The 144,179-nt window shown below is 38.6% G+C and overlaps 4 protein-coding genes and 1 non-coding gene across 6 annotated transcripts; 4 read left to right on the forward strand and 1 right to left on the reverse strand.

The window, feature by feature from the left end:
* The first annotated feature begins 56,436 nt into the window (after positions 1-56,436).
* LOC127136903 (uncharacterized) lies at positions 56,437-57,984 on the forward strand. Its single transcript, XM_051063413.1, has one exon. The coding sequence runs from the start codon at positions 56,437-56,439 to the stop codon at positions 57,982-57,984; it is 1,548 nt and encodes a 515-aa protein (XP_050919370.1).
* Positions 57,985-66,016: 8,032 nt separating this feature from the next.
* LOC127136904 (DExH-box ATP-dependent RNA helicase DExH9) lies at positions 66,017-67,207 on the forward strand. The gene is made up of 2 exons (XM_051063414.1): positions 66,017-66,209; positions 66,260-67,207. The coding sequence occupies exons 1-2, from the start codon at positions 66,017-66,019 to the stop codon at positions 66,790-66,792; spliced, it is 726 nt and encodes a 241-aa protein (XP_050919371.1). The 3' UTR covers positions 66,793-67,207.
* Positions 67,208-74,226: 7,019 nt separating this feature from the next.
* Positions 74,227-74,333, forward strand: LOC127077554 (small nucleolar RNA R71). The gene has a single exon (XR_007787350.1). It is a non-coding gene; the product is annotated as a small nucleolar RNA R71 (small nucleolar RNA).
* A 21,488-nt stretch (positions 74,334-95,821) lies between these two features.
* LOC127074875 (actin-related protein 2/3 complex subunit 2A) lies at positions 95,822-105,715 on the forward strand. Its single transcript, XM_051016285.1, has 10 exons — positions 95,822-96,043; positions 96,251-96,317; positions 96,564-96,771; positions 98,105-98,274; positions 100,870-100,947; positions 101,114-101,246; positions 101,331-101,422; positions 102,107-102,163; positions 105,006-105,077; positions 105,196-105,715. Exons 1-10 carry the CDS (start codon positions 95,982-95,984, stop codon positions 105,229-105,231), a joined length of 975 nt encoding a protein of 324 aa, XP_050872242.1. The 5' UTR covers positions 95,822-95,981; the 3' UTR covers positions 105,232-105,715.
* Positions 105,716-107,203: 1,488 nt separating this feature from the next.
* LOC127074876 (uncharacterized) lies at positions 107,204-109,318 on the reverse strand. Of its 2 annotated transcripts, XM_051016286.1 has the most exons (5): positions 109,157-109,311; positions 108,457-108,771; positions 108,009-108,372; positions 107,834-107,911; positions 107,204-107,638 (listed from the first exon to the last, which is right to left on the reverse strand). In XM_051016286.1, exons 2-5 carry the CDS (start codon positions 108,702-108,704, stop codon positions 107,582-107,584), a joined length of 747 nt encoding a protein of 248 aa, XP_050872243.1. In that variant the 5' UTR covers positions 108,705-108,771; positions 109,157-109,311; the 3' UTR covers positions 107,204-107,581. The 2 variants fall into 2 exon arrangements, with proteins under 2 accessions (XP_050872243.1, XP_050872244.1); XM_051016287.1 differs by lacking the exon at positions 108,457-108,771 and having other exon boundaries at positions 109,157-109,318.
* Positions 109,319-144,179: the final 34,861 nt, after the last annotated feature.

Genomic DNA, 144,179 nt, shown 5'->3' on the forward strand with positions numbered 1-144,179 from the left:
GTCTTTTTTCTTTGTGAAAATCTATCAATTGTTTGTACAAAGTTTTTCTTTAAGTATTTGTTATTCATTTGTGTAAAATTTGCTTGTAGAGAAGCATCTTGTAACATAAAAAATATTTTTCAAATTGTTTGTTTGATTCCTTGAGGATGTTATCCTTGAGAACACAAAGAAGGTTGTTCTTTGTGAGTGCTTAAGGAGACTAGGGTATAACTGGATCCTTGAGAAGACAAAGAAGGTTATTCTTTGTGATTATTATAATCTATTGATTATAGTGGATTAAGTTCTTGTGTATACGGAAAAATCACCTTGGCGGGTGGACTGGAGTAACTTTGAGTTTCAAGCGAACCAGGATAAAAATACTTGTGTTTTTTATCTCTTTGTTATTAACTTGTTAGTGGTGTCCTTATTGGCATCAAACCCCCATTTCTTGTGTTTTTCACACCTTCAATTGGAATTAGAGCTCCAGTTCTAATTGTGATGAAAGTTTTATCAACACCTCATCGTGTTCAGTACCGATCCAGTTTGTGTGAGAAACAATGACCGCTGCTAACGATGTTAACGTTTTTAACAATAACGAAAGAGATCATTATAGTGCAAAACCACCAATCTTTGATGGTGAGAAATTTTGTTATTGGAAATATAGACTAGAAAGTTTCTTTCTTGGTTATGATGTTGATCTCTGGGATCTTGTATACGATGGCTACATTCACCTAGTGAATGCTGAAGGAAATATTATAGCAAGAAGTGCCATGACTGATCAACAACAGAAAGATTTCAAAAATCATCATAAGGCGAGAATGATATTGCTCAATGTTATCTCTTATATGGAGTGTGGGGAGATAACAAACATATATTCTGCCAAGTCCATTTTTGACTCTTTGAGGATGACTCATGAGGGGAATGCTCAAGTAAAGGAAATAAAGGATCTGGCCTTAATCCAGAAGTACGAGGCATTCAAAATGGAAGTTGATGAAATAATTGAAACTATGTTCTCAAGGTTTCAGATGCTTGTTGCATGACTGAAAGTTCTGGACAAAGGATACTCTACACCTGGCCATGTCAAGAAAATTACCAGAAGTCTTCCCCAAAAAATGGAGACCTATGGTAATTGCTTGAAGCTGGAAAAGGATCTCAACAAAATCAGTCTTGAAGAACTCGTTATTTTTTTTAAGAAGCCACGAGATTGAGCTTGAAGAATATGAACCTCAGAAGTGAGGTAAATCTGTTGCTCTAAAATCCAAGCCTGAAAAGACAATATCTTATCAAGATAAGGAAGAATCATAAGGATCTGATGAAGACTTAAAAGATGTTGATGAGCTATCTCTAATCTCAAAAAGAGTCAACAGACTTTGGAAACACATGCAAAATGGTCAAGGAAAGTTCAGAGAAGTCAGAAGGACTGTTGGTCGCTTTGATTCTTTGTTTGGACAAAAGAAGCAAATTCTGGAAAAGAAGTTATATGCTTTGAGTTCAAGGAGTCAGGCCACTATAAAAATGATTGTCCTAAGATGAAAAAGGATAGAAGGCATAAGAAGAATTTTTCTAAAAGCAAGAAGGGGTTGATGACTACATGGGATGACTAGAAGAAGATTTTGACGAAGAAAAAGACAATGTTGCACTAATGGAAACTATAGATGATCCCATGGGTTCTGAAGAACCAGAAGACAAAGGTATTATCAAAATCAAAATCCAACTCCAATTCTGAAGAGGTATTTTCTAACCTATCTCGTTTTGATATTGAATCATGTCTCTCTGAAAAGCTGGAAAAGTACCAGAGTCTTCAGAGTAAATACAAGGATCTTAAACAAGTCAAAGTAATTGCCTCTGAAACCCAGGGTGAGCTTAAGAAAGATATTTCTTCTCTAAATGAAAAATTATTTTCTCTAGAGATTAATGCAAGACCCTAATTTTGGCCCTAAGATCCCTCATGCTATCTCATCATACGCATTGGCTTTAGGATCACACCTTGGCATCCTCCTTACCCTTCATTCATTGGGTTTGCATTGAGAGAGATCACTAAGCACATTTGATTGTATCATACTTTGTTTTTCATTATTTACTAACCAAAATACCAAAAATATGTTAATGTATAGTTTAACTCTTTTATAGGTAGTGTGTGTGCTCACCTGTGCCTCATCAAGCTCATATCTAGGGTTTGAGACCCTCAATGCAAGAAGACCAATAAAGAAATGGCTCACAATGACTATATACATCATATATGGATCCCCATGGTCTTCACATATCATTTTTATCAAGAATTCATCAAGATTTTGAAGCTTCTTTGCCTTGGAAACCCTAATTCATCTGGGCATCTTGTGTGACTTCCTCAACAAGTTTCTTCAACATGTGATCAAATATTTCAAGTTATAATTCATCTTAAATCATACTACACATATATTATCCTCCATGATTCCCAAAAATCAAGAGAATGTCAAGCTAGCAAGATGGTTCATGGTGGTTGACCAAAGAAAGTCAACTAGTCAAAACTGGGGTTCCCTAGACCTTATCTCCTACAATTTTGGTCATATGAAAATGATTCCAAGATCAAAGTTACTAAAAATGACATTTAAAACAACTTTCATGTTGACTTCAAGAGCTATGTTTGCTTGGAAAGTCATTTTTTATGATGAAAGATTATAGGTCATTTTGTTTGAACTCTAGTTAGGAGGTCAATTTCCCAAGATCATAACTTGCTCATTTTTTATGATATGAAAGCCATTAAAATTTCATGATCAAATTTAAGATGTTTAATTAAATTTTGATGTTTGTAGGAAGTTCAAATTCAACTTGAAAATTCATGTTCCAAGAGGAAACATTATAGGTCATTTTGGGCCATTACCATTGAACAAGTGATTTTCCTCAACTTCTAAAATGCATAACTCCTTCATGAAAAATCCAAATGAGGTCAAAGTTTTGACGAAATTAACGGGGTTTGAAAGATCTACAACTTTGATGAAGGAAGTGTTTCCATTTGAAGTCCATAACAAAAGTTATTCAAGGTGGAAGAAGTGAACATATGACTTGGTACTTAGAAAATTTTCAAATATGTTTGATTTTCCAAACTTCCACCTCAAAATTCATCACGATACAAGCTTCAAATGGAAAAGTGTTCAACATGAAATATGTTCTCCTTAATACCACCTTTCCAAAAAGTTCAAGATCATCTCATTTGGATCAAAATTGAAGGACTTGCGCAAGAGTGCAATGTATGATACCATTTGGAAGAATTTCATGATCAAACTCATTCCAACTTTGCATGGCTTAATGTAACACTTTCAGCATGACCTATGCACGATTTTGGACCTTTGCAAATGATTGTTTGTCCTTTGTGCACGTCCATGCTAGCTCATGAAGAAACTTTCTATTTTTGAACATTTGAAAGAAAGTGTGTGGAAATCAATTGCATTGGCTATAAATAAGAGTGCATTATAATCAGAACTCCATCAATACCTTACCCAAGCTTTGTTAGAGCAATCCAAGCCCTCCATTCCATAGAATTTCTGAAGATTTCTCTTGAAATCAAGCTTGAACTTCATCTTCTGTTTGGAAGTTCAAACTCCAGAAATTCACTTCCCTTTTTATCTCAATTGGCTTCTGGAAGCAAGAGGAAGAGAAAGCAAGCAAATCCAGATCCAGATCAAGTAAATTTGAAGCAACTCAAAGGTAATTTTTCAGAAACTTCTTCTCTTTGATTCTCTCTCAATTCTTCACCATTCTTTGTGATTTTTGGTTGTCTGAAGTCCTACCAATGTAGGCAACAAGATTGAGTTGCTTTGAGGTCAAATTGAAGCCACTCAGTTCATAATCCTCAAAATTCAAATCCCCGTATCTTTCTATATACTTGGAATTGGAGAAAATTGAGGTCAGATTCGAGCTCCTGAGCATTTTTTTTGAATCCATGTCCTTGTTTTTTATTTTAGTGATGGTTGATGGTGGACCTGTCCGATGAGGTTCACCGGAGAAGAAGACCGGAGTCCTAGCTCCGGTGGTATGTTGTCACGCCTCTCAACCATCAGATCTGTTTAAATTATTTTAATCTTGGCCTTTGGTTTTAATTACCAATGTTGCAACACGCTGACTTTGGAACACCATGGATATGATGCACGTGGCCATCAGATCTGCCACCTTAATTAATGAGGGAGATCTGATGGCCCTTATTTTTTTGTATTTTCTAATTTGACATTTAATCTATTTATTTTGATTAATTCATATTAATTTCATTTTTAATCTAAAAAATATGGGACTTTCACCAAAAACCTTTAAATATTTTCCTCTTTCATTTTCTGGGTTAAAATTATTTTTTGGATTAATTTTGGTATTTTTCATGAATTAATTATTTTTGTGCATATTTTTAATTGTTTAAAAATACTTCCGACTTTTCAAAAATCATGAAATTTTTTGTTTAAGGTCCTTTGACCTTCATTGACCTAGGATAAATCTCTTGGCCATTTATTTGATGTTTTGAAAAGGTTTTAGGTTTTGGCCAATTTAAATTGAAATTTAATTCATTTTTAATTGGATTTTTAATTGATTAATTGTGTAAAAATTATGTTGAGCTATTGCCCTGGTCTTGTGATGTTTGACTATTTGTTTGGGCCTTGATCAATGTTGATCTGACTTTTGTTGGATTAAAATAATTGGACTTAGGGGATTGATGAAATATACATTTCATCTCCCAAAATGAATGGATGATTTTAATTTGATAAAATTCTCCCCATGACCAATTTGTGTTTCTCTTATCTCCCCTCCCCTTTTCATCTTCATCCCCTTTATTTCCCGTTCCTTTGATTGACCAATGAAGTCTCAATATCCTAAGGCTAATTGGTTCATCAATGACTTTGTGTCAGATGAACCAATACAAGTATGGATGGGATAAGTTCATCCTTGTGATCTTTTCTTTTAGTGTGTGGTATGTTTTAGGAGTTTGGTTCATTATACCAAAGCTCTAACATGCATTAACACCTAAATTTTTATTGTCCGGTCTCAGATAGTTGTGACTTCTACATAAGTCCAATTATGATTGATTAACACAGAGTTAAATTTTGTCCCTAAAGGCATAACATTCTAGTAAGTGGGATTGTAAGTCTCCCCCTTTTCATGGTATTATGTGGAAACTTGACCTTTTTTCCTTCCTATGGAAGATGTCTTGGTTCAAGGATCCATGCTTGTGAATAAAGGGTTGAGTGTTCTCCAAAGAATGACTTAATCAATTAAAAAGCAAAACTCCACTAACATCTAACACTAACTATTATTAACTTTGCTTTACTTTCAAGTCATTTACTTTATACAATTTAATTTTAAGTTATTTATCATTCATTGCCATTTTCATTTCATTAACTTGTTTATGTTTATGCCATTTTCACTTTGCTCATTTGAGTCATATATTGTGATTGTATATGTTTGGTTGTGTATTTTGTTTGTGTTTGTGGTCTTAGGACCTTAAAATACTTAATAAATAACAAAAACCCCTAAAAAATGTTTGTGTGGATTGTTAAGCTTGATCTGAACTTTTGGACTTAGAATTAGGTAACATTCCCTGTGCAAAAAAGACTTGGCCAATGCCAACATTCAGAAACCAAGTTATTGAGAATTGGGCCTTCAACTGATGCAAGTATTGAGATCTAGTTGAACTTATCTGCTACATTATCTTGATGCAACTATTGTTTTGAACCTGTGTCTGATGCTTTTCTCTGAATTGAAAGGGGCCGGCCGCTGCAGAGCTGTGGGGCATAGCGGCGCAAATCAATGAGTATTTCATCTGATGCATGAGAAGACAAAAGAAGAATGTTAGCTATGTATTTGCTTGCTTGGATGTGACCATCTTTATTTGATGTCTTGATATTCATATTGCTAATTGCTTATGGATAATTTCTTGATTCAAAGTCCAAAGGGAAAGTGGGTTTTTTATATGACATTCTTGTCTATTGGATTGCATCCCATTAGTCAGATCTTTTCAACCCTTAACTTTTAAATTTGTGATTAGGATAGCCTCTTCATCTTCTCCCACTTCTTAAATTTCAAAATCTCTCCCCCTTTTCAAAAACTTTTTTTGCTTGTGATTTAAAACTTATACATGTTTCAAATTAGAAACTTTGGCCTTATGTCAATGAATTTTCAAACTTTTTCTTAAATCAAATTTGTAAATGAATCTAATCATATTGACTTAAAAATTCAAAAGACAAAAAGAACTAACACTCATTCAAACTTTTAGTCCCTTTGTGCCTCTCTTCACTTAATTTTTGATTAAAAGCAATTCACTCACTTTGAAATTGTTACCACGAACTACAAGGTTTTGATCCCTCATTTTTATGTTGGTACGTAAGCAGAACTCCGAAGGTCTTGTCAAACACAAAAATATAATCAATAAATTCTTTTCTCATCCCCATATTCTATTTTTCTCAAACATCATTTTATACCAAATACACATACACACATAAAAAAGGGCTCCCTAGGAGTACCTAGGACACTTTGGATGTTAACATCTTCCCTCTGTGTAACCAACCCCCTTACCTGTAATCTTTGGCATTTTATTAGTTTTTATTTGAAAAATTCTTATCTTTGGGTTTTGTTTGTACTTTTCCCTTTTCCTTTAGAAACAATAAAAGCGCGGTGGCAACTCTGGTTTTATTGACGTTAAACTTATCCATAGTTTGATGGTCATGAATTTATCGCTACAAGTAATAACTCTTCTTTGAAAAGCAAAATTTCAAAACTATTGGAGGAAATAATCTCAGAAGCTTCTGGTATTGATTGCGTCATTAGATATGACAGAGCATTCAAGTACTTTCTAGATAAAAGCATAGATATAAGTAAAATGGCTTCCTTGATCTATGGAGTTATAAAAAATGGCAAGAAAGGTTTGGGTTGTACAGAAACAATAAAACCTAACAAAAGTCAGAAGGTCAAACCAAAACCTCTTTATGTGCATTTTGTGCCTGCTGGCACTGAGCTTGATATTTCTGCACACACACAGAAACATACAAAGGATAAGAACTCAGTTGTGAAACCTAAGTATCATGCATAAATTCCTCATGATTATCCTTCTGCTAAAAGATCCAAAGTTGTAAGAAAATCTGGGAAAACTAACAAGAGAGGACCCAGAAAGTGGGTACCTAAGGATAAAATAATTTATGTTGTAGACATCCTTAACACCTCAGCTGAAACACCAGTCATGGTACCTAGACAATGGATGCTCGCGACACATGACGGGCAGAGGGTCCATGTTCCAATATTTGGAGCTTAAGCCTGAAGGCTTCGTTGGTTTCGAAGGAAACCATAAAGGAAAGATCATTGGCTCTGGAACCAATGTAACTGTAAGCTTCCTTCTATTACTAATGTTCTTTTAGTTGATGGTCTGATGCATAACCTTTTGTTTATTAGTCAACTTAGTGATAATGGTTGTGATATCATTTTTAATCAAAAGTCGTGTAAGGCTGTCATTCAAAAAGATGGTACAATCCTTTTTAGCAGAAAGAGAAAGAACAACATTTATAAAATTAGACTTTTTGATCTTGAAGATCAAAATGTAAAATGTCTAATGTCTGTTAATGATGAGCTATGGGTATGGCATAGACGTTTGGGTCATGTTAGCATGAGAAGGATTTCTCAGCTAAATAATCTTGGATTAGTCAGAGGACTACCCAACTTGAAGCTCGCTTCAGATGCTCTTTGTGAAGCACGTCAGAAAGGCAAGTTTTTTAAAACATCATTCAATGCAAAAATTGTTGTTTCTACCTCTAGACTGTTAGAACCTCTGCACATTAATTTGTTTAGACCAGTGAAAATTGCCTCTATTAATGGAAAGAAGTGTGAATTGGTCATAGTTGATGACTACAATCGTTGGACATGGGTAAAGTTCTTGAAACACAAGGATGAGTCACACTCTGTGTTTTATACCTTCTGCTCACTAGTGCAAACAGAAATACACTACAAAATAGTCAAAGTTAGAAGTGATAATGGTGGCGAATTTGAAAATAAACATTTTGAAAATCTTTTTGATTCAAATGATATTTCCAATGATTTCTCATGTCCTAGAACTCCACAACAAAATGGAGTTGTAGAAAGAAAGAATAAGACTTTGCAAGAAATGGATCGCACCATGATCCAAGAAACTGATATGGCTAAGAATTTATGGGCAAAAGCAGTTAACACAACTTGTTATATTCAAAACATGATTTCTATTAGACCTATTATGGATAAGACTCCTTATGAATTGTGGAAGAATAAAATCCCTACATTTCTTACTTTCATCCTTTTGTATGTGAATATTTTATGTTAAACACTAAATGGAATCTTGCCAAGTTTGATTATAAAGCACACAAGTGTTTATTGTTAGGATATTCTTAATGCTCTAAAGGCTATAAAATCTTTAACACAGAAATATGAATTGTTGAGGAATCAATTCATGTTAGATTCAATGATAAGCTTGACCCTGAAAAGTCAAAGCTAGTTAAGAAATTTGCAAATTTGAAAACCAATATTTCAGAATCCAAGGATACTGATTCTAGAGAAAAAGACTCAGAAGGTAAAGCTAAAGAATCTGAAGAAACGACTCAACCAGAAGCTATCGTTTATCCTACTCATCAGAAGAAGAGTAGATCAAGAACCTCTCATTCTGAAAAACTGATTCTAGGAGATAAAAATGCTTCAGTTAGAATAAGATCTTCATTAAAACCTTCTGAAGATACTCTTTTAGGTTTGGTATCTCTGATAGAACCCACCTCTATAGATGAAGCTCTTATGGATAATGAATGGATTCTGGCTATCCAAGAAGAACTGAATTAATTCACCAGATATGACGTATATGATCTTGTTCAAAAACCAAAGGATTTCCATGTCATTGGAACTAGATGGGTCTTCAAAAACAAGCTAAATGAGAAAGGCGAGGTTGTCAGAAACAAGGCTCGATTGGTAGTGTAGCAGTAAATTCATGATCATTAAGCTATGGATGAGCTAGAGATCAAATAACAAGAGTCGCCACCGCGCTTTTATTGTTTCCAAGGGAAAAGGGAAAAAGTACAAACAAAACCCAAAAAGTAAGAAGTTTTCAAATCAAAACTAATAAAATGTCAGAGATTACAGGTAAGGGGGTTGGTTACATAGAGGGAAGGTGTTAGCACACAAAGTGTCCTAGGTACTCCTAGGGAGCCCTTTTGTGTGCATATGTACTTGGTATAAAGTGATATTTACAAACAAATAGAATGGGGGGATGAGAAAAGAATTCATTAATTATATTTTTGTGTGGTTGGCAATACCTTCGGTCTTGTGCCTACATACCAACATAAAAATGAGGGATCAAAACCTCGTAGTTCATGATACAAATTTCAAAGTGGACGCATTGGTTTTGACAAAAATTAAGTTTGAAAGGCACAAAGGCCTAAAAATGGTTTGAATGAGTTAGTTCTTTTTGGATTTTTAAAAGTTTAAGTCAAGTATAGTTAAGTTTATTTACAAGTTTGATTTAAGAAAAGAAGTTTGAAAATGCAATGGCATAAGGCCAAAGTTTCTATCTTTTTGCAAAAGCGGTCAAAGTTTAGAACAAAATAAGGTCAATCAAAGAAGGTTTTAAAAAAAAGAGGGAGAGATTTTGAAATTAAAGAAGTGGGGAGAAGATGAAGAGACTATCCTATGTACAAAATTAAAAGTTTAGAGTTGAAAAGATCTGACCAAATGGGTAGCAATCCAATAGACAAGAATGTCAATAGAAACCCAGAATTCCCTTGGACTTTTTAGAATCAAGCAACACACAAACACACAATTATATTATCTTGAAGATCAAGGCATTAAATAAAGATGGCCACATCCAAGCTTATCCATTCCATGATCTTCTTCAAGGTAACCTAAATATCAAATGAATTCCACAAGTCACAGGTTCAAAATAACAGCTTCACAATGATCATGTTGCAGATGAACTTAGAGAGATCTTGAATGATGTATCAGATGAAGTTTCAAATTGCAAGCACTTGGTTCTTTAATAAGTTGGCATTTGCCAAGTCCTTTAGCATAGGAATGTTGCCTAAATTATAAGTCCATTTGTACAAGATCAAGTCAACAATCCACACAAAAGTTTTTTAGGGTTTTTGTTGTTATTATGTACATTAATGGTCAAAGACTACACAAATGAACAAAGCATACACAAACAAGATATATCACACAATATGGTCCAAGTGGACAAAGTGAAAATTGCATTAACATAAACAATTAGAATGATATGAACAATGGCAAATTTATAAAAGCTAGAATTAAATGACATTAAAGTAAAGGGGTTGAAATTAAAAGTTAGTAGTTAATAGTGTCACACCTTAAATTTTGCCCCACCTAAGATCGTCCATATGCATTTCAATTATCCGCATTCATTCAATCACATACATTCATTTATATAAAGTTATTTGTATGATTCAATATCATCTCATTTGTACTGTACGTCATGAGCACTTCATAAGATCTCATCTCCATACACATGTCGGAATTCATTAATCAAGGATTAGTTAATTTTTGTTTGTGCTATTTTGTTAAGATCAATGCGTATATTGTTATCATGCATACATCTTTCATTCTCACAATTTAGGGAGATTTGCTAATCTCATACCGATTAAATTTACTATTTTTAATCAAAGACATACATTTTACCATTTGAGAAGTTAAGTCATATTGGTCTAAGTAATAAGGGAAAAATCTTTGGAGTGACCTTTTATTTTTATTTTATTATTTATTTTATTTTATTATTTTTCTTTTTGCTTTTTTAATTTCAAAAAAAGAGAAGGAGGCATGTTTAATAAAAAATTCATGGAATTACAAGATTTTTGTGCATATTGAAAGGATTTTACATGATATGGATACATGAGGTAAAATGCCACATATCAAGTCAAAAAAAAAAGCACCAAGGAACTTGTCTTGTCTTCTTCTGCAATAGAGAGAAGCTGGAAGGAATTCCATTCTTGAACCTCAAAGGGTGTCACCACGTGAGATGGCTTGGCAGAAAATTCAAATTTGCACTCTTCAAAAGCGAAAGAGGACAACCATCTTTCATTCTGTAGTGGTGTAAATACCTCCTATTGAGCTTTATCCTGCCCTACTTACAATTCCACCTATGGCTTAATAGGCATGGCAGACTTGCACAAAACTGGAAAAACATAAAAAGGGATCTAGGAAAGCTTCCCATATCCATTACAAAGAATAGATTCCAGCAACCTCACAACAAGCATCTGTTAGTTATTATAAAAGATCAATAGTGAAGAAAAAGAAAAAGGTGGTGATCAAAAATTTGGAGATAAAAAATTTCCTCCGTCGTATCAACAGAGAGAAATCCCAAGAAAAACAGTGAGTAAAAATTTCCAAGTTGTGCTAAAAACCAACATTGCGTCAAAAAATCCAAAACTGCACCAAAGATCAACAGGATACAAAAAATTTCAAACAGCATAAAAAAATCTCTAACGCGAGATTTCTTTCCAACGGGACTCATAATACGAAGGACGATAGTACTCACAGAAAAAGGAGGAAGGAGCAGACGAGTAATCTTGAAACTGATAGCTGCCCGGAGTATCCGTGCGCGCTTGGTATAGGTAAATCCACTCTACTTTCTCATGCTAATCTTACTGCTTTATCCTTTGTTACCAATGTTTTGAACCGTCATGACCGATACCGCGAAACCTCATAACAACGACAACCCATAAACAAGGATAATATGTAAGAGATCACCTCCATCTTTAACAATGATCTGATTCGCCTAACCAATTGCAATGTTGCTACTGTCGAATTGTTTGCGCGATTGGAAAGAACGAGGCCATTTTTCTGATTTGGTTAAAACGACAAAGGAAACTGTTTCTGCAGAAACTTCTCGAAGCCGTGAGAGAACTCGGTCGTCACACCACGAAACCATGAGCGAAGTTTCGCATTCACGCTGCGAGAACGTGAGGATACAGAGAGAAAAGCCATGGTCGGCGAGATTGAGACCACTCGAAAGTCCATGGCCGGCGTGTAGGAGTGTTTGGAGAAGGAGATGAAGCAAACGTGAGGGGGGCTTTGGCGTTTTGGTTCCATCAACATCGAAGAAGAAAAATGGATGCGCTGCTGCTAGGGCTTACGTTCAAGCGGCCAGGGTTTTATCAGTTTGTTGTGTTTCGGTCGGGTCGGTTGAGGTCCGATCCGGAACTCTTGGCCCACACCCTTGGAGATATTGGGCCTCTCTTTCATACTGATCCTCAATCGTTGGCCCAATCACTTTTTTATTATTATTATCTTCCCCTTTCAAATTTTTTGTATTATTGGGGGGAGATTTATCTCAACCAACCACTCCTGGTCCGGTGGGTGAGACTCCCTTTGTCTCCCAGGGGGTCTTTGGTTCGATTCTTGGGTTAGGCGTTTCATTCTTATTTTATTTAATTCCCTATTATTTTGTTTTATGTTTGTGATTTTTTAATTTAGGACAGTTCCCACTCCGTTTTATTTTTTTTCAAAGCATTGTTTTCTTTTATTTTTGTTTTCTTATGCTAAAGAAAAAATCATTTTTAATCATATTGCTTCTATTTATTTATATTCAACTTGTTTTGGAGTCCTTGTATTGCCAAATCCTAGTGAGGGTATCCATCCTACTCCCTTCGATTTCAAACTTTCACATTCCATCATCAATCAATTTCAGTTTCTTCAAACCATCTTCAACGTAAGTAATTGTCAATAAAATCTGAAGAAAAAGATTACCCTGGATGAAATATCCAGTTGTAGTCCCGAATGCTAGGCCCAAGTTGTAAGAGCTTACCGGCCATGAGTGTTCGTCTTCCCTTTAAAACATTTATAAATATCCAAACCTTTATTCAATAACATCTAAAGAAAAAGATTACCCTGGATGGAATATCCAGTCGTAACCCCGGATATTAGACCCAAGTTATAAGAGCTTGTAAGTCATAAGCACCCGACTTCTCTTCAAAACACTCCAATATTCGAATCTTTTTCTCAATAAAATCTGAAGAAAAAGATTACCCTGGATGGAATATCCAGTTGTAGTCCCGAATGCTAGGCCCAAGTTGTAAGAGCTTGCCAGCCATAAGTGTTCGTCTTCCCTTTAAAACACTTGTAAATATTCAAACTTCTTTTCTCAATAAAATTGAAAGAAATAGATTACTTGGGTGAAAGGTCCAGACGTAGTCCCGAGTATTAGACCCAAGTTGTAAGAGCTTGCAAGTCATAAATACTCGTCTTTCAAACCCAAAAATACTTTCAACCAATCAAACTTTTTTCTTCGTCGTCGTGTGATATTTAAATCCTTTTCATAAAAGAAAGACATCTTGTCTTAAGATGATGTAAATCAATGCTTCGGCCATAATTGTTGAGTTAAGATAAATGACGTTTTTCTGAATGTTGGTTTGTAAATCCATTCGATGTGTGGTATACGTATGATCCCCATCTGTTTTGGGTAAAATAATGTTTTTCATCGATTAATAAAATATAGCTTTCACTAAAATCGACCAGCAAACAACATTTTCTACACAGAACTACGTAAGCCTTGAGTTCTCTATTGAGATACGTAGGAGCAGGATTGCGAAATCTTGTAAGGCCCATTAATAAAAAAAACTTAGGTTTAGCCCCATCTGTTGCAAAAATCCAAAACACCTTATCTTTTCTTTTGATCCCATTATTCTTTCCTTCATAATAGTTTGAGAAGCCTAACATTTCAAACTAACACTAACGCGCACAACTAACCTAATGGTTCCCGTTGAGTACAACGGACGTGAGGGGTGCTAATACCTTCCCTTGCGTAATCGACTCCCGAACCCTGATTTGGTTGCGACGACCATAATCATTGTCGTTCTTTCTTGGGTTTTATCGATATTTCCCCTTTCCTTTTTAGGAATAAATAAAGTTTGGTGAAGACTATGTTCAGTCCATCATTGCGAGCGTGCGATTGCACTTCGCTAGGTCGTGTTCTCATTTTTCGAGGTGCGACAGATGGCGACTCTGCTGGGGACTTTCTCCCTAAGTGAGTCAAGCATAGTTAGGTCGTTTGTGTGCCTTTGTTTGTTTACTTGTGTGGATTTTCTTTCTTGATTTTGCTATCTTTATTGTCATATTGATATAAATCTGTTGTATTGGTTCGATTATGCTTTGGTACTTGGATACTCTGATTGCAAACCATGTGGGAAATACTTTTTACCCGAGTCTCGAGTAAAGACATAAGATAGGACGAGGTTGAGTAGTGTGGGTCCACGAGATGAATTTCACGTTGGGTCAGTGCGAGAACCTTACTTAGAGTAGATTCTTGAGAGGATGTTGTCGCTCGGCAAGTAAGTTGCCGTAAGCTTCAATATTTTCTTTAGGATCCATGACTCTGAGAACCATTTATAGAACCTTAATCCTTTGTCCAACTAGGAAAGATGGTTACGTAGCATGGGTCTGCGAGTTGAATTTCTTGTTAGATCGATGCGAGAACCTCACTTAGAGTAGATTCTTTAGATGAAGTTGATGCCCGACAAGTAAGTTGCCGCAGATAGCAAACAGTCTAATAGATCCATGACTCTAGGAACCTTTTTTTGAAACCTTAGATCATACCTGGTGAGAACCATGTTCTATATGAAGCAATCAGACTTATCTATGCCTTAAGCCTATTGAACTTATACAAAAAAATGCATCACATTCATCCACATACATTGCATCAACATCATAAAAAGCAAACTCTTAGTTGTCTCTTATTTGTTTCAGGAATTGAGAACTTGAAAATGACAACTCCAAGGAGAAACACTTTCACACTTAAGTACAAGGAACCTAAGCCTGACAGTTTGAAGGGTTTGATCTCTGATTTGACTCTCAGTAAGCGTGGTGATTTCGGAAAAGACTATGGGAAAATTTTGAGCCTTCTGACTAAGAAATTTGACTATGGGATTATCAGCTCTTTGGAACAATATTATGATCCACCTCTACGCCGTTTCATATTCGTTGATTTCCAACTAGCTCCTACTTTGGAAGAAGTTGAGAGAATCATGGGTCTCAAATTGAAAGATTTCAATCCATTTCCAAAGCTCGAAGGGGAAGCGGGCCCAAAGAAGATAGCTTTAGCCCTAAGTATCAATGTCCCAACTGTTCTAGACAATTGGGTTGAGAAAGGAGGTTTCAAAGGTTTTGCCATAATGTTCTTGGAAGAGTTAGCTCTGAAGTTTAAGAAAAAAGGAAATTGGAATGCATTCTATGTTGTGTTGGCTTTATTGATCCATGGGATTGTGCTCTTCCCAAACGTTGAAAAATTTGTGGATCAGGTAGCCATAGAAGTCTTTCTCTCTGGCAATCCTGTACCATTTCTCTTAGCTGACATTTTACCATGCCCTTCACGCTCGACATGAAAAAAGGGGTGGAACTTTGTTGTGCTATGCTCCTTTGCTTTATACTTGGTTCATGCAACATATGCCCGAAAAAGGCCCTTTTGTGGCAAAGGAACTTAAATCTCCTCAAAGACTAGCTTCTCTCACTGCAAGTTCCATCCAATGGTATATCTGAGAGTGGGAAACCCTAGACATTATTGTCAGCTATGGGGAATTTCCTAATGTACCGTTGTTAGGTACTAAGGGTTGCATCAATTATAACCCTATGTTATCTCGAATGCGACACGACTACTCCATGGATGGTCCTCCTGACGTAAAGGACTTACATCCATTTATGCTCTTTGACATCCAAGCGAGTAATCCTGATGTAAGAGTGATCCGAAAGGCTTGGTTAAAGATTGTTAGGAAGGGTAAAGAGTTTGGAAAAGGAAACACTCTTGTCAAAGAACCTTACACTCGATGGGTGAAAGAAAGAGTTGAGGAAATCCATTTTCCATTCATCTTTAATGCTTAAGCTTTTCCTAAAATTCCTGAGCCAAAGCCTATACTCCCTGAGGACATGGAGAAACTCACTACTAAGGTTAAAGAGCTCGAATTGGAGAATACTGAATTACGGATTCAGATGAACCGAGCTATCTTGGAAAATCAAAATTTGAAGGATGAACGTAAGGGGAAAGCCTAGGAACTTGAGGATAGTAACAAGAGAGCCATGCTATTGGAAGACCAGAAGGACGATCTTAATCATATCCTTATAGGTTCCACATCAGTGATCCATACCAGGAAGGAAGAGCTCAAGAAAGCTGAATATAGAATTTGTGAGTTAGGAAGAATGTTGGATAAATCTCTTATGGAAAAGAAAGAAATTAAGCTCGACTTTGAGGCACAGATCCGTGAACTGAAGGACACTCTGAAGAAATGCAAGGAAAAGTTGCCTCCCGAGATACTCCAAAAGGAAGAAGCCGAAAGGAACTGTCACCATCTCAAGTACCAGTTGGAGGAAGCTAATAAGAGGTTTGCAGTTTTGGAGAGCCAAGAAGGTGATGCAGCCTACTTGCTCCTAAAGAATGATTGTGTGTATTGGAAAAGGCTATATAGAGAGGCTAGAGCAACCTTAGATGAAGATCAACAGGTCATCAAGAAACTCTAAGAGCTCTATGTTGAATGGAATGGCAAGTTCCGCAACTTAGCTAGATTTGTTAACCTCAACATGTTGGAACTCCCAGAAAAACTCCAGGAAGCCGATTGGTGTATGTGTCCAGAAAACACGCCTCCTCAAGTTTTCAATTTCGTCAAGTTTTGCAAGAAAATGATGAAGGAGCTCACCATATATCTTGCTACGATCATAAGAGCTGTGTCGGAGCTTAAGTTTACTTGTACTTGAATTTGAATTGCTGGTGTTTAAATCTTTTGTATTTGAATCATTTGTACTTGAAGTTAAATCCTTTTGTATTCGAATTTGATTTTAATTAATGGAAGTTGTCATTTTGGGCCTCGATTATTACGTTTTATTCTTATTTAATATATTCTAACCTTGTTGGAATAAATAATAAAGATAACTAAGAGCTTTGCACAAAATGCACCCATAACATACACTCATGTCATTCTTCAAACAAAAAACTCATTTTTGTGTCTTCTTCAGTTCCACACCGAGTCCTCAACACCACTACAACACCAGAGCCAACGCTCATCAAAGAATGGCAGATTAAGAACAAGAATCAGAGAGAGTAAGCTTAGAACTTGAAGACCTACGAGGAAACATGGGTCATGTCATGGAGATACTACAAGTCATTAAGGCCAAGTTGGACACCCAAACGACGGTCGTTTCAGAAATCATCGGTCCTACGATTGAACCCCAACCTGCGAGGACAGTGCCGACCACTTGGCCAGTCTATGGTTTAGCTTCCGACTTCACACCTCCAGTTGAAAGCGCCCCTGGTTTTATACAATCCACTCAACAGACGGTTCCTCTACCAACTATCAATGAAACTCATCCCGTGGTCCACACATTCGCACCACCCCTTGTCCATGCACACGTGCAACCTTATTTTGAAGATCAACAACATGCTATAGATTTTTTGGACGAAGATGATGAAAGGCATGAAGACATAAGAGGAATGAAAGAGAATTTCTAGATTCTTGAGAAAAGGTTAAGGGCCATGGAAGGTGACCAAGTCTTTGATGCTGCTGCTAGGGGGATGTGCTTAGTGTCATGTCTTGTGATTCCCACGGAATTTAAGACCCCAGATTTCGATAGGTACGAGGGCCACTCATGTCCTAAAAGTCACCTTATTATGTACTATCAAAAAAATGGTTGCGCACGTAAAGGACGATAAACTTATGATACATTGCTTCTATGACAGCTTGGGGGGTGCTCCCTCTAAGTGGTACTTAAGCCTTGATCAAAGTAGAATTCGTTGTTTCCAAGACTTATCTGATGCTTTCATCCAAAATTATAAGTATAACATGGATATGGCCCCAGATAGGAGGCAATTGCTCAACATGTCCCAGAAAGATAACGAGTCATTTAAGGAATATGCACAACGATGGAGGGAAATGACCTCACAAGTCGAACCACCCCTTGTCGAGAAGGAGTTAGCAGATTGGTTCACGGATACGGTAAAACCTATGTTCTATAAAAGGATGGTAAGTAGTGTATCAGCAAGCTTCTCTGACTTGGTTGTCGTGGGCATAAAGGTCGAGCTTGGATTGAAGAATGGAAAAATGATAACCACCTCTGAAACATCTGGTAATAATGTCAAAAAGTTTCCCGGAAGTTTTCAAAGAAAGAAAAAGGGTGAAACAAACACAGTGTCAACCAGTCAAAGAATGAGTCATTCGTGAAAGAAGAAACATCAATTTGCTCAACAACAACCAACTTATCCAGTGCAGTATATTCAACAACCGTATGTGGCAGCAGTCACGCCAAATTTCAACCAATCACAAGCTTTTATCTATCAACCTATTCAACAAGCACCAGTATACCAGCAAGCACCCATGCTACCCGCTTATCAACAGCCAAGGGCACATGCTCCACGTCCACAAAATCTTCCAAATCAAAATAGGGTACAAAGAGGTAGACCTCCTTTCGCTTCAATCCCTATGACGTACACTGAGTTATACCCATCATTGCTGTAGAAAGGGTTGGTGAATCCCAGACCTTTGGGTCCTCCACCAAATCCTTTACCTCCATGGTACAATCAAGATGCCCTTTGTCCTTTCCATGAGGGTTCCCCTGGGCATGATTTAGAGAGATCTTATGCTTTGAAGCATATTATGCGAGAGCTGGTTGAGAAGAAGATCCTTTCATTCCGAGATGTTGGACCCAACGTAAAAAGTAACCCTTTGCCGGTGCATGGTGATGTTAATTCCATTGAGGATGCTTCTGATGTTTGTATAATAAAAAATGTTGAAGATTTTAAAACTCCGTTGCTAGCACTCCATGCAAGATTGGTGGGAGCTAGTTTGATTGATACCTGTCACGACAACTGTGAAGAATGTGTCGTTTATCCAAGGGGATGTAAAGTGGTACGAACTGATATTCAAAACTTGATGGATCAAGGTGTTTTACAAGTTTGTGGTCCTGCAACAAACGAGGAAATTTAAGTCATTGAACCCTTTTTCAATCTACCAGAACCTGTTGAGATAACTTATCAAAGAAAAGATGTTGTTCATCCATCACCTGTGGTAGCTTGTATGCCTACCACATTTCCCTTTGAAAGCACCAAAGCGGTACCTTGGAAATATGACATAACTATGGTAGATGGAGTGGTAGATGAAGAACCCAAAGATGTTGAAGGTGAGAAAAGCTTGGAGAATGTTGACACCAATATCACTAACATCGCAGGGACGAGCAGAATGACCCGCAGTGGTCGGATTTATACTCCTGATGTCAATATAATCCCTCAAGAACCAACAAGGGAAGCTACAACTGCAAATCCAGACCTAGAGTATGGAGGGGTACAGCCGGCAGTGCAATCAGATGAAGCGATTGAATTTCTAAAAATAAAGAAAAGCGACTACAAGATAGTCGATCAGTTACATCAAACACCGTCAAAAATATCCATCTTGTCCTTGCTTCTGAATTCCCAAGCTCATAGGGAGGCTCTATTGAAAGTGCTTGCTCAAGCTCATGTTACCCACGATATAATGGTTGGCCAATTCGATGGGGTGGTCGCCAATATCACAACCTGCAACACTCTAAGTTTCAGCAATGAAGAGCTACCCAAGGAAGGGAAGAATCACAACCGCGCCTTACATGTATCCATAAAGTGCCAAGAAGATGCTCTGGCTAGGGTCTTAGTTGACACTGGATCGTCCCTCAATGTTCTACCAAAGAGGGCGCTTGCTAAATTATCTTACCAAGGTTCTAAAATGAAACCTAGTGCACTTGTGGTAAAAGCATTTGATGGTTCTCGGAGGACAGTAGTTGGGGAGGTGGAGCTACTAATCCAAATCGGACCGCACGTACTCCCCATCAATTTCCAAGTCACGGACATAAATCCCGCTTATAGCTGCCTTTTGGGACGTCCATGGATACATGTTGTCGGGGCAGTGACTTCTACTTTGCATCAGAAAATGAAGTTTGTCATCGATGACAAGCTCGTCATTGTCTCAGGTGAAGAAGATTTTATCATTAGTCAACTCTCCTCTTTCCGTTATATCGAGGCTGATGAAGATGCCTTAAAGACCTCTTTCCAAGCACTTGAAATATCCAATGCCACACTTGCAGAAGTAAAGGATCCTATTGAGAAAACCAGTTTGTCGTTCGCCTCTTTGAATAGTGCAAGGTCAGCAGTTGAAAGTAGAGGCCCTACAGGTTAGGGGCAAGTCATCAATGTCAGCGAGAAAAATGATCGTTTTGGTTTTGGGTACAAGCCTTCTGCTAAGGAAGGAGCCCCGGTCCCTGCAAAGGACCTCATACGGAGCATACAAGAAGTTTTCCTAAGCACAGGATTTATCCATGGGGATCAAGTTGGTGCAGTTGAAGAGGACACTGAAGATGGAGAAGCATCAAATCTGATATACCGGTGTGAAGCAGCCTTAACAAATTGGGAAGCAGTTGAGATTCCAGAAGTTTTTCCTGTGTCAAAGTAATTGTGTATTCTTTTGTTTTTTTCAAAATTCTTAGCTCTGCCCAAGGCTAACGGGTCACTTGTAGGGTCACTTTAAATTTCAAAATCATTATGACAAATAAAGAGTATTTTGTTCAAATTCTTATCGTTCATCTATTTGTTTTTCTTTCCTTAAAATGGAAATCCTTTCAAAAACTACAAAAATATTTTTAATTCTTTTGCATTTTTTTCCATTTTTCTAAAAAACTATCATTTAAAAAACATGCAGAATAATCAATAAACCAGTTGAATTCGATGACCCCACTACTTCCTATAACTTTGAACTCCCCATCTACCAAGCGGAAGAGGATAGTAAGGAAGATTGTGATTTCCCTGAAGAATTGGAAAGGTTGCTCGAGCACGAGTCAAAGGCCCTTCATCCGCATCAAGAACCAGTGGATACAATCAACCTTGGCACTGAGGAAGACAAGAAAGAGGTCAAAGTTGGGACTACACTTGGGGCAAGCATCAAAGAAAGATTGATCAAGTTGCTACAAGAATATATAGATGTATTTGCTTGGTCGTATCAGGATATGCCAGGTTTAGATACTGATATTGTTGTCCACAAGCTACCACTACAGCCAGATTACCCGCCAGGGAAGCAGAAGCTCCGAAGAGCAAGACCCGACACGACTGTAAAGATTTGTGACGAGGTGAAACGCCAATTTAATGTCGGTTTTCTAGCAGTTGCGAAGTACCCTCAATGGGTAGCTAATATTGTACCAGTACCCAAAAAAGATGGCAAGGTCAGGATATGTGTTGATTACAGGGATCTAAACAAGGCTAGTCCAAAGGACGATTTCCCCTGCCACATATTAACACTCTAGTAGACAATACTGCTAAGTTCGCGGTATTCTCCTTTATGGACGGATTCTCGGGTTATAATCAAATTAAGATGGATCCAGAAGACATGGAAAAGACCACATTCATCACCCCTTGGGGAACATTTTGCTACAAGGTAATGACATTTGGTCTCAAAAATGTCAGGGCAACTTACCAAAGAGCAATGGTCACTCTTTTCCATGATATGATGCACAAGGAAATTGAGGTTTATGTAGATGATATGATTGCAAAATCCCAAAGTGAAAAGGATCATATAGATCACTTATAAAAGCTATTTGAGCATCTTCAGAAATTTTAACTATGGCTGAATCTTGCTAAATGCACCTTCGCTGTCCGATCTAGAAAGTTACTTGGTTTCATTGTTAGTCAACAAGGAATTGAGGTAGATCCAGACAAGGTTAGAGCAATACAAGAAATGCCTGCTCTACGTACAGCAAAAGAAGTTAGAGGATTCCTGGGACGTTTGAACTACATCTCTAGGTTTATATCTCATATGACTGCTACGTCTGAACCTATATTCAAGTTGTTTAGAAAAGATCAAGCAGTTGAATGGAACTCTGACTGCCAAAGGGCTTTTGAGAAGATCGGACAATACCTGTAAGAGCCCCCTATTCTAATTCCACCTGTTCAGGGGAAGCCACTATTTATGTATTTGACTGTGCTTGAAAAGTCGATGGGATGCGTGCTGAGACAACATGATGAAACCGGCCGAAAAGAACATGCCATATACTATCTGAGCAAGAAGATTAGTGATTCTTAAACTCGATATTCACTCTTGGAGAAAACTTGTTGTGCTTTAGCATGGGCCGCTCGCCGTCTAAGGCAGTACATGATTTGTCACACTACTTTGTTGATCTCAAAAATGGATCCAATAAAGTATATCTTTGAAAAGCCTGCTTTAACTGGGAGACTCGCCCGTTGGCAGATGTTACTGTCTGAGTATGACATCCAATATGTATCCCAGAAAGCCATTAAAGGAAGTGTGTTATCTGATTACCTGGAAAACCAGCCTGTTGAAGACTACCAGCCGTTGAAATTTGACTTCCCTGATGAAGACATTATGGTAGTAAAAGATTGTGAAATCCTAGGACCTAATGAAGGACCAGAATTTGGATCTCGGTGGAAGCTCATGTTCGATGGTTCCTCCAATTACATGGGGCATGGTGTAGGAGTTATTCTATTGAATCCGAATGGTGGATACACTCCTTTCACAACAAGGTTGTGTTTTGATTGCACAAATGAATGGTGAATTCGCAAGTGCACAAATCACGTCAAAGTAATATAAAACAATATCGATCCCACAGAGACCAAATCGTCAATCTATCGATTACTATCGTTACGATGTTTATCTAAGGCGGTATAAAAGAGATATTGATGTTGCAAAATAACGGTAAATAATAAATTCAGGTAAAGACATGTTTGAATGTATATCACGTCAGTTAAGTGATGTTTCGATTGTCTAAATAGAACTACTTATGAGGCAGCATTTTCTACTCTTGAAAAGAATCCATTTAACAAGAACTGTCGCTTTCGCGTATTCAGAACCGAGTTTACCCTTAAATTAAGGCCTTTTATTGTCACTTATAAAAGGTGCGCAAAACGCTAAAGTAATAAACCTATTTTTAAGAAATAAGACTCATAAACTTAGTTGAAAAGTGATTTTGATTTGGAAAGTTTTACCCAAGGAGTTTTCTGATTTTAAATCTATCAACGCGTTCGAAAACAGTTTCAAAAATAGTTTTTACTTAAAGTGATAAAAATTCCTAGTTAACCAAGCCAGGGTTCTTTCGCACTCCTTGAATAGTTAAAACTAACCAAGTTTGTTTCAAAAAAATCAAGTTAAAAATCAAAACAGCCTTTAAAGTATTTCTACAGATTCAATATGTGAAACATCTCTTTAACCGCGATCCTTACATTCTAACCTTTAAAAGACTTAGCCAAACATGGCAATTACAACAAACACAACGATATTGATCATGATAAAAAGTTGTTTTAGAATGTGAGGCGTAAGGGACGAGTAAAGCGTGTAAAAATAAAGCGTGGACAGAAAGTAAATAAAAATAAAGCGAGACGGAAAATAAATGAAGTAAAGCGAGACGGAAAATAAATAAAGTAAAGCGAGACGGAAAATAAATAAAGTAAAGCGTAGCAAGAAAGTAAATAAAGTAAAGCGTATACAGAAAGTAAATAAAGTAAAGTGAGACAAGTAAATAAATAAAATAAAACGATAAAATAAGAACCTGCTCCAAACGGAGGCTTTAAATCTGGTACAAGGAAAATAAACCTCCGACTCTGAAGATAAAGAGGACATCAACTCGAAGTGACCCAACTCAATCTCACTAAGGTGCGATAACCCCCCGATGTAACGGATTACTGCTTTACAGATGATAAATATAGTCTTAGTGTTGTAAACTAAGTTGGATGATTTGAAAATGAAATGGAACGAACTATTTATAGAGGATTTTAGTAGCTTGCAAAGACCATGGTGCCCTCCAACATCTCCTTAGTGGGAACGTGGAATACAAAGGTGGCGCCCGCCATGTGTGTAAATGGGAAAGATCATGGGAATATGGCGGTTACCTCCTGGTTGAGGGCTGATGAGTCATGGATTCTCCTATGGCGGCCTCCATGTGCAACGACATGTGTACAATATTCGCCAAAAAACCCTAATTTTAGGTCTTTTTGCTCCGTTTCTTCTAAAAGAGTCTGAAAGAGCTAAATATCTGAAAACAACATAAAAGAGAGCATAATACAAACAAAATGATAATAAATTCCTAATAAACATGTGAAATCCGAGTCAAAAATACGGTGTAATTCAGTGTGATCAAATTCTCCCACACTTAAACATTTGCTTGTCCTCAAGCAAAACTCTTTATAGTTTATGCAAGAAAAACAGTATCAACTAGAGTTAATTCAAGGCAAAAAGACTTATAAGTTCATTCAAGGAATGTATCGATAGGTACTAACGAATTGAACTAAGGATATTGTAGTGACACTTCCCGCAATTGCGGTCATAGGCTTCGTTCATATACAAATCAATCCACATTACCCCACCATACCTAGGCCTTCTTTTCGTTTTCTTAAAGTCCTTTTCATTCAGGTGCAATCACATTAAGCCTGTTATCCGTACATACTCATAGTAAAGTGACCGGTTAGTGATTATGATCTTAAGCACGGGGCTCTGGTACATAAGTTGGTGTAACCCCTTTATTTAACCTAATTTGCAGTTGTGGGGGATTGGATCGTAATCCACCCTACCAAGTTCAGCACCAGATACCTCTGAACCAACCAACAAATAGGCTTATTATTTTTTTCATTTTTCTAAGCATGGGGCTCTGGTACATAAGTTGGTGTAACCCCTCTATTTAACCCAATATGCAGTTGTGGGGGATTGGATCGTAATCCACCCTACCAAGTTCAGCACCAGATACCTCTGAACCAACCAACAAATAAGCTTATTATTTATTTTTCTTCTGCATGTTTCGTATATGTCTTTATTTTGCTGGGTTAAATGACCGTGTGAGAGTCACCTAGCCCGGATTTTTTCATACGATTTGAGAACAAAGCAGGAATTTTTGTGATCATTCACATATTTTCATCGGTCCCCTACGTAGAGCATGCTTAAGTCGAAGCTGACTGCAAGGATAAACTACTTAAGGACTTATTTGGAACAAAAATCAGGGTCACAACATATGGGGTATCGGGATCGACTCTTATAATCATGAAGCCTAAGGTGTTAAGACAATACCGATTTTTAGAAAAAAATTTCCCAAGTCTTTTACATCCCGTCATAAACCTGTCATATAGCCTGAATATTCAAGATGCGCTGTTTTCTTTGTTCAATTTTTTTTTGGTAAGGTTAAAGAAATAGGAGAAATACGGATACACTACACAGATGACTCGTCAGACACATGTTATTTTAGTGAAAGGAAAAGTAAATAACTAAAACACATAAAACATACTAAAAATAAAGGAAAACGATAAAAAGCGATAAAAATAAAGGAAAGCGATAAAAAACGATAAAAATCTCCTCCCACACTTAAACCAAACATTGTCCTCAATGTTTCGATATGAGATAAGGTAGGAGTAACCTGGAAGAGAGAGCGAGAGAACTAGGGGTGGTCACCGGTACCGTCACCGCCCTGGTCAGGATGTCTGGGTCGACGACATCTGCTACGAGTACCAAGTCCTTCCTGCAGCTGCTGAGAGCGACCTAAGAGAGACCCTTGGGTGGCTCGATAAGTGCAAAGTGACGTTTGTTAGCCTGTCGTTGGCGATGCTGCTCGTTATGGCGTAGGCCCAGTTGGCCTGATCAATAACACAAGTTACCTGAGGGTCAGGTAAGGTGAAGTAGTGAATAGTCTCACCCTCGATTAAGAGCCTGTATTGGTTTGGTTGGAAAGAAGATCTCCTCATGAGGCCACGGTCCAGACAGAAGTCAATATCCATCAAGGTGTAGCTGCAGTAAGAAGTCAGGTGAAATAGTCTTCTATCAAGTCCAGGGCTGAGGCTATATGAGTCACCGTGCTTCCAACATGTATAGGGCTCACAACGGAGCGAGCATTAAGATATAGACTCTCGATCAGGAAAGCTCCGCAATCTACTGGGCGTGACTAAGTGGTACAGTACATGAAGAAGATCTCTTCAGCACTCACATGCATATCAGGGTCACTCTTCCCCAGGAAGGTGTGGGCAATGATCATCTGAAAATATCTGAAAGCAGGGTTGTGAATCTTGTTGGAGATTTGGATGGAAGGGTCATGGCTACCTCCACACGTAATGTCACTCCAAAACTTCTCCACATCTCGGCTCAGGAAATAGCTCATGGGGAGCTCGGATGAAGCATCATAAGCAGTCTGAAATCCAAGTAAGTCACCGAAACGCTTGTGGTTGAAGGTGTATTCTGCCTCAAACAACCTGAAATTGATGTATCCAACATCACTAGCGTGACCAACATAGGGCTCATAGGTCAGCGAGCTTAAGAACTCCAAAGTCAGGTTCTTGTAAGTCACATGCATAACATCCGTATATTCATCCCATTACAACTGATTACACAAATGCCTGACACTAGGTTCAATGCCTAATGCCTCCATGCAGCTCGAGTCGGGATATCTGGTGGGCAACATTGGGTGATGGGAAAGCATGGCGTAGCGTTGCTCTTGAACTGGGTCACGAAAGATTATTGGCATAGTGTCACAATTTTCCATTCTGAAAAGTTAGATTAGAAATAGAGGACACCTGAAATCGCAAATATTATAACTGTTAGTCTCCACATAGATATACATATATATCAAACAAATAAAAATATAAATTGAAATAGTAAAAGTAAAGTAAAGGAAAAGAAATCATGGGTTGCCTCCCATGCAGCGCTTGTTTAACGTCGTTAGCTTGACGATTCGAACTTTATATGTTAGAGGTATGAACTGAAGGGTCGATCAGAGTTTGGTCGTGGCATTCTGTGGGGATGTCACCTCTTTGGTATTGCTTCAGTCTTTATCCATTTACCACAAACGGATTACAGGAATTGTTCCGGATTTCAACTGCTTCTGATTTTAGGATTTTGGAAACCTCAAAGGGGCCTGTCCATCTCGAACGCAGCTTACCTGGAAAATTTCGTAATCTCAAATTGAAGAGGAGAACAGAGTCGTCTATATTAAATTCCTTTTTCGCAATCCTTTTGTCATGCCAAGCTTTGGTCCTTTTTTTGTATATAACAACATTCTCCTAAGCGTTCTAGCGGAGTTCCTCCAATTTGTGGATATCAAGGATTCGCTTCTTACCAGATGCTAGGTAATCCAAATTCAGGGTCTTGATGGCCCAATATGCCTTGTGCTTGAGTTCAAAAGGTAAGTGGCATGACTTCCCGTAGACCAACTGGTATGGTGTAGTTCCAATAGGGGTTTTGTAAGCAGTTCTGTAAGCCCACAGTGCTTCTGTTAGCTTTTCAGACCAATCTTTTCTGGATATTGAAACAGTTTTCTCCAAGACCTGCTTAATCTCTCTGTTAGATACTTCCACTTGACCATTAGTCTGGGGATGATATGGTGTTGTTACTGTGTGTTTTACTCCATATTTTCTTAAGAGCTTATCAAATATCCTGGATATAAAATGTGATCCACCATCACTTATGACAAGTCGTGGTACTCAAAACCTGGGAAAAATATTATTCTTGAACATCTTGATGACTACTCTTGTGTCGTTGGTGGGTGCGGCTATAGCTTCTATCCACTTGGACACATAGTCAATGGCTACCAAAATGTACTTGTTTCCCATCGAAGATGGAAAAGGTCCCTTGAAATCAATACCCCAAACGTCAAATAGTTCTACTTCTTGGATGTTCTTCAAAGGAATTTCGTCACGTCTTGAGATGTTTCCAGCATGCTGGCACCGGTCACATCAGACAATATAAGCATGGACATCACGCTATAGTGTTGGCCAATAAAGATCAGCTTGAAGGATCTTAGCGTATGTCTTGGATGTGCTTGAATGTCCACCATAAGGTGAAGAGTGACAATGCTCTATGATATTTCTGACTTCTTCTTCTGGGACGCAATGTCGAAATATGTTATCAGTTCCTCTTTTGAAAAGGAGTGGTTCGTCCCAATAGAAGTGTCTTATATCTTTAAAGAACTTCTTCTTCTGTTGATAGTTGAGGTCAGGTGGTATGATATCAGCGACTAGATAGTTTACAAAATCAGCGTACCATGGTACTCTGCTAATTTCTGAAACTGTCCCAAGGTTGTCTCTATTAGGTTCAAGGGGAACGGTATCTAACTTGACTATCAATCTGTAATTGGTGAAATCATCATTTATAGGTAAATGGTCTGGCTTCAAATGCTCTAATATGGAAAGATGGTCAGCAACTACGTTTTCTGTTCCTTTTTTGTCTCTAATATCTAAGTCGAATTCTTGTAGCAAAAGGATACACCTGAGTAATCTAGGTTTTGCATCCTTTTTGCGTAGAAGGTAACAGATAGTTGCATGGTCTGTATAAACTATAATCTTAGATCCTACAAGATAAGACCTAAATTTATCGACTGTGAAAACCACAACTATGAGTTCATTCTCTGTTGTTGTATAATTTAATTGAGCGGCATCTAGGGTACTACTAGAGTAATATATTACATGTAGTTTCTTATCTTTTCTTTGCCCTAAAACAGCTCCTATAGCGAAATCGCTAGCATCACGCATTATTTCGAAGGGTTTAGTCCAATCCGGGGTTTGTAGAATGGGTGCTGAAATTAATGCTTGTTTTAAATGGTTAAAGGCTTCGATGCATTTTTCATCGAAAATGAATTCAATGTCTTTCATCAGAAGGCCGATCAAGGGTTTCGTTATTTTAGAGAAATCTTTTATGAAGCGTCGGTAGAAATCGGCGTGTCCAAGAAAACTACGGACTTCTCTAACTGTCTTAGGAGGGTTGAGATTCTCTATAACTTCTATCTTTGCTTTGTTGACCTCAATGCCTCTTCCAGATATTATATGTCCTAACATTATGCCTTCTTTAACCATAAAGTGACACTTCTCCCAGTTTAACATGAGGTTAACTTTTAAGCATCTCCCTAGGATTTTCTCAAGGTTAAAGAGGCAATTCTCAAAGTCTGACCCACACACCGAGAAATCATCCATAAATACTTCCATAATTTCGACGAGATAATCTGCGAAGATTGAAATCATACAACATTGGAAAGTAGCTTGCGCATTACAGAGTCCAAACGGCATTCGTCTGTAAGCAAACGATCCGTAAGGACAAGTAAAGGTTATTTTCTCTTGATCCTCGGGGTGTATGATGTCATACCCCGATTTTGACCCTGAAAATTTTCCCCCATCAATCACTCGTTTGCATTCTTTCTTCATTCACCTTCATATCCTTCATTCACGTTCATGTTTACTATTTCATATTTTTTACGTTTTTCACATTCCAAATCTACATTCATATTTTCTTCATTCACTTGAAAAAAATTCCATTCATATTCAAGAATTTCCACATACTCATTCATAGTTCGATTCCTTCGTTCATTCATTCAATCATAATCATCAATGTACATGGAATATGAATAACTTATAATAAAAAAAACATCTCATCACATGAATACATGAAGTTTCTAAGATGCAAAGAGAGATCCTTGTCTTGCTACAAGAAACACCAATTTTCATTCATTGCAAATCATAGATTATCCAAAAAATACATAATTTACAAAGAGCAGCACGTAGCATTATCTGATCACGTGAAATTCACAACTGAGTCCTTTATCGGCCTTGATGTTGTGAACTATATTCAGCTTCTCGGTCCTGAATATGAACTCTTGAAGAAGAAGTATCTGGATGAATCTTCTGAGCGAAAACGACTTCACAAGTGCAATACGATTGCCTTCACGACGTTTCATATCCACATGGCTACGTTCACGCTTCATCTTCTACTACTTCTGATTCATCTCAACCCAAAGAACCTGCTAAGAAGTTCCCGTTTACACTTGATCCCTTTCAATCTCAAGCTATTAGTTGTCTTGAAAATTCTGAATCCGTTATGGTATCTGCACATACATCTGCTGGGAAAACTGTTGTGGCTTTATATGCAATTGCTATGTCGCTTCGAGATGGTCAACGTGTTATCTACACTTCTCCTATCAAGGCATTTAGTAACCAGAAGTATAGAGAATTTAAAGAAGAGTTTTCTGATGTTGGTTTGATGACTGGTGATGTTACCATTGATCCCAATGCTTCTTGCTTGGTGATGACTACTGAAATCTGGCGAAGTATGGAATACAAAGGGTCTGCTACTGTCCCTAATGCCAAGGAATTTGCTGATTGGGTGGCAAAGGTGCACCAACAGCCTTGTCATTTTGTTTATACAGATTACCGACCAAACTAATGTCTTTGTTTATATTGGGATATGCTCCATAATTGGATCATTGACTGTCATGATTGTAAAAGCGATTGGCATAGCCATTAAACTTACATTCGATGGTTCAAATCAAAATATTTACTTTCAAACATGGATTTTTACAATGGTCGGCATTTCCTGCAGCATTACTAGTTTAAATCACCTTAATATGGCATTGGATACTTTGAACACAACAGTGGTTTCTCCAATCTATTATGCACTGTTCACTTTGTTTACAATATTAGCCGGTGCAATCATGTTTAAGGATTATTCAGGACAAAGTATGAGCAGTATTGCATCAGAGCTATGTGGTTTCATCACTGTTTTATCTGGAACAACTGTATTGCACTGCACTAGAATACCAGATCCTCCCGTCAGTACCGATGTGTACAGTCCCCTGTCACCAAAACTTTATCAGCTGTCATACGGTGAACTGGACTTTTTGTGTTTTTTATCGCAATGTCGCGGTTAGCAAGAGTCGCCACCGACTTTTCTTTTATCCAATAAGGAAAGGTGGAAAAGAACAGGAAAGACCTTAATTTAGATTTTGGGTTCGGGAGGTACATTATACAAAGGGAAGGTGTTAGCACCCTTTGTATCCATGGTTATCCATGGGCTCTTAATTGCTCGATCACTTATATTATTTTTGTCTGAAAAAAGTGTTTGTGAATTGTTTGGAAAATTGTTTTTGGAAAGAGAATTTAACTTTGTAATGATTCTTGCATGAATGTATACAAAGTGATTATCTCGTTTAGTTTTGAAAATTGTTTAGAAAAATATAACTCGGTAATGATTCTAGTATGAATGTATACCAAGTGGTGATTTTCTGAAGGTATTTTGAAAGGTGTGAGGTGTGAAAAAATGTTTTAGGTTGTGAGCCAGCAATTAAGAGTTATACCGACCCAAGGTCTTTATGAGTATTTCCTATCCTTATGAGGGTAAAACTGTCCTTATTATTGAGAAATAAGTAGTTTTATCCTTTGGATGTAAAAGGGTCATCGTAGGGTCATCGATTGGTCATTGAAGGCAACAGTTACGAGGATACCTTAGCATTCGAAGGGACTATCATCTTTTAACCGTAGGCAACATCGGAGGGTCATCGAGGGACAAAGTTGTATATTCGAAGGCAACATCCGAGGGACTATAATTTATTTTATGATGATTTAACCGAAGGGTCTTTGCTAAGGGTATCCCCACGTTCGCGGGACATGACCGTAATATCGTAATCGTAAGGCAACAAAGAGAGGTCCAAGATCACTTATTCAAAGGCAAAGTTTTACAATTAATTATATAATTAGGATGAAACTCCACATTAAAATTATTAAAAATAATATATTAAAAAAATTAATACATTAGAAATTAATACATTAAAAATTAATTTAGGGTGAAACTCCACAAGGGTATCCCACAAATAAAGTGGAATACCTAGCCAATAACCTTTTCTTTGGTGTCGGACTGTCGTGTTCAGTTGGAACAGGTAACCCCGTGGCAGTGGTCGAGTTGCGACGGAGATGATGCAAGGCGATCAAGGCTGCTGGATAATACACACAAGCGTTCTTCCTGTGTCTACTGTGTTCCTTCACTCCCACTAGCATATCAACAGAGCATATAATACCGTCAAAAGTGACAGAATACGGTTCAAATGGAAGAACCGTTCCTTCCTTCTTTCCATGGTTGGACTATGCAACAAAATATCCTCTTTCTGAACTCTTTAAAGCAAGACCACCTTTATGGAACACGGCGTTGCAAAGCGAGTCTTTTGATGATGACGAGTTTGAACACTTTGAAGATGTTATAAAAGAGACTGATAAAGAACCTGTAACCGTATCAGATAAAAGTGATGAACCTGTAACTGCATCTGATAAAAAAGGGTGATGAAACTGTACCTACTGTTTGGAACTCGTCATCAGTTGTAACTACTGTTGGAGGTAAAGGTGCCATCAAGGAATCCAGAATTTTTTTTTGTCTCAAAAGAGGAACTCTTGTTCCATACTTTCCTTTACCAGTGACTGCATATCTTATGCAAGAGGACCACTCAGGAACTGATTCAACAGATGGTGCTAAAATTCTTCAACTGTGGCATCAACCATCTTTCCCATGCTCCTGATAGACCGTCAACATCAGAATGTAACACACTTGCCAATGCTTCAGCCGCCGTCACCCACGTTCAGGTTGAAGTATTTATTGCTACGGTACCACCTGAAACCAATGAAGAAGCACAAGTTTAAAATTCAAAATTCATAAAAAGCAAGTTTGCTACATACAATATAACCATTGTTCGCATACCATTGTCGACTTAGAAATGCCGTCTTGCAACATTACCTTGTAAAACTATTCACAAGTTTATGACCGGCATTAAGTATCAAACAAAATCCAAAACTTTGCGACCACTGTGTCCCAAGGCCTGGAATGTGCAGGTAATTTTACCGCTAGTGAGGATGGTATACCTGAACATGATAAAAAATCTCACAAGCAAACAGCATCAGATGGTATATCTTCAAAGTGTTGTCAAAAGTCAAGGAAACCGAACCTAAGAAAGATTCCAAACCACGAAACCTTGTTTCCCATCCTACTTACGAAGAGATGATTAAGGATGCAATAGTGTCGTTGAAGGAGAAGAACGGTTCGAGCCAATACGCGATTGTGAAATTCATTAAAGAGAAACAGAAACAGCTTCCTGGAAACTTCAAGAAGCTATTGCTCCAAAATTTGAAGAAGAATGTTGCTTTTGGAAAGCTTGCTAAGGTTAAAGGTTCGTTCAAGCTTTCTGCAGCAGCTAAGAAGCCCGCAGTTGCCAAGCCAAAGTCAAAACCAGGTTAATGCTAACATGATACCAACAGAATGGGCGACATTGCAGAGATGCATTATCAGGCTCATGTTGTGAAGCAAACCGTCACGCTTATGGCAGCTCACCAAACTGCGCCATGACACAAGACCCTACACAACATCAAACAACACGGTCATGAACTAATACAATCCCATTCCAATATTTCAAATAGCACATATCCCATTCTTGTTCAAGTGTGTCGAGTAAACTTGTAAGTAGTGGTTAATTTCTTACCAAGCAGTAAAAGGGTAAATGAAGAGTAGAGAAGGGGGGACCACCAACTGGGGATGAGGACAAAATTTCCCCAACACCCTTCGTACGAGAGCCTCCGTTGCACATTAGAGGAAAGAGATTAGTGGCATATAAAAGAAGAACCACTATTCACATAAACCCTAGAGGGGCGCGTCCACTATTCACAAAAAACCTATAGGAGAGCGCTACTGTTCAAGAAAAAATTAAAAGAAAACCCTAGAAAATAAGTTCTCGATGGAAAGAAGGCAAAACGGCGGAAGATTAACAAGACCTTTATCCAAGGGTAGCACGCGAGCAAGCTCACACAGACGACGTTACCTTCCCTTCGACCGTGTGATCTCGTCGTAACAGGTAAACCTTCCTTCTCGAATCATGCTGTTTGCTTTGTTTATTCGATCCCGACCAGTAGCAATTCGGTCCAGTCCCTAGGATGAGAAAGGGGTCGGTGTTTATGTTCATCGCGATTTGTTTCGAGCAGCAGACTCATCATCTTTGTTTGTGGCGTGGTCGATTTTGTTTGATTTTCATTTAATAGAGAGAAAATTGCTTTGGGAAGAAGGTCGTTTGGTTTGACGTTGTTATTCTCATTTTCTCGTTTTATTTTTATGAGCTGGGATTACTTAATGACGGGTATTATGGCTTTGGGTCAGTCTCTTTTCTATCCAAAGGTCCTGACTTTTCGTTTAAGTGTGCCTCATTAGTTACTGGTTGTTGGGACTTTCTCTTGAGAAAACTGAAGCATGTAGGGCAGCTAGGTATTTGCTCACCGTTTGAGTTTCTGCTTTTTTTGGTTTGTTGGTTTATGCTTTGAAGGTCCTCTAACCCGAATCCAGGTTGTTTGTTTGGGTTCGGTTTGTCTGTTGGGCTTGAGCTCCAACCTTTGGGAGAGCCCTTTATGCTTGTTTTCCTTTTCGAACTTCCAGCACTCATCTATTCACGATTGTCTCAATCTCATAGCCAGTGACTTATGGCTGAGTGGTTGGAGTGCTGACTGGTTTCCCTCTGATCTTGAGTTTGAAACCACTATGCTCCACTTTTTATTTTATTTTTTTTTTAAAAAGTAAATATATTTTTCTTTCCTTTTTTTTTTTTAATTCTTTGTTTCTTATATTTTTGATTTGTTGAAGGTTTGAGTAATCGCTCATCATTTTGTGCAACTCATTTGCAAAATATTTGGTTATGTTTTTTTTTTATTTATTTCTGACATTTTTATGTCTCATTATTTGGTTGTTCGAGCCCAATTCATTTGTCTCATTATTTTGAATTTTCAAATCCATGCACTCGTAAGTCGATTGCTTTTAAGCATCGCCGTCAACCTCACATGGCTTACTCTTGGGCCTTCTTACAATGAGCTTTGAAGCAATACCAACTTAATTTTCAATAATTTCAAACATTTGAACATCAATCTTTTTTTATTTAATTTCAAACCATTTTCATAAAATTGGAAGAAAAAGATTATCCTGGAGGGAATATCCGGTTATAATCCCGAATATTAGGCTCAAGCTGTAAGAGCTTGCAAGCCATAAATATTCGTCTTCCCTTCTACACTCTAATATTCAAATCGTTTTCTAAATAAAACGTGAAGAAAAAGATTATCCTGGAGGGAATATCCAGTTATAATCCCGAATATTAGGCTTAAGCTGTAAGAGCTTGCAAGCCATAAATATTCGTCTTCCCTCCAAAACATTCGAATCATTTTCTTAATAAAATTGGAAAGAAACAGACTGCCTGGGTGGAATGTCCAGACGTAGTCCCGAGTACTAGACCTAAGCTGTAAGAGCTTGCAAGTCACAAGTATTCGTCTTTCAAACTCCAAAATACTTAATTCATATCTTAACCTCTTTCAATAAAGATGGAAATGGAACATGGTGTATACCGTGCACTCATGAGATTAAGATTCGAGGCGGATGCCTCGCCTATCTTAACTCTCGCCATCGCTTAAAATTGTCAATGTGGTTTCTTCAAACCCTTTATCAATCAAACCTAAAAATACTTAATCTCTATTAAAGACTTTTGCCAATGAAGATGGAAATGGAACATGGTGTATACCGTGCACTCCTGAGGCTAGGATTCGAGATGTATATCTCGCTCATCCAAGTTCTCGCCATTACTCAAAAATACATCCAACCAATCAAACTCTTTCTCGCTGCCGTGCGATTAATCAAAAACCTTTTTATAAATGAAAGATATATTATCTTAAGGTGATGCAAAACAATGTTTCGGCCACGATTGTTGAGTAGAGATAAATGACGTTTTTCCGAATGTAGATTTATAAATCCGTTCGATGTGTGGTATGCGTCTACTCCTCATCTGTTTTGGGTAAAATAATGTTTTCGTCGATTAATACAATATAGCTTTCGCTAAAATCGACCAACAAACAAACATTTTTCTACCCAGAACTACGTAAGCCTTGATTTCTCTGTTGAGATACGTAGGAGCAGGATTTGTAAATCTTGTCAGGCCCATTAATAAAAAACTTAGGTTTAGTCCTTCGTCAAAAAAAATCCAAAAACATTCTCCTATCTTCTATTCTTTCTTTCCCACTTAATAACCTGAAAAGCCTAACATTTCAAACTAACATTAACGCGCACAACTGACCTAATGGTTCCCGTTGAGTACAACGGACGTGAGGGGTGCTAATACCTTCCCCTTGCGTAATCGACTCCCGAACCCTGATCTGGTTGCGACGACCAATAATCATTGTCGTTCTTTGTCTTGGGTTTTATCGATATTTCCCCTTTCCTTTTTAGGAATAAATAAAGTTCGGTGGCGACTCTATTCAGTCCATCATTGCGAGCGCGCGATTGCGTTTCACTAGGTCGTATTCCCACATTTTTTCTATGAGGTACGACAGATGGCGACTCTGCTGGGGATACCCCATCCCTAAGTGAGTCAAACCTAGTTAGGTCGTTTGTGTGCCTTTGTTTGTTTACCTATGTGGCTTTTCTTTATTTGTTTTTACTATCTCTATTGTCATATTGATATGAATCTGTTGTATTGGTTCGATTATGGTTTGGTACTTGGATACTCTGATTGCAAACCTTGTGGGAAAGACTTTTTACCCGAGTCTCGAGTAAAAACATAAGATAGGACGAGGTTGAGTAGTGCGGGTCCGCGAGATGTATTTCTCGTTGGGTCGGTACGAGAACCTTACTTAGAGTAGATTCTTGAGAGGATGTTGTCGCTCGGCAAGTAAGTTGCCGTAAGCTTCGATATTTTCTTTAGGATCCATGACTCTGAGAACCATTTGTAGAACCTTAGTTCTTTGTCCAACTAGGAAAGATGGTTGCGTAGTGTGGGCCTGCGAGATGTATTTCTCGTTGGATCGATGCGAGAACCTCACTTAGAGTAGATTCTTTAGATGGAGTTGATGCCCGACAAGTAAGTTGCCGCAGGTAGCAAACAGTCTAATGGATCCATGACTCTAGGAACTCTTTTAAAAAAACTTAGACCATACCTGGTGAGAACCATGTTCTATACAAAGCAATCAGACTTATCCATGCCTTAAGCCTATTGAACCTATACAAAAAAAATGCATTACATTCATACATTGCATCAACATCATAAAAAAGCAAGCTCTTAGTTGTCTCTTATTTGTTTAAGGAATTGAGAACTTGAAAATGACAACTTCAATGAGACACACTTTCACGCTTAAGTACAAGGAACCTAAGTTGGACAGTCTGAAGGGTTTGATCTCTGATTTGTCTCTCAGCAGACGTGATGAGTTCGGAAAAAACTATGGGAAAGTTTTGAGCCTTCTAAATAAGAAAGTTGACTATGGAATTATCGGCTCTCTGGCATAATATTATGATCCACCTCTGCGTTGTTTCACATTCGCTGATTTCCAGCTAGCTCCTACTTTGGAAGAAGTTGAGAGAATCGTGGGTCTCAAATTGAAAGATTTTAATCCATTTCCAAAGCTCGAAGAAGATATGGGCCCGAAGAAGATAACTTCAGCCCTAAGTATCAATGTCCCGACTATTCGAGACAATTGGGTTGAAAAAGGGGGTTGCAAAGGTTTTGCCGCGATGTTTTTGGAAGATTTAGCTCTAAAGTTCAAGAAAAGTGGAAATTGGAATGCATTCTATGCTGTTTTGGCTTTATTGATCCATGGGATTGTGCTCTTCCCAAATGTTGAAAAATTTGTGGATCAAGTAGCCATAGAAGTCTTTCTCTCTGGCAATCCAATACCATTTCTCTTAGCCGACATTTACCATGCCCTTCACGCTCAACATGAAAAGAGGGGTGGAACTTTGTTGTGCTATGCTCCTTTGCTTTACACTTGGTTCATGCAACACATGCCCGAAGAAGGTCTTTTTGTGGCAAAAGAACTTAAGTCTCCTAAAAAATTAGCTTCTCTCACCGCAAGTTCCATCAGATGGTATATCCGAGAGTGGGAAACCCCAGACATTATAGTCAGCTGTGGGGAATTTCCTAATGTACCGTTGTTGGGTACCAAGGGTTGCATCAATTATAACCCTATGCTATCTCGAATGCAACACGGTTACTCCATGGATGGTCCTCCTGACGCAAAGGACTTACAGCCGTTTGTGCTCTCTGACATCCAAGCAAGCAATCCTGATGTAAGAGCAGTACGAAAGGCTTGGTTAAAGGTTGTAAGAAAGGGTAAAGAGTTTGGAAAAAGAAACATTCTCGCCAAAGAACCTTACATTCAATGGGTGAAGGAAAGAGTGTCGCATCCGCGAAAAACAACCGGCGGGCTAAAACAAAACAACACAGAGCCGCCACCGTGCGTTATTTATCCCAAAGAGGGAAAGGAAACGCTCGAAGTAAACCTGGGAAAAGCATGGTCTCGCGACCAAAGAGAATGGGATCGGGAGTCGGTTACGCAAGGGGAAGGTATTAGCACCCCTCACGTCCGTCGTACTCGACGGGATCCACGCTCAAAAGATAGAAAAAAGGTTGCTAAAACAAACATCACACACACACACTGAAGACAACACAGGTGGGATAAGAGGGGAGAGGGCTCGCTAGGATATCGCATCCTATGCCTACGTATCTCGTCTGGAACGAGAATCAGAGCTGCCGTAGTTCGGCTCACGCACGCCGAAACAAACACACGCACAAAAAGGCAAACATGGAACCCGAACGCCAATCGCTGGACTTACATCGGCTTCCGAACCAAACAAACCCACACTGGAGACCAGATGCCACTTGATGGACTTATACCGGACTCCAAGCACACAACAAGAGGATACGGAATGCCAATCACTGGGCTTACATCCATCTCCTACACACGCAAGAACAAACAAGCAACAAGCTACTAAGGAGTCGGGAACTCGAGCCTAGCAACTGTCAAGCAAACACACGCAAAAAAAGAAAGGGTTTGCCCGGAGAGGTCTCGCACGACCTCCTGCCTACGTACCTTATCTGGTATGAGGATCAGGGCAACGTAGTTCCCCTGAACGGGAAAGAAATTCTAACCAGATACAAAGGGAGACACACTACTAGGGAGCTGGACTCGAGCCTAGATGTTATCATGCATCATTGCCCTATGTTATGGTTTCTATCTACTTGCACAACAGCAAGCTAATCCTAACCAGGAAAAAGCAAAGCATGCGAGCATAAACAAAACAAATCAAACATTCGCAATTAGCACACGCTATATCCAGACAAGGTGGGCTCAATCAAGGGTTAAGTTGCAAAAGCAACACAGCTGTGTCAGGTGATGTTTAGCTCTTAACCCTGACATTGAGAGTCAGGGTGAAGCCAGATGAAATGGAAGTGAGGGGTGTGCCTCACAGCTCTTATCCCTGGCCAAGGAGAGCTTCAGACAAAGGAGCGTGGGTTCAGAAAGTGGGAACCCTTCTACACTCATGACTCTGACTCAACTGATCTTGGGTTAATGTCCCAATGCATCAACACAGTGGTGTGAGCAGAGGGATGACTCAACAAGAATAGCAGGGGATGGATTGCACATCCCTTGGGTTCTGCCAATTGCCTTAATCAAGGTCTTTTCCTGCTTGGGGACAAAGTTAAACAATCACAAACATCGCCTCTTAAGGAGGACTTCAGACAGTTGCCTGGCTAAATAACAAGCCAGGTCTTCCAGACTACATGGAGACAAGAGAGTCTACCTCAATTGGTTTATACAACCAAGCAGCAGCACAAGCAAGTTCTCAAAGAACTATTAGCAACTAATGTACCTGAAATCAATCAAATACAATCAGTATACCAATCACAAAGTCAAAACAAATAAGATAAGAATCAACAGACAACACAATCAATCACAGGTGCAAAGCACAATCAACTCAAGTGAGCCAAGCATCCTACAAAATAAACCAAGTTAGTTCATAACAATCAACCAAACTCAATCAACTTGCATTAATCTCCTTAAAGCATTTTGCTTCTTAACCTGAAAAGCACATCCAAATGTGAGAAACAAGACCACTAGGACAAGCCTAGGGTCCAAAGGAGGTGAAAAATTCAAAACAGCAAGTGAAAATTAATCAAAACCAAGATATATCAAGCAAAAAGAGAATCCAATTGGTCTCACATCAAAACTATGTACCAAATCCATTTCATATACAAAACATGCCAAACTATGCACTTTGGAAACACAGTAGAGCAAACAGAATGATCACAACCAAATCAATTATCAAAACAGCTCAATAAATTCCACAAAAATTCCAGCCTAAACAGAACACATTCAATGAGCAACATACCAATTTTCATGCTATTTGGACCAGAGGAAGTATGGAAATTAAATCAGGAAGTCAAGTCATGCTTATACAAACTCAAACAATGCCACAAATCATATGTCAACTTTAGGCAAGTGTAAAACAGAAATGGCATTCAGGGAAAATGGCATTCAATAAGCATGGAAACAAAATTCAGGGAAAATGGAATCCCATGCAAAAATTCAGGGAAAATGGCATTCAATAAGCATGGAAACAAAATTCAAGAAGTGGACATAACATAGTGTGACACACATTGTCACACTCAACTTGATCACATCATGTCTCTCTAACCAGGAACTCAAAATTAGCAAACTATACATCAAAATCACCAGGAAAGAGTCAAGAATGTGCATATAAAATTTCAATCATTTTGGATAAGGCATCAAGATTTCATGATCAATATGGTGAGCATGGTACACAAATGATACATTCAAACAATCCCTAGGCATTTAATTTTTCCACACGTGCACAAAAATATTAAAAATCACCATAAAAAAGTATACATCACAAGGAGAATAGTGAAAAAAGTCTCATCAAATTTGGATTATTTTTGAAGAAGTTATGGATTTTTAAAGATCAATGATCAAAGTGAAATAAAAATGAAAAAAAGAAAATGAAATAATACAAATTAAATGTCACAATGGTAAATGCGTAATTATTGAGTCCATTAAGTGAAACTCTGCGTTTCACTTACATGCGTGTCCTAATGCTACTGGCTCTAAGGCGCGGGAAACACTTTTCAAACGCAAGGCAAAGCAAACGCGGATCAAAGACGATTTTCTGGAAAATTTTAGGAGCGTTCTTCATGACATTCATCACCAAAATCCAGCATGACCAAATCTCAACCAAATTCAACAATCTTTATATCAATGGAATCCTCGTTCAATGTACATCATGGATATGAACTTAATTTGACCTAATTCTAACTACACAGCATGAATCGATCAAAACAACATTTGAACATCAAACTTTAATTCCAGATTTCTTCCTTAATACTCAACCAAAACGCACGATTCAAGTTTCATTCTACTTTACACTAGGAGATCTATCAAAGCCATATCATGATTTGAGCAATTATTGAGATCGAATTCTAACCTCCAAATGAAGACAGTGATGAATTTGATGGATTCGAGGCCTGAAGTATGGAAACAGATGTTGTTTGATGCAAGGGAAGGTGAATGGAAGAGATTCTTCAGCTCAAAACAGCTCCAGATCCAAGGAATCGCAAACTGCCATGTGAAGCTTGATGTTTAGCAGCCACGAGTTCTTCAAGATTTTCCACTTTTCTTCTTCAACAGTTCTTCCTTAGCCTATGTAGATGAGGATTGATGCAAAAGAAAGCAAAAGGAATCGTGCAAATTGATGAAAAAATGAAGAAAAGCTTGAACAAGATTGAGAGAATTTGGATGAAAAGTTTGTTAGATCTGAGAAATGAAATGTGATTATGCATTTTCTGTTATGATTATGCCTTTATACCATGCCTTAATCCAAGTGTTAATCACAATTAACAAAATCCAAGTGAAATTAGCAAAAATGCAATTTATGTCAAATGGCCAAAATGTCCTTTTCCAATTCAGCCAATGTAACAGTACAAAACCAGTTGGAGCAAGTCACACTTGATGTTTATGATGTGTTGCAATTGGTCTTGTATGCAAATGCCTTGTATTTTGGAAATTCACTATTTTTCCCACCAATTTTCAAATGGTTCACTTGAAAAATGACCTTTTTATGTGAAGGTTTTCAATGAAACGTGATGATGCAATGTGATAGTACACATCAAATGTGACTTGCTCAAAGAAAGATCACCCAATTTGGCCTTTCCATTCAAAAGTTATGCCACTTTGAATTTCAACATTTTCTGAAAATGATTTGATCATAACTTGCCAACCACACATGAGAAATTCATGTTCTTGGACTTTTTGGAAAGGTGAGAGCAAGATCTACAACTTTCATGTTGGACAAAATGTCATTTGAAGCATTTTTAGACACGTAATTTTGAGGTGAAAAACTTTCCATTTTTGGCAGTTTCCAATTACAGGTCACCTGCTATTTTTGGAAAGTTTCCATCTGACTTTATTTTCTTCATTCTTGATATTTGAAATGTCAAATGAAACTTGTTTAGACATGAATGAAGTGTCTCTAACTCTCTCCCACCTCCAAATCCATCATTTTAGGCACAATTGACCACAGTTGACTTTTCTGACTGATAGATGAATTGGCTGTGCATTGATCCACTTGAGCCTCAAACTCCTGATGAAATGGCTCAATGATGCAACCCTAGCTCCCATAAGCTCAATATAACCACATGATGATCCCCATATCCATTGAAAACCTCATCTCCTTGCCAAGCCCTGACTGGCCCAATGCAGATGATTCAACTGATTAGGGTTGACCAGTGGTCAAAACCCTAATCCCAAGGTATCTGATCAATCTCTTGGATGATATCAATACCATGATGATGATGATGTATCATTTCAACCAAGATGAAGCTCAATCTCCTTGACAACCAAGAAACCCTAATTTGAATCACACATCCTCAGATGATTAATGATCAGTCCATGAAACCTTAGCTTGCATCTTAACCTCTTTATCCCCTGATCAAGACTTAGGAGGATGACTTGCTCAATGTTGCCATATGATATGCAAATATGCAATGCCTAGTGACCTAAAAAAATGATATGCAATATGTTAAGCTAGTCCCAAAAGAGGAGGGCAAATTTTGAGGTGTTACAGCTGCCCCTATTCAATCCACTGTGAACCTGTCGATATGAATAGCCTCGGCTTTCAGATGATCAGGATGAAGAGTGATTGAATACCAAGAACAAACGAACAATTTGCACTCTGATGGGAAAACAATTAACAATGCCTGTCAGAATCGGCAAAGAAACCATCTGGAAGAAAAAATATCCGTCTGGTACGGAGAAAGTCGGTCGGAATACCGAAACAGAAACGTCGACCTGTATACCAAAATAAATGGTAACACAGGGATAACCATGGCCTGAACACCACACATCCGCTGGGGATTATGATCTCTTTTTGTTTTTCTTGAACCCCGAAAATTATCTCTTTTTTCGTTTTCTTGAACCCCGAAATTTTTCTTTCGCGCGACTGATCCCGGATCACCGCATTTGAACCCCGACATCTTGTTTGCCAAAATAATGAACCCCATTCTCCATTTTGAACCCCAGTCGCCTGACGATAACTTGTGATCGCCATTGTGAACCCCGTTCTCCAGAAAATGCCTCAACATTTCCCTTTCTCCAATTGAACCCCGATTGTCGCACTGATCGCGTCATGATGTTAAACCCATCCGAGTAACATCTTCACCATCCGGTGAAACCAAATCTCAAGCGGTATCCACGGCTTGAATCGCGCTGATCGCGTCATGATGTTAAACTCATCCGAGTAACATCTTCACCATCCGGTGAAACCAAATCTCAAGCGGTATCCACGGCTTGAATCGCGTTGATCGCGTCATGATGTTAAACTCATTCGAGTAACATCTTCACCATCCGGTGAAACCAAATCTCAAGCGGTATCCACGGCTTGAATCGCGCTGATCGCGTCATGATGTTAAACTCATCCGAGTAACATCTTCACCATCCGGTGAAACCAAATCTCAAGCGGTATCCACGGCTTGAATCGCGCTGATCGCGTCATGATGTTAAACTCATCCGAGTAACATCTTCACCATCCGGTGAAACCAAATCTCAAGCGGTATCCACGGCTTGAATCGCGTTGATCGCGTCATGATGTTAAACTCATCCGAGTAACATCTTCACCATCCGGTGAAACCAAATCTCAAGCGGTATCCACGGCTTGAATCGCGCTGATCGCGTCATGATGTTAAACCCATCCGAGTAACATCTTCACCATCCGGTGAAACCAAATCTCAAGCGGTATCCACGGCTTGAATCGCGCTGATCGCGTCATGATGTTAAACTCATCCGAGTAACATCTTCACCATCCGGTGAAACCAAATCTCAAACGGTAACCACGGCTTGAGTCGCGCTGATCGCGTAACATTCCCATCTCTGTCCGACGGAAAAGTTTCCTCCAGTATCGCACTACTGGGGAAGTACTGTTGATAAAAAACGGTGCCAAACTCCTCGGAGCAACACCTTCACCCTCAGGCAACCACTTCTCAAACGGTAACCACAGTCTGAGACTAGCTCATGCTTGCAATATGATGCATGATTGATTTTTCTGCGTAATGCTCCATAATTATGGAAATGCTACGCGATTTATTATGCAATATGCTATGCTATTTACATGATGCATGCATAAAAAGCATCCCCCTCAGGGGATTCTTCTGAGGAGCTCGAGACACTCTGCTGAGGAACTCGCCATCGCTCTGATTCCGCCCTGTTGGGGAATATCGCTGCTGCTGGGAAAAGGCAACCCTTGCTGGGGAAAAACCTCCTTCGCACCCGATCCGCTTGAGGAATTGCTGGGGAAAGAAATCACCAACACGCTCTGTGGGGATACAACGGTCTTTGACTTGCTGGGGATATAACACTCCATACTCTGTTTGGGGAGACACCACCCACAGATACCTCCGCTGGGAAACAGCAACCTTCAGGCCTAGCTGCAGGGGAAACATCGATCTGAAACCCGCTGGGGATAACCATCCTGACCCTGCTAGGGAATCCACAGACCTTGAATCTGCTGGGGAATTAGTCGTCACGACTCTGCTTGGGGAGGAGGACAGTCCGGTACTGAACACGCGACGACTCGTCGAACCATTGGTATTCATCATCCAACTCCCATGTCAGCTTTCCAATTTTGAGAACTCCCAGACTCATCTGGACCTTTCTGCTCCATCATCTTGTATTCCAAACCGCTCCGTTCTCGACGGAGAGCGAACTCCTGGGATTTATACAGACTTTCAATCTTCCGACTTTGAAGAGTCTTCTTGATTAATTCCAAGGGTCGTCGTACGTCTCGTCGTCGTCTCTTCACCGTTCTTCTATTCATTTGTCCCTGATTGGACTCCGTGGGAATTTGTTTTGTCAAAAGCTTCCACATCACAACCTGCAAGTGAGGGAAAATATCCAACAGTACCTGCAAAAGAGATCGTTAGATAAAAACGTGCCCCAGGCGTGTCAAGATTTCAACACTTGGGTCACTCAACCTTCTGAATAAGATTTCAAGTTTTCAATCTTATAAACATGCATCGGAAGGGACCTGTATGTCTTAAAATGCAAAATTCTTTATCACAATAATCGGATGTTTTTGCAATCAAAGCAGTAATGAAAACAAAAACAAAATTATTTGACTGAATATGCATTTTATTGATTGAAAAAAAAAATGGGGCTCAAATTGAGCAATACAAAGGAAGCAATTCCTGAAAAGAGGTAATTGCGCACAAAAGGAAAAAATCTATCCTAATGGCAATGTGAAACCCGTGATCTCATCGAGTTCCAACTCGGTTACACCCCATATGTCCTCAGACTTCCCGTGCTTTCTGCCTTCTGAACAAGACGTTTCCGACTGATCCCTACCGGGGACTATCCATGATGCCTTAACCAAAGCGCAAACGATCATGCCAGACGCAGTTGTTCGTTTCAATCCCTCTTTTGCCTGGACTGCCCTTTCGGGTTTTCTGTCCACCGGGATACCCTTTTTTGCCCAAGTCGCCTTTTCAGGTTTTCGACTTGCCGGGTGTACATTTTTCATTTTATCCCTAATTTTTGCCCGAACCTTTTCTTTCTGTTTCTTGGTTCGCCAGGATGCCCCATTTTTGCCTGGACTATTTTATTCTTTTCGTCCAGCGGGTCTCTTCACACGAAGTATTTTTTAACTGCGTCCGCATTTACAGGGGATGGAAAATCTTCGCCATCCATGGTCATCAACAACAAGGCTCCGCCAGAGAAAACCTTCTTAACTACGAATGGACCTTCATAATTAGGTGTCCATTTGCCCCTACGATCGTTTTGAGGAGGAAGGATCCTTTTTAGCACCAAATCACCTACGTGATACACACGAGGTCGCACCCTTCTGTCAAAAGCACGCTTCATCCGCTGTTGGTATAACTGCCCATGACAGATGGCTGCTAGCCTCTTTTCCTCAATCAGGCTCAACTCCTCGTACCGGGTCCTTACCTATTCAGCCTCTTGCAATTTCACGTCCATCAGGACTCTCAAAGAGGGAATCTGAACCTCAACAGGTAACACGGCTTCCATTCCATACACCAACGAGAAAGGTGTTGCCCCAGTAGATGTACGCACCGAAAATCGATACCCAGGATACCAGCTCCCTACTCAATCACACCGTCGGTGCATTCAAATGCTAGTCAGGCAGCACAAGGAATGTGGGATCTCTTTGGCGCAACCAGAACGGCACCAACTCCGCCTCCATTCATGTTAATGGCCCTATCAGACATCAGAATCCGTTCGGATTCAGGGTCAGGCCCCTCCTCCGGGATCGGTTACTCTCAATCTTTCGATTGGAGCACCTCGAGATGTCCTCATCAGGGAACTCAAACTTCATCGGTTGATAATCCTCCACGGGTTGCGGGGCGATGTAATCAGACAATACACCCCTTGATTGCTTTCTGAGAGTATCACAAATCAGTCAGCATTCTTTTGCACTCTCACAACCCGTCCGGTCAATGCTAGATTCTCAAACCTATACTTGATCGGATCCATCTTGAAATCCACAAAGTGGTATGAACCAGCATATACTGTCTCAGTCGGCGAGCAGCCTATGCCAAAGTACATCAAGTTTTCTCGAACAGTGAATGTATTGTTTCACAGTCGGTAAACTTTTTGCTAAGGTAAATTGCATGCTCTTTTCGACAAGACTCGTCATGCTGACACAATACGCACCCCATAGACCCCTCGAGGGCTGTCAAGTACCAGATTAACAGTTGTTCCTTCCATAGGAGGCATCAGAATCAGAGGTTCCTGCAACTTATTCTTTTATTTTTCAATGCCCCTTGGCAATCATTATTCCACCTGACCGTTTGATCTCTTTTTTTTTCAACAGCTTGAATGGGTTCACACATGGCTGTTAGGTGAGATGTGAACCATGACATGTAGTTCAATCTACCTAATAGACCACGAACCTCTTTTTCTGTTCTCGGTTCAGGCACTTCTTGTGTTTTTTTTTTAGCAGGATTAACCTCGATTCCTCTCTTACAATGAACCCCAACATCTTACCGGACCGCACTCTGATAGTGCACTTATCTGAATTCAACCTCAGTTTGAATTGTCTCAACTGATCTACTTAGCTTGGCCAGATCTGCCAGATGCCCCTCTTCTGCTTGGGACTTTGCTATCATGTCATCAACATAGCATTCGATTTCATGATGAATCATATCATGAAACAAAGTCACCATGGCTCTCTGATAAGTAGCACCGGTGTTCTTCTTCTCCAGAGGACAGCCTTGTTTCCATGGTAGCTTGTGCACAACGACCTTGGTATCCGACCCTGGCATATCCTGACATGACCAGGCGAAGGTATCCACATGCTCTTTCAACAAGGCTACCATTCCGCTTTCGACTCGCCTCTGAAACGGCCCCAATTTTCATTTCCTTTCTGACCTCGGAGGTGCTTGGAATAACAATCTCGCATCGCTTCACGTGCGGCTGAATCACCTTCTCCTCTTGTTCTGACAATCTGGCTAATTCCAGCAGATCACAATCTTCTTTGCCTTCTTCTTCGGCTTGATAGATCGGATTGTCGAAGTCATACAGAGGTGTAACCAAATTGTTATCAATGAGATCAGGAGGACTATTGTTTCGAAGTCAGAACAAGACAAAACACAAGGAAAGAAAATGAAAACAAACATTGCCATTTTTATTTGTTTTTAAACTGTAAAAATAAATGAAAAACAGGGAGCACCGCTTTTAATGTGAAAAACATCCATTTTTTATGATGCAAAATTTTGCAAATATGAACATGAGGTGGCCCTTACAATGAACCATTACGTGTCGGGCAACACGCAAGGCTTTCATGCGGATAAAATCAAAAACAGAAAAATTACTCTTCCAGTAGAATGACAGTGATGATCTTTTTTAGGTCTTCCAGTTCTGGACTCCCATCCCTGGTACGCACGGCTTTATCCAACCATCAAACTCGCGGTTACTGTCGTTCTCTTCACCTATCACACAGGTGTAATCCGAATCTTCAGCAATTGCACTCACCATTGCCTGACCATGTGCCGGCATGGGATTAGCATTAACATTCGGTGATGGTGCAAAATTGATGGCCTTGGAATCCACCAGGTCTTGGACAGCATGCTTAAAGGCTCTACAACCCTCAATGTTATGCCCAGACGCACCATAATGGAATTCACACTTGGCGTTCTCATCATAATTAGGTGGCCTCTGATCTGATCTCAATGGAGCTAATGTCCTCAATTGTACCATTCCGAGATCCATCAACTTCTTGAACAGAAGAGCATATGTCATGGGTGGCCTATCAAATTGACGATCAACCCCCTTTCCTCTCACTTGGTTCCCAGCTCTCCGTGCTCTCAATTGAGGTGGTGGTTGCTGCTGTTGGACTGACTGATTACCAGCAGGGGTGGTTACCGCATCAGTGTGCTGGTAGTAACGATTCCTACAGCGTCCTCTCTGGGCATACACAGCACTCGATTCACCCTCATTCTTGCGCTGGTCATTACCAAAGGATTTCTTCGGTCCAGACGACGAAGCGTTTCCTTGTGTTTCCCCTTTCTTCAGCCAATCTTCAATCCTCCCCACCTTCTCGGCAATTGCCTTCTGCCCCAAGGCGAACTCTTGCATGACATTGATCAGCTCTCCCATCTTCTCTTTCAGCTCGAGAATGTCTGTGTTGGGTGGATTCATCATTCCTGTGTCAATCAAACAGGTTAGAACTGACACCTGCAAAACAACAAACAGGTTAATATGCATGAATGCAACGTCTATCCATACGAGGAAGCTTCTGTCTTTTGATCCTGGTTTCATCGAGACAGATAATATTTTGACATCCACATTTTGAAATTCAAAATGTCTCTCAACCAGATTCTCAATCCGTAATACTCCCCATATGGCTAGGCGTAGGTTAGGTGCAGATGAATGCAAAATGGGAATGATGCTGATGAATGAATGGAATGCATTGCCATCCTCCCAGTCATCCGAACATCGGTTGCACTGAAACCCTAATTTCTGAACTGATCACAACCATCTGAGGGAATATGTAACCACAAATCCAACTCAAGGGTTCCGAAATAAACGGAAGATACATCACCATCATCATCAAACAATCTCTGAACAGATACCCATAACTTTCTCTGAATCGGCCCGGGGAATCCTGAAATAAACGGATCCCCACTGATAAATAATACGGACAGCACTTCGGCGTCTCAGAAATAAAGGTCCATAAATCCGACTTATAAATAGGACTCTGATCCGCGGAACCAATAGTCACCATCAAAGTCACCATCTGAACATGCATCTGAAAGAATCATCCTCCCCTCACAGGTAAATTCTAATCAGGTCATCCTAAGGCGGATAATAGTCTCGACAATCGGGCAAAGATACTCAATGGGTTTGCCCTTTCGGGTGTGCCATTGTAGCTCCCTTAAGATCGTCTAAACCAAAGATCCGGGAAATGATCGGTCACCAGAGTCAATAGTTCAAAAGAGGTAACCCAACCAAAGTGGAAAACCCCACAAAGGAAGAGCACTCTCAGATGAACCTCATCCGGCTTGTGGTATGTCACGTCGCAACAACATGCTCAACCAACATGTGAGGAACGTGAGACCACACTAATCCTAGGTGTATACTCGGGCCTGGGTTTTAGCCCCACTCAGAACACCCACCCAAAAACAGAGGAACCACCTGCACAGAGGACGGCAACATGATAGTATGATGCATGCAAATATTTATGCAAATATATCCACAGTCAGAATAATAAATGCAATAAATAAAGCGGCACAAGCAACCTAAACTATCCTAGAACGCTAGGAGAGACTCGTTTAGGGAAGATGGACCAGCACAGGTCAACATCTTTACGTCCCCAGCAGAGTCGCCAGCTGTCGCATCCGCGAAAAACAACCGGCGGGCTAAAACAAAACAACACAGAGCCGCCACCGTGCGTTATTTATCCCAAAGAGGGAAAGGAAACGCTCGAAGTAAACCTGGGAAAAGCATGGTCTCGCGACCAAAGAGAATGGGATCGGGAGTCGGTTACGCAAGGGGAAGGTATTAGCACCCCTCACGTCCGTCGTACTCGACGGGATCCACGCTCAAAAGATAGAAAAAAGGTTGCTAAAACAAACATCACACACACACACTGAAGACAACACAGGTGGGATAAGAGGGGAGAGGGCTCGCTAGGATATCGCATCCTATGCCTACGTATCTCGTCTGGAACGAGAATCAGAGCTGCCGTAGTTCGGCTCACGCACGCCGAAACAAACACACGCACAAAAAGGCAAACATGGAACCCGAACGCCAATCGCTGGACTTACATCGGCTTCCGAACCAAACAAACCCACACTGGAGACCAGATGCCACTTGATGGACTTATACCGGACTCCAAGCACACAACAAGAGGATACGGAATGCCAATCACTGGGCTTACATCCATCTCCTACACACGCAAGAACAAACAAGCAACAAGCTACTAAGGAGTCGGGAACTCGAGCCTAGCAACTGTCAAGCAAACACACGCAAAAAAAGAAAGGGTTTGCCCGGAGAGGTCTCGCACGACCTCCTGCCTACGTACCTCATCTGGTATGAGGATCAGGGCAACGTAGTTCCCCTGAACGGGAAAGAAATTCTAACCAGATACAAAGGGAGACACACTACTAGGGAGCTGGACTCGAGCCTAGATGTTATCATGCATCATTGCCCTATGTTATGGTTTCTATCTACTTGCACAACAGCAAGCTAATCCTAACCAGGAAAAAGCAAAGCATGCGAGCATAAACAAAACAAATCAAACATTCGCAATTAGCACACGCTATATCCAGACAAGGTGGGCTCAATCAAGGGTTAAGTTGCAAAAGCAACACAGCTGTGTCAGGTGATGTTTAGCTCTTAACCCTGACATTGAGAGTCAGGGTGAAGCCAGATGAAATGGAAGTGAGGGGTGTGCCTCACAGCTCTTATCCCTGGCCAGGGAGAGCTTCAGACAAAGGAGCGTGGGTTCAGAAAGTGGGAACCCTTCTACACTCATGACTCTGACTCAACTGATCTTGGGTTAATGTCCCAATGCATCAACACAGTGGTGTGAGCAGAGGTACGACTCAACAAGAATAGCAGGGGATGGATTGCACATCCCTTGGGTTCTGCCAATTGCCTTAATCAAGGTCTTTTCCTGCTTGGGGACAAAGTTAAACAATCACAAACATCGCCTCTTAAGGAGGACTTCAGACAGTTGCCTGGCTAAATAACAAGCCAGGTCTTCCAGACTACATGGAGACAAGAGAGTCTACCTCAATTGGTTTATACAACCAAGCAGCAGCACAAGCAAGTTCTCAAAGAACTATTAGCAACTAATGTACCTGAAATCAATCAAATACAATCAGTATACCAATCACAAAGTCAAAACAAACAAGATAAGAATCAACAGACAACACAATCAATCACAGGTGCAAAGCACAATCAACTCAAGTGAGCCAAGCATCCTACAAAATAAACCAAGTTAGTTCATAACAATCAACCAAACTCAATCAACTTGCATTAATCTCCTTAAAGCATTTTGCTTCTTAACCTGAAAAGCACATCCAAATGTGAGAAACAAGACCACTAGGACAAGCCTAGGGTCCAAAGGAGGTGAAAAATTCAAAACAGCAAGTGAAAATTAATCAAAACCAAGATTTATCAAGCAAAAAGAGAATCCAATTGGTCTCACATCAAAACTATGTACCAAATCCATTTCATATACAAAACATGCCAAACTATGCACTTTGGAAACACATTAGAGCAAACAGAATGATCACAACCAAATCAATTATCAAAACAGCTCAATAAATTCCACAAAAATTCCAGCCTAAACAGAACACATTCAATGAGCAACATACCAATTTTCATGCTATTTGGACCAGAGGAAGTATGGAAATTAAATCAGGAAGTCAAGTCATGCTTATACAAACTCAAACAATGCCACAAATCATATGTCAACTTTAGGCAAGTGTAAAACAGAAATGGCATAAGATAAATGAACCACACCAAAGCCAAAATGAAATTAAACATGTTAAGAACCAATCCACAAAGTTTCAGCTTCATGTGATAAGGCATGGGAATTTCACAAGCTATGTAAGTTGATCACTCAAGAAAAACCTAAAAATGACTAAACAGCAAACAAAAATCCCAATCAAATAGGAAATGGATCAACAAATCCTACAAAAAATCATGGTTAAACCTAACATACAGATGGAATCCCATGCAAAAATTCAGGGAAAATGGCATTCAATAAGCATGGAAACAAAATTCAAGAAGTGGACATAACATAGTGTGACACACATTGTCACACTCAACTTGATCACATCATGTCTCTCTAACCAGGAACTCAAAATTAGCAAACTATACATCAAAATCACCAGGAAAGAGTCAAGAATGTGCATATAAAATTTCAATCATTTTGGATAAGGCATCAAGATTTCATGATCAATATGGTGAGCATGGTACACAAATGATACATTCAAACAATCCCTAGGCATTTAATTTTTCCACACGTGCACAAAAATATTAAAAATCACCATAAAAAAGTACACATCACAAGGAGAATGGTGAAAAAAGTCTCATCAAATTTGGATTATTTTTGAAGAAGTTATGGATTTTTAAAGATCAATGATCAAAGTGAAATAAAAATGAAAAAAAGAAAATGAAATAATACAAATTAAATGTCACAATGGTAAATGCGTAATTATTGAGTCCATTAAGTGAAACTCTGCGTTTCACTTACATGCGTGTCCTAATGCTACTGGCTCTAAGGCGCGGGAAACACTTTTCAAACGCAAGGCAAAGCAAACGCGGATCAAAGACGATTTTCTGGAAAATTTTAGGAGCGTTCTTCATGACATTCATCACCAAAATCCAGCATGACCAAATCTCAACCAAATTCAACAATCTTTATATCAATGGAATCCTCGTTCAATGTACATCATGGATATGAACTTAATTTGACCTAATTCTAACTACACAGCATGAATCGATCAAAACAACATTTGAACATCAAACTTTAATTCCAGATTTCTTCCTTAATACTCAACCAAAACGCACGATTCAAGTTTCATTCTACTTTACACTAGGAGATCTATCAAAGCCATATCATGATTTGAGCAATTATTGAGATCGAATTCTAACCTCCAAATGAAGACAGTGATGAATTTGATGGATTCGAGGCCTGAAGTATGGAAACAGATGTTGCTTAATGCAAGGGAAGGTGAATGGAAGAGATTCTTCAGCTCAAAACAGCTCCAGATCCAAGGAATCTCAAACTGCCATGTGAAGCTTGATGTTTAGCAGCCACGAGTTCTTCAAGATTTTCCACTTTTCTTCTTCAACAGTTCTTCCTTAGCCTATGTAGATGAGGATTGATGCAAAAGAAAGCAAAAGGAATCGTGCAAATTGATGAAAAAATGAAGAAAAGCTTGAACAAGATTGAGAGAATTTGGATGAAAAGTTTGTTAGATCTGAGAAATGAAATGTGATTATGCATTTTTTGTTATGATTATGCCTTTATACCATGCCTTAATCCAAGTGTTAATCACAATTAACAAAATCCAAGTGAAATTAGCAAAAATGCAATTTATGTCAAATGGCCAAAATGTCCTTTTCCAATTCAGCCAATGTAACAGTACAAAACCAGTTGGAGCAAGTCACACTTGATGTTTATGATGTGTTGCAATTGGTCTTGTATGCAAATGCCTTGTATTTTGGAAATTCACTATTTTTCCCACCAATTTTCAAATGGTTCACTTGAAAAATGACCTTTTTATGTGAAGGTTTTCAATGAAATGTGATGATGCAATGTGATAGTACACATCAAATGTGACTTGCTCAAAGAAAGATCACCCAATTTGGCCTTTCCATTCAAAAGTTATGCCACTTTGAATTTCAACATTTTCTGAAAATGATTTGATCATAACTTGCCAACCACACATGAGAAATTCATGTTCTTGGACTTTTTGGAAAGGTGAGAGCAAGATCTACAACTTTCATGTTGGACAAAATTTCATTTGAAGCATTTTTGGACACGTAATTTTGAGGTGAAAAACTTTCCATTTTTGGCAGTTTCCAATTACAGGTCACCTGCTATTTTTGGAAAGTTTCCATCTGACTTTATTTTCTTCATTCTTGATATTTGAAATGTCAAATGAAACTTATTTAGACATGAATGAAGTGTCTATAACTCTCTCCCACCTCCAAATCCATCATTTTAGGCACAATTGATCACAGTTGACTTTTTTGACTGATAGATGAATTGGCTGTGCATTGATCCACTTGAGCCTCAAACTCCTGATGAAATGGCTCAATGATGCAACCCTAGCTCCCATAAGCTCAATATAACCACATGATGATCCCCATATCCATTGAAAACCTCATCTCCTTGCCAAGCCCTGACTGGCCCAATGCAGATGATTCAACTGATTAGGGTTGACCAGTGGTCAAAACCCTAATCCCAAGGTATCTGATCAATCTCTTGGATGATATCAAGACCATGATGATGATGTATCATTTCAACCAAGATGAAGCTCAATCTCCTTGACAACCAAGAAACCCTAATTTGAATCACACATCCTCAGATGATTAATGATCAGTCCATGAAACCTTAGCTTGCATCTTAACCTCTTTATCCCCTGATCAAGACTTAGGAGGATGACTTGCTCAATGTTGCCATATGATATGCAAATATGCAATGCCTAGTGACCTAAAAAAAATGATATGCAATATGTTAAGCTAGTCCCAAAAGAGGAGGGCAAATTTTGAGGTGTTACAAAGAGTTGAGGAAATCCATTTGCCATTCATCTTGAAGGCCTCAGCTTTTCCTAAAACTCCTGAGCCCGAGCCTATACTCCCTGAGGACATGGAGAAATTCGCTACTAAGGTTAAGGAGCTCGAATTGGAGAATACTGAATTACGGATTCAGATGAACCGAGTTATCTTGGAAAATCAGAATCTGAAAGAGGAACGTAAGGGAAAAGCCCAAGAACTTGAGGATAGCAACAAGAGAGCCAAGCTATTAGAAGACCAAAAAGATGATCTTGATCATATCCTTATAGGTTCCACATCAGTGATCCAAACCAGGAAGGAAGAGCTCAAGAAAGTTGAGTATAGGATATGTGAGTTAGGGGGAATGTTGGATAAATCTCTTATGGATAAAAAAGAAATTAAGCTCGACTTTGAGGCACAGATCCGTGAATTGAGGGACGCTCTGAAGAAATGCGAGGAAAAGTTGTCTCGCGAGATACTCCAAAAGGAAGAAGCTGAAAGAAACTGTCACCATCTCAGGTACCAGTTGGAAGAAGCTACTAGGAGGTTTGCAGTTTTGGAAAGCCAAGAAGGTGATGCAGCCTACTTACTCCTAAAGAATGATTGTGTGTACTGGAAAAGGTTGTATAGAGAGGCTAGAGCGACCTTAGATGAAGATCAAAAGGTCATCCAGAAACTCCAAGAGCTCTATGTTGAATGGAATGGCAAGTTCCGCAACTTAGCTAGGTTTGTTAACCTAAATATGTTGGAACTCCCAGAAAAACTCCAGGAAACGGATTGGTGTATGTGTCCAGAAAACACACCTCCTCAAGTTTTCAATTTCGTCAAGTTTATCAAGAAAATGATGAATGAGCTCACCACAGATTTGGCTACGATCATAAGAGCTGAGACAGAACTTAAGTTTACTTGTACTTGAATTTGAATTGTTGGTGTTTAAATCTTTTTGTATTCGAATCATGTGTACTTGAAGTTAAATCCTTTTGTATTCGAATTTGATTTTGATTAATGGAAGTTGTCATTTTGGGTCTCAATTATTACATGATGTTCTTATATTCTAACATTGCTGGAATAAATAATAAAGATAACTAAGAGTTTTGCAAACAAATGCATCCATACATGCATTCATACATTTTCAAAAAAAGAGAGTCTCACTCCGCCCTTTCTTCCACCAGTTTCACGCTGAATTTTCAACACCAGTATAATACTCGCACCAGAGCAAGACAGAGAATGGCTGAACAAGAACAAGAGAGCGCCCGAGTTAGAGCTGAACTAGACGAAATCAAAGGAGGCATGTCCCAGATGCGAGAGATGTTGCAAGCTTTAACCTTCAAGTTTGAGGTTCCACAAGCGACCGTGATTTCAGAGACCACGGGCCCAGTAGTGGAAGTCCCACCTCAGAGGACGTTACCCTCAACCCTTCCTCCATATGGGCTACCCTATGATTTCGTCCCCCGAGCGGAGGTGGTGCACGAAATGGGGCAATCTGTCCAACAAGTTGTGCCATTACCAGTTTACACGACGCACGTCCAGTCATCCATATTGTGGTTCCACCAGCCGCCTATGCTAGGCATGTTCCTCATTATGAAGATCAAAACCACATGTATCAGACTGTTGACTCAACTGTTGCTGGTGACGAAGTAAGGTTTGAGGACTTCAGGGAGGTAAAGGAGAACATGCAGCTCCTTGAGAAGAAGTTCCGAGATCTAGAAGGAGACCACGTCTTTGGATCTGCTGCCAAAGAAATGTGCCTGGTGTCCGGGTTGGTGATTCTAGCCAAATTCAAAACTCCATACTTCGACAAATACAAGGGACATACTTGTCCAAAAAGCCATCTCATCATGTATTACCGCAAAATGGCTGCACACGTGGAGGACAACAAGCTGATGATTCACTGTTTTCAGGACAGCTTGAGTGGGGCTCCTTCCAAGTGGTATTTGAGTCTGGATCAGAATAGGATCAGGTGTTTCCAGGACCTGTCAGACGCGTTTATAAAACATTACAAATATAATATGGATATGGCGCCTGACAGAAGACAGCTGCAGAGCATGTTCCAACATGACAAGGAGTCCTTCAAGGAGTATGCTCAAAGATGGAGGGAACTGGCTTCTCAGGTTGAACCACCTCTTGCTGAGAAAGAATTGGCCGAACTGTTTATCGACACTGTCCAGCCTCAATTCTATGAGAAGATGGTTGGAAGTGCTTCTTTGGGATTCTCCGAGCTTGTTGCTATAGGAGCTCGCATGGAATATGGCGTAAGGAATGGCAAACTGGCGGCTGTAGCTGGAACTTCAAGTGCTAATCCAAAGAAGTTCTCTGGAGGGTTTCCCAGGAAGAAAGAGGGGGAAACAAATGCCGTGACTGCTGGTCAAGGAAGAGTTCCTCCAAGAAGGAGACCACAACAATATCCACCTCAGCAATATGTTCAACAACCAATTCCCTATCAACAACCCATGTATCCCGTCCAGTATGCTCCGCAACCATACGTGGGTTCTGTGACGCCTGCGTTCAATCAACAGCCTGCTCAGGCTTATCAAGCGCCTCCAATCTATCGACCAGCTCCAGTTCAACAACGTGCTGCGGCTCCGCCAGCTTATCAACAAGCACCAGCAGCTCCTGTTTATCAACAACCGAGAGCTCAAGTTCCAAGGCAAAATGCTCAGAACCAGAATAGGAGGCAAGGGGAGAGGGCAACCTTCAATCCAATCCCAATGTCGTACACTGAGCTTTATCCCTCCTTGTTGCAAAAGGGTTTGGTGGTTCCCAGACCTATGGGACCTCCACCTGATTGTCTGCCTCCATGGTACAACCCTAATGCACACTGCCCTTTTCATGAAGGTGCCCCCGGGCATGACTTAGAGGGTTGTTACGCTCTGAAGCATAGGGTTCGGGAATTGATTGAGAGCAAGATCTTGTCTTTTAAGGACATGGGACCGAATGTGAAGAACAATCCCCTTCCTCCCCATGAAAATCCTGGAGTCAACGCCATTGAAGACGCTTCTGTTGGTGTTACGGTTGATAAGGTGGAGGATGTTAAGACTCCTTTGGCAGCATTCCATGCCCGATTGGTGGAAGTTGGCCTGGTTAATGTTGATCATGACAACTGTGAAGAGTGTGCCACACACCCAAGAGGATGTCAGGTGGTATGAGACAATATCCAAAACTTGATGGATGAAGGAGTGCTTCAAATATCCAGTGCTGTGAAGAATGAGGATGTGTTGGTGATTGAACCTTGTTTCAATTTACCTGAACCAGTTGAAATCCCATATTATAGTGGTGGAGTGGTCCCGGTGAACAGTAAGTCGTCGCCTGTCGAGATATGTATGCCCACGCCTTTTCCATACGAGAGCACCAAGGTTGTACCTTGGAAATATGAGATTACCGTTGTAGACAAGGTAGTTAATGGAAGTTCAGATGCTGAAGTGACAGGAGCTGTAAGTGAAGACGTCACCAATATTGCAGGAATGAGCAGAATAACCTGTAGTGGTCGAATCTATACGCCCGAATTCAACATGACTCCTCAAGGGCCGACCAAGGAATCAACAGTTGTAGCTCCCACTAAAGAACCCGAAGTGGTTCAATCTGAAGATGTTGTTGAATTCTTGAAGTTGATCAAGAAAAGTGACTACAAGGTTGTGGACCAGTTGCATAAAACACCATCTAAGATCTTTATCCTGTCCTTGCTACTGAACTCCCAAGCCCATAGGGAGGCTTTGTTGAAGGTGCTTGCTCAAGCTCATGTAACACAAAGCATAACAGTTGACCAATTTGATGGAGTTGTGGCAAATATCACAGCTTGCAATACTTTGAGCTTCAGTGGAGAGGAATTACCTGAGGATGGACAAAATCATAATCGTGCCCTCCATATCTCGGTAAAATGCAAAGATGATGCTTTGGCAAGAGTGTTGGTTGATACTGGATCTTCTCTGAATGTTATGCCAAAGAGAACACTCGCCAAATTATCTTATCAAGGACCAGCTATGAAGCCTAGTGCCTTGGTAGTGAAAGCTTTTGATGGTTCCAGGAGAACAGTGATTGGAGAGGTTGAATTGCCCATATTGATTGGCCCTCATGTATTCCCGATTAATTTCCAAGTCATGGATATTAATTCAGCATATACCTGCTTATTGGGGCGTCCCTGGATTCATGTTGCAGGGGCAGTTACCTCCACCTTACATCAGAAAATGAAGTTTGTAGTGGACAATCAATTAATCATCATTTCTGGAGAGGAGGACTTTGTGGTCAGTCACCTTTCATCCTTCAGATACATTGAGGCTGATGAGGACGCTTTGGAAACTTCTTTCCAAGCTCTTGAAATAGCCAATGCCACTTTTGTGGAAATGAAGGACCCTGTTGGGAAAGCTTGTTCATCTTTCGCGTCTCTGAAAAGCGCAAAGTCTAGTATTGAAGGAGGAAACCCTGAAGGTTGGGGTCAACTTATTGATATTCGTGAGAAGCATGATCGCTTTGGTCTGGGATATGTGCCTTCCGCTGCGAAAGGAGCCCGAGTCCCTACAAAGGACAACACCCGAAGCATCCAGGAAGTATTCCTCAGCACAAGATTCATCCATGGAGATCAAGTCAATGTAATTGAAGATAGCACCGCAAATAAAGATGAGCCATGTTTGGTTTACCGGTGTGAGACAACTTTGAACAACTGGAAGGCGGTTGAGATCCCCAAAATTTTTCCTTTATCAAAGTAATAATTATTGTATTTTTCCTTTCAAATCCTTAGCTCTGCCCAAGGCTAATGGATCATGTTGTATGGGCCCCTTTTTCATTTTCAAATAATCATTATCAATGAATGAAAGGCATTTTCTTAAATTCTTTTTATTCATTTACTTGGCTTTCTCATAAGAAAATGGCAATCTTTTCAAAAACAAAAACAAAATATTTCTTTTTAGCATTTTCTATTTTTACTTTTCTAAAAGAAATCAATCATTCAAACATGCAGAATAAACGATAATCCCGTTGAATCCAATGACTTTACTACCTCTCATAACTTTGACTCCCCTATCTACCAAGCGGAAGAGGAGGGTGAAGAAGATTGTTACATCCCCGACGAACTGGCAAGGCTGCTCGAGCACGAGTCCAAAGCCCTTCAGCCACATGAAGAACCGGTGGAAACAATCAACCTTGGCACAGAGGAAGAGAAGAAAGAAGTCAAAATCGGCACCACTCTTGAAGCAAGCGTCAAAGAGAGATTAGTCAAGCTGCTACAAGAATATGTGGATGTATTTGCGTGGTCATACCAGGATATGCCAGGTCTAGACACCGACATCGTTGAGCACAAGCTCACGCTTTAGCCAGAATGCCCGCCAATAAAACAAAAACTTCGAAGAACAAGATCGGATATGGCTCTGAAGATTCGTGAAGAAGTCAAACGACAATTTGACGCTGGTTTTCTCGCAGTGGCGAAGTACCCACAGTGGGTAGCTAATATTGTACCGGTGCCCAAAAAGGATGGAAAGGTGAGGATGTGTGTTGACTATAGGGATCTGAACAGAGCTAGTCCAAAAGACGATTTCCCCCTACCACACATTGACACTCTGGTAGATAACACTGCAAGATTTGTTGTCTTCTTCTTTATGGACGGTTTTTCGGGATACAATCAAATCAAGATGGCTCCATATGACATGGAGAAGACCACTTTTATTACCCCTTGGGCACGTTTTGCTACAAGGTAATGCCTTTCGGTCTCAAAAATGTTGGGGCAACTTACCAATGAGCTATGGTCACTCTCTTCCATGATATGATGCACAAGGAGATAGAGGTCTATGTTGATGACATGATCGCTAAATCTCAGAATGAAGAAGATCATATGAGCCATCTGAAGAAGCTGTTTGAACACCTCAGAAAGTTTAGATTACGATTAAACCCTGCAAAATGCACATTCAGTGTCCGTTCAGGGAAGTTGCTTGGTTTCATCGTTAGTCAACGAGGAATTGAGGTGGACCCTGACAAGGTCCAAGCTATACAAGAAATGCCTGTTCCATGCACCGAGCGAGAGGTTAGAGGTTTCCTTGGACGTTTGAATTACATCTCAAGGTTTATCTCACATATGACAGCCACGTGTGAGCCTATCTTCAAATTGCTTCGAAAAGATCAAGTTGTTGAATGGAATTCTGATTGTCAAAATGCTTTTGAGAAGATTCATCAATACTTGCAAGAGCCTCCTATTCTGATTCCACCTGTCCCAGGAAAGCCATTAATCATGTATATGACTGTGCTTGAAGGGTCAATGGGATGCGTGCTGGGGCAACACGATGAAACTGGTCGGAAAGAACATGCTATTTACTATCTGAGTAAAAAGTTTACCGATTGTGAAAGTCGATATTCACTTTTGGAGAAAACTTGTTATGCGCTAGCATGGGCCGCTCGTCGTTTAAGGCAGTACATGGTTTGTCATACTACTTTGTTGATCTCGAAGATGGATCCAATAAAGTATATCTTTGAGAAACCTGCCTTGACTGGAAGACTTGCCCGTTGGCAGATGCTTTTGTCAGAGTACGACATCCAGTACGTAACCCAAAAGGCAATCAAGGGAAGTGTGTTAGCAGAGTATCTTGCTCACCAACCAGTTGAAGACTATCAGCCATTGAAGTTTGATTTCCCCGATGAGGATATAATGGTGATAAAGGATTGTGAGACCCCAGGCCCAGATGAAGGACCAAAACCAGGGTCTCGATGGAAGCTCGCGTTCGATGGTTCTTCCAATTATAGTGGTCATGGTGTGGGAGCTGTTTTGATGAATCCAAATGGTGGCTTTACCCCATTCACAACAAGGTTGTGCTTTGATTGTACAAATAATGTCGCTGAATATGAAGCTTGTATCCTTAGTCTTGAAGCTGCAATTGATCTCCGAATCAAGATCCTTGAGGTGTATGGAGATTCACCCTTAGTGATCTATCAAGTCAAATGAGAATGGGAAACTCGCGATGCGAAGCTGATCCCGTATCGCGCTCATGTTGTGAAGATGATATAATACTTCGACAATATCACTTTCCATCACATCCCAAGAGTAGAAAATCAAGTGGCTGACGCTTTGGCAACATTAGCATCAATGTACCAAGTCAGATTCCATAATGAAGCTCCACTTATTCGAATCGAGCGAAGAGATGAGTCTGCTTACTGTCAACTGATTGAAGAAGAAACTGATGGTAAACCATGGTTTCATGACATCAAGCGGTATCTTTTAAGTCAAGAGTATCCAAAAGATGCTACATTGTTGGATAAGAAAACTCTGAGGAGGTTATCGTCCAAATTCTTTTTGAGCAATGATGTGCTTTACAAGAGAAACCATGACATGGTTCTGCTCAGATGCGTGGATAGACACGAAGCAAACATGTTAATCAAGGAAATTCATGAAGGATCCTTTGGGACCCATGCCAATGGACATGCCATGGCGAAGAAGATTTTGAGAGCTGGCTATTACTGGTTGACCATGGAATCTGATTGTTTCAGCTATGCAAGAAAATGTCATAAATGCCAAATTTACGCTGATAAAGTGCATGTACCGCCAACACTACTGAATGTTTTAACATCACCTTGGCCTTTCTCAATGTGGGGCATCGACATGATTGGTGCTATAGAGCCTAAAGCTTCCAATGGTCACCGCTTCATCCTGGTCGCCATCGATTACTTTACTAAATGGGTAGAGGCTGCTTCCTACACCAATGTGACGAGACATGTGGTTGCTCGCTTTATCAAGAAGGAGATTATATGTCGCTATGGAATCCCAAGTAAGATCATCACCGACAACGGTTCAAACTTGAACAATAAGACAATGACAGAATTATGTGAGAGTTTCAAGATTGACCACCATAATTCTTCTCCATACCGTCCAAAGATGAACGGTGTTGTCGAAGCTGCCAATAAAAATATCAAGAAGATCCTGCAAAAGATGGTGAAAACTTATAAGGATTGGCACGAGATGTTACCCTTTGCTTTTCATGGATACCGGACCTCAGTCCGCACTTCAACAGGGGCAACCCCATTCTCCTTAGTATATGGGATGGACGCAGTCCTCCCAATCGAAGTAGAGATACCTTCCACGAGAATATTGATGGAAGCCAAGCTAGATGAAGCTGAATGGATCCAGAATAACTATGATCAACTTAATCTCATTGATGAGAAGCGGATGACCGCTCTATGCCATGGACAATTATACCAGCAACGAATCAAGAAGGCATTTGACAAGAAGGTCCGTCCTTGAAAGTTCAAGGAAGGAGATCTCGTGCTCAAGAAGATCTTGCCAGTACACAAAGATTCATGTGGGAAGTGGACTCCCAACTATGAAGGCCCATACGTTGTAAAGAGAGCATACTTTGGAGGTGCTCTATTTCTCACAACTATGGATGGCGAAAAGCTCATTCACCCTGTGAACTCTGATGCAGTCAAAAGATATTATGCCTGACAAATCCCGGTGGACTGAAAACCCGAAAGGGCGGTCCAGGCAAAAGTTAGGGATAAAAAAAAATTAAAAAAAATGGTAGCTCGCTAAGTTGAAAACCTGAAAGGGCGACTTAGGCAAAAAGGAGCGTCCCGGTGGATTGAAAACCCGAAAGGGCGATCCAGGCAAAAATTAGGGACAAAAGGCGTAGACTGCATTGGTTCGTCACTTATCAACACAGAAGAGCTAAAAATGGAAGATCAATCTAGTTACTCCCTTCAGAAGCGAGGTCTCGTGGAGTCATTGTTATTAGGGATAGTAGTAGTCATTGTGATTCAATGTAAACCTTTCCCTATTGCCATTTTCAAATTTGTAACATTCCATGGAGCTACACCATTTGTGTGCTACCATTCTTGAATAAATACAAGTTTGCCCATCAAATTCTATCATTTGCTGTTTTTCTCTGATTTTCTTTGTTATGCAAAATGTTATTTTTTTGTTAATAATGAAATTTTGAACTCAAAAAAGAATTTTTCAACATATTGAGAAACACAATTTTTGCTTTGACATGTGGAAACATTAAAAGGAAATCTTTCGTCTTTTCCCGCAAGTCTCAAGTTGCAAGACTCCCCTTGGATGATCAACATCTATCTCTAGAGAGCACAAATTTATCATTCTCTGGAAGGATTATTGGGCTAGTTGTAACTGTTCAGCTTGATAGATCCTCCTTTGATGCATTTACTCACTCCTTTGGTTGAGTTATTGGTGTTGAAGATTCAGTACCTCCATAAAGCTTTCCCTAATGTTCAGTCTGTATATTGTCAGCATTTGCATTTCATGATCATGCATATAAGCAAAATCCAAATCATGCATAGCCGAAATGTACTTCGTGCTCATTTTGCATTGACCTAGGTCTTGTAGTTGATCCTATATCCTTTGGCCTCTAATTCTAGTTTGTCTTTGGTGCCCTTAAACCAACATCCGGTTTTCGCAGTCATTTTCAAAGTCCAATTGTTGTTGGCAAACCCCGTTAAAAGTTGGTTGCAATCCATTGCTTACGGTCAAAGTCCAATTGTTATTGGCACGTACAGAGAGTTTGAATACCTTATCTTTCCTGATGGTTCCGTGAAAGTCATGTATGACTCACCATCTTGAGGAGTTCCTAGAAGCTTGGAGGTTTTGTTTGATTTCTCTGTAAAGAATCATCGTAGCCTTTTGCGTGGATGATCTACTTATAAGAAGACTTCCGTTTATCTTTGTTTTGCATAAATTCCCTGTTAGGAATCTCCAAAATCTGTGATTGGATGAATTTCTTGTGAGAAATCTCCAGAACTATCAGATGTATTCTAAAGTGTCAGGTCATGTATGAACCTATTGATGAAACTTGCTTTGTATGTTTTCCAATATTCTCAGGTCATGTATGAACATATTGGTAAAAACCCCTTTGATTGTTTCCAAGTGATGTCAGGTCATGTATGAACCTGTTAATCGAAATTCTTTGAATAGTCAAGTGTTGTCAGGTCATGTATGAACCTGTTGTCGAAAATTCTTTGGATGTTCCAGCATTGTCAGGTCATGTATGAACCCGTTGCTGTTGAGCTTTTATTCCAATATTCCCAGGTCATGTCTGAACCTGTTTTTGAAGAATCTTTTTCTTTAATTATTCCAGTGTTGTCAGGTCATGTATGAACCTGTTGCTGAACCTTTTATTCTAGTGCTGTCAGGTCATGTATGAACCTGTTGTTGAACCTTTTGTTCCAATGTTGTCAAGTCATGTATGAACTTGTTGTGGAAATTCTCTCAAAATGTTCAAGTTTGTCATCAGGTCATGTAGGAACCTGTTGATATACTCTTTTTGAATTTTTCTGAGTTTGTTAGTTCATGTTTGAACCTGCTGTCAGAACATCTTGATATTCTCCAGCATTGTCAGGTCATGTATGAACCTGCTGTTGAGCTTTCATTCCAGTATTACCAGGTCATGTATGAACCTGTTTTGAAGAATCTTTTTCTATGATTGTTTCAGTGTTATCAGGTCATGTATGAACCTGTTGTAGAAATTTTTCTTGTTCGGGTTTAGTAAGTCATGTGTGAACTTACTACCGAAATCTCCTGTATTCTAAGTGTCGCTCATCGAATTTCACTTTGAGTACTCTCTAGTGCGTGTCTGATTCTCCAGCAGGATTGTTTTCCCCAGCGAGTTGGTTTTTACCATTTGTCTGTCTCCCATTGGACCATCAGTGTTCCCCACAGATCGGTCTATCCAGTAGCATCTCATGTTAAGGATCCACTGTGTCCCTAACAGATAAATTCAAAAAAATAAAGAATCATGCATCCATGCATATCATATCATGTCATAGCATTTTCATTTTTTTTTCAGGATCAAAATCTGGGTCTCCATGGTATTTAACCATCCCCCACTGCGATCCGATGAAAAGTGTCGTGTCATTTTCCTTTGGTGGAGGATGTTTAAATAGGGGCAACTGTCATACCCCGATTTTGGCCCTGAAAATTTTCCCCCCATCAATCACTCGTTTGCATTCTTTCTTCATTCACCTTCATATCCTTCATTCATGTTCATGTTTACTATTTCATATTTTTTACGTTTTTCACATTCCAAATCTACATTCATATTTTCTTCATTCACATTGAAAAAAATTCCATTCATATTCAAGAATTTCCACATACTCATTCATAGTTCGATTCCTTCGTTCATTCATTCAATCATAATCATCAATGTACATGGAATATGAATAACTTATAATAAAAAAAACATCTCATCACATGAATACATGAAGTTTCTAAGATGCAAAGAGAGATCCTTGTCTTGCTACAAGAAACACCAATTTTCATTCATTGCAAATCATAGATTATCCAAAAAATACATAATTTACAAAGAGCAGCACGTAGCATTATCTGATCACGTGAAATTCACAACTGAGTCCTTTATCGGCCTTGATGTTGTGAACTATATTCAGCTTATCGGTCCTGAATATGAACTCTTGAAGAAGAAGTATCTGGATGAATCTTCTGAGCGAAAACGACTTCACAAGTGCAATACGATTGCCTTCACGACGTTTCATATCCACATGGCTACGTTCACGCTTCATCTTCTACTACTTCTGATTCATCTCAACCCAAAGAACCTGCTAAGAAGTTCCCGTTTACACTTGATCCCTTTCAATCTCAAGCTATTAGTTGTCTTGAAAATTCTGAATCCGTTATGGTATCTGCACATACATCTGCTGGGAAAACTGTTGTGGCTTTATATGCAATTGCTATGTCGCTTCGAGATGGTCAACGTGTTATCTACACTTCTCCTATCAAGGCATTTAGTAACCAGAAGTATAGAGAATTTAAAGAAGAGTTTTCTGATGTTGGTTTGATGACTGGTGATGTTACCATTGATCCCAATGCTTCTTGCTTGGTGATGACTACTGAAATCTGGCGAAGTATGGAATACAAAGGGTCTGCTACTGTCCCTAATGCCAAGGAATTTGCTGATTGGGTGGCAAAGGTGCACCAACAGCCTTGTCATTTTGTTTATACAGATTACCGACCAAACTAATGTCTTTGTTTATATTGGGATATGCTCCATAATTGGATCATTGACTGTCATGATTGTAAAAGCGATTGGCATAGCCATTAAACTTACATTCGATGGTTCAAATCAAAATATTTACTTTCAAACATGGATTTTTACAATGGTCGGCATTTCCTGCAGCATTACTAGTTTAAATCACCTTAATATGGCATTGGATACTTTGAACACAACAGTGGTTTCTCCAATCTATTATGCACTGTTCACTTTGTTTACAATATTAGCCGGTGCAATCATGTTTAAGGATTATTCAGGACAAAGTATGAGCAGTATTGCATCAGAGCTATGTGGTTTCATCACTGTTTTATCTGGAACAACTGTATTGCACTGCACTAGAATACCAGATCCTCCCGTCAGTACCGATGTGTACAGTCCCCTGTCACCAAAACTTTATCAGCATTATAAACATAATGAAGAACAGTTTTGGAGAATACAACAACAACACAAAAATCAAATGCAAAACCTGTTTGATAAAGGCCTCTATTCCGTGTTTCTATTGAAGGATCAAGAATGGAATCTTTGGTGTCGGACTGTCGTGGTCAGTTGGAACAGGTAACTCCGTGGCAGTGGTCGAGTTGCGACGGAGATGATGCAAGGCGATCAAGGCTGCTGGATAATACACACAAGCGTTCTTCCTGTGTCTATTGTGTTCCTTCACTCCCACTAGCATATCAACAGAGCATGTAATACCGTCAAAAGTGACGGAATACGGTTCAAATGGAAGAACCGTTCCTTCCTTCTTTCCATGGTTGGACTATGCAACAAAATATCCTCTTTCTGAACTCTTTAAAGCAAGACCACCTTTATGGAACACGGCGTTGCAAAGCGAGTCTTTTGATGATGACGAGTTTGAACACTTTGAAGATGTTATAAAAGAGACTGATAAAGAACCTGTAACCGTATCAGATAAAAGTGATGAACCTGTAACTGCATCTGATAAAAAAGGGTGATGAAACTGTACCTACTGTTTGGAACTCGTCATCAGTTGTAACTACTGTTGGAGGTAAAGGTGCCATCAAGGAATCCAGAATTTTTTTTTGTCTCAAAAGAGGAACTCTTGTTCCATACTTTCCTTTACCAGTGACTGCATATCTTATGCAAGAGGACCACTCAGGAACTGATTCAACAGATGGTGCTAAAATTCTTCAACTGTGGCATCAACCATCTTTCCCATGCTCCTGATAGACCGTCAACATCAGAATGTAACACACTTGCCAATGCTTCAGCCGCCGTCACCCACGTTCAGGTTGAAGTATTTATTGCTACGGTACCACCTGAAACCAATGAAGAAGCACAAGTTTAAAATTCAAAATTCATAAAAAGCAAGTTTGCTACATACAATATAACCATTGTTCGCATACCATTGTCGACTTAGAAATGCCGTCTTGCAACATTACCTTGTAAAACTATTCACAAGTTTATGACCGGCATTAAGTATCAAACGGAATCCAAAACTTTGCGACCACTGTGTCCCAAGGCCTGGAATGTGCAGGTAATTTTACCGCTAGTGAGGATGGTATACCTGAACATGATAAAAAATCTCACAAGCAAACAGCATCAGATGGTATATCTTCAAAGTGTTGTCAAAAGTCAAGGAAACCGAACCTAAGAAAGATTCCAAACCACGAAACCTTGTTTCCCATCCTACTTACGAAGAGATGATTAAGGATGCAATAGTGTCGTTGAAGGAGAAGAACGGTTCGAGCCAATACGCGATTGTGAAATTCATTAAAGAGAAACAGAAACAGCTTCCTGGAAACTTCAAGAAGCTATTGCTCCAAAATTTGAAGAAGAATGTTGCTTTTGGAAAGCTTGCTAAGGTTAAAGGTTCGTTCAAGCTTTCTGCAGCAGCTAAGAAGCCCGCAGTTGCCAAGCCAAAGTCAAAACCAGGTTAATGCTAACATGATACCAACAGAATGGGCGACATTGCAGAGATGCATTATCAGGCTCATGTTGTGAAGCAAACCGTCACGCTTATGGCAGCTCACCAAACTGCGCCATGACACAAGACCCTACACAACATCAAACAACACGGTCATGAACTAATACAATCCCATTCCAATATTTCAAATAGCACATATCCCATTCTTGTTCAAGTGTGTCGAGTAAACTTGTAAGTAGTGGTTAATTTCTTACCAAGCAGTAAAAGGGTAAATGAAGAGTAGAGAAGGGGGGACCACCAACTGGGGATGAGGACAAAATTTCCCCAACACCCTTCGTACGAGAGCCTCCGCTGCACATTAGAGGAAAGAGATTAGTGGCATATAAAAGAAGAACCACTATTCACATAAACCCTAGAGGGGCGCGTCCACTATTCACAAAAAACCTATAGGAGAGCGCTACTGTTCAAGAAAAAATTAAAAGAAAACCCTAGAAAATAAGTTCTCGATGGAAAGAAGGCAAAACGGCGGAAGATTAACAAGACCTTTATCCAAGGGTAGCACGCGAGCAAGCTCACACAGACGACGTTACCTTCCCTTCGACCGTGTGATCTCGTCGTAACAGGTAAACCTTCCTTCTCAAATCATGCTGTTTGCTTTGTTTATTCGATCCCGACCAGTAGCAATTCGGTCTAGTCCCTAGGATGAGAAAAGGGTCGGTGTTTATGTTCATCGCGATTTGTTTCGAGCAGCAGACTCATCATCTTTGTTTGTGGCGTGGTCGATTTTGTTTGATTTTCATTTACTAGAGAGAAAATTGCTTTGGGAAGAAGGTCGTTTGGTTTGACGTTGTTATTCTCATTTTCTCGTTTTATTTTTATGAGCTGGGATTACTTAATGACGGGTATTATGGCTTTGGGTCAGTCTCTTTTCTATCCAAAGGTCCTGACTTTTCGTTTAAGTGTGCCTCATTAGTTACTGGTTGTTGGGACTTTCTCTTGAGAAAACCGAAGCATGTAGGGCAGCTAGGTATTTGCTCACCGTTTGAGTTTCTGCTTTTTTTGGTTTGTTGGTTTATGCTTTGAAGGTCCTCTAACCTGAATCCAGTTGGTTTGTTTGGGTTCAGTTTGTCTGTTGGGCTTGGGCTCCAACCTTTGGGAGATCCCTTTATGCTTGTTTTCCTTTTCGAACTTCCAGCACTCATCTATTCACGGTTGTCTCAATCTCATAGCCAGTGACTTATGGCTGAGTGGTTGGAGTGCTGACTGGTTTCCCTCTGATCTTGAGTTCGAAACCACTATGCTCCACTTTTTTTTATTTTATAAAAAAGTAAATATATTTTTCTTTCCTTTTATTTTTTTTAATTCTTTGTTTCTTATATTTTTGATTTGTTGAAGGTTTGAGTAATCGCTCATCATTTTGTGTAATTCACTTGTTAAATATTTGGTTATGTTTTTTTATATTTATTTCTGACATTTTTATGTCTCATTATTTGGTTGTTCGAGCCCAATTCATTTGTCTCATTATTTTGAATTTTCAAATCCATGCACTCGTAAGTCGATTGCTTTTAAGCATCGCCGTCAACCTCACATGGCTTACTCTTGGGCCTTCTTACAATGAGCTTTGAAGCAATACCAACTTAATTTTCAATAATTTCAAACATTTGAACATTAATCTTTTTTTATTTAATTTCAAACCATTTTCATAAAATTGGAAGAAAAAGATTATCCTGGAGGGAATATCCGGTTATAATCCCGAATATTAGGCTCAAGCTGTAAGAGCTTGCAAGCCATAAATATTCGTCTTCCCTTCTACACTCTAATATTCAAATCGTTTTCTAAATAAAACATGAAGAAAAAGATTATCCTGGAGGGAATATCCAGTTATAATCCCGAATATTAGGCTCAAGCTGTAAGAGCTTGCAAGCCATAAATATTCGTCTTCCCTCCAAAACATTCGAATCATTTTCTTAATAAAATTGGAAAGAAACAGACTGCCTGGGTGGAATGTCCAGACGTAGTCCCGAGTACTAGACCCAAGCTGTAAGAGCTTGCAAGTCACAAGTATTCGTCTTTCAAACTCCAAAAATACTTAATTCCTATCTTAACCTCTTTCAATAAAGATGGAAATGGAACATGGTGTATACCGTGCACTCATGAGATTAAGATTCGAGGCGGATGCCTCGCCTATCTTAACTCTCGCCATCGTTTAAAATTGTCAATGTGGTTTTTTCAAACCCTTTCTCAATCAAACCTAAAAATACTTAATCTCTATTAAATACTTTTGCCAATGAAGATGGAAATGGAACATGGTGTATACCGTGCACTCCTGAGGCTAGGATTCGAGATGTATATCTCGCTCATCCAAGTTCTCGCCATTACTCAAAAATACATCCAACCAATCAAACTCTTTCTCGCCGCCGTGCGATTAATCAAAAACCTTTTTATAAATGAAAGATATATTGTCTTAAGGTGATGCAAAACAATGTTTCGGCCACGATTGTTGAGTAGAGATAAATGACGCTTTTCCGAATGTAGATTTATAAATCCGTTCGATGTGTGGTATGCGTCTACTCCTCATCTATTTTGGGTAAAATAATGTTTTCGTCAATTAATACAATATAGCTTTCGCTAAAATCGACCAACAAACAAACATTTTTCTACCCAGAACTACGTAAGCCTTGATTTCTCTATTGAGATACGTAGGAGCAGGATTTGTAAATCTTGTCAGGCCCACTAATAAAAAACTTAGGTTTAGTCCTTCGTCAAAAAAAATCCAAAAACATTCTCCTATCTTCTATTCTTTCTTTCCCACTTAATAACCTGAAAATCCTAACATTTCAAACTAACATTAACGCGCACAATTGACCTAATGGTTCCCGTTGAGTACAACGGACGTGAGGGGTGCTAATACCTTCCCCTTGCGTAATCGACTCCCGAACCCTGATCTGGTTGTGACGACCAATAATCATTGTCGTTCTTTGTCTTGGGTTTTATCGATATTTCCCCTTTCCTTTTTAGGAATAAATAAAGTTCGGTGGCGACTCTATTCAGTCCATCATTGCGAGCGCGCGATTGTATTTCGCTAGGTCGTATTCCCACATTTTTTCTATGAGGTACGACATATGGGTATTTGGAAAAATCCAGAATATCCATCAAGATAACAAAAGTAAGAGTGTCTGGCAAGACGCTCAAGCATTTGATCTATGAATGGAAGGGGGAAATGGTCTTTCCTAGTTGCCTTATTGAGCTTCCTATAATCTATGCACATACGCCATCCACCTTCTATACGTTTAGCTACATGCTCGCCCTTCTCGTTCTACACAACTGTGATGCCTCCCTTTTTGGGTACCATATGTACAGGACTTACCCATCTACTATCAGAGATTTGATAGATTATACCAGCCTCTAGCAATTTAAGGATTTCCTTCTTTACCACCTCGCTTATCACAAGGTTGATTCTTCTCTGATGTTCCCTGGAAGGTTTTGAATCCTCCTCTAGTGAGATCCTGTGCATACCCACAGATGGGCTTATACCTTTTAAATCAGAGATGTTGTACCCTAAGGAAGAGGGGTATCTTCTTAAAACATTCAAGAGTATATTCGTCTCGTCTTGGTTTAAGGTGGCACTAACTATTACTGGGCGGTTCATTTCTTTATGCAAAAACTCATAACTTAGGCTCTTGGGTAGTTCCTTAAGTTCTTGAGCTGGTTTTTGAGAATTTGGTGAAAGGTCTGGAGTAAGATCTAAACATTCGTTAGTGTGAGGTTTCGTTTCCTCTAGCTCGTCATCCTTGTCATTCGGGTTTGAAAATGGTTTGATCACGGGTTCTCCTTGATCAAATTCTCTTATGCACTCATCTGTGATATCGATCGCATAACATGCGTCCCCTAGGATTGGTGCCATCAGGAATTTTGAAAGAATGAACTCGATCTTTTCATCCCCTACTTCAAAGGTTAATTTTCCTCTTTTAACATCTATTACAGCTCTGGTTGTTGATAAGAATGGTCTACCTAAAAGGATAGGGATATCTTCGTCTTCTTTGATATCCATGACCACAAAGTCTGTTGGGATATAAAGTTGACCGATCCTAACTGGGATGTCTTCTAAAATGCCTACAGGATACTTAACAGACCTATCGGCTAATTGGAGAGACATCTTAGTTGGTTGTAATTATCCTAAGTTTAACCTTTTACATACAACTAAGAGCATTAAACTCACACTAGCGCCTAAGTCTAGGAAAGCTTTGTCGATCACATGACTCCCTAAAATGCAAGGTATAGAAAAACTACCGGGGTCTTTCTCCTTCTTAGCGAGTTTATCCTCAGAAATAAAGTTGCATTCCAAGGGTTTGGGATCGTCAAGCCTACGCTTGTTGGTTAAGATGTCTTTGAGAAATTTGGCGTAAGACGAAATTTGGGTGATAGCTTCGGTGAAAGGAATCTCTACATGAAGCTTCTCTATTACTTTTATAAAGTTTTGGTATTGGTTTTTAATTTTGGTTTGTTTAAGTCTTTGCGGATATGGGATTGGTGGTTTGTACGGGGGTGGTGGTTTGTCAGTTTTATCCTTGGCTTCTCCTTCCTAGTCGGTTTGTTTATCGGGTTCCACCGGTTCCTCTTCTTGGTTGGTAGGTATATTTTCTTTAAGAGTTTTGGACTCGCTCATTGCTTGGTTATGAGGCCCTTCATAAGCGGTCCCACTTCGTAACGAGATAACGTTAGCTTGACCTCGAGGGTTTGGTTGAGGTTGTCCAGGGAATTGTCCTCCAGGTGTAGTTTGTGGGGCTTGGTTTTGTGCTACCTGTGAGATCTGGGTTTCAAGCATCTTGTTGTGAGTGATTATCTGATCAACCTTGGTTCCTAATTGCGTTATCAGTTCGTTTACGTGAATGTTCTGGTTTAGGAATTCTTTATTTTGCCGAGTCTGGCCCGATATAAATCTCTCCATGATCTTCTCAAGGTTAGACTTCTGAGGCACAACTTGCATAGGTTGATTTAGTTTTTGGGCTTGATAACCTTGTGGTCTCTGAGGTGCATGATTTTGGATAGGGTTCTGGTTTTTGTTGGAAAAATTTGGATGATTCTTCCATCCAGGGTTGTAAGTGTTTGAAGATGGGTTACCTTGAGCGTAATTCACTTGGTCGGTGTTCAGGACATTTAAAAGGTTACACTCCACCGATTCGTGTCCTTTAGATCCACAAAGCTCGCACTCTCTGTGGACTACTACTACGGTGTGAGTGTTTGTAGACATATGTTCTATCTTAAGGTCTAAAGCGTCCATTTTCGCCTGCATCATGTCTAGAGAGCTTACCTACTGTATTCCACCTTGGGTCTCCTTTTTCTCTATTGATGCTCGTTCAGTTCCCCATTGGTAATGGTTTTGGGCCATATCCTCAATTAGGTCACAAGCTTCAGGGTAAGGTTTGTTCATCAGCACGTCACCTGTGGCAATGTCGATGCTCATCTTGGTGTTATAATTGAGTCCATTGTAAAAGGTATGGACGATCAACCATTGTTCTAGGCCATGGTGTAGGTAGACTCTTAATAGCTCTTTATATCTCTCCCAAGCTTCAAAAAGTGATTCTCCTTGGTTTTGAGTAAATCTACTTATTTGGTTTCGAAGAACATCAGTCTTACTAGGGGGAAATATCTAGCAAGGAATACTCTTCTAAGGTCTTCCCAGGTAGTTATTGAATTAGCTGGAAGTGAATCTAACCATGAACGTGCTTTATCCCTAAGGGAGAAAGGAAATAATCTTAAACGGATCGCATCAGGTGAAGCATCGTTAGATTTAAAGGTGTCCACCAGTTGGATAAAAACTTTTAAATGTTGATTTGGGTTCTTAGTAGCGAGACCCACAAATTGGTTATGTTGCACTAATTGCAACAAAGACGGTTTTAGTTCGAAATTGTTGGCAAGAATAAGGGGGTTTACTACACTAGAACTAGGTTCCTCGTCAGAGGGTTGGGAAAATTCCTTAAGAGGTCTCCGGTCGCGATTCTCGGCCATAACTTTCTTAATTCGGATGAGTAAGAGGCGTGTACGAGTGTAACGTTTGGGTTCCGCTAAAGGATCTACTAAATTTCCGGTACTACGGGTTCTTCGCATTTACCGGCTAATAATGCCTTAGTCTAGACGGTGTAACAACAGGGTACGAAATTTGACGAAGTTGGTCCCTGGCAACGGCGCCAAAAACTTGATTGGTGAATTTGCAAGTGCACGAATCGCGTCAAAGTAATATAAAAGAATATCGATCCCACAGAGACCAAATCATCAATCTATTGATTACTATCGTTACAATGTTTATCTAAGGCGGTATAAAAGAGATATTGATGTTGCAAAATAACGGTAAATAATAAATGCAGGTAAAGACAGGTTTGAATGTATATCACGTCAGTTAAGTGATGTTTCGATTGTCTAAATAGAACTACTTATGAGGCAATATTTTATACTCTTGAAAAGAATCCATTTAACAGGAATTGTCGCTTTCGCGTATTCAGAACCGAGTTTACCCTTAAATTAAGGCCTTTTATTGTCACTTATAAAAGGTGCGCAGAACGCTAAAGTAATAAACTTATTTTTAAGAAATAAGACTCATAAACTTAGTTGAAAAGTGATTTTGATTTGGAAAGTTTTACCCAAGGAGTTTTCTGATTTTAAATCTATCAACGCGTTCGAAAACAGTTTCAAAAATAGTTTTTACTTAAAGTGATAAAAATTCCTAGTTAACCAAGCCAGGGTTCTTTCGCACTCCTTGAATAGTTAAAACTAACCAAGTTTGTTTCAAAAAACTCAAGTTAAAAATCAAAACAGCCTTTAAAGTATTTCTACAGATTCAATATGTGAAACATCTCTTTAACCGTGATCCTTACATTCTAACCTTTAAAAGACTTAGCCAGACATGGCAATTACAACAAACACAACGAGATTGATCATGATGAAAAGTTGTTTTAGAATGTGAGGCGTAAGGGACAAGTAAAGCGTGTAAAAATAAAGCGTGGACAGAAAGTAAATAAAAATAAAGCGAGACGGAAAATAAATGAAGTAAAGCGAGACAGAAAATAAATAAAGTAAAGCGAGACGGAAAATAAATAAAGTAAAGCGTAGACAGAAAGTAAATAAAGTAAAGCGTATACAGAAAGTAAATAAAGTAAAGTGAGACAAGTAAATAAATAAAATAAAACGATAAAATAAGAACCTGCTCCAAACGGAGGCTTTAAATCTGGTACAAGGAAAATAAACCTCCGACTCTGAAGATAAAGACGACAACAACTCGAAGTGACCCAACTCAATCTCACTAAGGTGCGATAACCCCCCGATGTGACGGATTACTGCTTTACACATGATAAATATAGTCTTAGTGTTGTAAACTAAGTTGGATGATTTGAAAATGAAATGGAACGAACTATTTATAGAGGATTTCAGCAGCTTGCAAAGACCATGGTGCCCTCCAACATCTCCTTAGTGGGAACGTGGAATACAAAGGTGGCGCCCGCCATGTGTGTAAATGGGAAAGATCATGGGAATATGGCGGTTACCTCCTGGTTGAGGGCTGATGAGTCATGGATTCTCCTATGGCGGCCGCCATGTGCAACGACATGTGTACAATATTCGCCAAAAAACCCTAATTTTAGGTCTTTTTGCTCCGTTTCTTCTAAAAGGGTCTGAAAGAGCTAAATATCTGAAAACAATATAAAAGAGAGCATAATACAAACAAAATGATAATAAAGTCCTAATAAACATGTGAAATCCGAGTCAAAAATATGGTGTAATTCAGTGTGATCAACAAACAATATAGCAAAGTATGAGGCGTGGATCCTAGGCATCGAAGCAGCAATTGACCTCCGAATCAGAATCCTCGAAGTATGTGCAGACTCAGCCTCAGTGATATACCAAGTCAAGGGCGAATGGGAAACCCATGATACCAAGTTGATCCCATATCATGCCTATGTCATGGAGCTAATAAAATACTTTGACGAAATAACTTTTCGTCATATCCCGAGGACTGAGAATCAAATAGCTGATGCTTTGGCTATGTTGGCTTCAATGTAACAAGTTAGATTCCATAATGAAGCGCTTCTCATTCAGATAGAGCAGAAAGTTGAGCCTGCCTACTGCCAGTCGGTTAAAGAGGAAGCCGATGGTAAACCTTGGTTTCACGACATCAAATGCTTTTTGTAAAACCAAGAATATCCAATAGATGCAACAACCCTTGACAAGAAAACATTGAGGAAGTTAGCATCCAAATTCTTCTTAAGCAATGGTGTGTTATACAAGAGAAACCACGACATGATTCTGCTCAGATGCGTGGATGGACATGAAGCGGACCTGTTGATCGAGGAGATTCATGAAAGATCCTTTGGAACTCATGCTAATGGGCATGCCATGGCCAAGAAGATTTTGAGAGCTGGTTATTATTGGTTGACCATGGAATCCGACTACTTCAATTATGCTAGAAAATGTCATAAATGCCAAATCTATGCCGATAAGGTACACGTGCCTCCGACCCTTCTAAATGTTTTGACGCCACCTTGGCCTTTCTCAATGTGGGGCATCGATATGATTGGCGCCATCGAGCCTAAAGCTTACAATGGTCACCGCTTCATCCTGGTTGTCATTGATTACTTTACCAAATGGGTAGAAGCCTCCTCTTATGCTAATGTGACAAAACAAGTGGTTGCACTGTTCCTCAAGAAAGAGATTATTTTCCGTTACGGAGTTCCAAGCCGGATCATTATAGATAATGGGACGAATCTGAACAATAAGACCATGAAATAACTATGCGGAAGCTTCAAGATTGAGCACCATAACTCTTCACCATATCATCCAGAGATGAATGGTGTTGTTGAAGCCGCTAGTAAAAACATCAAGAAGATCCTGCAGAAAATGGTGAAAACCTATAAGGATTGGCATGAAATGCTACCCTTTGCACTGCATGGATACCGGACTTCTGTCCGCACTTCAATAGGGGCAACCTCATTCTCTTTGGTATATGGGATAGAAGCGGTTCTCCCAATTGAAGTGGAGATACCTTCAATGAGAATCTTGATGGAGACCAAGCTAGAAGAGGCTGAATGGATTCAAAACAGATTTGATCAGTTAAACCTCATAGATGAGAAGCAAATGACTTCTTTGTGCCATGGGCAGTTATACCAGAAACGGCTCAAGAGGGCTTTTGACAAGAAAGTACGTGTTCGGGAATTCAGAGAAGGAGACCTCATGCTCAAGAAGATCTTGCCACTACACAAGGACTCACGTGGGAAGTGGACTCCCAATTATGAAGGCCCATATGTTGTGAAGAAAGCCTTCTCCGGAGGTGCCTTAATTCTCACAACTATGGATGATGAAGAGCTCTCACACCCCGTGAATTCTGATGCAGTTAAAAAATACTATGCCTAATAAAAACCCGCTAAGTCGAAAACCTAAAAGGGCGATTTAGGCAAAAAAATGGTATCCCGATGGATCAAAAACCCTAAGGGGCGATCCAAGCAGAAGTTAGGGATGAATGAAAAATGATAGCTCGCTAAGTTGAAAACCTGAAAGGGCAACTTAGGCAAAAAAAAAGAGCGTCCCGGTGGATTGAAAACTCGAAAGGGCGATCCAGGCAAAAGTTAGGGGCAAAAAGCATAAACTGCATCAGTTGTTACTGATTGACACAGAAGAATCTGAAGCGGAAGAACAATCCAGTTACTCCCCTTAGAAGCAAGGTTTTGGGGAATCATATCTATTAGGGATGTTAGTGGTCACTAAATTCAACGTAAACCTTTCCTTATTGCCATTTTCAAAATTGTAACATTCCATGGAGCTATGCCATTTGTGTGTTACCATCCTTGAATAAAATACAAGTTTTGCCTATCAATCATTGTTTATTGTGTTCTTCTATGTTTTTCTTTGTTATGCAAAGTGTCATTTATTTGTTAATAATGAAAATTTGAAACTTGAAAAGAATTTGAAATTTAGTGAAAGGAACAAAATTACTTTGATATAAGTGAAAATCAAGAGAAAATCATTTGTTTTTCCGAAAGTCTCAAGATTGCATAAATACTCCTGGATAACCAACAAAAATCTCCATGGAACACAACTTATTAATCCTCTGGAAGGATGGCCCTTTGGTTATTTATAACTATCAATCTTGATAGATTCTCCTATAGATGCGCCTATTACTTGTACGGGTTTGAGTTATTGGTGTTGAGGAATCAGAATCTCTATAAACAATCCCTACAAACTACCAGACTACCTATTGTCAGCATTGCATATCATGATCATTCATATATCATGCCTAAAACAAACAAAATTATATTATGCATGGTTCAAAATGTACTTTGTACTCATTTGTGTTGCCCATTCGGTCTCGTCGTTGATTGTTATCCCTTGACCCAAAGACCATTTGTCGCTAGCACTCCATCCAAAGTCCAATCATCATTGGCATCCTGTAAGGTCCAATTGTCACTGATGTTATCTCCAATCCGATTGTCATTAGTATGTCAAGTTTAGTTGTCACTAATATCTTATCAGAAATCTAATGGTTATTTGGTACCCTTAAAATATAGTTGTCACTAGTATCGTTTCAAGAGTTCAATTGTCATTGGCATCTCCAAAATTCAGTTGTTACTGGCATTATCATCAAAAACCCAGTGGTTACTGGTATCTTTTCAAAATCTCATGGTCATTGGAGTTTATTTAGAGTCCAGTAGTAACTGGCACTTTGGTAAAAAAAATCAATTATTGTTGGTTTTCTCTAAAAAGTCCAGTTATAACTGGCACTCCGTTTGAAAATCTAATCGTAATTGGTATTTGAAGTTTGGTTGTTGCCAACATCATTTAAAGTTCAATTGAAGTTGTCACCAATCCGTTAGAAGCTAGTTGTAATCCATTGCTTACGGTCCAAGTCCAATTGCCGGCATATACAGAGAGTTTGATTACCCTGTTTTTCCTGATGGTTCCTAGAAAGTCACAAGTGACTCTTCATTTTAAGGAATTCCCAGAAGCTTGGATGTTATTCTTGTTGAAAAACTCCAATGATGTTTGGTTTTGATTTATTTCTTTGTAAAGAATCATCGTACCCTTTTTTGCATGGATGATCTTCTTGTAAGAAGACTCCTAATCTAGTTTGTGCGGATGATTTTCTAGTAAGAAAACTCCAATATGTTATATGGATAATCTTCTCGTAAGAAGCTCCCGTCTATTTTTTGTTTTGGATAAATTTTATGTTAAAAATCTCCAAAGTCTTTGATTGGATATATTTCTTATAAGAGATCCCCAGAATTGTCAAAAGTATTCTAAAAATGCCAGGTCATGTATGGACCTATTGATAAATTGTACTTTAGATGTTCCCAGTGTCTTTTCCCAGCAAATTGTCATCCCCAATGAGTCTCCACCCATTGCCTCTGACATTTCCTATGAAATACCGCTACCGTATTCTCATCATTCCCCACAGGTTTATCCATCATCCATCATAAAAATCACGCTAGGGTCCATCACATCCCCAACAAACCAGAAGAGGTCCTTCGATTCATAGCACGACATGTCATCACATATAGGGGCAAATTTTGGGTCTTTTGTATTTAAATACCTTTCACTTGTAATACCATGAGGATTATCATAACTCATGCCATCTGGTAAAGATATTTAAATAGGGGCAACTGTCACACCTTAAATTTTGCCCCACCTAAGATCGTCCATATGCATTTCAATTATTCGCATTCATTCAATCACATATATTCATTTGTATAAAGTTACCTGTATGATTCAATAGCATCTCATTTGTACTGTACGTCATGAGCACTTCATAAGATCTCACCTCCATACACATGTCGGAATTCATTAATCAAGGATTAGTTAATTTTTGTTTGTGCTATTTTGTTAAGATCAATGCGTATATTGTTATCATGCATACATCTTTCATTCTCACAATTTAGGGAGATTTGCTAATCTCATGCCGATTAAATTTACTATCTTTAATCAAAGACATACATTTTACCATTTGAGAAGTTAAGTCATATTGGTCTAAGTAATAAGGGAAAAATCTTTGGAGTGACCTTTTATTTTTATTTTATTTTATTATTTTTCTTTTTGCTTTTTTAATTTCAAAAAAATAGAAGGAGGCATGTTTAATAAAAAAATTCATGGAATTACAAGATTTTTGTGCATATTGAAAGGATTTTACATGATATGGATACATGAGGTAAAATGCCACACATCAAGTAAAAAAAAAAGCACCACGGAACTTGTCTTGTCTTCTTCTGCAATAGAGAGAAGCTGGAAGGAATTCCATTCTTGAACCTCAAAGGGTGTCACCACGTGAGATGGCTTGGAAAAAAAAATCAAATTTGCACTCTTCAAAAGGGAAAGAGGACAACCATCTTTCATTCGGCAGTGGTGTGAATACCTCGTATTGAGCTTTATCCTGTCCCACTTACAATTCCACCTATGGCATAATAGGCATGGCAGACTTGCACAAAACTGGAAAAACATAAAAAGGGATCTAAGAAAGCTTCCCATCTCCATTACAAAGAATATATTCCAGCAACCTCACAGCAAACATCTGTCAGTTATTATAAAAGATCAATAGTGAAGAAAAAGAAAAAGGTGGGGATCGAAAATTTTGAGATAAAAAATTTCCTCCATCGTATCAACAGAGAGAAATCCCAAGAAAAACAGTGACTAAAAATTTCCAAGTTGTGCTAAAAACCAACACTGCGTCAAAAAATCCAAAACTGCACCAAAGATCAACAAGATACAAAAAATTCCAAACAACATCAAAAAATCTCTAACGCGAGATTTCTTTCCAATGGGACAGATAATACGAAGGAAGATGGTACTCATAGGAAAATGAGGAAGGAGCAGACGAATAATCTTGAAATTGATAGCTTCCCGGAGTATCCGTTCGCGCTTGGTGTAGGTAAATCCACTTTACTTTCTCATGCTAATCTTACTGCTTTATCCTTTGTTACCAATGTTTTGAACCGTCATGACCGATACCGCGAAACCTCATAACAACGACAACTTGTAAACAAGGATAATATGTATGAGATCACCTCCATCTTTAATAACGATCTGATTCACCTAACCAATTGCAATGTTGCTATTGTCGATTTCTTTGCGCGATTGGAAAAAACGAGGCCATTTTTCCGATTTGTTTAAAACGACAGAGGAAATCGTTTATGCAGACACTTCTTGAAGCCGTGAGAGAACTCGGTCGTCACACCATGAAACCATGAGTGAAGTTTCGCATTCACCCTGCGAGAACGTGAGGATACAAAGAGGAAAGCCATGGTCGACGAGATTGAGACCGCTCGAAAGTCCGTGGCCGGCGTGTAGGAGTGTTTGGCGAAGGAGACGAAGCAAATGTGAGAGAGGCTTTGGCGTTTTGGTTCCTTCAACGTCGAAGAATAAAAATGGATGCGTGACTGCTAAGGCTTATGTTCCAGCGGCCAAGGTTTTATCAATTTGTTATGTTTCAGCCGGGTCGGTCGAGGTCCGACCCAGAACTCCCGGCCTGCGCCCTTGGAGATATTGTGCCTCCCTTTCATATTGATCCTCAATCATTGGCCCAATCACTTTTTTTTATTATCTTCCCCTTTAAAACCTTGTTTTGTATTATTGGGGGGAGATTTATCTCAATCAACCACTCCTGGTTCGGTGGGTGAGACTCCCTTTGTCTCCCAGGAGATCTTTGGTTTGATTCTTGGGTTGGGCATTTCATTCTTATTTTATTTAATTCCCTATTATTTTGTTTTATGTTTGTGATTTTTTAATTTAGGACAGTTCCCACTCCGTTTTAATTTTTTTTCAAAGCATTGTTTTCTTTTATTTTTTCTTTCTTATGCTAAAGAAAAAATCATTTTTAATCATATTGCTTCTATTTATTTATATTCAACTTGTTTTGGAGTCCTTGTATTGCCAAATCCCATTGAGGGTATCCATCCTACTCCCTTCGATTTCAAACTTTCACATTCCATCATCAATCAATTTCAGTTTCTTCAAACCATCTTCAACACAAGTAATTGTCAATAAAATCTGAAGAAAAAAATTACCCTGGATGGAATATCCAGTTGTAGTCCCGAATGCTAGGCCCAAGTTGTAAGAGCTTGCCGGCCATGAGTGTTTGTCTTCCCTTTAAAACATTTATAAATATCTAAACCTTTATTCAATAAAATCTAAATAAAAAGATTACCCTGGATGGAATATACAGTCGTAACCCCGGATATTAGACCCAAGTTGTAAGAGCTTGTAAGTCATAAGCATCCGTCTTCTCTTCAAAACACTCCAATATTCGAATCTTTTTCTCAATAAAATCTGAATAAAAAGATTACCCTGGATGGAATATCCAGTTATAGTCCCGAATGATAGGCCCAAGTTGTAAGAGCTTGCCTGCCATAAGTGTTTGTCTTCCTTTTAAAACACTTGTAAATATTCAAACTTCTTTTCTTAATAAAATTGAAAGAAAAAGATTACTTGGGTGAAAGGTCCAGACGTAGTCCCGAGTATTAGACCCGAGTTGTAAGAGCTTGCAAGTCATAAATACTCGTCTTTCAAACCCAAAAATACTTTCAACCAATCAAACTCTTTTGTTCGCCGTCGTGCGATCTTTAAAACCTTTTCATAAAAGAAAGACATCTTGTCTTAAGATGATGTAAATCAATGCTTTGTCCATAATTGTTGAGTTAAGATAAATGACGTTTTTCTGAATGTTGGTTTGTAAACCATTCGATGTGTGGTATACGTTTGATCCTCATCTGTTTTGGGTTAAATAATGTTTTTCATCGATTATTACAAGATAGTTTTCGCTAAAATCGACCAACAAACAAAATTTTCTACCCAGAACTACGTAAGCCTTGAGTTCTCTATTGAGATACGTAGGAGCAGGATTGCGAAATCTTGTCAGACCCATTAATAAAAAAAACTTAGGTTTAGCCCCCCCTGTTACAAAAATCCAAAACACTTTATCTTTTCTTTTGATCCCATTATTCTTTCCTTCATAATAGTTCGAGAAGCCTAACATTTCAAACTAACACTAACGCGCACAACTAACCTAATGGTTCCCGTTGAGTACAACGGACGTGAGGGGTGATAATACCTTCCCCTTGCGTAATCGACTCCCGAACCCTGATTTGGTTGCGACGACCATAATCATTGTCGTTCTTTCTTTGGTTTTATCGATATTTCCCCTTTCCTTTTTAGGAATAAATAGAGTTCGGTGGCGACTCTGTTCAGTCCATCATTGCGAGCGTGCAATTGCGCTTCGCTAGGTCGTGTTCTCATTTTTCGAGGTGCAGCAAATAGGTTAGAAGTTAGTATTGTTTTGTTTTTGCTTTTCATTCTTAGACATTATTTGGAGAATACTCAACCCACTTATCACAAGCATGGATCCTTGAACCAAAATATCTTCCAAAGGAAGGAAAAAAGGCCAAGTTTCCACACAATACCATGAAAGAGGGGAGACTTACAATCTCATTGACTAGAATGCTATGCCTTTTATGTCACAAATTTAGCGCTATGTTAAGCAATCGTAATTGGACTTATGTAGAAGTCACAGCTATTTGAGGTCGGGCAATAGAATTTTGGCTTTAATGCATATTAGAGACATAGTATTATGAACTATGCTCATGAAACATACCACACACAAAAAGAATATGCAAAAGGTGTGGCCTAATCTCATTCATACTCATGCTAATTTTTCAATCAACTAACTTTTGGACTTTGAGATATCATAGGCCAAATTAGATGAATGCATAAAGAAGGGGAATGAGATGAAGAGGGAGGGGAATAAATGAAATCTCAAATTGATCAAAGGAGGACTTTTACCAAATTAATATCATTCATTTTAGGAGATGGAATGTACACTCCATCAATCCCCTAAATCCAATGATATTAATTTGACAAAGTCAAATCAACCTTGATCAATGCCTAACAACAAGAGTCAAACATAAACAAGTCATCACAACTGGTCAACAAAATTATTTGGCATTTATTTCAATTAAAAATACTAAAATAATGCATTTAAATTAAATATGGTTTGTCAAATTCCTAAAACCTCATCAAAACACCAAATAAATGGCCATGAGATTTATCATAGGTCAAACAAGGTCAAAGGACCTTGAGAAAAAATTTCAGATTTTTTAAAGACTTAAAAGTATTTTTAAACAATTAAAAACAAATGCAAAATCAATTAAATCATGAAAAATATTAATAATGATCCAAAAAATAATTTTAATTCAGAATATGAAAGAGGAAAATATTTGAATTTTTTTGGTGAAACTCTCATATTTTTTGGATCAATATTAAAATTAATATGAATTAATGAAAATAAAGCAATTAAAATGAAATTCAAATAATTAGAAAAAACGTGGACCACTTGATCTCCCTCATTAATTGAGGTGGCAGATCAAGTGGCCACCAGCGCGTGTTCCATTGTGGTCTCTAGCCAACTGAGCAGCACGCGTGGTAATTAGAAACAACGCTCAGGATTAAAACAATTTAAATGGATCATGTGGTTGGAGACGTGCCAACACACAGCCGAAACTGTAGCTCCGGTCTTCTTCTCCGGTGGATCTCACCGGACTGGTCCACCTTCAACCATCACCAGAATAAAAAGGAGGACATGATCTGAAAGGAAAAATGGCGTAGATCACGAATATCACCTCGATTTTGACTAACTCCTCACATATAGAAAGATATGAGGAGTTGAAATTTGAGGTATGTCAACTGAGTTGCTTCGATTTGACCTCTAAGCAACTCAATCTTCTTGTCTACATTGGTAGGACTTCAGACAACCAAAGAATCAAGAGAATTGAGCAAGATAGAGAGAGAATCGAAGAGATGAAGTTTTCTGAAAATTACCTTCAATGTAGTGCAATTCTTGATGTTGCTTGCTCCAAACATGATCTGATCACACTTGAGAAGCTACTAGGAAGTGATTGACGAGGTTGCAAGGCTTTGGATCCTGGAGTTTTTGAATCTCCAACAGTTGGGATTCAAACTCAAGTTTCAAGTTAAAATTTATCAGGTTTTCCTTTGGAATGAGAGGGTTTCAATAGGGGGCAAAGCTGGCGCGCAAGGTTTGTTCAATTCTGAGCAGAAGGGGCTCTATTTATAGCTGCAGCAAGTGATAATTGCACCTTCAAATTCACTTTCCAAAATTGGTAATTGATGATGCATGGGTGCATGGGCGTGTACAGGCCCATGAGATCATTGCTCAATATCCACAAATGAGTGTGAGAGGGTCTGAAATCAACTTGGATTGCAAGGCAAGTGTGTGTGAAGATTTGATGTTTGACCTTTGCCAAATGATGATACCATGTTCATGCCATGCACAACCCTAGTAATTCTTGTCCAAAATGGATGAACTTGGAGTTTTTGGAAAGGTTAGATCAAGAGGAACAACTTTCATGTTCAACACTTTTCCATTTCGAGCTTGTATCATGATGAATTTTGAGGTGGAAGTTTGGAAATTTCAAGATGTTGAAATTTTTTCTAAGTGTCAAGCCATATATCTCAATATTCCACCTTGCTTAACTTTTTATGTGTGCTTCAAATGAGAACAGTGTCTTCATCAAAGTTGTAGATCTTTCAACGACCTTCAAAATTGTCACCAATTTCATGTCATTTGGATTTGAGATGATAGAGTTATGCATTTTTGAAGTTTGGAAAAATCACTTGTTCAATGGTATAAGTCAAAAGTGACCTATAATGTAGCCTCATATCACATGCTCATAAAAGTTGAATTAGCTCTCACTCCAAACATAAAAGTTGAAGTATACATCTTGAATTTGATTGTTCAACTTGGAAATCTTTCATCTCATAAAAATTGAGCAAGTTATGGCCTTGGGAAGTTGACTTTCAAATTAGGGTTTAGACAAAATGAACTATAATGTTTCAACATAGAAAATGATTTTCCAAGCAAAACTAGCTCTAGGTATCAACATTAAAGTTGTTTGGAATGTAATTTAGAGTAAGTTTTATCTTGGAATAATTTTCATATGGTGAAAATTGTAGGAGATAGGGTGTAAGGAGACCCAGTTTTGATTAGATGAATTCATCTGGCCAACCACCATCAACCAACTTGCTAACCTTCAATTATCTTGAATTTATAGGCTCATGGTAGATCATATATGCATAGGATGATGAATTTTGAAGTGCCCCTTGATAAATTTTATCAAATGGTGAGATAGCTTGTTGGAGAAGTTACTCAAGATACCTAGTCAAACTAGGGCTTCCAAGGCAAATCACCCTCAAACTCTTGAAGAAAACTTGATCAATATAGCATGTAGGAATCAATGGAACTAATGTATGATGCCCATAACCATTCTTGGATCAATTCATGATTGTGATTTTTGTCATGAGGGTCTCAAACCCTAGATATGAACTTGATATCTTTACAAAACCCCTTGCTGAAGATAGATTTGTGTTCATTTTGAAAAACTTATTTATGGATTTATGTCCAAAATGAAAATATGTATTTCAGAATGTTTATGTCTTCAGAATTCTAGATTATATTCTGAGAATGTTTTTGTTGACTTTGAAACATGAGCTTTCTGAAGTAAGGAATTTTTCATGAATCAGAGAGGTTCTGATCAGAAGCAATCTTATCAATTTGTCTTCCTGATTCTGAATGGTCGTTGCATTAAATGGTTGTCATATCGTTCTAAATGGTGACAAATGTCCCACTTTTTGAGCATGCATGATAAAAGCGTGATATATTGGGTTTCACAATTCTTGGAATTAGGTTAAACTCTTACACTCCCCCCTATGATTGTGTATTTCCATTTTGTCATCATTGCAATTTTTTTTATATAAATCCACTTCACTTACATTTTCACACTACGAACACAATACTCATACACTTCCATTTTTCAAACCTAAAACAACCTTCTTTGCAATTGCTCTTCATCTTCCTCATCTTCTTCAATGGATGCCCAATAACAACCAATTCAACAACAACTCTCCCTAAGTCGATCAATGGTTGGTGAAAACAATCCCATCATGGAAGGAATACTAGAATTAACTATACACACTCCTGCCAACGAGTTAATGGTGCTCTGCGAAACTATTGTAGACTTTAAGAACTTGAAAGACAATGCTTTTAATTTCTCTGAAACCCTAGAACTTCAATGTTGGAAAACCTTCTTTGAGAGACTAACTAGCCCTGTGTATCCAGTTTTGATGAAGCAATTTTAGGTGCATGCCACTACTGAAAAGGAAAAGATTACTTCCTATGTCATGAACATGAAGATTGTCATAACTGAAAAAACCATTGCTGATTTAATCTCTCATGATGGAAAAGGAAAAAGATTTCACAGTGCCAAGATTAATGCTAAAAGAGAAGTTGTTATCGCTCCTGTCATCTTTAAAGCTAAAACTAACTTTGAGGACGATAAAAGTCATAGTGCTAAGGATTTAACAGACAACCTAAGAGTTTGATTCAAAATAACTATCGGTTGCATTCATCACATGCCTAGCACCAACGATTATAAATATGTCAACACACGTCAGAAGTTCATGTTGTTATTTTTGGAGAAGGGTCTCAAGCTGGGACTTCCCTCTATCTTGTTCAAGTTCATGAGGGATTCTATCAGAGAATCCATAACTGGTGGATCTTCGAAGAAGAATAAAAGCAAGTTCATCCCCAATGGAAGACTGGTTTTTGACATTCTCGTTGAGAATGGTCTGGTAGATGACCTTCTGGTCAGTAGATTGACCAATGAACTAGTGAAGGATGCTGATAAGGTATTATGGGGGGAAGAATCTAAAGAGTATGGGTCTCATTTCTAGAAATGTAAGGCAAGTTTTCCTTCCTTCTAAGGATGATATTTGTGGAATGAGAACTCCCGTAGACAACTTTCCTATCTTCACTTAGATTGATGCTCCATAAGTTCTATTGTACTATCTGGCAAGCTGTTAGAAGGATGGAATTGACCCAATGGTGGATCCCTTCAATCTACCTGAAACCTATCATGATGTTCATGAGAAGAGGAAGAAGGAATCCGAAGGAGAAGGATCTTCAAGGCCTTATAAGAAGAAGCAGAAAGCCGATGTCTTTCTGGATGAAGACGAGGTGCCTCTCAGTGAGCGCCAGAAAGCCATGCTTTTGAAGGGTACTTCTGGAGTTGTTTAAAACTCTTCAAAAGCTTCTGACACTAAGTCTGGTAAGTTTCATGCATCTAGCACTCCGATTACTTCTAATTTTGTTATTTCCCAAAGGATCTTACCAATCCAACCTCCTCATACATCTCAACCCATTCCAGTCATTTCCAAAACCTCTAAAGCTAGTACTCCCATTATTTCTGAACCTATTTTACTTCAACCACCTCCTAAACCAACCACTATAAAACCTACTAAAGAAACTCCTATAGTTTCTGAACCTTTGTCACAATAACAACAACAATAACATATACCATCACCACCATCTCCTTCACAGTTACAAATTTCACCCATTCCACCACCATGTGTTTCTTCTCCCCAACCAATGAATAGAATTTCACAACTCCTATAACATCCCCTTTGGGAGTTTCTGACGACCATGTGTCTGAAGGCACTCCTGAAGGTATGTTCAACTACGAAACTAAACCAGTCCTCTCCAACCCTGAATCACCTCTCATCACTACTCCATATGTTTTTGGTCCTGACTTTGATGAATAAAAAATTCAACTTATTGTTAGCTACCCTAAACCACTAAAACCATATCCCAACATTATTAAGATTTTGAGGAAGTTTGAATCAAAATCCATAAGCCATCTGCATGAAGCAATGAGAATCAGTCGTTCTTCGACAAATTCAGTTGAAAGTGATTATGCTTGGGAAGCCTATAAAAGATGGATAAATTCCATGATCTATGGGCTGAAGAATTTCGGGTACAAAGTTTCTAAAAGAAACTTCCTTTTTGGGTTTATTCCCTTAATGGAAATCTGGAAGTTACGAAATTCCCAATTATGTCTTCCTGCTCCAGAAGTTAAGGAAGTTGCGGAAGAAGTTGTTGTTTCAGGAAGTTATGGTCGTTCAGGATCCTATGGTTGGTTCTGGTCATCAAGATTGTATCATGGAAGAAGCTATTGTTCAGATTGTTGTTTCTGAAACTCAACAAGTTGGAGTTTATGTTTCTCAATCTTCTGTTGGAACTTCATCTGGAGAAATTCCAGTTGGACTTCTGAAGACCACTGAGTAAATAAAGAATGATAATGCGCTGGTCAAAGAGCGTATGGACAAACAGGACTTGTTGTTTCAACTTATTCTATCCAGACTTCCTCTACCTCCTCCTCAAAACCCTAGCCCTTTTTTTAATGTTTTTTTTACTAGTTGTATCTTTTCTGCCTTTGTGTCTTAATAATGAAAATATTTTTGTATCTCTTGGTTTATTTTATTATTTTGTCTATGTCTTTTTGATTGATGATAAAGGGGGAGAAACATAACGTACCTAAAGGGAATATTCGTGTTTATTTTGATACCTAAATTCCTTAAGTAAGAACCCAAACATGGAATAATGTTTTATGCTAACAACTACTTCGAAAAGAGTTTGTTAAATGCTTTGCAAGATTATATTTCAAGAATCAGAATGGTTATAATCAAACATCAGAAGTTGTCATGAAGTTTCAAGATCAGAATATAAGTTACCAATTTCTGATGAAATGGTCTTTTATCTGAGTCTGTACAACCTTCATGATGATGATTGAGAATCAGATTCAAGGAACTAATATTCATGTTTTGAACCTAGGACATTGAGTACTAAGCATCAACGCACTTATGATAATTCTTTCTGAAAACCGTGACTTTGGCATCCAGCTATAAGGAAAAGTTTCCTCCATAGTAATCAGACTTGAAAAGTCAAGGTTCTTTTAAGAAGATAACCAACTCTAAAGTTTATTCAAAAGAAATTAACAAAGCTTTTGAAGTGAAGCTTATCAGAATGTTGACGTTATCAAACTAGCACTCTGGACAACATCAATCAACTTCTGAAGATAAACCAGATTCTGACTGAAAATTTACTCTGGTACTTTAAAAAGGTTAATCAGGAAAGTGTTCTTTCATTCTGATTTTATAGGATTATACATCTCATGGGGAGCTTTATGCTTCTGTAAGATGTATTCTTCAGTGATTACCCTGTACAAAATTGTTCATCAAAGTACATATTTTGTCATCATCAAAAAGGGGGAGATTGTTAGAACACAATTTGGTTCTGCATCTATACCTTGAGTTTTGATGATAACAATTTTGTATTTGTGTGAGAACAATTTTGGTACCCTAATGGTTTGTTATTGTGTAACTTTAACAACCAGTTTTGATTATGAATATATGACGTGCAACATCATCAGTTTCTGAATAATGTGTTCCAAATTTGCTTCTACGCCAACTATTAGAAGTTTTGAAATATGTCCAATATTGCTGCTGCAATGATCTTTTTGCTTATGTGCTGATTCACTCTTGAGAAGCTTTTGAGGAGACATTATGTTACTACTGCAATGTTCTCTCATTCATGCTTCTGGACGCGACTCTAATCACCAAACTTCTGAAGAATGACAAGCTTCTGAAGTTGTGTTGTGGAACTAAAGATTCTAAAGATCTCAAGCCAAACGATTGAAGTTATCAAGGTTCTGACTGAAGATTATGAAAACTCTAAAGATTATGAAGATCTCAAGCCAGACTACTGACACTGTCAAGGTTCTAACAAAAGATTATGAAGTTTCTGAATCCAGTTTTATGTTTCTTCATTTCATGCTTCATCAACTTTCATCATAAGCCAATGAACTTGAAGATAAGATCAAATGGGAACATGATCAAATAGTAAATAGTAAAAATCAAACATCATTTCCACTACCTGATTTTGTGGGCCAAGACAGTACTATACATCACACTTGTCACTGATTTTGTAGACGAATGACAATACGCATTATCACTCCTTTCCCATCCAACAGTGGACAACCGCTCTATGAGATTTTCCCCTTTTTCCCTCCAACGCTCTTCTTCTTATGCTATATAAGTGAGACTTGGAGACTTGAAGAAAACTCCAGTGACACAATATTTTGACAAGTCTTTTTTATTTGTGAAAAGCTATTAATTGTTTATACACAATTTTTCTTTAAGTGTTTATTATTCATTTTTGTAAAATCTGCTTGTAAAGAAGCATCTTTTAATACACAAAATATTATTCAAACTGTTTGTTTGATTCCTTTAGGAGGTTATCCTTGAGAAGACAAATAAGGTTGTTCTTTGTGAGTCCTTAAGAAGACTAGGGTATAGTTTGATCCTTGAGAAGACAAAGAAGGTTATTCTTTGTGATTATTGTAATCTGTTGATTATAGTGGATTAAGTCCTTGTGTATAAGGAAAAATCACCTTGGCGGGTGGACTGAAGTAACTTTGAGTTTCAAGTGAACCATGATAAAAATACTTGTATTTTTATCTCTTTATTATTAACTTGTTCGTTGTGTTCTTATTCTGGAAAAAGCTTTTGCTTGTAAAACCCAATTCAAATCCCCCTTTCTTGTGTTATTCACACCTTCACCTAAGTCTTGTAGGAACATATCTAAGATCATCTATAAGGGGATTTGAAATTTCTATACACAAATACCGCTTTATGAGAATCCTTGAGTTTGCCTTTGAAGGTATGACCTTTACTCTTGACAGATAAACCGACTTCAAGAACTTTAAACATTCCACAGTCATAAACCACATGGTAATTAACTCTATGGAGAGGAAAATAACGCCTTTCAAAGTCCCTCACCTAAAACCAAATATTAAAATCTTTCCCTACCTTCTCACTAGATTCATATTTCCTAGAATAATAACTATACTTACGTGATCATGAGAGATGTGTTACGCTTATGACTCCTAACCCAAGAAATACCAACTAATTTGGTAGATAGCATATTAAACTACATAATCCAATACTGAGTATATGAACCAATTGAGGACGAGAGCACCAAGAGTGATACAATTTCCAAGCTTTGCCAAAATATAGCCGAGTATATGAATAAATTCATATAAAGAAATGATGGAACACATGGCATAGAATAATCTATTTTATGTGATTTCATTTGCTTTCTGTTATTTCCTGCTTTTTTTTCCACAAAGTTTTAATTCATCACTTTCCTTCTCGTACCTGTACTTTGAACTCATCTTTTTCCGTATTTTAAATTCAGCATTTCCCTTCTATATTTTGGATTCTCAAATAATAATGAGTGTGTGTTTCCCTTTTCAAAATGTCTAAATTTCCCTTGTTTGCATATTTATTTTTCGTTATGCATTTTTACCCGCTTTTTTGATTTTGACAAAGGGAAGAAATATACTCTCAGAGAGAGTAAGGTATACTCTCTATCTAACTAAGGGAGAGTTTATAAATCCAAATATATCTATATTGTTTCTTTTAACACCTCCCATAAGAGATACGTTGTCGTCATAAAAAATGGGGAGAATGTGAAACCTTGTTTTACAGGTGATATGCTTTAAACAAGAACATCAACTTTTGATGATGACAACTAAAGTATTATGATAAGTCAAGCAAGAACGATTAAACGAATAAAGATGCAAACCTATCTTTAGGGTTTGATAAACTCGATGATCCGATGATGGCAAACAAAGAATGCAACTAAAGCCTCAACTCAAGCCACTTAAGCACGTGTCAACATAAAAAGAAGTATTTGAAAAAAGCTTGAAGTAATATTTGATGCTCTCCTGACTTAGAAGTGATCTCCTTTTATAGTAATGAGTGAACTATTGTAATACAAAAGAACTTTATCATAAAAGTATAAGGCTAAAGCATACACACATACTAAAATATTTTTCAAACTATTTTATCAAAGAAAAATCTTCAAAAGTGTATTGAAGTTGTACCAGATAACTTGGGAGCTGTTAAAATATCTAGAGGGAAAAATTTGACTTATCTAATTGATTAGGTCCTTTGTCTAATCAATTAGATTAGTTCAAAAATACGCCCAAGCAATTCAGACAGCACCTTAATGATGTACATCTGCTACGTATAGTTTCCTTTCTTTTATGGAACTTACAAACGATTATTAGGTTGTTACAAAATGCGTTAAATGCAATTTCTTTTTTGAGCCAACCTCAGGCCTATAAATAGATGTTTCATTTCTCGTTACAAATCATCCAGAATTGTGTTTTGACACTTTTATCTCTCTCTCTCTCTCTCAAAACATTTCTTAGACTTTCTCTCACTATGTTTTTAGTATAAATGCTTTTGTGAGAAAAGTTCCTTTTGTGAGTGAGATTATTTTGTAATTCTAGAATGAGTAAAATTATAAAATTCACCAAGGGAACCTTTTGTATATACCTTGGTTGAATATTGTCCAATTAGGGATTTGTTTGGGATTGAGTATGTCAGTCCTAGTTTAGGTTGAAGATTATCATGTGATAAAATCTCTTAGGTTTTAGGTGAGCTTGTTATTAAAACCAAGATGAGTTAGAGCTCAACCCAATACTTTAAAGCTTTACAGGTTTGAGATCAATCATATGTTAAAATCTCACATGTTTTTGGTTAGCCCGGTCAAAACCAAGGTATTAAGCTCATATGTTATGGAACTTGAAGACTAACCGCTCCAAGGTCCTTGTTTGTGAAAAAAAGATTAACCACTTCAATCCACCGTTTGGGAAGGAAGATTGACTCCTTCACTCTTAAACTTATTATGAAGAAAAGACGCAAATGCACATATCCATCGTCTTGTATATTGTGATTGAAGATCAATCACCATTTCCTTATATAAGTGGATTCATGATTATTTCCTACTAAAAGCTCTCAATGTTTAATGGAAACTCTCAAGATCAATTATTGGAGAGAAAAGTGAGTTCTTTTGTATTGCCCGAACCTCTATAATTTTTGGTGTTTCTTTTTCCCCTTAACTCCTTTTATTTCCGCAAGTTATTTTTTGTATTTCATTTTCCACTGCTTAGTTTTTCAAAAATCTCTTTAAAATATGATTTTATTTTCAAAAAGTTTTAAAAATCACATTTTTCCAAATCACACAATTCACCCCTCTTATGTATGAAGTCTCATGTACAATAATTACAACCAAAGAAGCAAAATTAACTATTTATGTGGCTTGCTTCCGTATATATGTGGCTTGCTTACATATATGTCAATTTATGTATGAGTTGGATAGTCTCCCTTAAATGAAATAATCCATTTATTAGTGTCAGAGTCACTTATTTTAAGAAGGTTTCGGTGGCATCAATGAATCTCTCATAGTTTTAACATTATCTCAGTTTTGTAATTTTAAGTATTATGTTAACCTTTTGCAGGTGCCAGAGTATTTGCTCACCTCACTAATTGTGTTATGAGTGAATAAGGAATAAGGTAGAAACTCCATACTATAAATTGCCACAGAGATAACAAGCAAATCATTTTCAACTACATGGACGATGACACCTCCTCACACCTCATATGCAACCATTTCTCCGCAGTCATGGATAGAACAACTATTTTCCATTACAACAACTATAGAAATGACAAGAATTTTATGTTATTTTAAGAAGGTTAATTTGTAACCGCCGCAGTCTAACGCGTTTTTTGTAATCAATTATGCTAGTGACGTTAATTGATATGGCATGACACATCGACATATTTGTCACGCTGTGACTGTCATAAATACACTTAGTAAAAAAAACGTTCATGTGACTTGCCTCGTCAGTTTCTGTTAGCCGACGTTGACATGAGAAACCAAAAAAATAAACGAAAAATATTTTTAAAGTTTTTTTTTAAAACTAAAAGTAAAATAATAAGAGATTAATTGTTATGCACTGTCAGTGTAAAAAGTTTTATACTGTCAATTCATCACAATCATCCATTTGTATTATTTTGTAAGTGGTTAAAATAAAAGTCAAACATTTTAAATAAATCAATGGTTGTGATTAACTAACCGCATATAAAATCTTTACAATGTCGGTGTATATATCAATTAAATTCAAATAATAAATATTTAGAAAGATTAAAAATGATATTTAATCGAAATTGTCATTAGAATTTATCCCTATTTGTTGGAGAGATATTTTTATAATTGGGGAGGGGATATAAGTAATTTCCAATTTATAATTCTTTTTATAATAAAAAGATTAATATTTCTAAATTAAAAATTGGTTCATCTTGTCCAAAAAAAAAAAATAAGGTCAATTTTGATTTTGATTGTAAACAAACAATCAATCACAATCTCCGAGTCCAAGAAAAGAATCAGTCTGGATCTGACAGTAATACATAATCATCATCATCATCTTGCGCGAAGCAACGCAGCGAGAGAGTAAACTGGAAAGGATAGGTTAGTTAGGGATCATCGATGATACTCCTGCAGTCCCATTCAAGATTCCTGCTTCAAACTTTGTTGAATCGCCTTCAAAAGTACACTCTTCTTCTTTCTTACTTTTTTTCCCATTCTTTCATTCAATGCCTTCATACCTAACAAACCAACCAATCTCCTGAAACGCCTGCGTTTTGAGGCCTTCAAACACTCTCCAATGCTTTTCTACTTCTTCTACTACTGCATACTTTAATTTCACCACTTAATTTCTTATGCTTTGTAATTAATCATCTTAATATCTGTTTCAGTATTGAAAAAGGTGTTGAACTCGATCATCACTGGGTTGAATTTGATGATGTTCGATATCATATCCAGGTAACCATTTTTGGTGTTTGGTCTTTAATTCAGTTTTTATGCTATAATCGCTTATCATAGAAGTGCTTATGTATAAGCTATGGAAATAAACTGAAAACAATTTATGTTTTGATAAGTACTTATATCAATAGATAAGTTCAAACAAGCCAACCTAAACATTTTCAAAATGATACCAATAGATAGGTTTCTTGAATTTGACAGTTGTGGGTTTTTGCATATATTTGATCAAGCAAAAAATAACTGTAGGTGTCAATGAAGAATCCTCATATTTTCTTGCTATCAGTATCGTTGCCTACTCCATCTTCAGAAACTATATTTGTATCTGGACTACCTTTTGGAGCCATTGAAGCAATAAAAGCTGCATATGGTAGTCTTGTGCAAATTCTTGATCCTCCCAGGGATGGCTTTAACCTCACCTTGAAGATAAATCTGTCAAAGGTTCCTGCAAATCAAGGTACAGCGGGGTTTATGTATAGGATGTTATTGTAACTTTGCATTTCCCTTGCTAGGAGAAGCTTTTTTTTTTTTGTTTTAAATTGAGTTTATCAGTTTCTGTGTTTTCTATGCGTTAAAACTATTGAGTAGTATTGCATTTTCACTACCACAGTAAATTATTTTCACCTGTTTTTTGCTTCAGGAATTTATATTGGCTGTAGATATTTGATAGTATTTCAATGTAAACTTGTAATTGAAGAACTTGGTTGGTATTCCCGATTTTCAAATTTGATGTGGCTATGAGCCTGAATCTGTAGGTTGATATATAATTAATGATATATAATTTATGGTATATTGGCATGCATGATTTTCACATGCTTTGGATTGTCCATATCTTTTTTCTGTGTGGTTTACAGTAATGTTGTTTGATGTGTAACCCAAAGGAGGACAATGGTTCTTGATGGGAATAGAAGTAAAGATTAATAACTAATTCAAGTTTCTGTATGTGCGCGTGCCCTCTAAAGTTCTCTCAACATTTCTCAGTAAGTAGGCTGTTTTCCACCTGGTTTGCCACTTAGTCCAACAGTTCTGCATCTGAACCACCATCAAAGGGAGTCATCGGTCGGTCGAGAATTTGTCAATCAGCAAACTTCTCGTGCACCACATTGCGCCAATTCCTCTATTGGCACGTGGTGTTCTCGTGTCACTTGCCGTGTATCTATTCACCATAAAACCAGAAGCATTCTACATGATAGCCTGTCATGCTTTCGTTCCAGCAGTCAGTTGTCTCCATCTCCAGTTTGTTTTAAGGCATTTGTCCTCTCAGCGACTAATTTGGTTTATGAAGATGGTTTCTGAAGTTACCTCCCAAATTTCTCTGGGAAGTCAGAAACCTACATACGAACTTTCTTTCTCTATTTGTGGAACCCTAATTACTGTAGAAAAGCTAAATGGAAATAGCTATTTAGCTTGGTCTGCTTCCTTGTAACTCTGGTTTCTTGGCCAAGGTTTCTATGATTACTTGGAGAAAACTTTTAATGAGATTTTAGTTGAGAATTATAGTCAATGGGATAAACTTGATTATGAACTCTGTGCTTTGCTGTAAAGAGTTCTTGAACTAAATATTTTGGCAAATTTCAAAAATTTTAAGACCTATCATACTTTTTTTAAGAAGGCTCAACATGTTTTTCTAATAACATCCAAATGCTCAAATTGTTTTTATCTTCTAGGAACTGTTTTTTTCATATTGGTTTGTCACTCCATCATTGGTTTTATTTAAGAGTAATTTCTAGGTTATATCATTTAGTTGTTAATGCTATTCTTTGACAGTTGGCGATGTTGATCTTGTGCAGAGCAAAGACAAGCACTTTTAGTTAAAGTTGCATCAATAAGGGAGGTTGTTCTTGGTGCACCACTAAGAGTAATTTTAAAACACCTTGCTTCAAGGACTGTTGCTCCGGATATGGATCCACTTGTCGCTCTTGTTCATCGGCCAAAGGAGTCTTTTTTTGTTTTTCCTCAGGTATGACTGTGGACGCAACTTTCTGTTACCCAAAACCTTCATTGTTGCTTGGGATATTTTATTCACAATTTTTTTGATAGTAGTTCAGTAATCCTTAACAATCCTAGATGCAGGATTGGTTTACTTTTAGCTTTCATATTGTTCTATGTCAGGTTTATTTATACTCCCTCCGTCCCAATTTATAAGCAAAAGAAACTCAATTTCTCTGTCCCAAATTATAAGCAAAAAATATAAACTTCTATTCTATTTCATCATTTTCTTCCAATAATGTATCTTTTTAAAGGTGAACTTAAATGTGAATTGCATTTAATTTGCTCTCTCACATTTTCTCCATAACCATTAACAAGTGAAAATTATTTTTACATCTTCCCATGAAACTTATTCCAAGGAAAATACAAAAAAGTCATACTCCAAATTATTATGTTTTAGTTTTCTTAATAAATGTGAATTTATTTAGTTTTTGCTGGGGTGGGGGTAGTACAATATAAGGGAGCTTTAACAACAGAGAGGTGGTCCTGGAGTAAGAACAAAATCTGAGAAAGAAAGATAGAGATAATGTTAACAGAGTTAACAGAAAAACCCTCTGAGCAGACCGTTTATGAGCATAACATCATAATTGAACAATAATTGAACAATTAATGCCAAAAGGGAATAAAATATTGAACATTTGATATCCTAGCTCATTTTTGTCAAAAACTGTTCACATGCCTTTATTGCCAAAAGCTAAGCCGAAGGAGAACAGGTTCCTTCACACTCTATGAGTGTTAGTATAGAAGAATAGAAAAGAAGTAAAATAGGCTGAGGGGATTAGTTATATAAATAAATGGGGATGGAAAGACGGAGGAGATCGTTATGTACATTTGACAGTTGTATATGAAAGGAAAATCTTTGGGGAGAGTTCTATTCTCCACTTTATGATCAATTTTCAATAATGCATTTCTACGCTTTTGATTCTTTCATTTCAATTTCTTTGAGTTCTTAACAAATTGGTCCAACCTGTTGGATCTTTCACCGGAGTAAAAATAATTGAAGGAACCGAAAAAATGATGAAGGGACCAGTGATAAATTATGAAAGCCGAATACGTAGTACAAAAAACAAACACAATACAAAACAGATACGATGATACAATAAATTTTTGAAATTCAAGATACGATGCGGCCCGGATACATTTACAAAATTCTATAGGAAAACTTATGTAGATGCAGTATACTTGTAAAAAAAGAAACATTGACGGTTCTTCATTAATATATAACTACACTGATCACAAATTACTAAAAAGATACTAGCAATGATAATAAAAGTAATATAACTTTTGTCTTTATCATTAATAAAAGTAATATAATCTATATGTTAGGATATCAACAAAAACATCAATAGTAGAACTCAAAGCAAGTCTCGGCCCTATACAGTAGCCAACAAGACAATGCTTAGTATGAAGCACTTGAAAAATAGTCCACGGTATGTCATCAAGCAGCAGCCCTTGATTATTAAAAAATATGAAGGGTTGAGATTAAATACTGGCATTCGATTACCACCGAATGTGATATGGCACTGGCAGTATGCTCGGTGGAAGTTGATGCTCTGTTTCACCATGTTGTGCTCCTTAGCAACGGTTTCATGAGCAGACAAGGGTTCATGACAACTGTACAAAATAAGACAGTGACGACTTCTATGCGAGAATATTGATGCGGTTGTTATCTGCTTCTCTTCCGGTCTTCACTCCATATCAAAGGAAGATCATGTGCCTCACTTCCAATTCCACTCCCAACTAATGATTCAATTTCCACCGGGAAAAGGAAGAGAAATGTATGACGTTTTCTCACAGTTAACATATTTCTTATTTAGAACTGGTAACCGATTCAAAGAGGATCATGATTGGGGTTTTAGAGTATATTGCTTTCTGTTTCTATCTCTAATTCCACGTTATTTGTTCAATCTCAAAGTTTTGGTTCTTCATTTCGAAGTTAGTTAGACAACAAGTTTGCAGTACACAATAGTAACAACGGCAAGGAAGTGTAGGAATGCTCACTCAGTTGCATTGAAGACACCGTTTTGGTATGAGAAATAGAAATGAAGCATGTAGTAGCAAGCAGATGGTCGGAGGAGTTGTAGAGTAACATGAAATAACGAAAAGTAACTTGTTACTTCACCCGCTTATTGATGCACTACTTCTAAACTAGAGCACAGTTTATGGCACCTGGTAGCCAACAATTCAAAAGCATCTTTACTAAATTAACAATGTATGTGCTTTACATCAAATAGAGTAAAAGGCCCAATCTAACCCCACATTCGGTGTTGTGCCAAAGAAACTTCCTTAATCAATTAAGCATGTAGTATAGCTATTAAGGCGACCGTTCTATTTGTGTGGTCTTACTTAATCTAACCTGCGACATAGATGCTATTAGTTGGGAAATAACGAAAAATGCAAAATAACCTGACACATTTCTTTTATTTGAAACTGTACAAATCTTGTTCTCTGGTTTTGATTGTATTGTGTTTCAAAGTTTAAGTTGTCACATTGCCTTGACAAGATTGACAATTGATAGGAAAGCATCCCTTAGGGTTAGTTGATGAAATAGTTTTGTTTTTGACAGGCTGATAAGGTGACTGTGATGTATCCTATGAGATTCAATGATTCAATAGACACGGTTCTTGCAACTTCCTTTTTGCAGGTATGGTTGCTTAGGTAATTTCTTTTTTGTAAGGGTCACAGGATTGAAAATAGCATGGGGAGGGTTGTACATTTTTGTTGCATCTTGCATACCATTCTTGTGTGGTGCTTTTCTCCTTGTTTGGGTGGTTTGATGGTTTCAACTTTCAAGTTTTATTATAATTTAGGAATTTGTCGAAGCCAGGCGTACAGCTGGACTTAATAATACCCCTCCTTGTTCATGGTCTCATACTCCTCCACCGGAACTGAAAGAAGTATCTCCTGATGCATTATCTGCAAATGCAGGATTTGTATCATTTGGTTAGTGTACAGATAAATTGTCACAATGTTTGTCTTATTTCTTTTTTCTAGTATCACTGCAACACAATGTATTCAACTCTGCAGTTATCTTCCCTCGTCACGTTGAAGGCCAGAAATTGGATCGGACAGTATGGAGTCTATCAACTTTTCATGCCTATGTTAGTTATCATGTCAAGGTTGGGGTTTTATTTGTACTAATATTCTTCACTTGCGTGCATAAATATGATATCACATCACATGTTAAAGTATTGAGTCACTACAATTTACATAGCTTGATTTGGTGTCAATGTCATATATTACCATCTTTATACTTTTACATGTTATTTATGATAATTTTACTATAGCATTAACAATACAAGTTTTACACATGTTGAATCATATCTCACAGTGATGGCACATAATGTTTGTTTCTAAAATATCTTTACAAATTTTTACATTAAAAGATATGATTGGATGTCCGTGTATAATGTTTAGATATAAATATTATATTCAAATTTGAGATTATTGTTTTGTTTTTTTTACAAAAAAAGATCTGTAGAACATTTTATGGATATTTTAAATTATTTAGAGTATCATTTTTATTGAGAAACCAAAGAAGCACTGGCAGAATATGGGGGGAGAGAGTGTATTTTAGTATTGATCTCGTTGATATGTATTTGGACGTAAAAAGTTGTCTGTAAAACAGATGGAATGGAGGGAGTAATGCTAAAGGGAGGGATTATATAATGGAAAGGAATTGGATCTTTCTCAATATACCTTTATATGTTTGGCTGCCCTATGATGAATTTATTTTTATAATAAACCTGCGGTAAGAGATGTTTGATTCCAATCTCCATCACAATAATGCATATTTGTAACAGTGCTCAGAAGGATTTATGCATACTAGGATGCGTCGTCGTGTGGAGTCCTTGATTCAGGTAATCATGCATGTTATTTTACTAGTTCTATCAAACTTTTGTGGTAGCTCATATCAGTATTTTTTAAGGTACCTCACCCTAATTGTCGTCGTTACTGAATATACTTGATTATAAAAGAACACAGTTCATACTTGATATTATGTTATTGGTTCGCCACTTAGACTTGAAATCAATTAAAATTGATCTTATTGTTATTTGACGATAGAAAAACATATCCATGTACAACTTGTACATAAAAAAGGCATTCTGGAAAACTTTGGGTTGAAAGAGATCACAGCTGTGAATCTACTAAGGAGGCTAAATAACAGCATCAAGAAATAATAGGAAATAATGAAAGAATAAAAGAAAAAATTGAGATAATAAAATATAACAATCATTCCCCTTCTAACTAGTTGGAGCATATATGCCATATGCATGTGGCCCGGTCAGCTCATGTACGCCCCATTAAGTAGAGCACATATGTCATCAGTATCCAGCCTTTTACATATATACGCTATCCTAAAATGCTGCAATAATTTAGTGAAGATGTCTACTGGGTGATCATTGGAATACACCGAACAGTTATTGATGATGCCTCCAAGAATCATTTCTAAAATAAAAATGACAACCAACCTTTAGTTTACATTTTCCAATAACATGATAATCAACATCTATACTTGACTTTACCACAACCGGTTGGGTCTTACTTCTTCTCCATGAGATTAAAGTCCGTCCAGTTAGAATATAGTAACCGTAAGTAAACCTCCTATGACTAGCATCTTAATCTCAATTTGCATTTGAATATCCAACAATATCAGGGTGGTATTTTTCTGCATAAACCATCCCTATTTCCATGATCTCTTGATATACCTCAAGATTTTAACAACTTCGCAATGACTATCATATCACAAGAAGAAATGAGGAAATGAGTTGCTACATAAATGGGTAAATTTCTATCTAGTATGGTTATTGTGAGAGATAATTTAGTATTGCCACAAATCTTTAGTATCTGCCTGAGTTTGAATGTGTTGCTTCGTGGTTAGAAGAAGCTCCACATTTGTTCATCTAAAGATATGCTTAATAAATCATCCAAACCGTTGAATGACCCTACTAAAGTTTCCAAAGCAAGCACAAGGTGACTGTTTCAAACTCATAAAAAGACTTCGCAAGTTTACAAACATAAATAAAATTTCACTCTCCTTAAGCAACAAACCTTAGTGGTGGCACCATATCAATCTCCTCCAAGTCACCATGTAGAACGATATTTTTAATGTCTAGTTGGTACAATGGATAATGTTTACGACAACCATAGACACCCTAACCACAAATCATAATACCAGATGTAAGTTTGAGTATATCATTTTGCCACAAGGTGGGGTTTCAATGGGGGTTCACCTATCCATCAAGGGCTTTTCCAAAAAAGTAAAATTAAAATCCTGGGAGGGAAATTGTATTGCAAAACCAAAAACTAGTTCATTCCTCTTTTGTGATAGACACTACAGGAAATAGAACACCACTTCTCAATTCTCACCGTCGGAGTTCTGTCTCAAGTGGTATTACAGAAACAACGTTTCCACTTTGCTTGTTTATTGCTCATTTCTAGATATTTATTTGTTTAGTAAATAACCTGCAACCATTTGTATTTATTTTACTTATATTTTTCATTTGATTTTTGAATTATATTCTTTTCCTACAGATGTTTTATATTTGTTTGTCCTAAATTTTTTCTTTTATATTAACATACTTGTACTCGGTACCGTACACCCGTATTGATGAATAAAAAGTAACCACCCTAGATGGGATAGTGCTTCTTGAATAATTATAGGGACGTAATAGATTATATATAGCAGGTGCGAAGGTACAATGGCAAGGGAACATTCAATGATAACTCAAAAAATCATAAATGAAAAGGTGATTACCAATTACCTTAATGAAAAGCAAAAGGAATGTCTAAAGATGACTTGGGGAGGGCTGAAAGCAGGGGGGATAACCAGAGATAAAGCTAAATCGCCTAGATCAGTCGTACGGATTATTTGTGGGATCAGTTGATGCTGACATTCATAATAAGTAATACCAAACAACACACAGACGAACAATATTTTTTGGTTCATGAGAGTTACCTGAAGATTGTGGGGTAGTAAGATCAGTGAGTCGTGACTGATGACTCGAGGTAAAGGAATTGGCCAGGCCTAGAGGACGGGCATTGTTTCTACTAGTGATGCAAAATATGGCAAACCCTCAGATAACTCTTGACCCATGTATCGTAGGTGAATAACAAAGGTACCCTTTATGAACTCTAGGATAACCTAGAAAAACACGATCAATAGTGCTACCAAACAACTTATCACATTCAGTAGAGAGACCGTGAACAAAGCAAGGATAGCCAAAAACACATGGAGAAACAACATAGGGGTCATTTTGATGCAAAAGTGAGTGAGGAATCTCGTAGTCTAGAACCAAAGATAACATCCAGTTTATTAAGTATTTAGCACTAAGAACAATATCTACCAAACTTTCAAGGTGCCGTAAGTAGGGCAATTTCCTTTACTTTTTAAATATATGGTTCTAATATTGGCGTTTGTTTGTTGCCAAGGAATGCGTTTGTTTGTTGCCAAGGAATGCACCTAATTTGATTTAACTGGCAACTAAAAGCCCATCTACAATGTCTCAAATTATTTGTCATCCATTGAAGAGTTGATATAATATAAGTAAATTTATCATGTTGCATTGGCCAATGACAATCTCTGTGCTTCTGATCAGTTGCTTTTTGTCTGGTATAAGTGCATAGTGGTCATTTTCCCTTGAACGATTTGTTGATTTACTCAGTATAAGTCGTGTAATGAAACTTACACTTATTTTGTAGGCTCTGGATCGTGCTAAACCAGATCCTGAGAGTTCAAAGAAAACTTCACACAACAGATCCTTCCAACGGCTGGTTCGTTCTGTGCATGCTTAATGAGTTTTGTGATTGTTTTTAACTAGTAATTACTTGTTTTATATCTGTTTTATGATAATTTGCTCAAGTCTGAAAAAAAATCTATATTGAATTATAGAGCGTCAAGGATTCAAGAACCCACTCATTTTCATAAAGGTGAAACTTGATGAGAAAGTAAAGATGTTCGGCTTCTTTGGCCTACACAATCACCACCAAGGAATTGCTGGTGCATGTTTGCAGAATGTCCCACGTGCTTTGTAACTTGAAGATGCGATTCTTCTTTTGACCTCTACAAAGCTCAGCATCCAATGCAATGCTGGCTTACTCTTGCAGACCGTCCCAGGTGCCTGTAATTTATTCGTAGGAAAAAAAGATACTAATACAAGATAAATGTTCAATCAAATTAGTTATTAAAAAATGTACAATTGTTTATCATCCGAGGCATCCCCTTTTAGTGTAAATTTGTTAATTCAAGTTTGAACTTGCGAACGAGGTGGTATGGTTAGGCTGCTTTAGCATTTTGAGGGGTTTTAAGTTTAAATTTAAACAGATGTAAGAGCATGTAGCATGCTCTTGCAGGTTGCAGTTCAAATTCATTGTGTTTCCTAGTAAATTACCCATGAATTTTTTCCTCTCCATATGTATGTGTTATCAGAAGTAGAGCATTTTATTTGTTCATACCTGAAAAGATATATCTTAGGTACTTGGCATTGATGTTGGTAGAACAGTTGAAGCTTATACTTCCAAGAAACCAGCAGTTGAAGCTTTAATGCCATATTTCAAATGAGAGTTATCTTGCAACCACCTTTTTAGACTTATTGATAATGTTACTTTGTAATTGTATTTTGTTAGTTTTCTTTTAGATATATAACCCTCAATTTAAACAAAAATCCAACCAACTTTATTAAAGTTTGGTTGGCTTGAACATCTTTTTCCCCTTGGCTAGAAATTTAAACAAAAGGTAAATCTACAAAATGTTACTACAATTTCGAAATTACTTATAAAATATTATATTTTCATTAGACATCCATGTAAAATTAGGTTACACTAACAACCCATGTCCCCCTTTCTCTCATAATATTATCATTTAAAATATTTAAACATTTTTATGAATAAAATATTATAGGAAGTTTTAATAAAATATTTATATTTTGTCTAGTATATAGTTATTAAATTCTTCAATATATCACTTTTAGCATTAAAATTATATAATTAAATGAGTTAAATAATTGATCAAAAATAAGGTATCCACTAAAATGAATAAAAACAAGTGACTTCAATAGAGCGGACTAACATCTATTGAACCTGAAGGATTAAAGTAATAATAAGTAAAAATGTCTATGGTGATAAGTAGGGCTGAGAAAATTGAATTGAATCGAAATAAATTATAGTAATAATTTATTTGAATTGGACCGAACAATTTAATTTATTTTGAATCAAATTGAATTATAATTATTAATTTGGTATATTATTTTAAAATTTTGAATTTTAGAAGTTAAATTTTTTCAAACCGATATTAAATAGCTGAGTTGTTAATTTTTTTTAATTTTTTTATAGAAAAGTTAATTTTTTTTTAGTATTTCTATTTTTCAGTTTCGGTTAATTTCAATTTGGTTTAGTTTCAGATTCAGTTCTAGAATTATTTATGCAATATGATTTGGTTCATTAATTAAATATAACGGTTCGATTATTTTAATTTTGGTTTGATTAGGCGGTTTGGTTAAAACTAATTAATTTAATGGGGACTAGTAAAGTAAAAGAAAAGTATTATCAAATGAATTTTTCATTTTCTGTCGAACACATATATCGGCCTCTGGAATTAAGTCCACAAGATTGAGCAGAGACACACTAACAAGAAAAATTGAGTAAGCTGGAGCTACATAAACTATAAATCAATTTAAGAAATAGTAATTTATCGTCTCAATTTTAAATCTCAAAAGAAATATTATTTTGAATTAAAATTTAGAATTTTTTGGCATAAAAAATTACATTATTTAATTAAAAAAATTGAGGTTTGACGAAAATTACAATTTTAATTTAAAATAATTGAGAGATTAAAAATTTGATTTAAAAAAAATGTTTTCATAAATTTTACAAAATAGAGAATTGAATGTGCAATTTCGATATGCTGAGTAAAATGAATTTATAAATCCATACCACACTAAAATATTAAATTTCCACTGTTCCCTCTGCAGAGAATCCTTTTCCCCCTTCATACTGACATTCCCAAACAATAGGGTCCCACATATATGAATGAATTGGTCTTCAGAGCTTCAAATATAATCAAAATTTGAATAAAAAAAATAAAATAATAATCTCTATACAATACAGTAAAACCATACCATTTGTAATGAAGAGAAGGGACTCAATTAAATCTACTTTAACTAATGTCACACACTTTTTTGGTTCTGTTTTCTTAAAGAGAAAATTCAATTTTTGTTTTATGAGTTTTCACTTCTCACCAACCAAGCTTTGATTGAAAAATTAAATTATGTGCTTGCTTGTTACTCTGAGTCACTTTCCAAACTTTCCATTCCTTTCAACCCTCTGCTACACTTTTGCTGCATATTCAAGATAACACCATTTCAGTCTTTCATATTGCACACAACATCATAACAAAAAATAATATTAAGCAAATCTCAATTACCGTTGAATCAAGATCAAACGACCGGAATTACAAGTCTATGTATATTTTCCATTTGCATATTTTATAAAATGTCTGATCTCAATCCAACAATCATTTCTTATAATGTTACCTTCTTGACAGATTTCTTCTCCCTAACTTCATATCTACTCTTTGTTAGATCTGGTAGCCACATCCCAGGAAAACAACACTGTAATCATAATAATAATATTATCATAAGAAACCAATTTATCATTCATATAATAAAAGATTGAGAGTTTTTTTTATAGTGATAATAGTAGTAGTACCTGAAGAGTTCTATCAATGTTCTTTGCTCTCTTCTTCGGCCTTTGAGATATTTTCGTCCCTTTCATTGCAAGAAAATCATCTTCTTTCTCTTTTTTCGAAAGAGCAATGTATATCTTTGGCCATTCAATTCCCTTAACACTAACTTTCTCTCCTTTACTATCATCATGACAATTCAATCTCTCCCCGGCTTCTGTTGTTGAAGATCCATTTCGCTTCTTCTTATTACACTTTGCTCCTGAATTTGAAGAAGAAACTCTTCTGTTTCTGTTACTTCTTTCAATACATGAAACAGATGCTTTTTGTTCTGCAGATCTAGAAACAATTGAACTCATTCTTGAAGCTTCTGAAGAATCTTCCAAATTCCTGCTCATGTTCAAATGAAAGATGTTATGCTAACAATGCAAAGTAAGATTAGAAAAAGAATGAAAAAGTTGATTAATAATATACCTAGGGTTATTATCATGTTTTCTAACTCTAGCATTGGAGGTAGTAGAAGAAGAAACAAGAGGTGGTGGAGGAGGCATGGATGAAGAGGAAAACTTAGCATGAAAATGAACAGAAGATGATGAATCTTCAATGAGAGTTCTAGAAACTCTTGATCTCTTTCTTTTACCCCATTTCAACAACACATCACCACCACTTGGACTAGTGTTGTTGCTGTGACTTGTTTGAGGAGAAGAATCAAAAGGGGACATTTTGTTCTTGTTGTTGAAATGATTTAGATCTCTTTAAATATAACTTGTTTCCAATTCGAATCAAACCCTAAAAATACGTTGTAATCTTATTAGACTCGAGACATTAATCTCTGCAGATGAACGAACACGCAAAAATATCTTATCAACACTAAAATATTCCCACCCTATTACCATGTGCTACTACTCTATCATGTTCCCTTTTATTCTATTCCTTAAACTCATACCATGAAAAATTTAAAATTAAGAAGAAAAAAAAAAGATAAATTCAAGTTATATGTATGATCAGTAACATGGTAACAAACAGTCACAGCATCACTAAGAAATGAAATTGAGATAATGATTACATAAATTTCTACATGCATAACATAATAATACTAATAATTTTGTTTTGTGTAAAATTGATTTAACAAAAATGTAGAAGAAAAGAATGCAGAAAATTGAAAAGGAATAACCTCATGATTATGCTGGTTGCTGCTGTTGAAATGAAACAATTGTTTGTTGTTATGATTGAAAGTGCAGAAAATTGGGCTAACACGGTGTTTTCTGTACAAAAGGGTGCAGTGGATTAATGTGAGAGAATCGTTTGAGTTATTTCATTATTAATAATTTCTATCTTCAACTTCAACTTTAATCTGTTTTCTTACTCAATGTTAATACTTTTTTATCTAATTTTATATTAATCCTTTTTAATCTATAATGTGTGTATTTAACCAATTTATTATTAGGAGTAGTATTTTATTATTTTTAAAATTATTTTTGTGTGTGTGAAATCCATGTATATCTTTGTATTGAATACAATATATCTTTATATCAAATAAATTGATATTGATAAATCTATTCAATGTACAAGGCGAGAAAATAAAGTACTAGTCAATGGAAATATAAAACAGGTTTAACTGATATTTGAGATGTAAATGAGACCCCTTAGTTTTTGTTGTTGTGAAAACGATGCCGAAATTACAAAATATAATTGGTTTTTTGATCGGTAAGAAACCTAGAAGAATAAAAAAGAAGAAAACAATAAGAACACAATAAAATTGGTTATAAACTGGTATTCTTTACTTTCTCTTTGAAACAAGATTACAAGTGTTATAGAATAGCAAATGGTCTCTCTTATCCTAATTAGGATTTGCATTATTCAATGATGAGAGACTAGTATGCTATTTATAAGAAAACTAACATACTAAACTAATGGGCTTTTACGCACATACCCATTACACAAGTTAACTTAGAGAACAAGCTAACTTAAACAATTGAGCATAACAAACATGCCTAATTCGACATGCTAACAATCCTACATATTTCGACTACAACATGTGAACAGACTTCGACAACATGCTAAGGTCCCTTGTCGAATTTTCGAACCAAGAAACTACCCTTCGACCATACTAGAGTTCGATCCAATATCTCACAAATCTCCACCTTGGAACAAACTCTATAATATCAAGAGAGCAAACTAGCTTTTTTTCATGTAGCTTTATCAACTGCATACAGTGGAAAAACTTGCAACTTGGTAATGTCTTGGTGATCATATCAGCATCATTGTGATTTGTCGAAACCTTCAACACTTGGACTTCCCCACCCTCGATGTGTTTGATTCGCTAATGATAGGCTGAATTCTTCTACAGGTGTATAACACTTTGACTATCACATTTAAGAGTCATAACTCGACCTTGAAGTTTTAGTTCCTTAACAAAACCTTCAAGCCACAATGCTTCTTTTACAACTTCAAAGAGGGCGATATATTCCGCTTCAGTGGTTGATTAGACAATAACCTTCCGAAGTGTTGCTTTCTAACTGATTGTTATGCCAAACATAGTGAACACATATCCAGAAATAGAATTTCTGGAATTCATACAACCTGCATAATCAGAGTCGACATACCCTTCGATTTCTACTTTACTATTTTCACCACATGCTCCATCATAAATCAGGACTCTACTCAGAGACCTATTTATGTATCTTAGAATCCACTTCAATGCTTGCTAGTTAGCCTTTCCAAGATTCGCCATGTACCTGCTTACAAGAATGACTGCATATGCTATGTTGGGTCTAGTACATACCATAACATACATCAAAGAACCTACTATGTTAGCATATGAGATGCTATTCATATAAGCTCTTTCGACCTCAGTACTGGGACACTGATCTGTACTCAGCTTGAATTAAGGGTTTGTCGGAGTCACAACGGGCTTTGAATTCGATATACCAAACTTGTCGAGAATCTTCCATATGTATGTCTCTTGAGATAAGCATAATTTCGTCTACTTTATGTCTCTTCGGATGTTAATCCCAGGAATCCTGGATTCAACTCCCAAATCCTTCATATCGAACTCCTTATTGAGTTCAACCTTCACCTTCATTACATCCTCGACATTGTTGCTTGCTATGAGAATATCATCCACATAAAGCAACAAAATAACAAATAAATTTCCAGGTCGAAATCTGAAGTAAACACAGTGGTCGAAATGACTTCTAATGAAACTTATATGTGACATGAACTTATCGAATCTCCTATTCCACTATCTAGGAGATTGTTTCAGTCCATATAAAGATCTATTCAGCTTGCACACATAATCTTCCTTACCCTTTTCTGCATACCCTTCAGGTTACCTCATCATGATTGTTTCATCTAGATCTCCATACAAGAAAGTAGTCTTCACATCCATTTGTTCTAGTTCTAGATCGAATTGTGCCACTATGGCAAGTAACATTCGAATGTACCTGTTCTTCACAATAGGAGAGGACATATCATTGAAGTCGACACCTTCTTTCTGAGTGAAATCCCTTGCGACCAATTTTTCCCTGTATCTCTTCGACGTCACTCCTTCGATTCCTTCCTTAACTTTGAAAATCCACTTACATCTGACTAACCTGGATCTAACATGTTTCTTGATCAGTTCCCAAGTGCGGTTATCACGAAGAGACTTCATCTCATCATCCATGGCCTTCAGCCATTCAGTCTTATTTCGACTCCTCATAACTTCCTCATAGTCTCTAGGTTCTTCATCTAGAACCTCACTTTCAGAGATTAAGGCATAAGCTATGAGATATGCATGCCCAAGTCTTTGAGGTGGCTTGATGACTCTTCTCGGCCTATCTCTTGTCAACAGGTCGCCATCGACAATTTCCTCATATTCCTCAGTATCTTCAACATCTTGTGCTTCTTCTTCAACTTGATATGGGATACACAATTCAGCATTGACATGCTCCACCTCAACAAGAATCTCTTCTTGTTCCATCTCTTCCTCAGGTATCTGTGCACTTCGACTAACGTCATCAGTTTTCTTGAAAGCCATCTCAACTTCATTGAAAACTACATCTTGACTGGTGATACACCTCCTGTGACCTGGCTCTAGGCACCATAGCCTATAAGTTTTGACTATTTCAGGGTATCCCATAATCATGCATCTTAGAGCTCTAGGTTTGACCTTGTCCTACCTAATGTGAGCATAGGTTATGCAACAAAATACTCTAAGTTTTTCGAGATCTGGTGGATGTCCCGACCAAATTTCTTTAGGTGTCTTCATATCTAACGCAGTCGAAGGACATCTATTTATCATGTATGTTGCTGTCGAAACATCCTCTGCCCAAAACACCTTATTTAACCCAGCACTAGTTAACATCACATTAACAGTATTCCAATTAATTTCACACTAACAACACTTAACCACATCATTTAACAAAAAATTGATCACTAACTAATCCTACACCTATAACTAACTGCACAACTATCTAACAATATTTTTAGTTCAAACTAACTCTAACAGATTTGTGCATTTGGTAACCTTTTTGACATTTCAGTTGCATTTCATTTGGAGTTTGATAATAGAAATTGAACCTTATAAGTTGATTGAAGGAATTACAGTTCAGAAGGCTTGGATTCTTCAAGATTCATCTTTTCTCTCTCTTCCAAAGTCGTAAGTTTCTCTCAAGATCCACAACTTTCAGATTCTCTCGAGTTCGCAGTTAGAAGCATCAAACGCAAAGCAATTCATACATTCTACACTCTCAACTGATCTCTGCAAGTCTCATATCAATCTCATATTTTCAGAAAAAGAAGAAGATAAGCGAATTCATAATCGGTACATACCTGGTCTGAGTAAGGCTTCGAATCCGGCAAGCCTCTTGTTTCCAACTCCATTTCCTCCTTCGTTTCTGTATGCTTGAGTAAATTAATTATGGCATTTATAATTGATTATGAGTCGCTAGCTTTTGAGAAGCCATGGAAGTGGAATCATATCCTTCACCCGACACGTTGTTATTTACAAACATGGGGGAAGTGGACCGACACGTGTCATCACGAGATGGTTTTGTAACCCCCCAACGATTACTTTTGATTAGTATTTAAATAAGTGTTAGAGGAGATTCTAGGGGTGGCATTTTGAACATTTGCAGTAGGAGTAAAACTGGAAGTATCAAAGCGTTTACGAGAAAAGAGTCATCTCCCTACAAGAAATATACTTTGCCTCAATTTTACATTTATAAGTCATTTAATCTTATCAAATTTACCTTTGATTTCTTGCGTTACTTTCAATACATTCCCGTTTGTCTTAATTTTTACCACATCCCCAACTCATCAAGAGTTACATTTACGCTTCTTAAACCTTTCAAAGACATTGCTTACCAAAACACCATACGCTCAAACACTAAGTCCATGACTTTGTAGTCGGTCCTGCAAGTAACCCCCTCATAGGAAGGTTAGAGATTATTGACGAAACAACAAATTGGCACACCTGGTGGGACCTCGACAACGTTAGGTGTATGCGATTACGCAGTGGCAAAATGATGTCTCCTAGACCACATGAAGAAACGTCTTCGGCGGGAGATACGTCGACGCCCCATGCTGCCAATATCTGCTCCAGCGTGGCGTCGAAGATTTTGACAACGTTTTTAGGGCCAATTATGACACTGTGTCAGCCACAAACGCCGACACTAACAACCATGGGAACTACTGGGCAACATATACCCAGTTTCACGGTCCCCATGCACCGAACATTGGGAATGCCGACTGAGTTTATGGCAAGTATGCATAACCTAGATTCGACTTACAACGATACCTCATCATCGTCATTCTCTCGCTACCAGGGGTTTGGACCTTTGGCAACCCCATTTGGTCGACCCCCAGGTTTCGGACTGACGTCTCAGTCAGTCCCAACTTTTACGTCAAGTTCTATCGTCATTATGAGACAACAAATGAACGAGAGTAATCATGAAATGATACACATGCTAACTCAGCAAATGGGTACCATATTGAATCCATTGATCCAAGATTCGACGCATAGTTACCAACAATTGGCAATCCAAATGACAAGGATATGAGACTTTTTGGGAGCCCCAAGGGCTCCGATCCTCCGGAACCCTACGCCTCCTCCTCGACCGAAAACATCGACTCGACAAAAGGAAATGACGGACGATACTGTCGAACAAGAGTATCAGGAATTCGAACAGATCCCAAGGGTGGTACAAAGGCCCCCCTGGTAATGGTTAACCGTAACCAGGATCCTGACCAGGTGGTCAGACAAGTTTGATACGAGGAAGCTATGGGGGAACAAAACCTAGAAGCTATCTTCGAACGAATCATAGTACGAAACAGAGTAAGTCCCTGCCTACAACGGCCCACTAACTCTTCACCTTTACCGGATTTTGTCTTATAGACAGAATTGCCTAGGGGGTGGAAAGTTTCGAAATTTACCAAGTTCGTTGGGGATACTGAAGAGTCCGCCGTTGAACACGTGGCCAAGTACCAGACCGAGGCCGACGACACAGCGAACAATGAGGATTTGAAGTTAAAATACTTCCCAAGTTCTCTTACAAAGAACACATTGACGTGATTCACAATGCTACCTCTACAGTCGATCCAAACGTGGATACAGTTGGAGAGATTGTTCCATGAACAATTTTACATGAGGCAATTGAAGATTAGCCTCAAATAACTAGCTAGCGTTAAGCAGAAGGTTGTTGAGTCAGTTGATAAGTACCTAAACAGGTTCAGACTATTGAAAGAGCGATGCTTTACTCAAGTCTCTGAACACGAATTAGTCAAGATGGAGGCTGGGGTTTTAGATTATTCTATAAGGAAAAAGCTGGATATTCAGTGTCTTAGAGATATGACCCAACTGGCTGACAGAGTTCGATGTATCAAACGCCGGAAAGCTAAGAAGTCCAAGACGGGTCAATATCATAAGAAGAAAAAAGTGTCCTATATCGCAGTCGAAGGAGTTTCTTCCGACGACGAAGATATAATCGACATAAGCGAGGTTAACGTGGCAAAACTTAAGCCCGAGCCTCCGTATGCGTGTAAGGTTTTAAAACCATCGAATGGGAAAAACCTTGTCGAACCAGAAAAAACAGACAAATACGTAGCTAAGACCTATACTTTCGACGTGTCTAAGTGCGACAAAATCTTTGAACTGTTAGTAAAAGATGGTCAGATTATCGTCCCTCAGGGTTTAAAAGACCCTCCCGTAGAACAAAATAAAAAAATGGGATTCTGTAAATTTCATAATTTCCTTGGTAACAAAACTCACCAATGTATTCTTTTCAGGGATTTGGTGCAGAAAGCTCTGAAAAAAGAAAGGCTCCAGTTTGGCGAAAGGCAAAAAATGCAGGTGGATTCTGACCCCCTAAAGGTGGAAAAAGCTTTGTACGCGGAGCCTCTCGAATGCATGATGGTCGAGACTAGTGATGGTCTCATAGAGGTTTCCAAAGCAACCTCGTTAGCTGAATCTTTTGAAGTGCTAATGGTCGAAACTATTGAAGGTTTCATAAATAAGGCCGAAAGGAAATCCGAGTCGGCCTATCCCCAACCAGGCGAAATCTTATCAGACTTCCAAGAGAAGTGTAAGGAAAATAGGTCAAAGGCTCTGCTATGCCCTAAGTGCAGTGCGGTGTTCGACAAGAAAACCGCCGAAAAATTGGAGGCCAACAACAAGGCTGTGAAAGAGGAGAAATCTGCCGTCCCACGATTTGTGTTCGACAAGCATGGAGCACCTCGACGAAACGAAAATTATAGAAGGCAGTTTTAACGCTCCCGACCAAAGACCTTCATTCCTCCGACTGATGTTCCACAGGAAAAATGGATAGAGTCTGTCAACCAGAAAGGGGGCAAAAACCCAAAATGGAGTGTTATAGAAAGAAACAACATCTCCAAAGAAGAAAATGGGCTACACAATATCTCCTAACTACAAAGGAAATAATCTGATGACTAGGACACAGTGGAGATGCTACCAGCGAAATAAAAAAGCTGGGAAGGTCGTTATCACTCCACAGTTGAAACCTTTGGAAACCGCTGGACAAAAGAAACAAATACCAAAGGTCGTAGAACCAGGAAAAATGGTGGTGAATCAGACAATGACCATGATTATCGACTCGACGGGAAAGAAGGTAGTAATAGCCACTCAGAATATGGAATGTTCGTCAGAGGTCGAGAAGCAGCCACGAAGCGGGGGCGAATCAAAGGAAGAAGAGCCCGAGTATTCTCCTAAACCAAAGGAAGGGGAGCCTGAATACTCTCCCCAGTCCGATGAGGAGTTCGACGAAGACATGTACGACGAAAACAATGATGACATTTATGGTGATGATTTTGTTGTAAACTGTGGCATTGTATCGGTGTTGCCAGCTGAATATGACATGGTATCCAAAATCTCTGAAACAGAGGGAGATTTTGTGCTAGATGGGACAGACAGAGGAAAACCTTTGTGCTACTATGTCATGAATGGCGACATGGTGGAAGAAAAAAAAGTTATGTTTGAAAGGCCCAGCCCAGGGATGATGTACCATCTAAAGCCATTATTCATCAAATCAAAGGTCGATGGGATGGCAGTGAACAAGGTCTTTGTCGACGGAGGCGCTGCAGTCAATCTGATGTCCTATACTCTGTTTAAGAAAATGGGAAAGGGTGAGGAAGACCTTCGACAACACAACATGGTCCTATCAAACTATGAGGGGAAAACTAATAATATAATGGGGGTTGTCCAGGTCAATTTCACTGTGGGCACAATAACACGCTCAACACTATTCATGGTAATAGACTCCAAAGCAAATTTCAATCTACTCTTAGGTCGAGAATGGATCCATGAGATAGGGGTTGTACCATCGACGGTTCACCAGAGACTTATAATCTGGCGAAAGGACGACATCGTAGAAAACATTAAGGCCAACCAAATATATTACCGGGTCGACGATATGGGTTCCAAGAGGTCTTTCGACCAACACTTGGTGAATATAACTCCATGTGATGACGAATTAAGCTCTTATACTTCCGTCAAAACTGGTCGAGTTCTGAACTTACAACCCTGATCATGGTTTCATATGGGATAACAAGGAAGACACATGATCAGAGACGGGAATTCCACCTACCGGGTGGCCCACAATCGATGAGGATGACTGTTGAGTCAAAAATCTTGGCTCGAATTTTGGCCTGTTTAGCTAAAAACAAGAGGAGGTCAATTCTGGAAAAGGAAAGACTTCAGGATTTGGCATGTGAGGCAGAAGGTTTAGAAAATGGTCGACAAGACCAAACAACACCTTCAGAAAGCCGGAGGCTTGATTGTATTTATGACAACGAGCCTTTAGGGTTCGAAAAAAACCCATTAAATGAGTCTGTCATACCCCAAAATTTGCCTGTTAATTTTTATGATAAATTGATTCATGCATGGCATTCATTTCACATTTGCATTCATTCATTAGCATACATTCTCATATAAATTATAAATTTTAATTTATTTATTATGTGATACAGATATAAAAAATAATAATGATTTTGGTTATCTGTATGATATAAATAAATTATATATATATAAATAAAATAGTTTTAATTTAATGATAAATAAAAATAGATTTGAATTTTAATTGTATAATTAAAATTTTAAATTAATTTTATTTGTTAAATCTCATTAAGTTATAATAACTATTTTTTATAATTTAGTGACTCATGTTCCATTTATTCATTATTTATAAATAGTATTTATTTAGTAATTCACGTTTTTTACTTAATAAAATTTATTTATAAGAGTAACATTTTTTTAAAAGCCCATAAATTATAAAATAATTTTGGTTGATATAAGTAAGAATAATTTTGATTTTTTTAAATGATGAAAGTAAAAATAGAAATAGGTTTAAATTTTAATTCAATTATGTAACTAAAATTTAAATTAATTTTTATTTGTTAAAAGTCATTTAAATTATTCATTATTTATAATAATATTTGTATAAATATTTATTTATAATAATAGATATTTAAGACCAAATCCAAACCAAAAATATATAAATAATCATAGTATTATTTATCATATGATGGTTTTGTTTTATAAAAATAATTTTGGCTCTAATTTAATAACAAAAATTTAAATTTTAATTGTGCAAAATGTTAGAGCTAACTCTCCTAAATTATATGGTGAGATCCTAAAGTATAGGAAGGGATCCAAATATTTAGCAAGGTTAAACCCTAATCCACACCATTATAAATACTTCATATGGCTGCAGCGAGAGGGGGAAGACGGAAAAGAGGAGAGATACAACAGAAGAAGATACACAAGGCAAGGCAGAAGCAAGAAGGTTCACGGGAAGGGAAAAGAGAAGCAACCATAAAGCACTCATAGCCTGAATAAGAATAACACACATACAGTGAGCAAGCTAGAAGAATCAAATCTCCAGTAAGTGTTCATTAGGGAATTTGCATCCAGCATGATTACCTTGCAATACTCCTTAATTTATGCATGAATAATATTGGTTTAATATATATATTGAGATGATGTATTCATGATTTGGTGGATGTTGATATTGCTTTATTCAAGTATGCATTTGTTCTTGATATGTCATAGCATGTTGGAGAAATTCTGTTTGCATGATTAAAGAATTATATCTGCCATTTAATTATTATTATATGAGTGTTGTTTCTAACATGATTATGTTTATTTCACATGCTGTTATTACATAATAATGATGATGATATAATGGTGATAATATGAATTCTTGGTTGTCTTTAACATGTATGTGTAAGGTTTGTTTTATCATTATCACTTGCAGTAAAGAGAACTAATACATGAGTAAAATAATATAAGCTTCTTGATTTGTGCACGAGTATTTTTATTATTGCATGATGATTACATATGATCTTATTTTATGTGTGTGGTTTGATATAAGATGAAGTTACAGGTTTGTTATATTCACATGAAAGAAACAGCATGAGGAAAAATAAAGTAGCTTGCCGTAAGAGAGAAAGTTGTAACATGCATGGTGGTGTTGTGTCAAAATGGAAAAATCCATATAGAATTAATATATATTTTAATGAAGGCGAATAAATAACGAATGGACCAACATGGCTCGTTGGTAGCTTCCCCCTCACTGCAACGTAGAGGTCCTGAATACCCAGGACCTATTTTTTAGCTTTTCAGTATTTTTACTATGTTTACTCCCTTTCCACTATAATTAATTCACCACTATTTTTCTATTATTAAAATAAAACACATTAATTAATTTTATAATTAATATATTATATTAGTTATTTAAACTAGGATATAATTTAATCTAGTTTATTAATTAAATTTTCATATATCACTTAATTACTTAAAATGGGCTATTTTGAATAATAAAAATCTAATTATTTTTTTTAGTTTAATTAGGTTTTATTTGTTTGTATGCCCTTTTAATTTTGTACTCGTTAATTAAGATTTAGATATTTTATATCCCCTTTTAAATTATGTACCCCCATCCCGAAGCCATGTAATAGCGTAGTCTTATTTTTCGCACTTTAATTTTTCCATACTGTGAATATAACTGTCTACATGTATGCTAATAGGATTGCATGGAAAGATAAATAATCGAACTTAGATAAATTAATTCAAGATAATATATCCGAATCCAATCATTTCCACACTTGCACCTCCAGGGTAACCCTCTCTTTGTCGCCTTACGATATTACGGTCATGTCCCGCGAATGTGGGGATAACCTTAGCAAAGACCCTTTCGATTAAATCATCATCATCCCTAAACAGATAAGTCATAGTCCCTTCGATCAAAAGGTCAATGTCCCTACAAGAAAAATCATAGTCCCTCGAACGTTGCCTTCGAATATATGACCTTGTCCCTCGAACGTTACCTTCGAATATATGACTTTGTCCCTCGATGACCCTTCGTTGTAGCCTACGATTAAATGATGATCGTCTCTTCGAATGCTAAGGTATCCTTACAAATGTTGCCTTCAATGACCAATCGACGACCCCACGATGTCCCTTTACATCCAAAGGATAAGACTACTTACTTATCAATAGTAAGGACAATTTTACCCTCCTAAGGATAGGAAATACCTATAAAGACCTTGGGTAGGTATAACTCTTAAATGATTGCTCCCAGCTTAAAATACTTTTCACACCTCACACTTTTCAAAACATCTTTTAGAAAATCACCACTTGGTACACATTCGCACCAGAATCATCGCCGAGTTATATTTTTCTAAACATCTTTCAAAATCAAACGAGATAAACACTTTGTATACATTAGTACAAGAATCATTACAAAGTTAAACTCTCCTTTCAAAATATTTTCTAAACACACCACATTTCTCAAGCACTTTCTCAAACAAGGAAAACATAAGTGAGTTAAGCAATTAAGAGCCCATGGATAACCATGGATACAAACTGTGCTAACACCTTCCCTTTGTATAATGTACCTCCCGAACTCAAAATCTAATCAAGGTCTTTCCTGTTCTTTTCCGCCTTTCCTTATTGGATAAAAGAAAAGCCGGTGGCGACTCTTGCTATCCGCAACATTGCTTTTCAAAGCAAAAACACAAAGTCAGTTCACCGTATCACAGAACTGGCGACTCTGCTGGGGACTCTTAAAAAGAGAGGTTACCTTAAAGATAAGATCACTTATGTTTTCGAATTGTTTCTTTGTCTGATTTACTTTTAAGGGATTGTTTGGGTATTCTATGCTTGAGTGAAAGATCATACACCCGGATCTAGTGTACCTTAGGTAAGTAGCAAGAGATCATCGCGACTGTCCGGCGTATACTGGAATGGTTAAAATGATGGCTACGGTTAATGTGACACTTTGGATGTCCTGATGTTCCTCATGTTTACTTGAGGAAAAATTTGGCGTCTGCGTGGTGTCATCAAAGCATTAACCAGACCTTTAGAATCCTAATTGACTCATCCTAGCCATTAGAAAGTAGTGAGATAACTGACTTCGATTCCGACTGGGGTTGGTTGATACTCGATACTACACTCTTTGAGATTGGACTTTAGGGAAATTTTGGTCAACTGCTTGGTGTTGCACTGAAGTGGACTTAAGGAAAGGTCAATGATTTGAGATCCTTCTAGAACCCGGTTACTATTCTAGGATAGGTTGAACCAACCAAACTTCAGTGGGGAGGGTACTTACCTATGGAACTCATGCAAGCCTTAAAACCTAGGAATGATTGTGGTTTGACTTGTTTGTGCTTGTTACTTACTTGACATCATAACATCATAACATCATAACATTATGACATCATGGCATTGTACTAACCATTTCGAGGACTTAGGGATTTAACTTTGCTCTGTTTTGTAAGGCTATGGCTTCCAGGAAGACCATCCGGATCAATTTTGTAGCGACCTCTCCTCAACTCAAGGATTTAGTGTCAGAACTTCCCGATCATGCTCAGTTCATCAAGAAACATGGTTATCTCCTCAATTTAGTTACCACCGGTTTCAAGGAAGATATGATGAGAGTTCTATTCCAGTTCTTCGATCCTAAACATCATTGTTTCACCTTCCCAGATTATCAGTTGGTACCCACATTTGAAGAATTTTCCAGGTTGCTTGGGATACCTATCCTTGATCAAACACCTTTCAGTGGTTTAGAAAAGATTCCGAGGTCTGAAGAGGTTGCCGCGGCTTTACACATGAAAAAGTCCGACATTGAAACTAATTGGGTAACAAGAAGTGAAGTTAAGGGTTTACTTGCCAAATTTATGATAAATAAGGCCCGAGAATTCCTAAAAGCTACGAGTGTCCACGCTTTCGAAGATGATCTAGCATTACTAATCTATGGTTTGGTGCTATTTCCTAATCCGGATCAATTCATAGACATGAATGCTGTTAAGATATTTCTCACTCACAACCCTGTGCCCACCTTGCTTGGAGACATTTTGCATTCCCTTCACACTCGTACTATGAAAAGGCAAGGGACTCTCATGTGTTGCGTACCTTTATTATCTAGGTGGTTTATTTCGCACCTTCCTCAATCAGTCTTGAAGAATGAGAAAAATTTGAAATGGTCTCAAAGGATAATGTCGCTCTCCCATTCAGACATCCATTAGTGTCTCCAACCCAAAGAAAATGTTATCATCATTGACCGTTGTGGAGAATTCTCTAACGTACCACTCCTGGGGATAAGAGGAGGTATTACTTATAATCCTGCTTTAGCCCTACGTCAGTTTGGTTATGCTCGAAGAGATGGTCCACATGAAATAATTATCCAAGGCGCTGTGTTTGACTATGACAATGATTCTCAAGGTCTCCGTCAAAGGTTTGTACGAGCTTGGGGCATGGTGAAAAGAAGTACTTTAGGACAGGAAAACTCTATTCCTATGGAACCTTATCTCAGATGGGTACGCGCCAGAGCTCGTGAGCTTATCATGCCATATCTTGCAATCGGACCTCTGATTGTTGAACCAAAAGTTGAAGGAGGTACCCCTCAGATCATTCCTTATCCAGATATGCCTACCAATGTTGAAGAATTGAAGAAATCTTGGATCCAGTTGAGAGAGGAAAGGGATACTTTTGAAGCTCAGTTCTGTGCTGAAAGGAAGAAAGTATTGGAGCTCACCAGCCAGCTTAATGAGGAACGAAGTCTCAATGCATATCTCCTCCCAAAAAGAAGCCGTCCCTGGGAGACTTGAGCTTTCATTTTTTCTTGTAATGAACATTGATTAAAGAAATTATTAATAAAAGCTCCCCTTTTTGGTGGTGTACGCAAAGTTAAATTCCAAAAGTCCTTGAAAACATTTCATACATTGCATAGCATAACATAACATTGCATAACAGGTACTCTAAAGGATCAATGTTCTCACGGTCTTCCTCTAAAACAGAAAAATGGCCCTCGAACAAACTGTCAAAGATCTCCAGGCTCAGAATGCTCAATTCCAGGAGATGATCTTGAACTTATCCAAGGGGCAGGAGGAACTGAAGACTCTATTGCTCGAGAAGAAGAAAGATAAGAAATCTGTGAGTTACATTAACCCGGGAAGAAGGCTTAAAGGACAGGCTCCAGGAGTCAAGATTGGAATTCCGAAGGATAAAGAAGATGAGACAGAAAATGATTCGGAAGATGAGAATGCTGATCCCTTCAACCCTGAGGATGACTATGAAAATTATGAAAATTGACAGTACTCTCTGAAGGATGATAAGTATAAGTTGCTGGAAGAACGTATGCTAGCTATGGAGGGTCAGAAGGCGCCCGGTCTGGATTTCGAAAGCTTAGGTCTGGTCTCTGATGTGGTCATTCCTCGCAAATTCAAGGTCCCCGCTTTCACTAAGTATGATGGTGCGTCTTGTCCTCAGATGCATCTGAGAGCTTATGTGAGAAAGATCCAGCCGTATACCACTGATAGGAAGCTATGGATCCATTTCTTCCAAGAGAGTCTGTCTGGCACACAGTTAGAGTGGTATTATCAGCTCGAGAGCTCTAACATCCGCACCTGGACTGATTTAGCGACAACTTTCTACAAGCACTACCAGTATAATTCTAAATTAGCGCCTACTCGGATACAGCTGCAGAATATGACTATGGGCTCTAAAGAAAGCTTCAAAGAATATGCTCAAAAATGGAGAGACTTGGCTGGCATAGTCAAACCCCCTATGACTGATCGAGAATTAATGGACATGTTCATGGGTACACTGACTGACCCATTCTACAGCCATCTATTGGGTTTCACTGAACTTATATTGACGGGTGAACATGTTGAAAGCGACATTCGAAGTGGAAAGATACAGGCGACTACCTCTACAAGCACCAAAAAGTCCTATCAGGGGAAGAATGAATCGAATGTTGTGTACGGTCAAAGGAGTCATAACAAGAAAAATCGTGACCATACTGTTGGAGCAGTTACGATTGCAGCACCGCCATCTCAAAACTTCCAACACAGACAAGACAAGCCAAGAAGGCAGTTTACCAAGATCAATATGACTTTAGCACAAGCACTGCAGGGTATGCTAAAAGCAAATTTAATTACCCTCAGAGATCCTCTTGCAAATCCCAACACTACTTCTCCTCGTTATAATCCCAATGCCAGGTGTGCATATCACTCCGATAGCCCCGGGCATGATACAAATGATTGTTGGTTGTTGAAGAATAAGATTCAGGATATGATCGACGCTGGAGAAATTGAATTTGATCCTCCGGAGACTCCTAATGTCATCACTGCTCCTATGCCTAATCATGACAAGACTGTTAATGCTGTAGATGACAATTCTCACATTACTAATGTAGCTGACTTAGCATCTCCTCTCCTGATCATCAAGAAGAATTTATTGCAAGCTGGTTTATTTCCAGGTTATGCTAAAAATTGCGATCTCTGTATACTCCGACCCAATGATTGCTTGAAGTTGAGGAATGGTATTCAACGACTGATGGATGATCGTACAATTCTCTTTGAAAAGATTCCTAAGATGGAAAACCCTATTGAAGAAATATCTGTGATTGCTAGGTCCAAAGTTCCAGTGAAGATTACCGCTACTAGAGTGCCTGTGAAGATTACTGCTGAGCCCAAGGTAGCTCCCCTAATTATTACTGCACCTGGCCCAGTACCGTATTCCTCAAGCAAAGCCATTCCGTGGAATTATGGAGGTGATGTTTACATCCACGGCATAAAGCAAGATGATAATTCTGCTAATCCTAATGACGTTGACATTGTTGGGACTAGTAAAATTACTCGAAGTGGAAGGATCTTCTCTCCAGAAATCTCACCTCCCGCCCCTGAAACTCGAGGAAAGGGACCAGTAATCAATCCTTCTCAGTCAAAGACACCAGTCGAAGTTACTACCGAAGATGTTGCCAAGCAGGAAATGGAAGAAATGCTGAAAATATTCCGTAAGAGTGATTTTGATGTGGTAGAACAGCTGGGGCATACTCCATCTAAAATTTCGATGTTATCCTTGTTGTTATCTTCTGAATCTTATGCCAGTGCGTTGATAAAATTCTTGAAGACCGCTCATGTACCTCAGGAGACATCTGTCGATCAGTTAGAAAATTATGTTGCTAATTTGGCTGTTGATAATGGCATAGACTTTTCTGATGCTGACCTGACACTGTAACACCTCAAAATTTGCCCTCCTCTCTTGGGACTAGCATTAACATATTTGCATATCATTTTAGGACATTAGGCATTTCATATTGCATATCATGTGGTTACATAGTGCAAGCCATCTTCCCAAGTCTTAATCAGGAGATGAGGAAGTTCAAAGGTGCAAGCTAGGGTTTAATGACTGATCATGGGCCATCTGAGGATTGGGCTGTGAATTAGGGTTTTATGATCCTCTAGGGTATTGGTCTTCATATTGATTGAATTGATACATCATCATCATCATGGTTGGATGTCATCAGAAGATTGAAGAAGATTCCTTGAGATTAGGGTTTTGACCACTGGTCAACCCTAATCAGTTGTATTGGGCCAATCAGGGCTGGATCAGGAGATGGGATTTGTGCTGGATATGAGGTTCATTTGGTGATTATATGGTGATTATTGAGGCTAGGGTATCACCCTTGAGCCATTTCAGTTGAAGATTGGGGCTCAGTTTGATCTATGCATTGCCAGATTCATCTATCAGATGAAAAGTCAACTGTGGTCAACTGTACATGATCTGGTGGATTTGGAGGTGGAAATGAGTTAGACACACTTCATTCATGTTGGAACAAGTGTTATATGACATCTCAAAGCTTAAGAATGAAGAAAATCAAGTCAGGACAAAAACTGCCAAAAATAGAAAGTGACTTGTAGCTGAAGTTTCCAAAAATGGAAAGTTTTTGACCTCAAAAACAGATGTCCAAGGAAGCTTCAAATGAAAAATTGTTCAACATGACAGATGTAGATCTTGTTCTCACCTTTCCAAAAAGTCCAAGAACTTGAAAATCCAATGTGCGGTTTGCAAGATATGGCTCATTGAATTTCAGAAAAGACCGTAATCAGGAGGCCATAACTACCACATACTTTGTCCAAATTGCAAGTTCTTTATATGCACAAACTCCATTTGACATGTAATTTGAGGGTGCATCATTGGATTTTCCCAAAAATGGCCAAGGCAAAAAGTCACTTTTCAACTGGACAGCTGAATTGGACCAGGGGCAAAATCGTCCAAATGTCAAAATAATTGGAATTTTTGAATGGGACTTTTTCCAACACCTCAGGAATGGCATTTAGAATGTGTTTGAATTTTCATTTCATGCATAAGGCTTTTAATTTGGATTTTGTCTTGAAAAATGGAAATGACAAAAATGGACCAAATGCATACACATGGTGAATTTGAGAATGGAGCAACCAATGAGCATGAAACAAGTTTCTACAGTTCACATATGATATTTAGAAGGTGTATGTGCTGTCAAAACAGGTGGCACTAGCTGTCATGGTGAAATTATAATTTTGCCCCCACTTTGAAAATAACCATTTACACTAACTATGCATTTGGCTAATTAACATGATTAGTGATGGATTAAGCTACCATATATATTCTAAATCACTCCATAATCATAACAGAATTTCACAATTACCAAAGTTGGATCTCAAAACCTCTCATTCTCTCAAAATTCCATCAAGAACACAAAATCTTCAAATCCAAGTTTCTTCATCAAATCTCAACCAATCTTCACGATTCCTTTTGCATCGATCTCCATTCATCAATATCTCAAGCTGTTTGTGGTATTTGGAGGGAGAAAAGCTTCAAATCGTGGCTGTCAAAGAAGCATCATCCATGGTGAATTGATGAGTTTGAGCAGTAGAAGCATTCACCATCGAATCTAAGCTGCGCATCATACTTCCTCAAGGTCATGCTGTATCTGTTTCACCGAATTAAGAGCCAAGAACACCAACACGATTGCTGCCATTTCCAGGTTTGAGGTTTTTTCGAATCTCATAATTTGCTGCAAGTTCATGTGCGTTTGGTAGTGCATGCTGTGTAGGTCACGAATATGCTTGTGGTTTATGAAATAGTGAACTGAGTAGGGAGAAATCTTGAATTGAAATTATGAACACAAACCCTAGATCGATCGATTCTTGAGTTTTAGGAATTGTTAGGTTGTTTGGAATGTATATTTGAGATCTACATGTTCATACGAGTTCAACGACTATAGCCATGTCCATTTTCGTGAACTTTTCGTGTTCTTCAAATTTTTGAAATTCTGGGCAAAAGCTAGGTAGAAGACGATGAAATGTACAGTTTGATCCGTGGAATCGTTTGAAAATTCAAATTTCGTGTTTCCCTCCCGCGCCATATTTAATTACGAAACTGCCATTATGAACTTAAATTAATTCCAAAAAAATTCTAAAAAATATTTTAACACATGAAATAATTCATAAAAAATAGTAGAAAATTCCTAAAAATATGGAAATTTTTTCTATAGCTTCCTTGTTGAGTGTAGGTTTTTTTTGACCTATTGGTCAAAGTTGTGCTTGGCAAATATTTTATTTGGCATAGGCTTTTCTAATGTATGTCACATTTTGATACATTTTGGCAATTTGATCATGAAATACTCATATCATAAAATAAATGGCTGAAAATTTTTGTGGTGGTTCTTGACTCATTGAGGATTATTTATATGTAAATTTCATGAATTTTTGATACTTGGTTAGAGAGCAGCAAATTCTGGAACTTAGGTGTGACAATTTGTGTCACACCTCTTGATGTCAACTTGTTGAATTTAATTGGATGACCTATGCATGTTGGAATTGGCTGAAATTTTGCATGGTGAATTGTTGATATGTTAGGATGTTGTATGAATTTTTGTAGAATTTTTCACTGTATTTTCAATTTGATCATGATTTTTCATTTCTGGTTGTTGAAATTGCAAGCTCATGTGATACATGTTGGTAGATTGATTGGGAAATCCTCATATTGTATTGTATGGCCATGAAATTTGATATGCATGAACTAGACACATTGTGTGACCTCCCTGTTTTGGTCTCATCCATTTCTTTTTTGTTTTCAATGAGATATGAATTTTTGAATTGGATGTATGCATTGATGGTGTGAATTGGAGCATGAAATTGTGTCTGTTTTTGTTGATTTTCATTGACATGGTTCCATTTGCCCAATTGAGCTCAAATTTGACATGGTAGACCTTGATTGACCCCTGTTTAGGTGTATTTAAGTTGAGATTTTTTTGATGTGTTTTGGCATGGCTTTGAATGCAATACTTCTGTTTGTATATTTGGTGCTTCATTTGAACCAATATGGATTGTTTTGTGCATGAATTGAATATGATGGATGATATAAACATGAGACCAATGATGTTTGCTTGTGTTTGATGATAATTTGATGTTGTATGGTGGATACCTTGCTGTTTTGAGTTTTTTCTTGCTTTTGGACCCTAGGCTTGGCCTAGTGGTCTAGTTACTAATATTTGCTTGGTTTTTCAGGATCAAAAGCATAATGTACATGGAGAATGATACAAGTTGATTTTAATTGATGTTGTGGATGTTTGTGCACTAACATAACATTGTTTTGTAGGTGTTGGAGCTTGGGCTTAAGCCCTGGGCTTGTTTTGTGTTGTATTGTTTAAGCTGTTTAACTGTTTGCTTTACAGTTTGTCTGACTGAGTACTGACTGAGTTTGATTGTTTCCAGGTACTTTAGTTGCTCAGTTCCTTGTGAACTATTGCTTTGCTTTGCTTTGCATAAGCAATTTGCATTGAGGTAACTTCTTAAAACTTCATGTAGTCTGGAGACCCGGCTGTTACCGGGCCGGGCAAATTGTCTGAAGTCCTCCTTAAGAGGCAATGCTTGTGTATGTTTATTTTTAAGCCAAGCAGGAAAAGCCCTTCAAGTAAGGCAATTGGTGGAAGGTAGGGACAAGCAACCTGTCCCCCACTATTCAGTTGAGTCTTCTCTTTGCTCCCATTACATGGTTGTAGCATTGAGATCAAAAGCCCAAGATTTGTGCAGTGCACATTGTGTCAGAGTCATCGAGTATAGAAGGGTTCCCCTATTCTGGACCCATGCTCATTTGTCAGCTCTCCCTGGTTAGGGATATGAGCTGTGAGGTCTGATCCTCACTTCATCCCATCATCTGCTTCACCTTAGCCTCGTAATGGCAAGGTTAAGAGCAAACACAGCCTGTACAGACGATTGCTTAGGCAGTCAAACCTGATTGATTGAGCCCCCTTGTTTGGCTATAGTGCGTGTTATGTGGATATCTGATTGACATGCTTGTTTGAGATACCTGTTCTCATTTGATGATATATGATTGTATGCTTGTGTGCTAGCTTCTTTCCTGGTTAGGTTAGTTTGCTTATGCAAGTAGGATAGAAAACCGAACTTAGGGTTAACGATGCATGACAACATTAGGCTCGAGTCTCAGCTCCCTAGTTGTGTATCTTTCCCCGGTTTCTGGTTAGCAATTTAGTCCCTTTCAGGGGAACTACATCGCCCTGATCCTCGTTCCAGACGAGGTATGTAGGCAGGTGGTCGTGCGAGACCACTCCGGGCAACCTTTTTCTTTTTTGCGTGTGTTTACTTGTTATCTGACTGTGTGTTTGGGTTCGGATGCCGACGTAAGCCCAGGATTGGCTGTCGAGCTCCATGTTTGCCCTTTTGAGTGCGTTTTGGTTCGGATGCCGACGTAATTCCATCCAGTGGTTGTCGGGCTCCATGTTTGCCACCCTTGTTTGTTTGTGTTGTTTTGTGTTGTTTGGCGTGCGTAAGCCGAACTACAGTGGCTCTGATTCTTGTTCCAGACAAGATATGTAGGCATAGGACGCGATGTCTTATCGAGCCCGTTTCTCTTAACCCCACCTGCGTTCCCCGTGTGTGTGTGTGATGTTTAGCAACCTATTCTTTATTTTAGAACGTGGATCCCTAGGAGTACCTAGGACGTGAGGGGTGCTAATACCTTCCCCTTGCGTAACCGACTCCCGAACCTTTTCTCTCTGGTCGCGAGACCATGTCTTTCCAGGTTTCTCTGAGCGTTTCCTTTCCCTATCTTGGGATAAATAACGCTTAGTGGCGGCTCTGTGTGTTTTTATTTTAGGCTCGCCGGTTGATTTTTCGCAGGATGCGACAGCTGGCGACTCTGCTGGGGACATCTGGATGTAGACCTATGCTGGTCCATCGTCCCTAAGCGAGTCCTTCCTAGCGTTCTAGGATAGTTTAGGTTGCTTGTTGTGTGTTATTTATTGCATTTATTATTCTAACCAGTGTGTATATATTTGCATTAATGTTTGCATGCATCATACTATCATGTTGTTGCCGTCCTCTTTGCAGGTGGTTCCCTCTGTTTGGGGTGGGTGTTCTGAGTGGGGCTAAAACCCAGGCCCGAGTATACACCTAGGATTAGCGTGGTCTCATGTCGCTCATGTGTCGGTTGGGCATATTGTTGCGACGTGACATACCACAAGTCGGACGAGGTTCATCTGAGAAGTGCTCTTCCAGTGGGGTTCTCCACTTTGGTTGGGTTATCTCTTTTGGGCTGTTGACTCTGATGACCGATCATTTCCCGGATCTTTGGTTTAGACGATCTTAAGGGAGCTACAATGGCACACCCGCAAGGGCAAACCCATTGAGTATCTTCGCCCGATCGTTGAGACTATTATCCGCCTTAGGGTGACCTGTTTAGAATTTACCTGTGAGGGGAGGGTGATTGTTCGGATGCATAATCAGATGGTTACTTTTTGATCTGTGATTCAGAGACATATTTATGAGTCGGATTTATGGTTATTTGTTGCCGTGACGCCGGAGTGCTGTCCGAGATTTATCAGTGGGGATCCGTTTATTTCAGGATTCCCCGGGCCGAGTTATTTATCAGTGGGGATCCGTTTATCTCAGGATTCCCCGGGCCGATTCAGATGGTTGTGAATGTCTGCTCAGAGACTGATGATGATGATGATGATGTATCTTTCTTCCGTTTATTTCGGAACCCTTGAGTCGGACTTATGGTTAATCAGTACCTCAGATGGTTGTGATCGGTTCAGAGATCAGGGCTGTAGTTCAGAGCAACAGATGATCAGATGACTTGGAGGATGGCCCATTGCATTCATTCATCTGCATCATTCTCATTTTGCATTCATCTGCACCAAACCTACGTCTAGCCATATGGGGAGTATTATTGATTGAGAATCTGGTTGAGAGACATCTGGATGTCAAAATGTTATTGGTGAAATGTTATCTGTCTCGATGAAACCAGAATCGAAGGACAGAATTTTCCTCATATGGATAGACGTTGCATTCATGCATATTAACCTGTTTGCTGTTTTGCAGGAATCATTGCTCGTGCTCGCAGAGTCATACCGTTGCACTCAACACGCCCTCACAGATATTATACCCGGAGAAATACGCCCAGGCTCATGGAGCTTCCCAGTGCAGATATGCTTGAACTGAAAGATAAAATGAACGAGCTGATCAACATAATGCAAGGCTTTGCAGTTGGTCAGAAGGCTCTGGTAGATAAAGTTGAAAAGCTCGAGCGGGCTTCTGTAGCAAACAGTGCTGTTAATCTGGATGGTGTCTCCAATCAGGGGCTGGGTGGATCCAAAGATGGTGGTAAAAGAGCGACTGTGGGTTTGGTGAATGACAATGCTGCTGGTTTTGGTGCTGGTGGTCAACCTGGGCCCGGTCTGGGGCAGAATTTGAAGGACAATTTTGTGCCTCCTTTCTATGGGTTTGATGATGACAGGGAGGAAGACAGAGAGGCTGATCAATTCTCCATGCACGATGAGCCATTTGGTCAATATGGTGTCCAGCCACAGAGCAAAGAGATCCAGTTGCTGGCAGAGAAGGTAAAGGCTCTGGAAAGCCATGCTACTCCGGGATTTGTCAACATGTCCAACATGGGGCTGGTCGAGGGGATTGTGATCCCACAAAAATTCAAGGCGCCCGCATTCGACAAATACAATGGCAGTTCTTGCCCGGAAACTCATCTCCAGGCATTTGTCCGCAAAATCTCAGCATACACCGCGGATCAAAAACTGTGGATGTACTTTTTCCAGGACAGCCTGTCTGGAGGCTCCTTGGAATGGTACACCAAGTTGAGATCGTCCGATATCAAAAGCTGGCAAGATTTGGGAGATGCTTTCTTTAAGCAGTACCAGTTCAACGCTGATATGGCTCCGAGTCGTACCCAGCTGCAGGGTATGTCTCAGAAAAACAATGAGGGGTTTAAAGAATATGCTCAAAGGTGGAGGGAGTTGGCTGCCAGAGTTCAACCGCCGCTAGTGGACAGAGAGATGTCTGATCTCTTCATGGGTACCCTGCAAGGGGTTTTTGCTGAAAGGATGGTGGGTTGTCCAGTAACCAACTTTGCAGACATTGTGGTGGCCGGAGAGAGAATTGAAAGTTGGCTGAAAATGGGGAAGATACAAGGTAATGCTTCGGCATCAGGATCGAAGAAGCCATTCGGGAACGGTCAGCGCAAGCACGAGGGTGAATCAAGTGCTGTGTCTGCCCAGGGAGGACACGGTAGGGATCGTTACTACCAGCACACTGCTGCAGTAACCATTCCTGCTGGTAATCAGTCAGTCCGGCAGCAACGTCAGCCACCTCAACAGAGAGCCGGGTACCAGATGAGAGGAAAAGGGGTTGATCGCCATTTTGACAAGCCGCCCGTGACATATGCTGTTCTGTTCAAAAAGCTGATGGATTTGGGGTTGGTCCAGCCGAGGGCGATGGTTCCGATAAGAACAGATCAGTGGCCTCCCGATTACGATGAGAATGCCAAGTGTGAATTTCATTCTGGTACGCAGGGGCATAACATTGAGGGCTGTAGAGCATTCAAGAATGTCGTCCAAGATCTGGTGGACTCCAAAGCTATCAATTTTGCGCCATCACCGAATGTTAATGCCAATCCCATGCCGGCACATGGTCAGGCGATGGTGGGTGCAATTGCTGAAAATTCAGATCGCGCCTGTGATGGGTGAAGAGAATGACAGTAACTGCAAGTTTGATGGTTGGATAAAGCCATGCGTACCAGGAAGCTGGAAGGCCTAAACAAGATCATCACTGTCACTCGTCCGGAAGAGTAATATTTCTTGTTTTCAGTTTATATGCATGAAAGCCATATGTGTTGCCCGACACGTAATGGTTCATTGTAAGGGCCACCTTATGTTCATAATTTGCATTTCTGCATCATTAATAAATGGATGTTTTTCAGTCAAAAAGCGGTGTTCCCTGTTTTTCATTTATTTTTGCAGTTTAAAAACAAATAAAAATGGCAATGTTTGTTTTCATTTTTCTTTTTTGATTTGTCTCGTCCCAAAATTCAAAAATAATTCTCCGGATCTCGTTGATAACAATTTGGTTACACCTCATATGACTTCGACAATCCGAGCAATCAGGCTGAAGAAGAAGACGAAGAAGATTGTGATCTACTGGAATTAACCAGGTTGTTGAGACAAGAGGAGAAGGTGATTCAACCGCCCGAGGAGCGGGTTGAGATTGTTATTCCACGCACCGCCGAGGTCAGGAAGGAGATGAAAATTAGAGCCGCTTCAGAGGCGAATCGAGAGCAGAATGGTAGCCTTGTTGAAGGAGCAGGTGGACGCATTCACTTGGTCATGTCAGGATATGCCAAGGTCGAATACCGGTGTCGTTGTGCACAAGCTCCCATAGATAGGAGACTGTCCTCTAGAGAAGCGAAACGCCAATGCCTGTATCAGAGAGCCATGGTGACTTTGTTTCATGATATGATTCATCATGAAATCGAATGCTATGACATGATAGCAAAGTCCCAAACAGAAGAGGGGCATTTGGTAGATCTGGCCAAGTTGGTTAACTGGTTGAGACAATTCAAACTGAGGTTGAATTCGAGTAAGTGCACTATCAGAGTGTGGTCCGGTAAATCGTTGGGGTTCATTATAAGTGTCAGAGAGGAATCGAGGTTGCTCCTGCTTAAAAAAAAAAAAAAAAATGCCTGAACCGAGGGAATAGAAGAGAGGTTCGTGGTTTCATAGATAGATTGAACTACCTGTCATGGTTCACATCTCATCTAACGGCCACGTGTGAACCCATATTCAAGATGTTGAAAAAAAAAAGAAAGATCAAACGGTCAGGTGAAATAATGATTGCCAAGGGGCATAGAAAGAATAAAAGAAAAGTGGCAGGAGCCTCCGATTCTGATGCCTCCTGTGAAAGGAACAATTGTTAATCTGTACTTGACGGCCTTCGAGGGGTCTACGAGGTGTATTGGGTCAGCATGACGCGTCTTGTCGAAAAAAGTATGCAGTTCCTTAGCAAAAAGTTTACCGACTGTGAAACAATACATTCACTGTTCGAAAAAACTTGATGTACTTTGGCATAGGCTGCTCGCCGACTGAGACAGTGTATGTTGGTTCATACCACTTTGTGGATTTCCGAGATGGATCCGATCAAGTATGGGTTTGAGAATCCAACATTGACCGGACGGGTTGCGAGAGGAGCAAAATAATGTTGACTGATTTGTGATACTCTCAGAAAGCAATCAAGGGGTGTATTGTCTGATTACATCTCTCTGCAACCCGTTGAGGTTATCAACCGGAGGTTATCAACCGATGAAGTTTGAGTTCCCTGATGAGGACATCTCGAGGTACTCAAATCGAAAGATTGAGAGTGACCGATCCCGGAGGAGGGGCCTGACCCCAAATCCGAACGGATTCTGATGTCTGATGGGGAGGTTAAGGAGAATAAGCTTTTGTTGCCCGGATAACGTTTGAATACACCGATGGTGTGATTGAGTAGGAAGTTTGTATCCTGGGTATTGATCTCCAGTGTGCGTACATCTACTGGGGCAAGTCCTTTCTCATTGGTGTATGGGATAGAGGCTGTATTACCGGTTGAGGTTCAAATTCCCTCTTTGAGAGTCCTGATGGACGCGAAATTGCAAGAGGCTGAATGGGTAAGGACCCGGTATGAAGAGTTGAGCCTGATCGAAGGAAAGAGGCTAGCAGCCGTTTGTCATGGGCAATTATACCAGCAGAGGATGAAGCGTGCTTTTGACAAGAAGGTGCGACCTCGGGTATATCACGTAGGTGATATGGTGCTGAAAAGGATCCTTCCTCCTCAAAACGATCGGAGGGGCAAATGGACGCCGAATTATGAAGGTCCGTTCGTGGTCAAGAAGGTTTTCTCTGGTGGAGCCTTGTTGTTAACGACCATGGATGGTGAAGATTTTCCATCCCCTGTGAATGCGGACGCAGTTAAAAAATACTTCGTGTAAAATTGACCCGCTGGACGAGAAGAACAAAATAGTCCAGGCAAAAATGGGCATCCCGGCGAACCAAAAACAGAAAAAGGTTCGGGCAAAAATTAGGGATATAAGAAGAAAACTGTACACCCGGCAAGTCGAAAACCTGAGAAGGCGACTTGGGCAAAAAAGGGTATCCCGGTGGACTGAAAACCCGAAAGGGCGGTCCAGGCAAAAGAGGGATTGAAACGAACAACTGCGTCTAGCATGATCGTTTGCGCTTTGGTTAAAGCATCATGGATAATACCCGGTAGGGATCGATCAGAATTGTCTTGTTCAGAAGGCAGAAAGCATGGAGAGTCTGAGGACATATGGGGTGTAACCGAGTTGGAACTCGATGAGATCACGAGTTTCACATTGCCATTAGGATAGATTTTTCCTTTTGAGCGCAATTACCTCTTTTCAGGAATTGCTTCCTTTTGTATTGCTCATTTGAGCCACATTTTTTCCAATCAATAAATGCATATTCAGTCAAATAATTTTGTTTTTGTTTTTCATTACCGCTTTGATTGCAAAAACATCCGGATATTTTGATAAAGAATTTTGCATTTTTAGACATACAGGTTCCTTCCAATGCATGCTTATAAGATTGAAAGCTTGAAATCTTATTTGGAAGGTTGAGTGACCCAAGTGTTGAAATCTTGACACACCTGGGGCACGGTTTTACCTGACGATCTGTTTTGCAGGTACTGTTAGGTATCCTTCACTCACTTGCAGGTTGTGATGTGGAAGCTTTGTGACAGATCCCCAGAGAGTTTGTTTAGGGACGAATAAAGGAAAAACGACGAAGTGACGTTGCGGCGCACGATGATCCTTGATGGTAATCAAGAAGACTCTTCAAAGTCGAAAGACTTGAAAGTGTGTAATTCCCCGCAGAGTTCGATCAGGGACGAAGGAGGAACGGAGAGACGACGAGAGACGCCCGACGACCATTGAAATTAATCAAGAAGACTCTTCAAAGTCGGAAAATTGAAATTTCTGTATAACTTCCAGGAGTACGTTCTCGTCGAGCGCGGAGCGATTTGGAATATAAGATGATGGAGCAGAAAAGGTCCAGACGAGTCTGGGAGTTCTCAAAAGTGGAAAGCTGATACGAGATTGGAAGGTGGATACCGTGGTTCGACGAGTCGACGGGTGTTCTGTGCCAATTGTTCTCATTTCCCAGCTATATCCCCAAGCAGAATCAGAGGACTAGCTCCCCAACAGATCCAAAGTCTGTAAACTTCTCCAGCCGAGTCAGGATGGTTATTCCCGGCAGGTTTACAACAATGCTTCCTTAGCAGCCAGGTCAGAAGGTTGCTGTTCCCCGAGTGGAGCGGGTCTTTTTCAAAGAAATATATCTCCAGCAGTGTTCATCCTACCAGAGGATTGAACAGGTTCCCGTAGTGGACAGATATCAGCATCCCCAGCTGAGCTGATTCTACCTATGGATTGCATGGGTATCCCCAGCGGAGTAGTATGCGTTTCCCTAGCATGGTCAGGATGGTTATCCCCAGCAAGCGATAGATTGATGCTCCCCCAGTTGAGTCTGGAGATTGCTATTCCCTTAGCAGAGTCTCTGTGAGTGTTTCCCCAGTGAAGTCAGCAGGTATCTGTGAGGGTTTTCCCGAAGCGGAGTCAGGATTGATATCCTCGGCAAGTCAAGATTGGTGTATCCCTACAGAGTGTTGGTGGTGCTTATCCCCAGCAGTTTCCCGAGTGGATTGGGTGCAAAGGAGGTTCTTCCTCAGCAAGGGTTGCTATTTCCCAGCAGCAGTGTTATTCCCCAGCAGGGTGGAATTGGAGCGGTGACGAGTTCCTCAGCAGAGTGTCTCGTATTCCCCCAGAAGAGTCCCTTGAGGGGGATACCTTTTTATGCATTCATCATGTAAAATAAAGCATAGCATATTGCATAGAAAAATAAATAATCGCGTAGCATTTCCATAATTATGGAGCATTACGCAGAAGAAATCAAGCATGCATCATTGCAAACGTTAGCTAGTCTCAAGCCGTGGTTACTGTTTGAGAGGTATTTTGCCAAAAAATGAAAGTGTTACTCCGAGTAGTATAGCCTCATGATTGGATCACAGGTATTGTCCCAGTGGTACGACACTGGAGAAGACTCCTTCCGTCGGACGGAGATGGAAAAGGGATGTATTCAACGCAACCCAAACTGTGGTTACCGCTTGAAGATTTGGGGTTCACCAAAGGTGAAGATGTTACTCTGAGGAGATTAGCATCACAACGTCAGATCAGCAATGTTCCCCAGTAGTGCGATATTGGAGGAAATGTTCCCGTCGGACAGAGATGGGGATACAGTCAGAAGACGTTACGCGATCGGCGCGATTCAAGCCGTGATTACCGCTTGAGGTTTGGTTTTGTCTGACAGCGAAGACGATGCTCCGAGGAGTTCAGCATTGTGAGTTTGGAACCACCGTTTCTTCCCAGACATCAGTAAGTGTTTGGTCGATCATTGTTTGATGTCTGTCCGCATCATTGTTTGATGTCTGTCCGCATCATTGGTTGATGTCTGTCCGCATCATTGTTTGATGTCTGTCCGCGTCATTGTTTGATGTCTGTCCGCATCATTGATTGATGTCTGTCCGCATCATTGTTTGATGTCTGTCCGCATCATTGTTTGATGTCTGTCCGCATCATTGTTTGATGTCTGTCCGCATCATTGTTTGATGTCTGTCTGCATCATTGTTTGATGTCTGTCCGCATCATTGTTTGATGTCTGTCTGCATCATTGTTTGATGTCTGTCCGCATCATTGTTTGATGTCTGTCCGCATCATTGTTTGATGTCTGTCCGCATCATTGTTTGATGTCTGTCCGCATCATTGTTTGATGTCATGTCAACATCATTGTTCGGTGCCTGTAAACATCGAGTTTCCTCCCGGTCATTGGTTAATGTCTGGTCGAGCTTTTTTTTTTTGGTGTCAGTAAACATCATCGTCCGATGTTCAGTAAACGTCGAGTTTCTTCCCAGTCATCAGTCAGTGTCTGGTTGAAGGTGTACCCTCTGACGTGTTGCCCTTAGAGTGGTGATTAGTGAAGTTTCCGACTTTCAGGTTGAAGCACTTATGGTATTCAGGCCAGTTTTTCGGAGTTCAGACCGAAGTGGTTTTCGGACCAGGTAGAAGAAGAGAAAATTTTCGGGGTTCAAGAAAAGCAAAAAAAGAATGAGAATCCCGAGTGGATGTGGTGTTCAGACCATGGTTATCCCTGCGTTACCATTTATTTTGGCATCCAGGTCGTCGGTTTTTCGAGTTTTTCTTCGCCGATGCTGACAGGCGTTGTTAATTATCATCCCATCAGAGTACAAATTGTTCGTCTGTTCTTGGTATTCAATCACTCTTCATCCTGATCATCCGAAAGCCGAGGCTATTTCGTATCGACAGGTTCACAGTGGATTGAATAGGGGCAGCTGTAACACCTCAAAATTTGCCCTCCTCTCTTGGGACTAGCATTAACATATTTGCATATCATTTTAGGACATTAGGCATTTCATATTGCATATCATGTGGTTACATAGTGCAAGCCATCTTCCCAAGTCTTAATCAGGAGATGAGGAAGTTCAAAGGTGCAAGCTAGGGTTTAATGACTGATCATGGGCCATCTGAGGATTGGGCTGTGAATTAGGGTTTTATGATCCTCTAGGGTATTGGTCTTCATATTGATTGAATTGATACATCATCATCATCATGGTTGGATGTCATCAGAAGATTGAAGAAGATTCCTTGAGATTAGGGTTTTGACCACTGGTCAACCCTAATCAGTTGTATTGGGCCAATCAGGGCTGGATCAGGAGATGGGATTTGTGCTGGATATGAGGTTCATTTGGTGATTATATGGTGATTATTGAGGCTAGGGTATCACCCTTGAGCCATTTCAGTTGAAGATTGGGGCTCAGTTTGATCTATGCATTGCCAGATTCATCTATCAGATGAAAAGTCAACTGTGGTCAACTGTACATGATCTGGTGGATTTGGAGGTGGAAATGAGTTAGACACACTTCATTCATGTTGGAACAAGTGTTATATGACATCTCAAAGCTTAAGAATGAAGAAAATCAAGTCAGGACAAAAACTGCCAAAAATAGAAAGTGACTTGTAGCTGAAGTTTCCAAAAATGGAAAGTTTTTGACCTCAAAAACAGATGTCCAAGGAAGCTTCAAATGAAAAATTGTTCAACATGACAGATGTAGATCTTGTTCTCACCTTTCCAAAAAGTCCAAGAACTTGAAAATCCAATGTGCGGTTTGCAAGATATGGCTCATTGAATTTCAGAAAAGACCGTAATCAGGAGGCCATAACTACCACATACTTTGTCCAAATTGCAAGTTCTTTATATGCACAAACTCCATTTGACATGTAATTTGAGGGTGCATCATTGGATTTTCCCAAAAATGGCCAAGGCAAAAAGTCACTTTTCAACTGGACAGCTGAATTGGACCAGGGGCAAAATCGTCCAAATGTCAAAATAATTGGAATTTTTGAATGGGACTTTTTCCAACACCTCAGGAATGGCATTTAGAATGTGTTTGAATTTTCATTTCATGCATAAGGCTTTTAATTTGGATTTTGTCTTGAAAAATGGAAATGACAAAAATGGACCAAATGCATACACATGGTGAATTTGAGAATGGAGCAACCAATGAGCATGAAACAAGTTTCTACAGTTCACATATGATATTTAGAAGGTGTATGTGCTGTCAAAACAGGTGGCACTAGCTGTCATGGTGAAATTATAATTTTGCCCCCACTTTGAAAATAACCATTTACACTAACTATGCATTTGGCTAATTAACATGATTAGTGATGGATTAAGCTACCATATATATTCTAAATCACTCCATAATCATAACAGAATTTCACAATTACCAAAGTTGGATCTCAAAACCTCTCATTCTCTCAAAATTCCATCAAGAACACAAAATCTTCAAATCCAAGTTTCTTCATCAAATCTCAACCAATCTTCACGATTCCTTTTGCATCGATCTCCATTCATCAATATCTCAAGCTGTTTGTGGTATTTGGAGGGAGAAAAGCTTCAAATCGTGGCTGTCAAAGAAGCATCATCCATGGTGAATTGATGAGTTTGAGCAGTAGAAGCATTCACCATCGAATCTAAGCTGCGCATCATACTTCCTCAAGGTCATGCTGTATCTGTTTCACCGAATTAAGAGCCAAGAACACCAACACGATTGCTGCCATTTCCAGGTTTGAGGTTTTTTCGAATCTCATAATTTGCTGCAAGTTCATGTGCGTTTGGTAGTGCATGCTGTGTAGGTCACGAATATGCTTGTGGTTTATGAAATAGTGAACTGAGTAGGGAGAAATCTTGAATTGAAATTATGAACACAAACCCTAGATCGATCGATTCTTGAGTTTTAGGAATTGTTAGGTTGTTTGGAATGTATATTTGAGATCTACATGTTCATACGAGTTCAACGACTATAGCCATGTCCATTTTCGTGAACTTTTCGTGTTCTTCAAATTTTTGAAATTCTGGGCAAAAGCTAGGTAGAAGACGATGAAATGTACAGTTTGATCCGTGGAATCGTTTGAAAATTCAAATTTCGTGTTTCCCTCCCGCGCCATATTTAATTACGAAACTGCCATTATGAACTTAAATTAATTCCAAAAAAATTCTAAAAAATATTTTAACACATGAAATAATTCATAAAAAATAGTAGAAAATTCCTAAAAATATGGAAATTTTTTCTATAGCTTCCTTGTTGAGTGTAGGTTTTTTTTGACCTATTGGTCAAAGTTGTGCTTGGCAAATATTTTATTTGGCATAGGCTTTTCTAATGTATGTCACATTTTGATACATTTTGGCAATTTGATCATGAAATACTCATATCATAAAATAAATGGCTGAAAATTTTTGTGGTGGTTCTTGACTCATTGAGGATTATTTATATGTAAATTTCATGAATTTTTGATACTTGGTTAGAGAGCAGCAAATTCTGGAACTTAGGTGTGACAATTTGTGTCACACCTCTTGATGTCAACTTGTTGAATTTAATTGGATGACCTATGCATGTTGGAATTGGCTGAAATTTTGCATGGTGAATTGTTGATATGTTAGGATGTTGTATGAATTTTTGTAGAATTTTTCACTGTATTTTCAATTTGATCATGATTTTTCATTTCTGGTTGTTGAAATTGCAAGCTCATGTGATACATGTTGGTAGATTGATTGGGAAATCCTCATATTGTATTGTATGGCCATGAAATTTGATATGCATGAACTAGACACATTGTGTGACCTCCCTGTTTTGGTCTCATCCATTTCTTTTTTGTTTTCAATGAGATATGAATTTTTGAATTGGATGTATGCATTGATGGTGTGAATTGGAGCATGAAATTGTGTCTGTTTTTGTTGATTTTCATTGACATGGTTCCATTTGCCCAATTGAGCTCAAATTTGACATGGTAGACCTTGATTGACCCCTGTTTAGGTGTATTTAAGTTGAGATTTTTTTGATGTGTTTTGGCATGGCTTTGAATGCAATACTTCTGTTTGTATATTTGGTGCTTCATTTGAACCAATATGGATTGTTTTGTGCATGAATTGAATATGATGGATGATATAAACATGAGACCAATGATGTTTGCTTGTGTTTGATGATAATTTGATGTTGTATGGTGGATACCTTGCTGTTTTGAGTTTTTTCTTGCTTTTGGACCCTAGGCTTGGCCTAGTGGTCTAGTTACTAATATTTGCTTGGTTTTTCAGGATCAAAAGCATAATGTACATGGAGAATGATACAAGTTGATTTTAATTGATGTTGTGGATGTTTGTGCACTAACATAACATTGTTTTGTAGGTGTTGGAGCTTGGGCTTAAGCCCTGGGCTTGTTTTGTGTTGTATTGTTTAAGCTGTTTAACTGTTTGCTTTACAGTTTGTCTGACTGAGTACTGACTGAGTTTGATTGTTTCCAGGTACTTTAGTTGCTCAGTTCCTTGTGAACTATTGCTTTGCTTTGCTTTGCATAAGCAATTTGCATTGAGGTAACTTCTTAAAACTTCATGTAGTCTGGAGACCCGGCTGTTACCGGGCCGGGCAAATTGTCTGAAGTCCTCCTTAAGAGGCAATGCTTGTGTATGTTTATTTTTAAGCCAAGCAGGAAAAGCCCTTCAAGTAAGGCAATTGGTGGAAGGTAGGGACAAGCAACCTGTCCCCCACTATTCAGTTGAGTCTTCTCTTTGCTCCCATTACATGGTTGTAGCATTGAGATCAAAAGCCCAAGATTTGTGCAGTGCACATTGTGTCAGAGTCATCGAGTATAGAAGGGTTCCCCTATTCTGGACCCATGCTCATTTGTCAGCTCTCCCTGGTTAGGGATATGAGCTGTGAGGTCTGATCCTCACTTCATCCCATCATCTGCTTCACCTTAGCCTCGTAATGGCAAGGTTAAGAGCAAACACAACCTGTACAGACGATTGCTTAGGCAGTCAAACCTGATTGATTGAGCCCCCTTGTTTGGCTATAGTGCGTGTTATGCGGATATCTGATTGACATGCTTGTTTGAGATACCTGTTCTCATTTGATGATATATGATTGTATGCTTGTGTGCTAGCTTCTTTCCTGGTTAGGTTAGTTTGCTTATGCAAGTAGGATAGAAAACCGAACTTAGGGTTAACGATGCATGACAACATTAGGCTCGAGTCTCAGCTCCCTAGTTGTGTATCTTTCCCCGGTTTCTGGTTAGCAATTTAGTCCCTTTCAGGGGAACTACATCGCCCTGATCCTCGTTCCAGACGAGGTATGTAGGCAGGTGGTCGTGCGAGACCACTCCGGGCAACCTTTTTCTTTTTTGCGTGTGTTTACTTGTTATCTGACTGTGTGTTTGGGTTCGGATGCCGACGTAAGCCCAGGATTGGCTGTCGGGCTCCATGTTTGCCCTTTTGAGTGCGTTTTGGTTCGGATGCCGACGTAATTCCATCCAGTGGTTGTCGGGCTCCATGTTTGCCACCCTTGTTTGTTTGTGTTGTTTTGTGTTGTTTGGCGTGCGTAAGCCGAACTACAGTGGCTCTGATTCTTGTTCCAGACAAGATATGTAGGCATAGGACGCGATGTCTTATCGAGCCCGTTTCTCTTAACCCCACCTGCGTTCCCCGTGTGTGTGTGTGATGTTTAGCAACCTATTCTTTATTTTAGAACGTGGATCCCTAGGAGTACCTAGGACGTGAGGGGTGCTAATACCTTCCCCTTGCGTAACCGACTCCCGAACCTTTTCTCTCTGGTCGCGAGACCATGTCTTTCCAGGTTTCTCTGAGCGTTTCCTTTCCCTATCTTGGGATAAATAACGCTTAGTGGCGGCTCTGTGTGTTTTTATTTTAGGCTCGCCGGTTGATTTTTCGCAGGATGCGACAGACACCAGCAGGAAAGAATCACAATAAAGCTCTGCATATCTCCATTGAGTGTAAGGGGATCACCTTGTCTCATGTGTTGATCTACAATGGCTCTTCTTTGAATGTGCTACCGAAAGCTGTGCTCGATAAGCTTGACTGTAAAAGCATTGAACTGAAACCTAGTGACGTTGTGGTGCGTGCTTACGATGGTGCGAAGAGTGTTGTCCATGGTGAAGTGGTTCTCCCTATCAAGATAGGACCTCAAGTCTTCAACACTACCTGTTACGTAATGAACATTCGTCTTGCCTATTCCTGCTTGCTGGGACGCCCTTGGATCCATGGGGCAAGTGCTGTAGCTTCGTCTCTCCATCAAAAGCTGAGGTATCCAATAGAGGGCAAGATTGTCACTGTGTGTGGAGAAGAATAGTATATTGTCAGTATTGTGCATACATTCAGATACGTCGAGATGGATGGTGAATTATTTGAGACTCCTTCTCAGTCATTTGAAGTAGTTCCTCTGACCAGTCCTGTCCTTAAGCCAACTTCCCGTGTGCCCAAGGTTATTCGTGCTCCTCCTGCTATGATTTCTCTGAAAGATGCTCAAGCCGTGGTTGAAGATGGTGGTCGTACTGGCTGGGGTCAACTGATCGAGGTACCGTACAAGTCTGATAAATTTGGCCTGGGGTTTAGCTCTGAAAAGATAGTCAAAAATCAGATTAATGCTGT

Source organism: Lathyrus oleraceus, chromosome 4 (genome assembly GCF_024323335.1).
Source record: "Lathyrus oleraceus cultivar Zhongwan6 chromosome 4, CAAS_Psat_ZW6_1.0, whole genome shotgun sequence".
NCBI classification, from domain to species: domain Eukaryota; kingdom Viridiplantae; phylum Streptophyta; class Magnoliopsida; order Fabales; family Fabaceae; genus Lathyrus; species Lathyrus oleraceus.

Excerpts from the sequence above, each read along its gene's own strand:
- LOC127136903 (XM_051063413.1), top strand. The coding sequence starts at position 56,437 with ATGTATCAGACTGTTGACTCAACTGTTGCTGGTGACGAAGTAAGGTTT.
- LOC127074876 (XM_051016286.1), bottom strand. The coding sequence starts at position 108,704 with ATGTCCCCTTTTGATTCTTCTCCTCAAACAAGTCACAGCAACAACACT. Across the intron at positions 108,373-108,456 it reads AAACATGATAATAACCCTAG|GAATTTGGAAGATTCTTCAG; the intron begins GTATATTATTAA and ends GAACATGAGCAG. Across the intron at positions 107,639-107,833 it reads AGAAGAAATCTGTCAAGAAG|CAAAAGTGTAGCAGAGGGTT; the intron begins GTAACATTATAA and ends TTGAATATGCAG.
- LOC127074875 (XM_051016285.1), top strand. The coding sequence starts at position 95,982 with ATGATACTCCTGCAGTCCCATTCAAGATTCCTGCTTCAAACTTTGTTG. Across the intron at positions 96,318-96,563 it reads ATGTTCGATATCATATCCAG|GTGTCAATGAAGAATCCTCA; the intron begins GTAACCATTTTT and ends AAATAACTGTAG. Across the intron at positions 101,423-102,106 it reads ATGTTAGTTATCATGTCAAG|TGCTCAGAAGGATTTATGCA; the intron begins GTTGGGGTTTTA and ends TATTTGTAACAG.
- LOC127136904 (XM_051063414.1), top strand. The coding sequence starts at position 66,017 with ATGAAGTTTCTAAGATGCAAAGAGAGATCCTTGTCTTGCTACAAGAAA. Across the intron at positions 66,210-66,259 it reads GAACTATATTCAGCTTATCG|CGAAAACGACTTCACAAGTG; the intron begins GTCCTGAATATG and ends GAATCTTCTGAG.